Source organism: Pituophis catenifer, unplaced genomic scaffold (genome assembly GCF_029215685.1).
Source record: "Pituophis catenifer annectens isolate HBS135680 unplaced genomic scaffold, rPitCat1.0.hap2 SCAF_2, whole genome shotgun sequence".
Classification (NCBI taxonomy): domain Eukaryota; kingdom Metazoa; phylum Chordata; class Lepidosauria; order Squamata; family Colubridae; genus Pituophis; species Pituophis catenifer.
The window spans coordinates 168273799-168417977 of record NW_027256882.1 but is presented as its reverse complement, the minus strand read 5'-3'; the positions used below and the strand labels follow the sequence as shown (position 1 = coordinate 168417977).

Genomic DNA, 144179 nt, shown 5'->3' with positions numbered 1-144179 from the left:
GAGAGCAGGTGAGTTGCGAGTTTTGGCAACAATCCAACTCTGTCAAAACAACTCAACTGCACCTAAGTTCATAATAGGTCTGCATTTGGAAATGTCTTATGAGAAAAAGAGCATTTTCCATCTCCTTCTTTCCCTTGATTCATTTTGGAACCTCTTTGGTTCTGAAAATTTTACTTTACAACTTCAGTGCAGGATTCGCCTGAATGATGTACTGTGTCAGATGAGATGATGAATTTCGCCCAGGATCACAGCCATTTACAATCAGTCACACAGCTAGCTGAAAAGGGGAAGTGACTATGTAAATATTCCAGGGGGGAAAAATAAAACAACATAAATTCTACACTGACCATACAGGCCCTTATTATCCACTTTAGGAGTAAATATGCACTCAGCAGCTAAGAGGATCCTGTAGTTGATTATCACTCATCACCAAGGAAGGTTCCAGGGTTTAGGTAGGCCTTGGCAAAGGACCCACCAGACATCCAAGGCAGGCTGCCATTTTAAGAGTATCAAGAACTGTTTTTAATTTTGTGTTTAGCTTTGGTTTTTGTCATGTTTTTGTATTATTTTATGTTGTTGTTTGTAAACATCCTAGAGTCACTTAGGTGAAATGGACATGTAGAAATTTGACAAATAAACAAAATAAAGTAAAATAATGCTCTGGAATGACAGGCACTGCGCTGCTCTGAAATAGGCCTCCTTCATCTGTAGCACCACGCTATTATAGATCAGCGTATCTCAACCTTAGCAACCTCAACATGTGTGGACTTCAACTCCCAGAATTCCCTAGCCAGAACGCTAGGGAGGGAATTCTAGGAGTTGAAGTCCACATGTGTTGAGGTAGAAAAATACTGCTGTAAATCAAAACATATTAGCTTCTTAAACTCCCTGATGTCTACCTGGCATCCTCAGCCACAGAAAGATAAAACCTGTTTACTAGTTCAGACCTTAAACTGAGAGCATGAGCTTACAAACAATTTAGCCTAGGGAAGGGAAGTTGGTGGCAATTACAGGGCTGGACGGCCACACACCATGCTAAACAGCAAAGCTCCACGTGAGAACAGCCAGCTCCTAGGAAAGAAAAAAAAGGCAGCTGGAACAAACCAGAGTCATAGCAATAGCAGTAGCACTTAGACTTATATATTGCTTCACAATGCTTTACAGCTCTCTCTAAGCCAGGGGTATCAAACTCAAGTCCCGGGGGCCGGATCTGGCCCATGGGTGCTTAGATCTGGCCTGTGAGTCCACCCTGGAAACAGCAGACTGGCCCGCGGTGCCTCTGCCAGTGAAAACAGAGCTCAGGAGGGCCACGCATGGGTCCTCCTGAGCTCCATTTTTGCTGGCAGAGCTATCCTGCTGTACCAAGGGGGTTGCAGGAGGCTGCCGCAGCTGAAAACAGAAGCGCAGGAGCCCGTTTTCTCTGTCAGAGAGCTTGGGCCACCACAGGCGCCCCCAACACGAGTGATGTCGAGCTGGCCACGCCCACCCTGGCCACACCCACTCTGCCCCACCCCAGGTGAAACACAACCCTGATGCGGCCCTCAATGAAACCAAGTTTGACAACCCTGCAGAAATAGGGAGAGAGAAGAGATTGTAGGGAGAGATAAGATGATTGGGAAAAGGAGCCATGGATAGGGAGGAGATGGCTGGAGACACAGAGTGAAATAGTTGAAACCTAGGCTCCAGCAACCCACCCTTCCACATGGCTCAGTGTTTCATAATTGCATGGGAACTGTTGGGACCCATAGTTTCCCTTTTCTTTATTAATTTCCCCCAATATCTTCTATCCTTCCCTTATTCCAGCCAGTTGCAAACAGTTTCAGAAGCTCAGGCTACTTCCTAGATTCTATGATTCCAGAAGGCAAGATTCCAGAAGGGTGCTGACAATGTTCTCTAGAGAAACATCCAAATTACATTAAAACTAATACAAGCGATGATGCACTTCCGAAGAAGATACTAGTTGGCTGAGTAAAACATATACACTCACACACACACTCACACAAAATCACATGACAGTCACTGTAATACTCTCCTTCTCAGAATTGTTTGGTTGCTGAGCGATGTATATGCAAACAGATAGTCTGTTGCCTGCCAGGCCAACGTCTGCTTGTGGCTAGCCCCACAAGTAGTCCTAGTGCTTTTTGCCAGAAATGGATAATGACTGTGCCCAAAACTGCGTTGGGAAAAAGCAGGGAAAGTACAGCAGGATAGCTCCCATACTTTTAACACAACTCTTAACCAATCTTTTGTAAGCTAGTGGAGTTATGAGGGTGGCAGCGCCCATCATTCCCAGACAGCAAATTGTCATCGTAACACATGTGGAGGGCACATGAAGGTTGTTGCAGAGAGCAGACACTAAATGGGGAGGGGGGGAGAGAGGAGAGAGAAAGTATTGAAAGGAGAGTTGGACAAATTCAAGTGAACAAATGTTACCTCTGGCCTTTTGTCAAGATAGCTAAAAGGAAATCTATATCTCCCATGAATCCCAATTTGGGAAAACAATCAGAAAGAAGTCTACCAAGCCCCTCTTCTGTTTTGCAAGAGTCTTAGAGGCATTTAGTTGGATGTTGTGGGAAACAGAAGACTAGTGTCATCTCTTTAAGGTAGCTTAGGACAAAAAAGTTGTCTGTTAACAAAAACCTGAAAGCTTGTCCAAAACCTTTTGGGCTCCTTTTAAAGGACAGTGAAGTGAAGATGGGATTGTTCTAAGTCTCTTACTACCCTTCTAGGACCGAACAATGATTTCCCCTCTCTTCCTTCTTCTCAAAGTTAACTATGTTCCTCTACATCTATGTCTGAATGTCTTCTCCAAGTTGGTACCCAACCAATATCCACAGTGCCATCTTTTGCTCTTCCTGGCAGGGTAATAAGAACTCAGGTTCTTATTAGATAGTTAAACTATCTGAAGAATCCCAACTTGGAGAAACTTGCAGAGTTGAAGTGCGACTGCCCAACCACCTAGGAGTTGATAGAAAATTACTAGGGTCAATTGACCAGCCTAGTTGCCAATCTTTATGTTGTCTCTAGTGCTACTACTCAGTCACTATCCATCTCCTGATTTCCTTCCAAGTAATGGCTGAGAAAATGGCTGATACACTTTGGATGGTATTAGAATAATGTTTCATTAACACAGGCATAGTTAAATGTGGCTTAAGGATGATGTCTCATTGTCAGGCTGAAAATGAGATTTAAAAGAAATCTGCAAGAAAAAAGAAGTCACCAGAATATGTTTCCACATCAGTGCAGGTAGGAAAAGGCTCTTGGACAAGTTTGCCTTTGGGCAAAACTTTGGATTTAAAAAGCGACATGTGATTGAGAGCACAGTAACACCTGTCACGAGGGAGAGAATGAGAGAAAGAGACGGAAAAATACTGGCATGAAGGAAAAAGTATAACATGCAACAATAAATTACAAAATGTAATGACCGTACCTTGTCTAGGTGGAACCTGTGTTGAGACTTCTAAGACAGAGCCAGATGGGATGTCAATGAATAGATGCTGTCCAAAATAGCATGGTTTTCAGACCACAATGTCTCAATTCATACATTTTGCTAAGCCAAAACCAAACCAAATCAAATCCTTTATTAATTAACATCATCAAAGAGCCTAAACTGCATGGCCATATCATTTAGGTGGCATGTTTCATAATGTTCCCTGAAGTCAATCTAAGCACCCAATTTCCTTGGATCTGCCCCAGTGAGAGCCTGATTATTTTTGCTACTTACTTATGTTCAAACGCAGTGACCAGGGCAGGGAAAAACCTAGCAGCTTTCCCTATGCAATTCAAAAAATTAAATAATTTGATGAGATTGGGGAGAAGTGTTGCCTGAAATAGAAACCCAACCTGTGTGAGTAATTTATAACTCAAAAGTATTTCGATAACCCAGGAAAAGTGTTAATTTGACACAGGCTTAAACAAGCTATGCAAATGCAGATATCTAATTTAGTAGTCAAAAAATGAGTGGAACTTGAATTGAATTGGAATCTGTTAAACTCAATGGTTTAACAGAGAAGCAGCCATTGGGGAAGGGAAGAGGTGATGTGCCATAATATACACTGCTCAAAAAAAATAAAGGGAACACAAGCAGAAGACATCCGAGATCTGAATGAATGAAATAGCCTTATTAAATACTTTGTTCATTACATACAGTAGTTTTGTGTTCCCTTTAGTTGTTTGAGCAGTGTATAAACTACTGTATGTAAAGAACAAAGTATTTAATAAGGCTATTTCATTCATTCAGATCTCGGATGTCTTCTGCTTGTGTTCCCTTTATTTTTTTGAGCAGTGTATATTATGGCACATCACCTCTTCCCTTCTCCAATGGCTGCTTCTCTGTTAAACCATTGAGTTTTTGAGCAGAATATATCCAAGCCTCAGTGAAAGATTAAACTGAACCTACAGTTGTGACTTCAAGTCACAACTGTAGGTTCAGTTTAACCTTTTACTGAGGTTTGGATGTAACCTTGGATGAAAAAGCAAATACCAGAGAAGGCAGACAAAAGATTCAATTGGTCTTGGTAATCTTCTATAATTCCTAGCTAGCTTGGACGTTTTGTTCTAACACATCTGGTTGGTCCCAGTTTAGAAGAAAACTGCCTTAAATCAAGCCTAGCATAGGCCAACATGCAAAAGAGATTCAGCCTGGGAGCAGTTATAAAGATGTTGGTTATATCTTTAAAAGGAATTGGAACTTGTGCATGTTTATAACAGTTGTTGTTTATAAGAGATTCCTTCACTTGTCATTCTTTAATTCATATTTAATCAACTCACATTGTTGTTTACTGAACGGAAGGGCTGCCACCCTTTGATGCAACAAAGCCATGCAATGTGCCTGATAAATTAGAGCAAGCATTGATCCATAGCAGGACTAGCTCAAGCCAACTGAAGAGACTGACCAGATGGGGTGGAAGAGATCCAGGGACACGGACTCTACTGGAAGAATCCTCCAAGAAGAACTTCATTCCTCACAGTCTTTGGTGGAACATAATTAAATAGAGCTACAGTTTATGAAGTGAGATCTAAAGCATAACGTAACTCTCCAGGCAGTCTTGCTAATTCTGCTGCCAACCCTCTACAGCCACCAACTTGAGTGATCGGATGAACCTTTGCACTTTTTATAGCTGTGTAGAAGAAGGAATCTCATTGGACTTGGTGGTATTTTTTTTCCAAAGCACAGCTGCATGTTCAGTGCAACATTTCTTTGATGCATAGATATATGCATCAAAGAAGAAAAAGGACTAAGGGGGACATGATAGAAGTATTCCAGTATTTGAGGGACTGCCACAAAGGGAAGGGAGTCAACTTATTTTCCAAAGCACCAGAAGGCAAGACAAGAAACAATGGAAAGAAACTAATTAAGGAGAGAAGCAACCTGGAATTAAGGAGAAACTTTCTAACAGTGAGGACAATTAACTAGTAGAACAGCTTGCCTCTAGAAGTTGTGGATGCTTCATCACTGGAGGTCTTTAAGAAGACAGTCCCTTGTCTGAAATAATATAGGGCTCTGTTCTGAATGAATGAATGAATGAATGAATGAATGAATGAATGAATGAATGAAAGAATGAATGAATGAATGAATTTTGTGCTTTTTTGCAAAGATACATGAATCTGACTTCCTTTGTAACTGGCCTAGGGTCCTCTGCTGCTTTCTGGAGATCTGTCCTCTGTTAAATACAGAGAAACTCCTCTGTATCTTATCACTGAGATTTTCCAGCTTCTTTGTAACAGCAGCCTGAACCTCAGAAATCATAGGTGACGTTTTTATATTACTATGTGAAAACTAGGATAAGATCTGCACAGTTCCTTATTCTTACTCATATTCTTTCATCCCACAGTATTATCTCATTTCTAACATGCTCAAGGTGCTCAACAGACTAATATAAATAAAAGAATATGCATAAAATGCTTGAAATGACCTCATCATCAGATGAACCAGCTCAATAAATCCATCTTTAAAAGGCTTGGCTGACATCTGCGCAGGCACCCCAGAAAACAGGAAGATTGATCTTCAATCATATGCAGCAAGGTTCTTTTTCATGCTTGCAGAATTGTTCTTGCATTACTTCACCATAAAGATCTCTTGTTCCCCCGAGAGGAAAGTTCCAGAGAGAGCTGGATGGGATTTAGGTTTTACAATTTTGGGGTCCGGAGATGCACAATGATTATGGATGTGGGATTTGCTCCATAGCTTTGAAGCCAGAGCTATTACGACTTTGTCAAGGTTTTGTAACTTCCTGGACAGTTGGCATCCAGTATTCTTAAATCTGGAACAGCTGGATGACGATGATTAAATTTAAGCCAGTGAGTGCCAAGGTTAAGAATTACATTCAGATCCAGGCAGAGATGAAAATGCTCTTTATGTTGTTTGTTGACACCTGGGAAATGCTGCTTTGTTATTGCTCAATAACACATTTTCTTGTTACATAACAAGGACTAATGGGGGAAATGGCCTGGAATCAACTCCCAGGAAGAAGACTGAATATCTGATGCAAACCTGTGAGTCTGGCAAGCACGCTGGCTCAAGTTGCTATGGGCAAATTCAAGGGGAAGTCAGCCAAATAGTAAGCCTCCTGCACTTCCCCTGCCTCAATTCTGTTCATATCCAACAAGTGTTTCTCTGCAGGCAACTGCTTCCTACTTTCCAAGGGTAGAAAAATGAGTAGAAAGTCAGGGGGTCAGCTCCACTGAAAGACCAGGAAAGTTTCCAGGCTCAGTTTAAGCATACCAACATGATGCTCCCATACTTAAAACCAAGGTGCTATACGTGACTATTAAGGAAGAGTATGTTGAGCATCTCCTTAGTTACAACTTCTTTTCTGAGCATCATTTCCAAAGAGGTATGATGTGGCACCAACCTTGTCATCCTTCACGGGAGAAGAAGCTCAAGGAACAACAGTTCTATAGGATAGATGTAGAGATGTAGAAGCTTAGTGGGAAAGGGAACAGTGTAAGAAAAGTATTCTTGCCCCATCCATTTTCTCTACCTTAGGTCTTCCTTTGCAAATGTATAATACAGTTGACGGCAGGAAAATATAACATAGGTGAAGAAATAAGGGATCCTAAATTTTATGGTTGTCCTTCCTCTAATCCCTCATAGCTCTAGGCAAGAGATTTCTCCTTGACATCTACTACTTCTACTACTACTACTTCTACTACTTCTTGATACATACATATTTACATTTGGGAGGGGAGGGATAAGTAGCATTATGACAAGTAGAGAAAAAGAATAAGAGATAGTAAAATATATTAGATATTGATTATGTGCAATCAAGAAATTTTCAGCTCCTAGTGACCACAAAAATGGTTAAATCTAGTTTACATTCACTATATCTCATTATATCTCACCATTGCTTTTCGGCCTTGTGAGCCATCTTTATTTCTACCTCATCCATACATTGATTCATATACGGTCTTTAGTTCATCTCTCTTTCTCTTCTTGAAAATATGGATCATCTCCATTCAATCTCGGGTTTCTTGGTCTCTTTCCTCAACCAATTCACTTTTCATTCAAACATTATTTCTATTGTTTGACCTTCTTTCGTTTTCTCTCTATAATCCAGCCACCTCAACATGGGTACTAATCACTCATTTTTGTATCTTAATTCATTCAATATCCATTCCTTCTTCCTTCTCCTATCTTATCAGACACAACTTACGTATCCCTAACGCTTTGCTTTTCATTTTCTCCTGATAGGTTGAACTCTGACTGACTCTCGCTTTCATATATAATGTGAGCAGGTACATGCTCTTATATAGAAGCATTTTTGGCTGCTTTTGACATACTCATTCATTTGAGCAGACCCCTCCTTCTACCCACTTCTTTTCAGTCCTTGCATCTGTTAACATTTTTCCATCCTTTCCCCCTGTTTCATAAACATTCTATCAAGGCTCACCTATTCATCTAGCTGCTCTTGCTTCTTTACCATTTTTGTATAATTTTCAATTGTTAGTCCGTTTTCGCTGTCAAACACAACGGTTTTGATTTATCCCTTTTTACATTTACTCAGGGCCTCAGGTTCAGAAGCTTGTTCTGTGGGATTTTTTTTACAAAATTATTTTAATTATTGACTAAATATTATCAGGCCAACATCAGCTCTTAGAAACCACATATTTGGACTTTCTCCAGGATATCTGTCCCAGGCATGACCTTTCAAATTGCCATCACCACTGTAATTGGGTGCCTTCATCTCGCTGCTGGTTGTCTTCTTCTACCTTTCCTAGCATAATGGATTTCTTAAAGGAGCTGTCTCTTCACATCATGTGTCCAGACCAGTGTTTCTCAACCTTGGTAGCTTGAAGATGGGTAGACTTCAACTCCCAGAATCTGGGATTCTGGGAGTTGAAGTCCTCCCATCTTCAAGCTTCCAAGGTTGAGAAACACTGGTCCAGACTATGATACTTTAAGCCTGATTATTTATTAAAATTTTGGATTGATTTGTTATATGATCCATTTGTTGGTTTACCTACAGTATCCTCAAAATCTTCTTGAGCACTTGTTCAAATATTCTTTCCTGCTTCCTCAACATCCAAATTTTGAATTCATGACGTATCACAGAGAAAACCATTGCCTGAACAATTCCAGTCTTTGTAGTGCAGACACATCATGGCATCTGAATATCCTTTCCAAGAGCTTCATTGCTACCCTACTAAATGCTAGTCTGATATATACAGATAATCCTCGGGTTATGGACCACTCGCTCAGCAACCTTTCAAAGTTACAATGGGCAGACATGATGGGAATGTACAATAAATTTGCAGCCATGTTCATGGTCACATGATCACAATCCAGGCATTCAGTGCATGATTTGCAATTACAACATCACAATGAACTGCAGTCACATGATTGATGCCACTCTCTGCAGCAGCTGCACACTTCTTCATGCTTTGTGACACCTGCCTACATGCTCCTCCATCCCCTGTGGTGCCTGCACCCCACCTGCACTCCATAGGACCAGCCTGTGGCATCTCCCTATGGCACCTTCTTGTGATAACACCTTCCCATGGAACTATCCTACCCACCCTCACCTCTCCCCTGCTTCTGGGACCTCTGCCCCTTAACAACGCATATGATCCTGGGGTTATGACAGCAATTGGAAATGGTGGGATTGCTGTTGCTAAGCAATGCAGTCATGTGATGTCGTGCTTTATGACCACTTCACTTAGTAACAGAAAATCCAATTCCAATTGCTATTGTAACCTCAGGACTACCTATATTTCATATTGCTGGATTCTTTAATGTTGATGATTGAGCCTAAAAAAGCAGAAGCTATTCACCCCTTATATTTTTACATATCAGCCAGTCCTACTCTTATTTGTGGAAAACTTCTTTGAACCCAATAATATGGATACATTAGGCCGCAGGAAATTGTCAGAGTACTGGACAGGCTCAAACAGTATATCACTGGCTCTTAACTAAAGATACCATTTGCAAAAAGCACCCAGGTTGAAGAATATTCAATATGGAATATTCTGCATACTGTATTGTTGTGGGATTGCTTCATATTTTGGACTCAGTTTGTGGCACCCTTCCCAAAAAGATTGGCTTATGACTACCATGGGAGTTGCTGAATTTCAACTTCCGGAAGGAAGAGGGAATGTACTTGTGATAAATTAAGTTACAACCTCCAGCAAACTACAGCCCTGACCTCTCTTTGGTGCTTCGATTTTGGGGCCCACATCAGTCTGGTTTCATCTCCAAATTAGTAGGATTCTTTGAACTGTGGTTATCTAGCTATACGTTCTCCTGGTTATCACAAGCCCCAGGGCTATAAGAATCTGCCATATATAATATTGTTAATCACTAGATTCTCTTGATATCTGTTTGGGTTCATATATCTGTCCTTCCAACATAAAGAGAGAGGCAATTATTTATTGCGCTGGCAGCATTCTGCCTTTCCCATGACCTCAAACTAACTTGAGACTCTCCCTCCATTGTCCACCTCACTGTACTACCCTGACACCACATACTTTGTGTATCCACATTGTACCACCTCCCCTGTGAGGTGAGGTTGGGCTAGACCAGGGGTCTGCAAACTTAAACACTCAAAGAACCATTTGTACCCGTTTGGATCCTACAGAAAAGAAAAACACCGGGAGCCACAAAACCCTTTCCATGCCTGACTATTTAAGGTAAAATTTAAACCAAGTCAATCAATCTATTTTTTCCCATTCTGTGAAATAGTGTAGACTTCCTTTGTTAATTGCATTGGTGAATTTTAGTGGGACTCTTCCTGATTATTATTTTTTTTAATTCCAGCTAGGCTCTTCTTTTCATGATTTTAAATAACCCATGAGATATGACTTTCTTAACTTTCCTTTTGAATTCCTTGTCACCAAGTTTCTCATTTTTTAAAAGAAGATTAATGTTAATTTCTATTTTTATGCCTGCCTACATAACAATTGAATTTTTGTTATCACTATGGCAAAAAATTATTGTAGGTCAATAACATATGTGTCATACGAGGTCTGGGGCTTCACTGATGATTAAGCTTTGAGACACCATCCCTTTTTCTGTTATTGTTCATTGCTCAACTGGAACATACTTGTGGGGCTCAGTTCTTAACAAATTAAAAAACTTAGAAATATTCTCCCTTCATCCACTACTACTGCACTTCCTCTATGAATGTCCTCTCTGGTTATATGGTTTCATTTCATTGCAAGGTAACATGGTTTATTTTCTACGGTTTGTCCCTACCAACTCCAATTTTTTAATGCAGCTGTTTCATCCATACCTTCTGACACTTCAGCTCTACCGCTTGTACATTAGACGGATAGCATTTCAGACCAAAATAGAAGGATAGAGTTGAAAGGGATCGTAGAGATCATCTAGTCAACAGCCCCTCCCGCCAACTCAGTACAAAATCCACTAAAATGTCTCTGATAGATGACATCCAGATCAGTGGTGGGTTTCAAAATTTTTTACTACCAGTTCTGTGGGTGTGGCTTGGTGGGCATGGCTTGGTAGGCGTGGCAGGGGAAAGATACTGTAAAATCTCCATTCCCTCCCCACTCCAGGGGAAGGATACTGTAAAATCTCCATTCCCTTCCCAATCCAGGGGAAGGTTACTGCAAAATCCCCATTTCCTCCCAATCAGCTGGGTCTCAGGAGGCAGAGAATAGATGGGGGCGGGGCCAGTCAGAATTTTTACTACCGGTTCTCCAAACTACTCAAAATTTCCGCTACTGGTTCTCCAGAACTGGTCAGAACCTGCTGAAACCCACCTCTGATCCAGCTGCTTTTTGGAGACCTCCACCAAAAGAGATCTCACAACTTGTTATGACTGGTTGACAGTCATGGAAATTCCTCCTGAGATCTAGCCTGAACCTTCTTCCTTATACTTTTAATCCATTACTGTTGATCCTTCCCCCTGGAGTGATGGAGAATAACTCCATACTATCTTCTACAGCAGGGGTGTCAAACTCGCAGCGTCACATTTTCGTCGCATGACGTTTCGCTATTTTTCTCCCCCTCGCTAAAATGGGGATGGGCGTGGCCAGCACATGATGCATCCGGCCTGTGAGTTTGACACCCCTGTTTTACAGGATTTGGTACATTTCTTCTATATGGTACTTCAATATCTGCTATGATATTTCCACTCAGTTGTCTCTTCTGTAAAGTAATAACCAGATCTTTGAACTGTTCTTATAGTACTTGATTTCTAAACTCTTACTATTCCGATAGCCCGCCTCTGAACTTGCTACAATTGATCAATATCCTTTCTGAATTGTAGCGCCTGAGCTTGGGCCTATATTTCAGAGTGTAGCGCTTACGTCCCATGATCTTGACTCTGTTTCAGTTTAACAGATTAACAGAGTTAGAAGGGACCTTATAGGTCATCTAGCCCAACCCACCACTCAAGCAGGAGACCCTACACAATTTCTGACAAATGGCAGTGCAATCTTTTCTTGAAAGTCTCAAGTGATGAAGCTCCCACAACTTCCGAAGGCAAGCTGTTCCATTGGTTGATTGTTCTCACTGTCAGAAAGTTCCTCCTCATTTCTAGGTGGAATCTCTCCTTGATCAGTTTCCATCCATTATTCCTTGTCTGGCCTTCAAGTGCTTTGGAAAATAGCTTGACCCACTCCTCTCTGTGGCAGCGCCTCAAATATTGGAACACTGCTATCGTGTCTTCCCTGGTCCATCTCTTCACTAGACTAGCCATGCCCAGTTAATGCACACTGGATAGTATTTGCCTTTTTAGCAGCTGCATCACATTGTTGGCCACATCAGTCAACAATGTGATGCAGCTGCTAAAAAAGCAAATACTATTCCGGACGCATTAATCAAAACACAGAGTTAGGATCATAGGACATAAGCACTCCACTCTGAAATATATGCCCAGGCACAAGATATATATTATATATTATGGTCAAATCCTATAAGTCTTGGATTTCACCTTTCTATCCAGTAACATACATTTTTCTTCCAGTACTATATATTCCCCATATCATTGGTGCCATTGCAGGCTAGGACCACTGATTTCTGGATAGCATGTTATAAAACATACATCATTATGAAGTGTGCTGCCCTACTATTGAATCAATCAGGCAAGTCACCATTCCAGCTACTTATCTCTTACTAATCCAACTCCCTTTGTGAAATATTTACTACAAGGATTCTACTAGAAGCATAACTTTGGCACAAGAGGACATGGAATGTCTCCGAGTTATGGATTTTTTCTTGGTTCTTTTTTGAAGACCTCTGTGAAAGTAGTGAAGGCATCCCACCTTAAATGACATTCCTCTGGCTGTGTGGTTGCCCCACAGACCAATCCACTATTTTTAACTACAGTTTAATATATCCATGCTGGGATTGCTGGGGGGGATATGCAAATAATGCTTATATTGTAAACCTCCCAGAGAGTGCTGTGAAGTGCTATGGGGCAGTATATAAGACTAAAAGCTATTGCTATATTATGACAAATTCAGACAATGAGAATGGAATGGAATGGAATGGAATGGAATGGAATAGAATAGAATAGAATAGAATAGAATAGAATAGAATAGAATAGAATAGAATAGAATAGAATAGAATAGAATAGAATAGTATTGTCACTTTAAATGTACCCTGATCAGCATACATTAAAATGAAATTTCATTGCATTCAGCTTTCAAAAGATAACCATTATGCCAGGGGTATCAAACTCGATTTTATTGAGGGCTGCAGCAGGGTTGTGTTTGACCTCAGGGGTCGGGGTGGGCATGGCCAGCTTGATGTCACTCGTGTCAGGGGCTCCTGTGGCAGCCCAAGTGCTCTCCCAGCAAAAACGGGCTCCCAAGTTCCATTTTTGGCCACGTTTTTGGCCTTCTGCAAGTGAAAACAGAGCTTGGGGGGGCACGTGTGGCCTTCCCAAGCTCTGTTTTCATTGGCAGAGGCACTGTGGCCCAATTCTTCGCTGTTTTCAGGGCCTTACAGGGGCCCTGGGCCTTGAGTTTGACACCCACGCATTATGCATATACCCACATACGCATACATATATGACACAGAGAAATATCACAGTCTAGTTCAAATGTATACACATACATGGCAAAAAAAAAAAAAAAGAATCCTGCGAATTTACAAGACAGATGGCATAAAGAACAAAACTGTTACAGAATCTGCTATGAATACTTCGAAATCTCCTCCCAGAGGGGAGCAACAGAAACAGACCGTGAAGTGGGTGTGTGGGGTCTCTAACAATGCTTCGAGCTCTAAGCACATAGTGCTTGTAAGCAGTTTCCTGAATAATGGGGAGCGAGCTTCCTATAATCTTCTCGGCTGTCCTTACCACTCTCTGTATGGACCTTCTATCGGAGGCACTGCTGCCACCAAACCAAACAATGATGCAGTTTGTTAAAACGCTCTCAATCGTACCTCTGTAAAAAGTGGCCAGGACAGAAGGAGAAAGATGTGCTCTCCTCATCTGACGCAGGAAATGCTGGTTTGTACTCTTCACTAAAGATAACGTATGAAGAGACCAAGTCAGATTGTTAGTTATCTGCACCCCCAGATACTTAATACCATTGACCACCTCCATAGCTGCAGCCTTGATACCAAGTGGAGCGTGACTATGCCGTCTCTTTCTAAAACCTACAATGATCTCCTTTGATTCAGGGAATCACACAAAACTTGAAAAGTACTTCAATTCAGCAAAGCATGTTTAAGTTACCCATGGCTAAATATTTTGTGTAAAGACAATCCTTGCCCCTCTCAGCCCCTCCAGGTCAGTTGTCTTGGCTTCAAAAACATAAATCCGTTCTGGGGGAAGAAAGAATTACACTGCACGGAGCACACACCCATGACATCAGCCTAGGAAGAAAAAAAAAAAAGTAGCGCATGTCACAGTCTGCACAATAATTTAGACAGCTCTCCCTGCCCCACGCACTTCCAGCCGTGCCTTGATTATATTTAGTCTCTAGCTGGGTCACACAGGCATCTCGTATGATAACTTGAAGGGTCGGGGTGGCGAGTGAGCCAACACAAATCAAGTACTACCAGTTGAAATTTCTCTTGCCTCAAACCCCAGGCATTTCAATGACGTCAGGTCAGGCAGCTCATCTGTACCTCGTCAGATTAAAAAGCAACCAAGCAACGTGTAAACGTGCATGAACGGTACTTATAAAAAGTTGATGGCTTTGAAAACAATGTATTTGGAGCCCCTCTATTAAGAAAAGAGCCCATCTACTGTAGCTTTCTTCAAAGATTGGAATGCCATATCGGATTCAAGCCCCTGTTTGGAAGTGTTGCTGTGTACGGTTTATTTAGCACTTTTGCTTGTGGGAGGCCCAAACAACAATGAAAATTAAGTTAAACAGCAGCTGAGCCCCAAGTAGCCAGTGGGGTTCTGCCTAAGCATTACTTTGCAGCAGCATTGTGCCATGTGACTCCCCCTAGTGGTGAATGATGGGAATGATGACCGTTCTAGCCGGGAATGCAGGAGAGATTGTAGGAAAAGGAGTAACCAATATGAATCACAAATGATAGCAGAATGGAATGAATGAGGGTCACCCAAAGGGAAGGCAATACCAGGGGTGAAATCCAGCAGGTTCTAACAGATTCTGAAGAACCGGTAGCAGAAATTTTGAGTAGTTTGGAGAACCGGCAGCGGAAATTTTGAGTAGTTCGGAGAACCAGCAAATACCACCTCTGGCTGGCCCCAGAGTGAGGTGGGAATGGAGATTTTCCAATATCCTTCCCCCAGGAGTGGGGTGGGAATGGGGATTTTGCAGTATCCTTCCCCTGGAGTGGGGTGGGAATGGAGATTTTGCAGTATCCTTCTCCTGCCACGCCCATCAAGCCACGCCCACAGAACCGGTAATAAAAAAAATTGGATTTCACCATTGGGCAACACCCAGAGCTGACTGAATATTATCAAAAGATCCACCAAAAAATGGCATGAAAAGCTAAGCGGTGGGTGTAGCTACAGAGGAAATGGTGTGCTCCCTACTATGTTTGCACAAAGAAATCATGCTCTCATATGTGAAGCTGTGCTGTGTGTACATGTGCATGAAGGTAAATATGGCATGTTTAAATTTGCAAAACCTGGCAAAAAGATGCTTTTGTATCAGAAGCATTCTAAAATTTATATATAAAGACAACATAAGCAAAAATGCTTCTTGGATAGAGTAAGCCAGCTCTATTTTTTGTTAAGAGCACATATATTTTAGAAAGAAGCGTAATTTTTCATCATGGGGTACAGTGAATAAAGGAGAGGGCGAGATGGCACACACACAGTTGTACCAGTATGTAACTCAGTGGGTATATATCAAACAATGCTTAGTCACTGGAGATATATAGACAACAACCTTTTCACACTCTTTCCATGTCAAACATACATTAGTCATTGCATCTGATTGGGACTGTCCTTCCATCCATCCATCCCCCAATCTCTACAAAATCTCAGCCCAACTAAAGTGCATGTTCTTATACTGAAATTAAGGGAAGTCAGCCATACCAAATCCATCTCTCTGATTTCAATGGGTCTCTCAATCAGACTAAGCTTCTTTTGGATTGAGGCCAGAAAAGTTGTAGTCGGAATTGCACTCTCTTGAATACAGCTGGAAATGAGATTTCTTCAGCCACATGGCAAAAATGTTCTACCCTGACTCAAATGGTTCCTTCTGCCCTAGCCAACATGGTCTTGAGTCCATCAAACTCTAGATGGCCCTCATTTGTGTACTATGACAGGCAGAATTCTGGCAGGGGAAACTTTGATGATCTTTATATTCAATCAAAGGATGCGGTGGCTCAGTGGCTAAGACACTGAGCTTGTCGATAAAAAGGTTCAGCGGTTCGAATCCCTAGTGCTGCATAAACGGGATGAGCTCCCGTTACTTGTCCCAGCTTCTGCCAACCTAGCAGTTCAAAAGCACATAAAAAATGCAAGTAAAAAAATAGGGACCACCTTGGTGGGAAGGTAACAGCGTTCCGTGCACCTTTGGTGCTTAGTCATGCTGGCCACATCACCACGGAGACGTCTTCGGACAGTGCTGGCTCTTTGGCTTTGAAACAGAGATGAGCACCGCCTCCTAGAGTCGGGAACGACTAGCACATATGTGCAAGGGGAACATTTATCTTTTTATATTCAATCAATCAATTAGGATAGAGCTAGAAGGGACCTTGGAGGTCTTCTAATCTAACCCCCTGCTCAAGCTGGAGACCCTACCATTTCAGACAAGTGCTGTCCAGTCTTTTCTTAAAAACCTCCAGTGATGAAGCACTCATAATTTCTGAAGGCAAGCTGTTCCACTGCTTAATTGTCCTCACTGTTAGGAAGTGAAACAAGGTCACATTTGCAGACATAGTTCTTTTTGTACAGCAAAAAGAATATGGAAATGATAATAAGATCCTCTATCAACTGGCAGAGAAGAGAGGGTGCATCTTTCCAATTGTGCCATTATATCATAAATACTCTTGCAATCAAAAGAGGTTGTGAGGTTTTTTTTCTAGCTACTTGACAAATCCCAAAGTACTTAAATACACTTCAGGAGTACATGAATCTAAACCAAGTTTATGCCACCACCCAAACGGGAGTCCAAATAGGGCTTGTCTACCATGATGGTTGAGAGAGAAGCAGGACTTTTCTGTCCAAATTCTCTTTCTCAGACTGTCATTCCCCACTAGCAAGCAAGTTGGGGGAAGATGAAGTTTATAGTCTTATGTATCTGAGAACCTCAGATGGGGAAATATGCTATGAAGTTAATTTTGAAAGTAAACATGGAGTTTGAGAAACTAGGAAACACTTTTAATACCCTTAAGTCTATTCCACATAGAGTAGGCTACTTTTAGTTGGACAGTCCCAAATTACACTATTGCATACTGATTTTGCAAACAGAAAAAACACAGATCCTGGAATATAATCTCTCCAAAACAGTTCTCAGCAGGATGATCAGGAACCTGCTTATCAATTAAACATTCTCACATTTTGCCAAGTGCCAGGGATGCTGATGGCACAACATTAATAAGTAATAATAATTGAAATAATTTCTTCTAAATGTCAACAACACCGCTGGCTCACTCAAATGAGACGCCAGAATGTTTTTCGGAGATATAAGGGGAAGACAATTTTCCAGCAGCAGAAAGAGATGGGATAAGAGACTTGGAGGCAAAATTTCTGGAGTGGAAATAGAAAGCATAATGACCATCTTCACAAAGTAATGTTTCTCAATCCGAACAACTTTAAGATGTGCAGACTTCAACACCCAGAGTTCCCCAGCCAGCACATGCCACACATCTTAAAGTTACCCAGGTCGAGAAACATTGTCTTTAAAAAATACATGGTTCAGCTCCCTTGTCTTTAGATTACCCTCCTGTTTGCTGTAATTTTTATTGTCTAGACAACACAGTTTAATCTGGGTCTTTACGTGGTAGGAGAACAGATCAACGTAATTTTTTTTTAAGAGTTACACTGCAGCCAGAAATTCCTCTGATAAAAATTCAACCCCCTCACAAGAAAAACTCTCCACTTGAATTTCTGCCTACCATTCTGCCATTGAATCGCAAGAATCTTGATAGGAAAAAGACAAGATGACAACTCAGTTCTTGAGACTGGCGCCTGGAGGAGGAACTTCTGGGACAAGTATGTGATATGCCTGAATGGAACTTCAAAATTTGGAGCCTACTCTCAGAAGGACAATCAAGCAGAGGTGTGACATCAATGAGGCAAGGAACCAAATTTCTCTTACTTCAACTTTTTAACCTACAACACAAAGTGAAGAACTCTTGAACCCCTTGTCTACCATGATGGTTGAGAGAGAAGCAGGACTTTTCTGCAAGCGGTTTCTGTGATAACATTCTAGCAGTGCAATCGGAATACTTGAAAGGAATTATTTCAGTATTATAATTCAGAAAGACTCTAGGGGGGAACATCCATCCCTTCATCTCTATTTTCATAAACACCAGCTTATGAAAGGCTGCAAAGTAGGTTGCCGGGTAGTGCCCTGGCTTGAGAGAACTGATCATCATCCAAAGATAATCAACTTTTCTCATGAGGATTTGCATCAGGCTCAGATCCAGGATGGGACATGACAGCTTTCTCCGAGTCCAGGAATTCATAAGCAGTGGAACTAGTCTGTCCCCAATTTAATTCTCACCTCCACAGGCCACCAGCTATTTATTATTAGCACACAATGTTTTCCACAGCTAAGCAAATGTTTTGCAACATCGGCCGAACTCGTTCCTTTCCATGAGCTCAGCTGAGTCAGAGAAGAAACTTGGTCTGCTTTCAGCCTAAGCACCCCACCCAGGGGCCTAATTAGAAAGGGTGGGCAAGCAAACAAAAGCCACGGCTGCCTGTGGGGAAGCTGAGCCCAAAATCCCACCCGCTTGTTATTAACAGCAATTGGATAGCTGGATTTTTTTTTTTTTTAAATCCCAAGAAAGGGCTGTTCTTGACCTAGGACTGACAGCTCTCATCACTCTCTCTTCCCTTCTGCTAACAGTAACAACAGTTTGGAAAAAATTAAGCCACCCAAAGTTGCTATGGTTCCTAAAAAAAATAAAATAAAACAAAGAGCTGCACCAAATTGTTCACTTTCTCCGTGGGGTGTCTATGATCTAGCCGCTTCTTCCCATTTTACAGCAGGGGGAAGTGAGGCTCAGAATTCCAAACAAGGTGGTTATGATGGGACTTGAACTCAAGACTCTTTTAAACTTTATTGAAAAGGTCTGCACCAAAGCGCCAACAATAAACAGCTATTTTGCCACTAGTTCTTAGGTCTACCTACCTGCCTGTCACTTTGCAACTCGACTCATGCACATTAGACCATGGGTGTCAAACCCCCCCGCCCCAGGCTGGATCCAGCCCATGGGGTGCTTAGATCTGGCCTGTGGGACCACCCTGGAAACAGCAAAGGACCGGCCCGCAGTGCCTCTGCCAACAAAAATGGAATTTTCCATTTTTGCTGGCAGAGGGTTGCAGGAGACCATCGCAGTCAAAAATGGAGCTTGGGACCCATTTTTGCTGGAGAGCGCTTGAGCCACCACAGGCGCTCCCAACATGAGTGATGTCGAGCTGGCTATGCCCACCCTGGCCATGCCCCCCCCCACCCCCACAAGCTCAGTCACAACCCTGATGCTGCCCTCAATGAAATCGAGTTTGACACGCTTGCATTACAGGGTATCCCAATAATATGAGTTCCTCTTTATGGAGAGCTGCATGTGTGAAAATTCCTTCCCTGCACAAATCCACACTGTAGGCAGTGGGTGAAGCATTATGATGCCTATGTGCATCACAAAGAGCTGGAGTGATCCCATTGCTCACCTGCTGTTTAAGCAACCATTTCAGATCATCTCCACTCTCAGGTTGTGGAGCAGCAGAAGCAGCCAGAAGGGACCACAAAAACTCCTAAGACAGGTTCATTTGATCCAGGATGGCCGAATGTCCATTCAGCAAGGAGTCATTCCACAGGTATGAATAAGCCATTAGAAACCGGACAAAAAGTGCCTTTTTCAAGTACAAAGCCATCTGCATTTCTCCCTGCAAGTCATTAGAACATGGGGGAGATGCACATGGTTATCGGCACATCTCTTGCCACCTCTTGCGTCCGTCCTGAACTCTTGATTCATACCTGGCTTCTCCCAATCAGCCCTTTTTCTTTTTTAAAAAAATTAATTTTACAACAACAACACAACACAACATACAAAACACAAACACACAATATGTGTTTCTTTTTCGTATCAGTTTCATTCCTCTTACTTTCTACTTTCTACATTTTCCATTTTTCTCATCCTTTATTGTCTCTAGCTTTGTCATCCCTTTATTTTCAGTTTTATTCATTTACAGTATTTTACACATTTGTCACATCATTTATTCAATTTCACTAATCTGGAGCCAATTGTACCACTTAGTCCATACTTGATAATATTCTGTATCTTCCTTTTCTTTTATTTCTTTCGTTGATTCATCCATCGCCGCACAGTCCAGCATTTCCTTAATTGTTTCTTCCTCCCAATCAGCCCTTTTTCAAAGACAGTGAGTTTTCCAAAGAGGGTCTTGGCCCCTTCTCGCTTCCCCAACCTGCGGGATGTCTTAAGCTTTTGCAGCAAACTTGGCTAAATTCTTGTGACACCTGAACCACGAATCAATTTATTTTGGTATAAACTTTCATCGTGGGCCAGTGCCTATTCTTTGTCAGATGGAACATTATCCAGAATTGGCACGCACACACACACACACACACACACACACACACACACACACACGAAGAAAATCAGTGTTAAACCATAGGGTCTGGGACAGCACTTAGCACAACTGCCCTTCTCTTCCATTAACAGCTGCAGAATTAATAGAGAGGCTTTTGTTTATGCAGCAATGAAGTAGGTCTCTCTAGATTTCCCCAGTGCTGCTGCTTTCCATATGATTCCACCCACCCCTTTTAACTAATAATTATTATAAATGCAGCCACACACATGGGCAATGTTCACAGTTGCATAAAACCTAAGCTGAAGCCAAATGTTGAAATCTGCTACAGTTATCACCATTACAGAAAAAGTACTGTCAGCTAACCTTACTCAATGAATCGGACGGATGAGTGGGAGAGAGTTTCATCTACTATTTGTGTGGTTGCTTTTTATGTTGGTAAATAATGCCACAGCTTTTTCTCCATCCTGGCTTTTCCAAATACGTTGGGCCTACAATTCTCAGAATGCCATTGTTCTTGAAAAAGTTCAAATAGACAGTACTTCACAGTGGGTGGAGACAAGCAGCAAATCCACAGAACCTCAGTAGCGCTATCTAGAAAGAAATGGTTATGAAATTCATAGCCTACAAAGCTACCCTCATAGCCAAATCACTTCTCTCGACTACAGCTTTCTAAAAGTACAATCGCCACAAAGCACAATGGGCCTAAACTAATCCCCCCCACCCAACTTTCTGATCTTCAGCAGCCATGATGATATATCTGAGGTCTTATGACCATCTCAGAAGTACAGAGAAAGAATTAGATGGCAGGGCTGTGGGGGGAGGCTTAATGAAATCCATAAGCCTCATCCTTGACTGATAGATCAAGTTGCACACATCCTGTTGTAAGTAGCTAAGAGTATGATGTTAAATGTAAGGTTTTCTTTCTTTCTTTTTCTTTCTTTCTTTCTTTCTTTCTTTCTTTCTTTCTTTCTTTCTCTTTCTTTCTTTCCCTTCCTTCTTTTTCTCTCTCTTATTTTTTGATTTATTTTCTTATTTTTTTTCCCTATAAGCTGCCCGCTGTGAGTTGAGCCTTATACATTTCCTAATTAAATAAAGCACTGCTCTGTCTTCATTTGTTTCCTTCCTCATGATACCTTCCAGCTCCTCTTGGTAAATATAGCCCATGAATCCTGTCATCAATCACCTGCCCTCTTTCAGTACATGGAGATGCTCAGCCTGTGCCCTTCCAAATGTTGCTGAACTACAGCTCTCGCGTTTCATGATTGGCCTTGTTGTCTACAGCTGTTGGAAGGTGTAGTAGTTCATCAACATCTGGAGATTGCCTGGAAAAAAAGAAGGAGGTGGAACTGGAGGGTGTATACAACTGAGCAATTCAACCTTCTTAAACTTCATATTGGTTTGAGGTTTGCCTATAAGGGAAAAGCATGATGTGAAAAAGCAGAAGTGAGCAACCTGTGGCCACTGGGTTGCATGTAGTTCATTGAGTAATTTTTCTGTACTCTTCAACCCTAACTGAAGTGCATAAATAGTGCAAATGCTAAAACTGGCTGAACACTGCTTTTAGAAAATCCCCCCCCCCAAACTCTAGGGAAATAAGAGAAAATCCTTGCTTTGTTCCTATGCAACCCCACCCTGCCATTTTACATCATTACTCCACCAACTGTAGCCTTTGTTTTCACATGCGTGCACTAAAGAAGTAAAGTACAGCCTCCAGCCATCAAAAGGTTACTCTAAGGGCTAGCAGGGCATGTCCACCAAACAGCTTCCTATTAACTGCACAAAACGGTAGAATGGAAACTACAGCGATCTTGAGAATGCATGCTTTCTCCCTTTCACTTGCTTAGGACTATCAAACTTGAGACGCTGATCTCAAGGATCTGGGTGTTATTTCATAACAGCAAAAGTTGCTGATCTTAGAATAGAATGAATGAGTTGGAAGGGGCCTTGGGGGTCTTCTAGTCCAGCCCCCAGCTGAAGCAAAGGGCCCTATAACATTTCAGACAAGTGGCTGTCTAGTCTCTTCTTAAAAACCTCCAGTGATGGAGCGCCCACGATTTCTGGAGGCAAGCTGTTCCACTGGTTAATTGTCCTCACTGTTAGGAAGTTTCTCCTTAATTCCAGGTTGCTTCTCTCCTTGATTAGTTCCCATCCATTGTTTCTTGTCCTGCCCTCCGGTGCTTTGGAGAATAATTTGATCCCCTCTTCGTTGTGGCAGCCCCTCAAATACTGGAATACTGCTATCATGTCACCCCTAATTCTATTTCATTTGATCTATTTCTATTTGAGCCAGAAGAAGACAAAGTGTGTCCCCTGATAGGTTTTATTGGATCTGGGACATCCAGGCTGACTACAGAAGCTCATTGGATAATCTTGGGTCCAGGGCCGGATTTTCCTATAGGCTAACTAGGCTTCAGCCTAGGGCCTCAAGATCAAGAGGGGCCTACATTCAAATTGTTAGCAAAATTAAAATTACACTTTCACTATAGGTGAAAGGGCCTCATAAGTGGAATAGCCTAGGGCCTCTTTTCATCTAAATCCGGCCCTGCTTGGGTCAGTCACTTTCCGGGGGTTATTGTGATAATAACATTAGAAGAGGCCTTCCAGCATGCTGCTTTAAGCTTTCAGGAAAAAGGAAACCATATAAATGTAATAAATTAATACAGCTGCCATCAACATGGTCTGCAGTTCAGATTGATGGTCGCTTGGAAGGACACCTATCCACTTATGCCTTAAGATTTTTTTCAAGAAAGCAACCTATTGTGCTTCTTTATTTCTGAAACCATCCAAACAACATGATTGGAGGGTAGGCCATGTATATCGTAATACATAAATCATATTTCCATGGTGAGGTTTTAGAGAGGTCTTGAACTAAAGATACCGTTTTGTACAGTGGTGAAATCCCATTTTTTTTACTACCGGTTCTGTGGGCGTGGCTTTGTGGGCGTGGTGTGGCTTGGTGGGCGTGGTGTGGCTTGGTGGGCGTGGCAAGGGAAGGATACTGCAAAATCTCCATTCCCACCCCACTCTGGGGCCAGCCAGAGGTGGTATTTGCCTGTTCGCCAAACTACTTAAAATTTCTGCTACCGGTTCTCCGAACTTCTCAAAATTTCCGCTACCGGTTTTCCAGAACCTGTCAGAACCTGCTGGATTTCACCCCTGGTTTTGTACTATCTAAAGGTAAGTGCGATGTTTTCAATGGTGTTTTTTTTGCAGGTGGGTGTGTCTAAGATTGAATAGAATAGAATAGAATAGAATAGAATAGAATAGAATAGAATAGAATAGAATAGAATAGAATAGAATAGAATTCTTTATTGGCCAAGTGTGTTTGGACACACAAGGAATTTGTCTTGGTGAATACGCTCTCAGGGTACCTAAAAGAAAAGATACATTGGTCAAGAATCATAAGGTACAACACTTAATGATAGTCATAGGGAAACAGTCAATATAAATCTTAAGGATTGAAGTTTAAATGTGCACTGTTTCCAAACAGATTCATCATCTCCCATTTATTCTGTCACATCCCCATCTTAGAAGGATTTGGAAAACCTGAATGGCTGCCAGTTATGAGAAACACAGGCGGATGAACCCCAAGTGGCTTGACTCTTCGTAAGGAAACTTCTCATGTTTAAATGTCTGCAATTCAGCCAGAATACTCAGCACATTTATGGGGGGGAGGAGGGGGGAAGGAGGAGAGGGAGAATCCCTCACATTTTATTGTGCTATAGTAATAGGTTTGAGAGGCTGGGAGTAAAGGTGCGTATGATTTTTCTCTGCCCAAAGTTACAACTTCCTGGATGTTGTGCAAACAACTTTTCAGTCAACTGACAATTTAAATGTGATGAATCTTAAGGGTGGAGCAAGACTTTAGTGAACTGGAGGGGATCAAGATATCTCTATCTTGCTTTTAAGGTTTGGGGGAATTTTATATCTGGGAAGAAACTTCATTCATTGAATTCAGTGATCATGGTGTCTCCCCTACCAAGTAAGCATTCAGTGGGATTTATGTCCAGGCTGACTTGCATAGGGTTGCACAGTAAAAGGTTAAGTTATTGGATGGATCAGTTACACGTAGTCCTCGACTTACAACAGTTCATTTAGTGACCAACGTTGCAACTGCACTGAAAAAAGCGATTTATGACTGTTTTTCGCACTTACGACCATTGCAGTATCCCCATGGTCATATGATCAAAATTCAGATACTTGGCAATCGACTCATATTTATGACGGTCCCGGGGTCATGGAACCAACCCCCTTTTGCAACCTTCGGACAAGCAAAGTCAATGGGGAAGGTAGATTCATTTAACCACCCTGTCACTAATTTAAACCTGCAAGTGATTCACTTAACAACCGTCTCACTTAACCACAGATATTTTGGGCTCAGTTGTGGCTGTAAATCGAGGACTACCTGTATTGGCACTTCCAGAACCTCACCCATGAACAGCAGCCAAAGCTGGATGCCTCAAAGAGTCCCATTTGTGGTAGGATGGAGGGAAGGGAGAAGAAAACCCCACACCTGAACTGGGCGCGTTATTTTATTTTATTTTTTTTCTTCCTCGGCTGAGCATAATTTCGTTTTTATGGTAACGCGGGGCAACCCATCACAACCAAACCTTCGCCTTTGGCACCGGCGAGCGCTCGATTCCCTTTGCAGGAAGGAAAACCCCAACGTGACATCATCCGGAGCGCACAGCCGAAGAACAAGAAGTTCAACGCAAGTCTCAAGACAGACAGAGCAGTTAAAAAACATTTTTGGAAAATTCGCTGCTTTGCTTTCAACACCGCCCCCCCCCCTCCCCGCATCTCCACCTCCTCCCCCCCCCCTCCATATCTAAATATTCATCACGGCTCTTCTTGGCTCCTCTCCAAAATTCCCAGCGCTGGCAGTTTAATGAGATCCATCCTGCCCCCCCCCATCCCTCCGTGCGTACCGTCGAGGGGGAGGGCGAGAAACTCCTCCTTTTGTGAGTCATTCCCGAGGAAGAGAGAGAGAGAGAGAGAGAGAGAGAGAGAGAAAGGCAGGGAGTCTCCGCGGCACTCACGTTCCGAGCGGCTTGGAGGAAAGGTTGGAGCAAGCGCTCTTTGGCGACCCGGCTAAACGATGGTTTGGGACTCGGTGGCCTTCCGTGCATCCGGATCCCCGTTTCTTTCCCCGAGCCCAGCCATGCTTCGTCGGGCTTTGCTCTTCCTTTTCAGCGGGCTCTGCGCTTGGGGTTTTAACCTGGACTCCAAGGCGCCGACGGTTTTGATCGGTCCCCCAGGCAGCTTTTTTGGCTTCTCAGTGGACTTTTACCTCCCGGAAGAACAGAGGTGGGTCCGATTTAGACAGCGCGATCTTAATGTGTGTGTAGGGCGGGGGAGTTGGGGGGGGAGAGGAGGGCACTTCGCACTTCTGCGAGGAAGGGGAGCCCGGCTGGGTCGTCTCAATCCCACCGCCTCAACCTCTCCTATATCACCCACCACCCCACCCCACTCCAGTAATTCGAGGATTCCGAGTGGAAAGTTTAGTGATCGTATTGGGGAGGGTGGGTGGGTTTGCATACGGTGGCAGCAGGCACGGTTGAAGATGTTGGACCCTTTGGGACCACTTGGGACACTTTAGCCCGGGGCAATGAAATTGCATTGGCTTTGCTTGAATTGGCTGCGAGAGCCGCGTTCTCCCTTTCCAAATCACGCCCCCCTCTCCACTTGGCCTGGCCTGGCGCCCGCTCCCTCTTGCTTAGCCCCACTAAGTGATTGCAGACCCACCGTCCCTGCCTGTTGCGCGCTTCCTCCCAACCCGCTCCCGTTAGTGGGGTCTCTCCACCCCGCACGCTTCCCCCCCCCCTTGGCGGGAGCGCCGGCCCGCTTTTTCCACCGGAGGGGGGGGGGGACGCGCGCGCCACGGTCCAACTTTCCCGCAAAGGGAAACCTGGTGGATTTTCCGTGCGTGTCCACACATTCCCCCCACCCCCACTTTTCCCCTCTCCATGTTCTCGCCCCCAACAGGCTCGGAAGCGAGCATTTCCTGTAATCGGAGCTCAACCCCGCCGCTCTTGTTTCCAGGGGTGGGGTGGGGGAGTGGGGGGGGGAGAGAAAAAAGGGGATCGGGCTTTTGGGCGGGGAGAGCCGGAGTGGGGGAGAGAACCCGCGCCCTTCGTGGGGCCAGGTCTGTAAAAAAAAAAAAAAAAAAAAAAAGTTGCTATTTAGCTTGGAAGGGAGTGGTAAAAGGAAAAAAAAGGGGAGGGGGCTCTGACCTCCACTCCACCAGGTGTGTGTTTGGCCAAAGGATTTGGCAAATAGCCAGCCGGAAGCTTCCCCCTCCTCACATACAGCACCAGGGAGGGGGGGGAATCCGGCAAGGGAACTGCTGCAGATGAGATGAGATGGGGTGTGTTGGGTCGTATTCCAGGCCCTCCTCCCTCTCCTTGGGATATGTTGAACAAGAAGCCTCATCCTGAACGGGGAACATCCAACTTGTCCCTCTCTCTTTGTATAAGCCAGCAAAGCTGAAAGGGTCTGGCAGAAATGCATACCCCGATCGCCTTCCTCTTTAGCTGGGATGCTAGTGGCATGTTGAGGATTGACTGTGGGCTCCCTGTCTCCATTTTGGGGTGGTTTGCAAGAAAGAAAAGATGCTGGTGAAGGCTGCCCTGGTCCTGGATGGCTAGTTCTGCCTTTGCACGTGGTTTTTTACACACTAACTGGGGAAAGCTTATGAAAGTCAGCTGGTATCTGCCAGCAAAGGGAGGGACATGGGGACAATGTGTGTATTACACCCAGATCTCACCCATTTCCAGATTGAAAGGCTGATACTGGGCAAACGGGCCGGCTGGGTGATTGATAAGAGTGTTTATGGGTGCACACAAAGACTACCCCCACCCCCACCCCCATCGTGATATCGCAAGGAAGAGATTAAATAGATTTATTAGATCTTTTTCTGGATTTAACTCTCCAAGAGACTTGTGCATAGTTGCTGGCAGGCGAGTCTCTTAATTTATTAGGGCTTATTAAATAAATACATTCACACACACACACACATAAAAGGACTGAAAACTTCTGGAGGTGCAGGCTAAGCACTTAGTTAATCAACGGACTGGTAGCCTTGTTCCTCTGCTGACAAAGAGACATATTGCAAAGCGTGGCTGAAAGATTTCTTTTTTTTAACACTCTTGAGTTCCCCTTTAAACATTCCAGAATGGTGTGTGGAAAAAAAAAAGAATGGATTTTGCGAAGAAAAGAATGGGTTTTGAGCATTGTTGGGGTTTTTTTTAAAACCGTAATAATCTGCAGCGATCATCTTCAGGTCACACCCTGCTAATATGACCATTATGCCTATAGCTTCAATGAGCCAGCACAACTTGGAAACCAGACAGTGAGGTTAGGGAAGAGCTGGGAAAACCAGTCACAAATCCTCACCTCAGACTTTACTGTACAGAATGAAGTGAGGAGGGGGAAAAGCACAGATGCTTGTCTACAAAATGGGATGGGTAGCTGGGAATAGTGTTCCAGGAGATCTAGAGCGATCCTAACTGATTCCTTCTGTTTGTTGTGATTTGTTCAGTGCTGTGGGTTTCTCCACCTTGAGGGAGCCTCTGTCCTGAACAACCCCTTTTGGTCAGTGGGCAGACATTCTTACATGTAATAGTAGCATTGTCTCAAGCACAGTAGGGTGAATAGGTCTGATCTACCACTGTGCTCTGAATGATGCTAAATGCTGCTGTTCAAGAAGAAAAATCAAAGGGGTGGAGAGGAGCAGATGTCTACAGGATGCTGACATTGGTGCTGTATGTATATGCAGTCTCCCCCACCTCCTGATTTGCTCTCTTCGGGGAGATGGGAGTGGCTGATGTCTTTCTCCCTGTGTCCTAAGAAAGAAGAAACTAATTCTAATCAGGGAAGGAAAAAATCCATCTATGATCATCACTTCCTTGGCTAACTCCAGTTGTCCCAAAGATGTTGCTATGAATGGCAAGCAATGCATCCCTGCTAGATTCTTGTATGTAGCTGAGGGACAGATGTCCAAATATTTTGCCTGAAATATTTCTTTTGTGCGTCTCCCAAGGCTGCTTTTGCCACAGGAAAAGTTCCCATTGAGTCATGTTTGCAATGAGCTTCAAAGAAGCCAACAGCTTGTTGGCTGGCTGCACTCCTTTCTCTTGTTGCCTGATCAGAAAAAAACTGGTCATCCTGGGCAAGCTGTCCTCTTTTGGTGTTATGCCCTGAACCTGATCCAGTCCTTCCCTTGCCATCCTCCGGGCCTTATCCTTTCTCCAAGAGCTCAAGCTACAATTCCTTTATCAAGCTGGGCCAGTTTATACAGTTCCTCAGAGCTTCTAGCCAGAGTCCTCTGGTTGAAAGAAGTCAGCTGCAGTACGTGGTGCTCCAAACAGCATTAAGCCTGTAACTCTGTGGCCTGTTGCAGGCACTTCCAGAGCATTAGCAGGATATTTTGAGGTCAATGCCCTGAGGTCTGATGGGAAGATTTTCTATGGGAGCTTTGCCAGCAGAACTGGCTCAGATGCAGTACAACTTCCTAGCTGGAAACATTTGCACAGGACACAAACCAAGACATGGATCATCACCAGTGTTCAGCGCCTGAGTGTATGTGTGTGTGTGCTCACACACTGCAGAGTCACACCCGTGCATGGGCGTGTAGCATGTGATCTGTGCAGAGAAACATACTCCCAACGAGTCTCTGTGGATAGCATATTTTCCACATATAAGGGATTTTGTCTAGGGTTTTTTTGGTTACTTCGAAGCCACCTTTAATCATTATGGTGCTGGCGTTTCCACACCTCAGCTCAAGTTATTGTCAATTGTTGTGTACGTGATTTGTTCTGATTAGACCGGTAAACAAGAGAGTGGAGTGTTGGTTGTTCTTCCATTGCTAGATGCATCTGCCCATATTTTAAGCCCCAGCAAACTTGATTTTTTCCTATGAGAAACAGTCTTTCTTTCCAAAGCAGGGATTCTCCTGATATGTTGAAGTGCAATTCCTATGAATTCCCAACCAGATTAGAATACTGACAGGGAAGACTCCTGAAGTTCTCTACTTGATATCGGGTCAACTTTCTCTTGTGTTGGAGACAATGGACCTTGTCTCCAACAGGTCCATTGTCTGGATTGCACTGTGGAAGTACTTTGCTATTGTTTTCTTCTGGAATGTTTCTTAGCTTCCAAAAGTAGCATGAGTTTCCTTGTGGTCTTCCTTCAAATACAAACCAGGCCTGAATCTGCTCAGCTTCCGAACCCAAGCAAGATTTGCCAGCTGCTCCAAATACTTGACCTTCCAGCCTTTTCTTAGGGTGCTGATTTTGGAATCTCTGCCCTCTCTGCCTAGCAAAACTTTTTCGCTGCCTCATTTAGTTAATCAGAGATTCAGAAGGGTTCCGTTGATCTGATGGCGTGCAACTCCCCACCCATTCGGTGCAGGAGACCAAGTTGTCCGCCTTGCTCAATACAGTCTTTCTCTGATTGACAATTGTTTGTCAACCTTATGATTCTTGACAAACATATCTTTTATGTACTCCGAGAGTGTATGCACCAAGAAAAATTCCTTGTGTGTCCAATCACACTTGGCCAATAAAGAATTCCTATTTTAAGGGGACGACCCGCCTGTGAGCCTTCCTTCAGCAATAGTTATTATCACAAACAACTTATATGTGCAAAATATGTCCTTGTCCCCCAAACAGGCCCATCATTGCAAAATGTAACATGTAGTAGCTCTTGCAAATGTGACATTTTTATGAGCTGTGGAGGAAAGCTGCTTCCAGGCCAGGAAGCAACAGTATTTGCCTTTTTATTGCAGGAAGAGCCAGGAGGTGGGTTTGTTAGAGGCTGCCCTGGCGGGAACTTCCTGCCAGGCTCCTCAAGCTAGATCCTGAGGCATTAAATGTCTGTTTTATGGTTCCTTTGCCTGGTGAATCACAGCCTCTTTTTTTGGTCTCTTGAGAAGGCAATGCAAATGCATTTTTTTTTTTAAATAATCCTTAGTATTGAAATTCCTCAAACTCTTTTTCTCATTCTTAAGTGCCTGTGTGTGTGTGTATGTGTGTGTATCAGTGCGGGTACGTGCAAATCTTGATGGACAGGCATGTAAATACCGTATGCATCTAAGGACAGACAGATCCAATTTATTGCTTCCCTTCTTTTCCATCTCTGCCTATTTGAACAGTTAAATGTAACTGAATGTGGTAGCTATTTTAGCACCAAGTACAATCAGATGCATTGTAAAATAGGAATGGTCTATTAAGCTTTGCGGGGGGGTGGGGGGTGAGAGGAAAGGGGAGAAATTGTATGAAGTAAAAAAGAAAATGACTTCCACAATCAAACTGCAAACTGTAGCCAAATAAATAGAAGCAGTGCTTAGGTCTACTAGCATAGTGGATGGAGCTAGCAACCCCTTCTGTGGGCTTGTGAGGGGAACCCTAGAGAGTTCCAAACAATCCCTGTTTGAAGCCTCCAAATTCAAGGACAATCTCTGAGAAAGAAGGGTAGGAAGTTAATCCTCCTCTTTGCCTACCACCAGTGGTGGGTTCCTCCCGGTTCGGTCCGGTTCGGCCGAGCCGGTAGCGGTGACGATATGACGTCACCGAACCGGTTCCCACCCCCCCACACCCCCCCCCACGTTATTCTTACCTTTTATTTGGTCCCACCCCCAATCTATTGCTGCCTCCTGAGTCCCAGCTGATGACTAGAGGGAAAAAAACTGTTTAAACTCTTGCCGCGGGGCTTCAAAGGGCCGTCCTACAGCTGCTCAGTGTTAAAAGCAAACAAATGAGTCCGGTCGTAAGTGCGAGGACCTCCCAGAAATGACTCTGACCAGCTAGCCACACCCACCTAGTCACATGACCTCCAAGCCACACCCACAAAATAAGCCACGCCCACAGAACCGGTAGTAAAAAAATTTAGAACCCACCCCTGCCTACCACGTTGTGATTATTATGGAAAGAGAGAACTTACCTACTATCCAGTGGTGAAATTCAAATTTCTTTATTACGGTGGGCGTGGTGTGGCTTGGTCGGTGTGGCAGGGGAAGGATACTGCAAAATCCCCATTCCCTCCCCACTCCTGGGGGAAAGATATTGCAAAATCTCCATTCCCACCCCACTCTGGGGCCAGCCAGAGATGGTTTTTGCCGGTTCTCCAAACTACTCAAAATTTCTGCTACCGGTTCTCCAGAACCTGTCAGAACCTGCTGAATAGCACCCCTGCTCCTGTCCAACCTTACTTTGCCTGTGTCCCTGGTTGAAGATTGCTGGTTTCCCACTATAAAAACCCAGTCATTTGTAGCAGAAATGTGGGAAGAGGAGAGAGTTCTTCCTCAGTCCAAGCTTAACATAGCTGCCCCATCCCCAGCTCAGTATTGCTATGTTTTTTGCTGTTATTATTAGTGAAATAGCTGTGATCTATTCTCAGCATCCCAGCTGATCGCCCCTAGCCTGGACAATAGGAAGCTGCATGAACTGGTGGCCTTCCAGGAATAGCAAGAGGTGCGCCCTGAGCAGCATTTGCCAGAATATAGACATGTCCCCATTTAGTGTTAGAGGGTATGCTGGTACTTCCAATCTAGTCCTACCGTATCTGGGTAGTAGAAATCCAAGTGACCACTGGTCGATCTGTCCCTTTGCTAGCATTTAGTGGTTAGTTTGGTGTTTTTGCAGCCTGAATATATTAGGCCTATTTTAACTCTGCTACAGATACTTTTCTTGCCCAGCAAAAAGTTTCCCATTATTCTAAAATGTCGGATCCTCTTTTTAATTCTATTGTTGTTCTGGTCCTTTGACCTTGGTCCACATCCCCTTCCTAGAATTGCAAGAGAGCGATTGGCCCAAGGTCACTGGACTGATTTTGTGCTTAGAACTCGGGCAGGACTAAAACTTAGGTTTAGTCCCCACTTCCGACTCCAGTGCCTTTAACCACTCCACCAGACTGGCTGCTGTTCCTTCATGCTTGTTGAATACTAGTGGTTTGTTTCCTGTTAAATCACATATCTCTATCTCGAAGAGCTTACAAAAAGGAAGATTAACAAGATGATGGTGTAGCATTTCCTGCAGAATGATGTGGATATTTACTGGAAGTGCATTTCTGTTGCCCAGGCTTATCCTCACTGGAACATATCCCTGATGTTGGAATTAGCTTTGTTAGATGCACCAGGATGTCTGTCTGAATAAATCCTGCATTGTAAATGTTTAGAATGGAAATTTTTGGGGTTCACATCTTCTGAAAAGCTGATGAAGATCTGGCAGTGTTGACCTTAAAGCTTAGATCACTGGGTGGTGGATAACTATGAGAGAGAGCCAAATAAAACTCCCCCTGTTTAATCGTGGTATACCTCGAGTAGTAGATGTTAGAACAAACAAAGGTAATCATGTTTGTAAGAGTCCAAAGGCTCTTAACCAATATTAAAAAAACAACAACAACGGGACAACGATCTGATCCAGGGGATTTCTAAAGATGTAACCAGCATATTCTCCAGAAATACTCTGCATGTGCGTTTAGCCTCCTCTTTGCTCAGAGGCAATCCATGAAATAACAACATAATACAACGGTAGGGCTAGAACAGGTTCAAGAATTACAGTTCCTGTGTGCAATGTTTTCTGTTGCCTGGTGGAAATTGTTTCTAGCTTTTCTGTGGATTGCCTTTGCAAAGGTGAAATTTCTCTGTTCCCTCCCCAGTTAATTGGTAGCTCCGAGATGGGATGCTGGTAATGATTAGGTTTGTATTGAGGTGAGGGAAGAGAGAATGGAATGTATGGATTCAAATTATAGGAATCTCAACTACCTAGTAGATGGAATCAAGAGCTGTTAATTAGCTCATTGTACAGAAAAGGAGATGATAGCCAGGAGAGAGAAAGCAGTGTGTTACACATTATGATGTGCATGGGCAAGTGTCCCACCATGGCATGGTCTGCATGTTGCACGTTATACTACAAACTCAGGGGTTACACTCAGTTTAAGCATTTTAAATCAGAATTGATTTGTTCTGAAGCTACCGGTAATCACTAGTTGATTAGTTTGAGGGAAATGAAAAACAAGGGTGAAGTAGCCATATCCTAGGTTGATTGCATGGGTCGCCGATGGGAAGAGTAGAGGAGTAATTAGAATTTTGTCTGAATGAATTGTAATATGATAACCTGAACCAGGCCACAGAACTGGTATTTGTGTTCAGAATTAGTATACAAGCCATCTACATTCATTGTGAATTTTGAATTTGTGCAATCATGTGTCTGATTGCCATTGCATATATATATACAATGACGACGTTTTGACGAAGTCTCATTCGTCATCTTCAGGCTGGTGTTTTCGGCTTCGTGCTTCTAGGAACACACTCCCAGCCAATCAGAGCACAGCCAACCCTCCATCCAATCAGAGCACAGCCAAGTCCCCAACCAATCAGAACACACCTCCACCCAATCAGAACACAGCCAAGCTCCCACCCAATCAGTTCACACCCCCACTAGCAGTTAAAAGGAAGAAACAGCTGCGATTACACATTGCTCCTAGAAGCACGAAGCCGAAAACACCAGCCTGAAGATGACGAATGAGACTTCGTCGAAACATCGCCAAGACACTTCCAATTTTACGCGGGAGAAAACCCGAATAACCAAAGACCTACATGTGGTTTGCAGCTTGAGTTCCCTCAAACCCATTCCCCATCCTTCTCATGGGGTTGAATGGGTGGTAGAAATCAACAAAGGACTGTGTGTAGGGAAGTCCAAGGGGACTGGAGATATTGGCAGGGTGAGAGGGAACTAAATGAAGGATTAAAAAGAAAGCTCTTACGTTGGTTTAGAGTAGCACCCAGCCCTGCCATGGAAAGTGTGAATGATGTGGTAGGGCAAGTCCTTACATTGATTCTATGGTAGAATTGGAAGGAAGGCAGGGATTGTCTGATGCCAGTTTGGTCTTTGCTGATCCACTGGGGTGTGTTCCTCCTTTGCTTCACTGGCATGACCCCAAATGGCATCAGGCCAGAGTTGGCTTTGTGCCCTCTTTCCCTCTATCCCCCCCCACCCCCATGTGGTTTTATCTTCAACATAGACCCAACCCAGCATAGAAATCCTATTTCTGGAAGGACAAGACCAGGAGACACATAAACTAAGGAGGGTAGGCTAGCTGTACCTCATTGGTCCTAAATGTTTTCCATCTGCATTTGCTACTGAAAAAAAACCCCATCATTAACTTTTGCTAAGGGCAACCTCATTTGAGAGTGCTTTGACTCATTTTCCTTTCATATTAAGTGGCCACTTCAAAGCAAAGAAGGAGAGGGATGCCACCGGAGAAATGGCAACATTTGGGGCATGTACTTTCTTGGAATGATGTATGCTCGGCCTTATAATTCCCACCTCTCCTCTGATCAATAGGGCCAATGGCAGTACTGGCTGGGGAGGGGGAGTTGTAGCTGGTCACATCTTAAAGGAAGTGGCTGAGAAACGGGGATAGCTAGAGCAACGGGTACAGAGGGATTTGGCTTCTTACATCTCCCAAGAGACCTCTTAGCTGTGACTGATCTGTCTATGTAGGAGGTCAGGAAAGAACTTCTCCCTGACCTCTGGTCTGCTACTGGCCTCTCCTGACTTCAGCCTCTGACCTCTATCACCTCTCCTGCCTTCTTCATGTCAGATGTCTGAATAGGCTGGCTTCATCTTTAAGAGGCAGCTATGCCCACTAACCCAAACAGATTCCTTTGGACATGGTTGTGCCCTCTGGGCTTGCTTGCTCTCTTGTGCTCTTTGCCTTTCTTCCATGCCCAAACAGTGGCTTTGTCTAGCAAAGCTCAGCTTCAGTTGTTCATCAGCACTACAATTTGGATTGGCTTCCGAAAGTTTCCTCCTCCAAGCATGGGAATGTGGACTTGGAGTACCACAAAGCTGCCACTGAAAATCCATATCTCTCAGTCAAAAATATCAGTATAGGGCCACACCATCAGTGGTCTACATAGTTTTACAGAGTAATCATTGCTCTCTAGGTATCCATTTTCTCCTAAAATATAGCTTCCCTTGTGCCTCCTCACATAGGCTGCCATGAGTCCACCTAAGCTCCTCTGGAGTGCGCCCCCGCCCTCCCCCAATATTTCAGGTTGGGTTTGGGTGAGCACAGGGGGGAAGAAATGTTCCCTTTAATCTGCCAGTGAGTTTTATCTGCTAATGGGAGGAACAGCCCTGGATCCAGTGTCTGGAGCTTGCATTCTAAGGACATCCAATCACAGAATTAAATTGGGTTTAGTTGTTACTTCCTTTTCAAAATCCAGGTCACAATGGACACAGTTGCACACTGTGTCAAATTGTCGTTCCCAACAACAATTGTGGGAAAACAAGATTTTAAAAAAGAGCAAATAAAGTAATGTCATAGTTTGAGGACCTGCACTGCTGCACATTATAATAAGGATAACTGAGGGACTGACCTGGAAACAGGACGTTCATGGACATCCCTGCGTCTCCTGTAACACGTGCTGCTTTCCGGTCTGTCCAGCTGCTTTGTCTTTTTAATTCCTTTTTTTAGACTGAGGGAGATGAATTTCTTCTAGCAGCTGGGAGAAGCAAATGCTTATTGAATCCGGCCATTTATTTCTTAGTTTTAGTTCAATGCTACCTTTTTTTTTCTGTCATGGAAATCAAGTAGAATATATGTAAATTTAAAAATCAGAATAATCCAAAAATATTGGGAGGTTAAAAAAGTACCCAGAAAAAAAAATGCAGGAAAATATGTGTTTTCCTCTCAGTATTCCCTGCTCAGCTCCACTTATAAATTGCCATAAATTGGGGTTCGCCTTTTACCTCAATAGAAAAAGCTTTGAAAAACTAAGATTGTACACCTAATATATTTGCCATTTTCAAAGGACTGCTCTGTCCTGTTAGTATAAAAAGAGATCCATCCTTTTCTCCTCCAGGAGGAACATGTCTCTGTATGTGTGTGCAATCTAGAATGTGTGTGTAAACTGGGAATGATAGGTTGTGAAGTCTTCACTCCATCTGGAGGTCACAGGATTGGGGAAAGTTGTAGTAGCTTCTCAGGCTGTCTCCCTCCCTCTTTTGAAACTGAGGGTGATCAGTGGGTGGTGAGAAGGACTGAGAAAATGAAGGAGAAGGAAACTGATAGCATCTAAATGGCTCTGGCCTGGTTAGTTGAGAATTAGCTGTGGTAGGAAGCTGATACAAATTTGATATTCAAATGCTACGGTAGATTATATTTTCCCTACTTAAACTATTCCCAGCCTCTGAGTGCCAAAGGTTATGTTAAAAACAAGAGGCCAGGCTGCGTGCTTATTTAGGGGAGATAATTTGGCCATTTGGCTAAGAATAATCAATGATTTTATTATATATATATTTATATATTAATACCGTATTTTCCGGCGTATAAGACGACTTTTTAACACATGAAAATCTTCTCAAAAGTCGGGGGTCGTCTTATACGCCGGGTGTCGTTCTCCTGTAACCGAGCAGACCAGCCCGAAAGACTCTGACGAGCCTTAAATGGCTGTGGCGATCCAAGCTCTGAGATCCCAGCTTTGCCTGCTAATCAGGCAACTCAGCTGGGATCGCCAGAGCCCTGTAAAAGGAAAAAAGTTTTCCCCCTCCAGCTTGCTTACCTTAGCTGCTAATCGCAACGCTTGCCTTGCTTCGCTTGCCTGAATCCATTCCATCAGCAAGCCACTCCCTGCCTGCAATCAAGCAGGCAGGAGTTGTGGACTTCAACTCCCAGAATTCCTCAGCCAGCAAAGCAAAGCTGGCTGAGGAATTCTGGGAGTTGAAGTCTACAAGTCTTAAAGTTGCCAAGGTTGTAGACCCCTGTTCTATTGGGTAAGTTTTTTTCCCCTTTGGGAACTTTAAAAAAAATAGTTAATTGGGGGTTTTTTTTAGTTGTTCTTTTTTAGACCTAGCCATTTAAAGTTTAGGAAGTTTTAAATTTAGTTTTCATATAAAAATAAAAATAAAATAATATTTGTGCAGCTTTCTGAGATTTAGTGTGTTTCTGTAGTGTTTCACTCTAACTACACAAACACACAAAATCTCACAAAGCTGTTTGTGGAATTTTGTGTGTGTAAAGTGTGAAAGTTTTTTGGGGGGGGGCTTTTTGTGGCTGTGTGAGGTTCCTGCTTGTTGCAGGGGCCATTTTGGTTCTAGCACAGCTGCTTTTACATTGTGGGTGAGCCAGTTGTGTTGTGTTGTGTGTGTGTAAAGTGTGAAAGTTGTTTTTTTGGGCTTTTTGTGGCTGTGTGAGGTTCCTGCTTGTTGCAGGGGCCATTTTGGGTCTAGCACAGCTGCTTTTACATTGTGGGTGAGCCAGTTGTATTGTGTTGTGTGTGTGTAAAGTGTGAAAGTTGTTTTTTTGGGCTTTTTGTGGCTGTGTGAGGTTCCTGCTTGTTGCAGGGGCCATTTTGGGTCTAGCACAGCTGCTTTTACATTGTGGGTGAGCCAGTTGATGTTTTTTAATTTTTATTTGGTTTGCGTTGGAAGAGGGGTAGTCTTATACGGTGAGTATAGCCCAAACCCTATATTTTAACAGGAAAAGTCGGGGGTTGTCTTATACGCCCAGTCGTCTTATACGCCGGAAAATATGGTAATTTCTCCCAACAAACATATTGTGTCACATGTTTTTGGCGGCAACTTGCATTTTCCTATTCATGAAGTAGACTAAGAACATAGTAGCTGGACTGAATTTCCTTTATATTGGACCAGACCATTGGTGCATCTTAATGTGTGGAACCTACCTGAGAGTAAACAACTTGGTACCTTCTGGAAGTTTTGTACTTCCAGAGGATACCACGTGGAAGTGCTAGATATTGACCATGGGGCTTTTGTGGGCTAGTGATTAAGGCACTAAGCTGGAAACCAGGAGTCTGTGAGTTCTAGTTCCGCCTTAGCCATGTAAGTCAGTTTGGATGTTCTTGGACTTGTCACTCTCTCTCTGCCCATCTCACTTCACAGAGTAGTTGTTGGGGGGGAAAGAGGAGGAGGAGGAAGAAGAAGGAGTACAGGTAGTTCTTAACTAACAACCACAATTGAGCCCAAAATTGCTGTGGCTAAACTGTGGAGATGGTTTTCGTATCACAGTTGTTAAGTGAATTACTGCAGTTGTTAAGCTAGTAACACAGTTCTAAAGTGAAACTGGCTTTTCACTGACTTTACTTATCAGAAGAAGGTGACTGATCACATGACCCAAGGACACGGCAACTATCATAAATACGAGCCAGTTGCCAAGCGTCCAAATTTTGATCACATGACCATGGGGATGCTGCAGCGTGAAAAATGGCCACAAGTCACTTTTTTCAGTACCACTGTAACTTTGAACGGTCACTAAACGAAAGGTTGTAAGCCGAGGACTACCTGACTGTACTAGGTATGAGTAAGTTTATAAAAAAATAATAAAAGTCGGATTTAAAAACATCTAAAAGCAGCCACTCTGCCACAGCCTTCCATATTCCTTTACGACTCAGAAAATAAGCTGCTTTCCCCTTTCCCAGGAAAAACATTTAGCTTTCTTTACATGCCATTATTATCATCAAAGGCCTTGCAGGGGACCAGTGGCCTTTCTAGCAGGTTGCAGATTAACCAGGGCTGTTTAGCTTGAGCTATTGATTCACCCACCTGAGAACAGCGGTCCTCTTCAGAGAATGGCCCTGGCCCCAGGGCAGGCGCAACCCCACTGTCAGATTTATTTGGCTTCCTGGCATGTGACCGAGAGGAGGCCCAGATTGTGGCAGACAAGGATGGGGAGGAAGCCTTTGGCTGTCTAAGCAGAAGCCACTCTGTTTATCATCTTCTTTTCGTGCTTGGCGAGCCGCTCTTAATGATAATATCTGTTTGAATAACCCTACCAGTGCCTTATGCCTCCAGACTGCCTTTAAAATGGAAATGTGTGATAAACTAAGGATTTAAGGGAGTGTTTTGCCTCCCGATGTACATGGGGGTAGCTAGACATGTTGCTGATGGGTAGGAATGAAAGTCAGTGGGATACTTTCTCTGATGTCTGGGTTGCAAGGAAGTACCTGGGGCTGAGCAAACTCACCTGTACAGAGCAACACCTGTCCTTTGAGATGGCAGCAACCCGACTGGGCAGCTCATCTCAGCACCATCCCTTCATGTGCCTCACCTGTGATCAGTGGTGCATCTCAAGCACTTTGCATGCCACATTTAATGACTTTACTCCCCCTTGTCTTTGGATGGCCGTGGGTGTCCTTTCCCTTCCTTGCTCCCCCATCCTCAGACGGCCTTTTCAGAGTGACCAGCTGCTGTTGTTGCTGCTGCATTCCTGATAGGTGAGAACAAAGGTGTTTCTTTTTAAGTCCTAGTCGCTTTGTTTCAGTACATTCACTGTGGCACGTTTTTAAATTCCTGCATATCACAACATAGTCATGACCATAGGGAATCAGTGGGAAATATTTTTATTATTATTATTATTAGAAATATTTTTAGCCTGGCCATTAGCTAAAGGACCTTGTTTGGGGAGGGGGGGTGTCACAATCAAAATTGGGTTACAAGGCAGAGTAGAACACCAGGCAAAATATGTAATAATTTAAAGGTGAATCAGGGCTTTGTGAGTTTTGAAGTGCTTTGGAAGGAGAAGGGAGGGTTTGAGCATGCATGGGCAATATCCCTGGATGCTCCAGCAAATGAAATGTATCTTTTTCTGGGATGGTGTTACATCTGCAAGCACAATCCAGAAAAGACGCAGCTGCTTTATAGAATGTACTAAAAGAGTGACACCCCGCCTTGGAGCATCTTATAAATGCAAAGCATTGCCTAGCCTTAACAGCAATTGTAATGACCCTGATAGAGAAACCTTTAAGAAACAGAAACTATGCGTGGAGGCATCCTAAATAATTTTTCTCCTCTAAATATCATCTGTGAAGCCCTAAGTGAGTGAATTCCATAATAAAATCAGTAAGGAGTCCCTCTGGATTTTACTCCACTAGTTGTTGCCAACTAGAGAGGGTGATTCTCAACTCCATTTCAAGGCCCTTGACCCGTGCTGTCTGAACACATTTCCACAGTCATGTGGCCATCATGACACCATGCACCACTGATACCTTCCCACCAAAGTGGTACCTGTTTATTTACTTGCATTTGCATACTTTCAAACTTCTAAGTTGGCAGGAGCTGGGGCGAGGACGGGAACTCACCCTGTCACATGATACCTGGGTCTCAAACCTGGGCTGCCGATTTTCCAGCTGACAAGCTCAGTGTCTTAAACGCTGAGCCACCAGAACCCCAATGAAATCAGTAGCAGGTCAAAAGTGCCCCTGTTATCTCCAAGAGCTGTTAGATACAAAGAGTGAAAATGACAACACCTCCCCCACACCCAGCAAGCCAGAGATGAAACACAGGGAAAATTTCCCAAAATCTTTTGCAAAATAAAGGTATATTTTGCTGAAAGTTTAATAAAGGTTAGGTTTGCATGTCACAAATCATACAATAGTTAAGCAACAGTTGCTCCCTGATGATGTCCCATGGGCATATACTGGCTTGTCTCTTGAATATAGTTTCCATCTACTGGTACCCATCCATTGTAGGCATGTGGTTTCCATTCATGTCTTAACAAGAATGGAATTCTTTAACAAGAATGGATTCAACTAGTCTACTAAACGTAAGTTAACATATCACAAATCATGTATACTCTCCTAGGTTGGAAGCAGTGTCTCGGTGCCTTGCATATGGATGATATCAGTAATCAAGAGCAATGGATATAATAGGATGTAGAGACATTGTTAGCTCTTGCTATACACAGGCAACATGTAACAAGCAGAAATAGAAAGATGTGTATATCCTGTGTTTTTATGGGACCACCATAGTGTGGGGATGGGTTTGTGGACGTGGAATGATCTTCTTGAAAGTAGAAAGCTGAAACCCCAAAGCTTGGGTTTGAGGTTGGCATCACTAGCCCTGAAAATAAATTCATTGCTTTCCCACATCTTTCAAAAGTCAGGATAGGATACAGCATGTAAAATGATCGCATGGCGGTTTCTGGAAGCAATTTTTCACAGTGAGTTAGATTACAAGACGATGGCTTATTCACTCAGAACACTGGCTCTGAAAGTATTGGAATCTGGTTTTATCACTTCTCGCTTTGGCCTCGTCATCTCTGTGCTCACATGTTCCCATTTGAGACCAGGGCACTGCTACTGTTTTGTAGCATTCCCATTTCCTCCTATGTAAAATTCCTTTTAACAAACTGGAACAGGATTGAGTGGCTTCCTCAGGAAGCAGGATTCTCAGGTAACCATTCAAAAAAGAAAGAAAGAAAAACACTCCACCAGGATTGTAGTCCCAACATTTCATGGAGATGCCAGTTTGGAGAAGGTTGGGTATGTGAGTATGGGTTTGGGCCAGGAGTGAAATGCTCCCAGTTTGGACCAGATTGCCTGATCCGGTAGTGATGGTGGCGGGTAGTTCAGAGAACTGGTAGCAAAAATCCCTGCCACCGCCCCCCCCACCCAGCTGAGCTGCGCAATCATCAGAGGCTTTTTTTTTCTTTTAAAAGCATTTTTTCTACAACCTCTTCGGCCGAAAAAATGCTTTTAAAAGTAAAAAACAAACACCTGATGATCGTGGGGCTCAGCGGGGATCGTCAGAGGCTTTTAAAAGCATTTTTTTCTGCAACCTCTTAAGGTTGTAGAAAAAAATGCTTTTAAAAGTTTTTTTTTTAAAGTTGGCCACGCCCACCCAGTCACATTACCCCCCCCACCAAGCCACGCCCACAGAACTGGTAGTAACAAATTTTACATTTCACCACTGGTTTGGGCCAAAAGAGATCCCAAGAAAGGTGGAAGGTCTTTGGTTATTCGGGTCTTCTCCCACGTAAAATTGGAAGTGTCTTGGCGACGTTTCGACGAAGTCTCATTCGTCATCTTCAGGCTGGTGTTCTCGGCTTCGTGCTTCCAGGAGCAATTTGCTCCTGGAAGCACGAAGCCGAGAACACCAGCCTGAAGATGACGAATGAGACTTCGTCGAAACGTCGCCAAGACACTTCCAATTTTACGTGGGAGAAGACCCGAATAACCAAAGACCTACATACAAACACCCGCGAAAACCTGAGAAAATATATATATATATATATATATATGTATATGTATATGTATATGTATATGTATATATATGTATATATATATATATATATATATGTATATGTATATGTATATGTATATGTATATGTATATGTATATGTATATGTATATGTATATGTATATGTATATATATATATAGCGCTAGATAACATCTGGATGGTTAGCAACCACAATTAGCTACTTTGGGAAAACAGAGAAGTGTGGGGAACAAAGGGATGATGGTGAGCATAAGGGAATATGTCAGAATTTAGGCAAACTTGGAATTGTCCTTCATTCAGATAAAGAGTGAATTAACAAAAGAAGATTCCATAGTTTGTTGGGAAAAACAGTGACAAACACTTCCCTATGGTTGTCAAAAAGTATGAATGTGTTATGTGAAATCCCAAGGAGTCAAGCTTGACTTAAGCAGACATCACTTTTCTAGTGTCATTGTGGGGCTCTTCAATATAATTTCCTTGCTCAGAGTGGAAACTGCAGTGTTAATTCTTTGCCATTGTGATGTTCAGCAATCACTCGGGTAAGCTCCAGAGGGAGTAGAGGTCATGCTTCCTGGAGTCATCTAAAGTGGGCCATGTTTATTTGTCACATACATTTCTGTTGTGCCTCAGTGCCAAAGAATACAAGGGAATGGGTAGTATAATCCTTCACTCTTCTTTTTCCTCGTAACACCTCTACGTAATTAATTGTTGTTTCCTATTTTGCTTTGTCTATATATTTTTTTTCTCAACATGGACAAACAACGACAAATAACAGTACAGTGGGTATCTTAATAATAAGAAATCAGCTTAAGACAGAAACTTTTGTTGTACAACAGATATTTTGCCCTGATTTGCAGCTGTTATTTAATATTCAACTTTGGCTGTAAAATCAAAATAATCTTAAATTTACAGTATTAACATCAACATTTTAAATCATAGTTAATGTTGATATAATACCTCTTTAAATCCTTAATCTTGTGTAAAGATTAAAATGGCAATAATCGCTAGTCGACACTTTGAAATATCAGTGTTTCAAGTAATGTAATGTATTAGGTATGTCTTATAACAATATAATAACACTTTTTTTAAAAAGAGTAACTGAACATAGAGATGGTGACTGTTGAAATACCACCCAAGCAGTTTCTTGCTAAATGGGAACCTGAACTAGGGTTTCTGTATTTCAAATGGGGCTCTCTAACCACTAACCCACACTGGAATGAATTTTTATACTGAAATGCTGAGCCTGACCCTCTTTTGTTTTGAAGGCAAATTGAAGGCAAAAGGAGAAGGGGGTGGAAGAGGATGAGATGGTTAGATAGTGTCATTGAGGCAGTGAGGATGAGTTTGGGCAGACTCCAGCAAACATTGGAGTACAGGGAGGCCTGGCATGCTACGGTCCATGGGGTCGCAAAGAGTTGAACACAACTTGACAACTGGACAACAACTCAGGGTTATACAGGACTAGGCACGTTAGCTTAAAATGTTGCTACTGCCTTTTTCTTGAACCAAACAAAGCTTGGCTTTTACATTCAAGTTTCTAAGAAATGTCTCTACAGAGTTAATTTTATTTTATGCATTGAATATTTCCCCAGTTCATCTGACAGTTTTTCTGATCACAGAAGTCTTTCCTCTTTGAAACTAGAAGCAGAGTAACATCTCTCCCAGGGGCAGGTCAAAGGATTGAGTCTTGTGTGGGCAGTGGAAGGGATTAAGTTTTTCTCTATTTGAACTCCAAAAGCTCAAAGGGACTCCACAAGTTTGAAGAGAGGTTAAGTGCCCCAAAGTTATAAAAATGAATTTATAAACCAAGTATTATCTTTGTTATGATAAAATATAAATTCCATAGATGTTCATTGGCATACCAACTTAATCCTTCTCTTTGAAACCCATCCTAGGCTAATATCTTCTGTTATTTCTAGAATATTGTATGTTCGTATTTTGGCATGTCTGCAGTAAAATTCAACAGTGAAGGTACCTTATTGCCAAAGAATGCCTCTCCATATGATATGGGAGGCAGGGGCCAAGTTACTGGACGGTCCCCAGTACAAAACAAACATAAAAGCAACATGGATGGATATTTGTGAGAACATTCTGTGTTCATATATACTTGAGATTATATTCCACATAATCATCATGGTTTTGTACAGACTGTCATGTTTTACCTGGGATGTATAGGATCACTAAACCAATCCTCTTAAGGTTGTACATCTCATATGCCTTCCTGTTACAATCAGGAAGGCAACTTTTCTGTTGACAAGGTATACAGGAAACAGTGGTTTTTTTGCAATAGAGGAACTGAACCTTCAGAAACCTTCTGAATCTTTCTCTTAAAAATCAAAAACCTTGCATAGTGTCTGGAAAAAGTGAGAGCCAACCCAGAGGCTGATGTGTTTTTAGCTCTGTCAGTGTATATGTAACTATGCAGCAGCAGTGGGCAACCTGTGCCATCTGCCCCACAAACCATTAATCATTTGATGGCCAAGCTGCAGGGATCTAGCTTCACTGGGATAAAGGAGTATGGCCCAAGACCAAAATCTTCTGTGGGTGGGTGGGATATCAAGAAGATCAAAAGAGCACCGTGCCAACGTGATGCAAGATCCTCTGCCTTTTGCATGTGCCATTGGCCATGCATGCATGAAAGGGGTGAAGTTTGCACCATAGCACTGCTTTTAGCATTTTAATGAAACCTGGAGATCTGGTGGATGCCACTGCATAAAGCTTCCTTTTTCCCCCGAGAAATTAATCTTGTGTTATTACAGTCTTGTGGACCTAGAGAATAACAATGCTGCCATTTTGTCCTCCTTCACTTGATGGTCAAAGAAGGCCCCAGGTAGAGCTGTGCAATGCTTCAGACCCCCAAATTAAAAGATGCTTAGCATGGAATGTCACTCAAGTAGTATTTGTCTATTCTTTCTTCTACCTAATCAGTGTTTTCCCGGAATTGTACTACGGAGAGCAGCTATGCAATCCCGGGAAAAGATGCAGCTGATTGCAGATAGGCGCTGTGCAAACCTCCCTGGGTGTCCTAAAGCACTTTTTGGTCTTTGAATTCAAAGTGTTGCAGAGCTCTGGTAGACAGCACCTTCTAGATTACTCCCTGATCTCTTATTTTATAAGCCGTTCTTGCATGGAAGATTGTTCAGGTCTGCAGTTACTGGCAAAGGTCTCAATTGCCAATGCTGCCCCCCAGAAGTGTCTGTCAGGAGCATGGAGCTACATACTTCCCACCTACATCAGGTAATGCAGGATAGGCAACCTGGCACTTTCCGTAGAGGTAGCCACGTTTGGTTTGTAATTCCTGAAATTTCTGCTCATTTGCCACTCTGATTTTCCTGTCTAAGGAGTTGTAGTCTGAAATACCTGCAAGTAGCCATTTTGCTTTGAAAGTGCTCACGTACTGATTTTCATCAAACTTGAGTCCTATAATGGGGACAGTGGGAATTGCAGTGTAGGCAACAGCTGGAGACCAGACTGAGAAAAATGGTAGATATTTCCTGATGCTGCAGAGTTCTTTTTAAGAGCCCTGCTATATTATAGCAGAAGCATATCATTTAGTTGAGTGTCCTGCTTTCCCACATTGTCTAAGCCAGGGGTGTCAAACTCAATTTCATTGAGGGCTACATCATGGTTGTGTTTGACCTCGGGGGGCCAGGGGGGATGTCCAGGGTGGGCACATCCAGCTCAATGTCATGTATATCTAGGGCACCTGTGGTGGCCGGGACAAGGGGCACCCCCAGGCTCCGTTTTTCCTAGCAGAGGCACCACAGGCCAGTCCTTCACTGTTTCCAGGGCAGCCCCATGGGCCAGATCTAAGCAACCTGTGGGATGGATCTGGCCCACGAGCCTTGAGTTTGCACCCCTGGTCTAAGCAGTTGTCTGTGGGAAGCCTTCAGGTGCTGCCCTTTTCAGCTATGATTAACCTTAACCCAGAAACAGGTACTGAGAGCTATGGTTTTTAGCTATCATTTTGCAACAAACTGTTCACAAAACGAAGTGAGCATTTAATGCTACAAGTGAGTGAGAAATCAGCTCCCAAAGGGGAAGAGCTATGAGTATGATCTCTTCACTCCATCAAAGATGATAATGAAGGGTAATAACCATCTCCAACTTGCTGCCCTCCAGATGTGTTGGATTAGAAGTCTTGGAAAGTAACCGTGCTAGTTGGGAATTCAGAATATTGTTCCTCTATCTTAAGGGCCATCCCACTAGGAAAGACCAGTGTAAATGTTATAATCCAGAAGAGGGAAATCTAAGGAATCCAGTTGTTCTTCCTATATTTGGTTTCCATGTGATTATATCCATAACATCTTCCCTTGTATCCAGCTTACTGAGATGCATGGTTGACTTTCTGTTGTGTGCATACAGTATCTCTTGGATGTTTACCTTCTGTCATAACAAAGTAGTTTATAGGAAGGAAGACCTTTGTTCCTCAGTGCTGATGTTACCTTTCGACCTTCAGCTGTTCTGTGTAGTGTGCACCTGCATGCCCATCTGGAACCAAAGAGGGAGAGTGATGAATTCTGATGTCTCCACTGCCTGTCTTGGTGCCAAGAAGATTAGCTGGAGCTCAGCAAACAGAGTAGATAAAGACCTCAGACATGGCAGGTTGTACTGTTTACCTATAGGAAGGTTAACATTGTCTGGTTGATGAGTTGGAGAAGGGAAAAATCAAGCCTACCTTTGGATCCCATTCTCAATGCTCTGAAGTATGGTACCAGTGCTGAATTAGGAGTAGAATAAAATAAGCTAGAAGGGGCTTCAGAGGTCTTCTAGTCCAGCCCTCTGCTCAAGCAGGAGAATCTATACCAATTTAGATAAGTGACTGTCTCTAGACTCTTCTTAAAAACCTCCAGTGAAGGAACACCCACAATTTCTGGAGGCAAGCTGTTCCACTGGTTAATTGTCCTCACTGTTAGGAAGTTTCTCCTTAATTCCAGGTTGCTTCTCTCTTGGATTAGTTTCCAACCATTGTCCTGCCCTCTGGCGCTTTTGAGAATAATTTCACCCCCTCTTCTTTGTGGCAGCCCCTCAAGTACTGGAATACTGCTATCATGTCAACCCTAATTCTTGTATACTTTAGACTAGCCAAGCCAAGTCCTGCAGCCGTTCCTTATATGCTTTAGTCTCCAGGCCCTTGATCGTTTTAGTTGGTCTTCTCTGAACTTTTTCCAAAGTAGGCACTGAATTTAAATCTTAATTCCTATTTTGATACCAGTGAGAGCTCAGACTTGGGCTATCTTATCTAGAAGAGCGTGCTTCATTATCTCACGTCCCCCAGATCTTGTACTTTAATTATTAATATAGATTGCAAGTCTAAACATGATGTTATGTGTTATTGTAATCCTTTATTAAGAAAGGTTTCCTTAAAAGTGAATTATGTTAGAGCACAGCCTTTAGCCACATTCTTATTCATTATTAATGGATTGATAAAAAGTAATTTTGCATTCTGTGGAAAAGGATTCCTTTGTTCTTGTCTTATCTTTAGCATTGTTGGGGGAGGAAACTTTGGGAGATGGCATTCCTGCTACACTCTGCATGATGAGTGAGAATTTTTTTACCCAAGCTAAGTTCAGGTTGGGAACATTTCCATGATCACAGCTACTGATTGTGCCATTCAATGGTGGAAGGTCTTGGTTTCTGAGACCTGGTTCAGTCAGGTGGTTCTGCCTAAGAATCAAACTCTGTAGGACTTCTCCAGGTGTTGATGTTTGCAAGCCAGACCACAACTGCAGAAGAAATCAAACTCCATTTAGGAATCCTGCAGAACGTTTGCATCCAAGTCCCTTTGTTCACTTCCACGTATCCTGCTACATGGATTTTGAGCTGGAGAGAGTGTACTACATGGAGATACATGGCAATGGATGGGAATTAATCAAGGAGAGAATCAACCTAGAACTAAGGAGAAATTTCCCCACAGTTAGAACAATTAATCAGTGGAACAACTTGCCTCCAGAAGTTGTGAATGCTCCAACACTGGAAGTTTTTAAAGAGGTTGGACAAATCTGAAATGATGTAGGACTTCCTGCCTGAGGAGTGGGTTGGACTAGAAGACCTCCAAAGTTCCTTCTAACTCTTCTTATTCTGTTATTCTGAGATTTGACTTGCTCTGCGGGTAAAGCTATGCTTGATATCATTGATACATTTTGCTCTAGGATGCCAAACTATTTTTGAAGGGGGAATTGGCTCCTCTTTTTCGGTTTCCGTTTTTCATTCTTCTTTCTCCTCATCCCAGGTTTATAATTCTTAAGGTTCTCAGAGGTATGAGGTTTTCTGTCAAAAGTTTGAAGACAGGCTGGGAATCTTTGCACATTTCTCTCAATAACATATGCGTTGGTTAGTATTTGGCGGCCGGCCCCCCACAGAGATTGAAATGGGAGATGGTTTGAGCTCCCACAGATAACTGTAGCATCAAATGCATCTGGCAGGTTTACAGGAAAGAGGCTGCCAAGGCGGAGATTCTCTTTTCTATCCTGCCTGTCCTCTCTGCTTTCCTACTATGGGACTTCCTCGGCCACTATGGAGTATTTTAAGCTCTTTCCCAGGCCTGTGGGCCCCAGGAGGGGTGGATTCACTGCCTGCTTGCAGCTGCTGAACCGTACACCTGACTGCCTGCACAAGGATCCTTTGTCCTGCACCAGGGAATTCTGTGGTGGTGGGGGAGAGTGAGTAGAGGGTAGAAAGGGTAGTTTGAAGGGAAATAGGGAGGTAGTCAGGAGTTGAGGAGCCGAGGAGGAGACTGGAGTGAAATGTGCCTCCATTTTACACAACCTGTTCCTCCCACACAATCCAAAGATATTAACTAATCTGCAGGTATTCTAAAAGAAAGGGATCTATCTGTCAGTTCTCACCTAGGGGAAGTGCATTGCAAGATGTACTAAGAGGGAGGGCAAGAAATCTCCCTGTGGAGCTCTATGCTAATAACACTGTATGGATTTAATAGTCCAGAGGCCTCAGGAGGCCTCTTGTTAGCAAACCAGAGCAGAAATCATAATACCATCACACAAAAACAATTCCTTGGCAGAAGATCTGGTGCTTAGAGTGGCTTCAGTTCAGTTTGGGTGCAGGGTTAGAAATGTGGCTTCACTCAGGAGTTAGAATTAAACTGGAAGGTAAGCCACTTTGGCCCATAATCCAGCCTACTTTGCCCCACTCCCAATTTGTAAGGAATTGGGTAGGAGTCAGTAAAGGTATTGAGAGAAAGGACTTGGTCTGTTCTGCCTTAAATTGCCTCTTGAAGAATGAGATCTCAGCCACTGGTTCCCAGCTTGTTGCCTCATTAGATGGTGTCCAGAATTCCCACCTTGACTTTCTCAAAGATGACTCACAAAGCCCTATCTTCCTATTTACTTATTCCTCAGATTTTTATCCCTTGTCAGAAAAAAAGAGGGAGTAGGGAGAGATCATTGAGTGAGGGATATTGATCAGATGATACAAGAGGGCGTGGATATCAAATTGCCAAGGGATGGGAAATGCAGTGCTGCTTGCCTCCGTTCCTCTACCTTGTTCAGCAGATGCTCAGGCCACATCCTGACCAAGTAGTTTTAGGAGGCACCTTGTCCTAATCCAATTTCCTATTCCAAGATTCAACCTTCCATTAAAAAAAAAAGTTCATTCCAATTCAAAACTACTATACGTTCTTCATTCCAAGTGAATTTAGCAGCTTGGCCCATTTTTGTTCATAACGGCTTCTGAGTTTGCAAAGTTTGGGAGAAGGTTACGCGTTGATCAGAACCTTTAAACCCAGGTTTGTCATCAAGTTTCCTGCCTATGTAAGTGATAACCATAATATTCTAAACAAAAGTTTATTTTATCTGGGGTAGTGAGGAGTAAGTAGCTCTCTGAAGGACAAGGGTCTCCTGATCAAAGACCAAATTGCGTTTCTTAGTTTCTATTGTATTTTTTGTGGGCAGCCAAATCCTGCAGTTTAAAAAAAAATATCGCTCTCACATTTATTTGTATTCACTTATTTCAGTTATCGTCACCTTTTCCCTAATAATGAGTCCGGGGTGTGGTGATGGTGGTGGTGGGGAGAACCAATAAAAATGCACCCAAAAGAAAGCTATTGAGAAACCAAGAGGTATGACATGTTTTGCCTTTCATCATCTACTTTAAAGAGGAAGGCATTAAAAGGGGTATGGATGAGTTTTCTGAAAACACTATTTTATTCTCCAGGAAAGGTCTGCGCCAAAAGATACCTTCTACTCTTTTCTCCATGTTGCTCAGCCTCTGCAGCTACTAGTTCAGTTTTGCCTAGTGGTTGGGCTGGCCATAATTGGCACCACTCAGCCTGTGGTCCCTGGTACCCTGTGCTGGCATGCATAGAAAACTCACACTGTCAGAAGCAGATGAGTTTGTTGGTAATATTCTTGCAAGAAAAAGATGATATAGAAGAGCTTTGCTTTGCTTTGCTTTGCTGTAGTGAGTTTCTGGATTGGCCTCCCTTACTTATACCTGTCTCTTTTTCCTTTCAGTGGCAGCATCCTTGTCGGGGCACCCAAGGCTGAAACAGACCACTCAGAAATTACACAAGGAGGTGCGGTTTTCTATTGTCCCTGGCATCTTGGCAACAACAGCTGCACAACCATTGAATTTGATAGCAGCAAAGGTAAGATGGGTTGATCTCAGGGGAAAGGCTAGCTACCTGCCTGTTCTTCCTTCTAAATTTGCTGTTCGATATCCTAGATCGGGTGTCAAGTTCAAGGTCCATAGGCCGCATCCGGCCTGCAGAATGCTTAGATCTGGCCCGCGGGGAATGCGCGGAACAGCGACGGACCAGCCCACAGGGCCTCTGCAAGTGAAAATGGAGCTCTGTTTTTGCTGGCAGAGGGTTGCAAGAGGCCACACCCACCCCAGCCACGCCAGGGGCGGGTTTCAAAACCCTTCACTACTGATTCGCTTGTGGGTGCTCGTGCGTGCGTGCAACTAAGAAGCGTCCAGGCGGGTGGGCAGAGCCTCCCGCCACGCTACCAGTTTGCCTGATCTGGGCGAACTGGTAGCAACCCATCACTGGGCCATGTCCACCCCAGGTCAAACACAACCTTGATGCGATCCTCAATGAAATCGAATTCAACACCCCTCTCCTAGACCCTGATGTAACTCACGTTCCACTCAGGCTCATTTTCTTCCTTTTACTGTTTTAGATCTTATTTATCAGTGTGGTTTTCCTACATCAACAGATTTTGCTGAACTATAAATTCAGGCATCCTGAGTCGATAGTGAGGGATGTCAGGAATTGTAGTTTAGCACAAAAAAAAAAAAAACACCATCTAAACTTCAGAGCACTTTTTTGTATTTCTAGGGGAATAGCCTGGCAAAGCTAGGCTGTATTGGTTTGTTGGGAAAACCAAGAAAATGTTTGGAAATCTGTCATCTCTAGCCAGCTTTTGCTGCTACTATCTCTAATCTGGAATGAAGCCCCTAGCAAGTCTGCCAGCAACATATACTTAAAATATAATTGGATGCCGATGTTGACTGCCAAGCCTATTAAGTTGATGCGGCACTCAGCACTCATTGTCATTTATAAGATGCAGACACTATTTCTCTATCTGATTCTGAGTAAAGTCTGCATTCAATTTGATAGTGCAAATATTAGAATAGAATAGAATAAAATACAATAACAGAGTTGGAAGGAACCTTGGAGGTCTTCTAGTCCAACCCCGTTTGGGCAGGAAACCATATACCATTTCAGACAAATGCTTGCCCATTAGTTGTTCTATATTAGCCTAGGACTCCCTTCCTAGGCATTTCTGGCTGGGAGAAGGTGTGCAAGAAATTTGGTCTATGTTAAGACCTCAGTGAAATTTTGGGTGTTCAGCTACAACTGATTGCCGCTTCAGAATCTAATGCCTGATTTGCTAAGTACGCATTAAATGAAAATCTGCAAAGGTATTACCCTGTCCCAACCTGATGCCTCTTCTGATGTATTTGAATGCAGCTTCCAGCATCCCCAGTTACAATTCTAGCGTGGTACCTTTGGAAAGCAACAAGCCACTGCTGGCTGCTCTCAATTCTTTTTCTCCGAGTGGTCCTTTTTATTGGTTTATAATATAGAATATAAAAATACAAAAACAAATAATAGGAAAAACAGGGGAGGGAAAAGGAAAGGGAAAAGTGTAGAAAAGAAGGGGAAAAAGAAAGAAAAGGCATTGACTTCCAACTCCCTTTGATGCAGTAGAATAAAACAGTAACATCAAACCTCAACTTTTTACTTTTACATAATAGTATAATTCTCTCAATTCTTTTTCTGTCTCACCTGATTGAACTATCAGTTGCAAACAGGAAGTTCAGTGCTACCACTCTTCTTGCCCATCTGTGGTTGCTTAGCAGCAAAGGTCCACCCTTTTCCTTCCTAGGTAGCTTAATGTAATAAAAACAACAATAGCTACTGATTGGCCCTGTTGAACTCAGAAGGGAATGAAGTATTGTTGAATGTCAGGATCCTGATTTTTGCCCTAACTGACTTTACCGCCTTAAGAGATTAATGGGGTGAAACTGTCAAGGAGGGGGATCAGATTCATATTTTTACATAAGGATCCCCCTTACTGTTCAAACTCAAGAAATACAATCAGAGAGTTTTTATATATGGTGCTTCTCTCATTCTATTGGGGGGGTGGGAAATGGTACCTGCCGATATTCTCCTTGTTTTATGCTGATACCAAAAACATAAGAGGGTATAGGTGGCCTTCAATTGATGATCATTTGTTTAATAATGGTTCAGAGTTACGGTCGCTTTGGAAAAATGATGGTTCGAAGTTACAACCGTCGCCTCACTCTTGCGATCATGTGATTGCAATTTGGGCATTTGCAACCTGGCTCACATGTACAACGGTTGCAACATCTTGTGATCATGTGATTGAGCCGTGGTGGTGCAGTGGTTAGAATGCAGTACTGCAGGGCTAACTCACTGCTCACTGTCGGGAGTTCGATTCTCATTGGCTCAAGGTTGACTTAGCCTTCCATCTTTCTGAGGACCCAGATTGTTGGGGGCAGTATGCTGACTCTGTAAACCGCTTAGAGAGTAAAGCACTGTGAAGCGGTATATAAGTCTAAGTGCTATTGCTATTGTGATCGTGATTTGTAACTTTCTGCAAGCAAAGTCAATTGGGGAAGCCAGATTCATTTAACAACCAGGTGATTGGTTTAATGATCACACTGATTCACTTAACAACAACAATAAAAATGGTTGTAAAATTGGGGCCTATCACATGATGAAATTGTGGTCATAAGTTGAGGACTATCTGTATATCTTTTGGCCAGGATGCTGTCATTCTTCAAAGATTTCTTTGGCGTGGGAAGAAATTATTTTAGGGGTCTGAAATTTCAGTATTTCTGTCAATCTGATTTAAAGTCTTACATTTCTAGATGTATAGATTGATTTATAGACTAACTTTATAAACTTTAAGCAGTTGTAGAGATTGGTTTGTAGACTGAAATACTGTATATACATATTTACTATATAAAGGTCATCCTTGTTTAGCAATTACAACTGGGATCCGCAATTCAGTCTTTAAGTGAAGTAGTCACTAAGTGAAACTGACTGGGCTTACCATATTACTTCAGCTTTCCTTTGCTTTACAGACCCATGAAAGTCATAAATATAAAGATTTATCCTAAGGTTACTTTTTCATTGCCATAGTATCTGTGAACAGTCACTAAACAAGGCAGTTGATAAATGACGTTTAGATGTACTTTTAGATGTATAGATTGGTTTACAAACTGAATTCTATAAACCTATAGATGCATAATCTATAAACCTGTAGATATATAGACTGGTTTATAGATGTATATCTATATATTTATAGACATATAGACCGGTTCATAGACTTATATCTAAATTTTGTAGTATATAGACTTAATCTATAAATCTATATAGATTTATAGTCTGAATCTATAAATCAGGCCTGTCATACACAGGCCACGCCCACCCCAGTTCCACAAAGGCAAAAAATGTTGCGACACATATATGTCACGTGACGTGATCGAGTTTGACACCCATGCTATAAATCAATAGATTTATATCCTGCCTTTCCTTCAGGAGTTCAAGGTGACATACCTTATAATTTCTCTTCCCACGTTCCTCACAACAACAACTCTCTTGAGGTAGGTTGGACTGAGAGAATGAGTGGTCCAAAGCCCAGGAAGTTTCTGTGGTTCAGGATAGACTTGAACCTGGGCCTCCCTAATACTAGCCCAATACTTAGATCTCTACGCCATATTGGCTCTCAAATACAGCATTTCTCAATCTCAGCCACTTTAACACGCATGAACTTCAACTCCCAGAATTCATGCTGGCTGGGGAATTCTGGGAATTAAAGTCTCACACATCTTAAAGTTGGTGAGATTAAGAAAACCTTTCCTAATGGATGTCAGGTTAATTTTAGGACCAAGGATAGCACAAACAAGCCATCTCTGGAAAGGCAGATTATAGTGCAGTGTAATATTAAGCTTGAAAAGACATATTCATAAAAGTTCTTCTTGTCCGCCAATAGGTCAAGCTGCTTTATTCGTGCCAAATCCCATTTTGCTTGTTGCTGCTGACTGGCATAGAGTTGCAAGATATTATAGCTCTGTCTCTGGAAGCCAAAGACTGAACTGGGAGTTCAAATAGTTGCCCTGCAGAGTCACAGCTCCTTCCCATTGCTGAAATAATTAGGTTCATCCTTTTCTTTCAGGCCCTCCTTGCAGGGTTGTCGTAAGGATGAAATGGGAGGGGGGAGGATCGGTGTGTCACTCTGAGCTCAGGTTAAACATAGAACATACGTAAGTTATAGGGCTGCACAGTGCTTGAGATTTAAAGGCATAATATTTGGTGTGGGCTGCTGACGACTCCTTAAAACAGGGGTCCCCAAACTTGGCAGCTTTAAGACTTGTGGACTTCAACTCTAGTCCAACCCCATTTGGGCAGGAAACCATATATCATTTCAGACAAATGCTTGCCCATTAATTGTTCTATATTAGCCTAGGACAGTGATGGCTAACCTTTTTGCCGTCACGTGGCAAAAGTGGGGAGAACACGGGGGGGGTCGCGCACATGCGTGCCCACACCCATAATTCAATGAGCCCCGCCCCCGCGCATGCACGTGGTACCCCCCGCGCTCCCCCCACTTTTGGCACGGTGGACCTGGTAGGCCTGTATTTTACTCTCCACAAGCTCCAGAGGCATTCTAGGAACCTGGGGAGGGCAAAAACGGCCTTCCCCACCCCCCGGAGGCCCTCTGGAGGCTGGAAACAGCTCATTTCCCAACTTTTGGTGGGACCGGAAAGCCTGAAAATCAGGCTCTGCTGGCTGGAGAATTCTGGGAGTTGAAGTCCACAAGTCTTAAAGCTGCCAACTTTGAAGACCTCTGCCTTAAAATAACAGCATCTTCACCTAATTCCCCTGCAGATGTGAAAAGCAGCTGCCTGATCCCTGGAAAAGATGTGGCTGTTTTACAGTGTTGCCGATGGAGGCTAGCTGAGAGCCCCTGCGCACTCCAAACAATCATTTTCTTTTTTAATCCAAAATGCTGCATAGCGCTAGGAATAAAATAAGTGCTGAGATAATGCTCTGTCAGTGGCCTGTTTTTAATTTACACATGCTGAGACTTGCATATTGCAGCCCCCTGGTGTATTCTGTGTAGCAGAAGAATTCTAGATTCCTCAGGCACGGACATGCGCACGCACTTGAAAAGCCTGGACTTTTTAGCTGCCTGAACTGGCACTGGGTCTCCCTGCATTTGGCATTGTTGCCTTAACGTGGACAGTCCCTGATGGAGATGGGCCAGAAATACAGAGATTACATTTCAGCCAGACTGCAGAACAGATCGCTTGCCTTGGAAAGCAATGGAATCTGATTTTGGGGGACTGGTTAGCTGATACTATCTAGGCACCCCTCAATCTTGGAAGCAACCCTCCATTTGTATTATATATCAACTACTGTTCATGGTGTTGGAAGCAGACCTTTTATTTATGTAGACTGATGTAATTTTGTGGCAGAATCACTCAAAGCAAAGGGGGAAAAAACCAGAAGGAACTGAATAACTGGATTCTGGAATGTCAGTACTGGTTTGAAAAAAATGAAACTGGTGTTGGCAGTATCTGGAAGAGCACTTCCTTTAAATTTGGAGGAGTCCAACCTTGTTACCCTTTCGGAAACCCCGTTGGCTGTTCCTCCAACCACTGTGGGCAGGATGTTAGGTGAGCAGGATCTGTGTGGTATAATAAGCATTATCTTTAGTGGGTTCTGGCACTTTGTATATACAGTATATTTGTTTGCTGGTTTCTTTGTGGACTTTAACGTATGGTTAATTGGCCATATTGATTGTTTAAATAAATAAAATCCCGAGGATGAATGAGCATTTTAAATCTCCTCTATCAATTAAACCTCCTCTCTTAATCTAATAGATCACGTGAAGTGTTAATACCACTTTATAATGCCTTGGTAAGACCACACTTGGAATACTGCATCCAGTTCTGGTCGCCATGATGTAAAAAAGATGTTGAGGCTCTAGAAAGAGCTCAGAGAAGAACAACAAAGATGATTAGGGGGCTGGAAGCTAAAACATATGAAGACCGGTTACAGGAACTGGGTATGTCTAGTTTAATGAAAAGAAGGATTAGGGGTGACATGATAGCAGTCTTCCAATATCTCAGGGGTTGCATAAAGAAGAGGGGGTCAAGCTATTCTCCAAAGCAGGGGTCACCAACCTTTCAACCCTCAGGGACCACTAAATTCATAATTTTAAATCCCACGGGCCACTAATGAATTTTAAAAAAGATAAATAGTATTTAGTGCAATATAAAAATGCAAATAATTTTTCAAAATAATTTTCACCAAAATTTTCTCATGGACCACTGGTTGGTGACCACTGCTCCAAAGCACCTGAGGGCAAGACAAGAAGCAATGGATGGAAACTAATCAAGGAGAGAAGCAACCTAGAACTAAGGAGAAATTTCCTGACAGTAAGAACAATTAATCAGTGGAACAACTTGCCTCCAGAAGTTGTGAATGCTCCAACACTGGAAGTTTTTAAGAAGAGATTGGACAATCATTTGTCTGAAATGGTATGGGGTTTCCTGCTTGAGCAGGGGGTTGGACTAGAAGATCTCCAAGGTCCCTTCCAACTCTGTTATTCTGTTAATTGAGCATCCCATAATTGATTAATAGTAGAAAACCTGACCTGATCATATGAACTTACACATTTATTAAACAAACAAACAAACAAATAAACCAAATAGTCTTCATGTGTTCAGGCAAAGAGGATAGCCAAAAAACTTGTTAGGTGAAGGGAAAAGGTCTAATCAATGTTGAATTCAATATTCACTGGATCTTTTTGGTGGCCCCACAGTAACAAAAGTGTGATGTCAACCGAGCCTCGGTTGATAAATTACACAAAAATTCCCAACAGTCCAATAAGGCCATGGAATAATGGCCTAACATAAATGCTCTTAGCTTAGAGGTTTTGATCTCATTTTTCACGATGACAGTTTTTGCATTTTTCTGCTGAAAAAGTTTAGTAGGATACATGCTAATATTTTATTCCGTCGTTTCTTTACTTAAGTCTGGTGAATTAACTTGATTGAGAGAGATCCTGAAGGGGATTGTATATAAACAGCAAATAAACAAACAAGCTGCATCATACTGGCCCACTACAGATAATCCCCAAATTATGACCACAATTGGATCAGAATTTCCATTGCTAAACAAGGCATTTTTTAAAAAAATGAATCATACCCAATTTAGATCTTTTTGCCATGGGGAATCAGTGCATTTGTTAAGTGAATCCGATTTCCCCCATTAACTTTGCTTGTTAGAAACTATCTGGGAGGTTGGCAAAAGACGATCACATGACCTCAGGATGCTGCAACCATCATAAACACATGCCAGTTGTCAAACATACAAATTTTGATCACATGACCGTGGGGATGCTGCAATGGCTCAAAGTACAGGTAGTCCTCGACTTACAACCACAATTGAGCCCCAAATATATGTTGTTAAGTGAGACACCTGTTAAGTAAATTTTGACCCATTTTACGCCCTTTCTTGCCACAGTTGCTAAGTGAATCACTGCAGTTGTTAAGTTAGCAACACAGTTGTTAAGTGAATCTGGCTTTCCCATTAACTTTGTTTGACAGAAGATCCCAAAAGATGATCACATGACCTCAGGAAACTGCAAAGGTCTTAAATATGAACCAATTCCCAAGCATCTAAATTTTGATCACCTGATCATAGGGATGCTGCAAAGGTTGTAATTTTGAAAAACGGTCATAAGTCACATTTTTCAGTGCCATTGTAACTTTGAACGGTCACTAAACAAACTGCTGTAAGTCGAGGACTACCTATAAGCATTTTGAGAAAGCAGGAATTGTAATCCTCTTCCAACACCTTGCTTCTCTCTCCCTTTTGTAGATTCTTCAGAGAGTTTTTACTTTTAGGGAATTAATTCCCTGTTGAATGTGCACTAGACACATTTGGCGTGGCTGAGCTGTAGAATTCCAGCCGGCCACTAGATATCAGTAGAGAAATAGTTTTCTCTGTCTTTTCACTATCATCTAATGGCCACCCAGAGTTTTGCAGACCAGAAATGAGCTTGACTTACAAACAACCTTTATATATTTATGTCACAAGCAGCTACAATACATAATAGAACATAGGTGGGCAGGTTTTGTACATCTATGGATCACACAACTTTACTTTTATCTCTGAGGTTCACAGGGGACAGGTCCAGCAGTTCCATGATTCCTTAAGGGTGGGAAGGGATAGTTTGATCCTTTGGGGATATGTTTTAGGGAAGGGGTATCAAACCCAAGGCCTATGGGCCGAATTCGGCCCTTGGGGTGCTTAAACCTGGCCCATGGGGCCACCTTCAAAATAGCGGAGGACCGGCCCACGGTGCCTCTACTAGTGAAAACGGAGCTCCGTTTTCGCTGGCAGGGGGCTGTAAGGAGGATCCCCTCACCCCTGCCCAGGCCACCACAGGTGCTCCCAACACGAGTGACATCGAGCTGGCCACACCCGCCCTGCCCCCCCCCCCCGAGGTCAAACCCAACTCTGATGGGGCCCTCAATGAAATTGCGTTTGTCACCCCTGTTTTAGGGCATTGGCCTGATTGGCTAATGGTTACCTCTCATGGATTCTGGCAAAGCTTCCGTTTAGATACACCAAGGTCCAGAGCAAAATAACCAGTCAGTTTCATTCTGTGCTGGTGGGATTCTTCCTTTTTACCTATCCATAACCCCAAGCAGCTGGATTGCAGAGTTTTGATCTCCATTGACCATAATGCTCCCAATTTAATATCAGTCAAGAATATCGTGGAAAACTAAAATGGCAGCTGTTGGCTTTTTAAAAGGGGGGGGCACTGGGCAGGTGTCAGGGGGCCTCTACTGGGGTCTTGGCAGCTTTTCCAGAGATGCAGGATGTGAATGTTAGATTAGGTCATAGCCCACCCTCCGCTCTCCTGCACAGTGTAGGGAAAAAAATTAATCTTTTAATGTGGGAGTCTTGAAAAGGTTTCAAGGGGCCTTGGGGCTCTTTGGATCACAAGATGGAGAATTACAACAGTCGTAGATGTGAGACAGTTCAGGCAGATTGTGGTGGTGGGTTTCAGGGTGGGGATGCAGAAGGTTGTCTGCATTTTTGAGACGCAGGAACTTCCTCCGCCATTCTTTGCCCTCTTTTGAGTCCTCCCTTTTCCTGCCAAAGGGAAACAATGGGAAATTGGGGTTGGGGGAGATGGAAAACAATATAGTATTATGACATTCTCTCTCTCTCTCTCTCTCTCTCTCTCTCTCTCTCTCTCTCTCTCTCTCTCTGAATAAACAGTGAAGGAATTTCTGGAGTCCTCTTTAGAGCAGCGTTGTGGGATTTTTGAAATCGTAAACAATGAAAGGGTTTTGCATGTTCTTTTTTTTTGTTAAAAAAAACTTTTCAGGCAACGGTGTCAATGGAATAAAGCAGGAGAGTGGAAGTGGAGAGAATTATATAGAATGAAACAGAATTTTTTGGCAGGGGAGGAAGAGAAGTGGAAGGGCCTTTCCAGATCAGAAATAACTAGTAACTCTTTTCGATTGCTTGCACCTGGCCTGCAGCAATTCACTGAATTCCCTCTCCAATGGGATTTTGGGAGAGAGGAAAAAGACAACATGGTGTCTTATTCCAAGGCCCCAGGATGCATTGCTGTATTCTTCTGGATTGTTGCCTTGGCACTGAGCAGTGGGAATATTAGTGAATTCCTCTGATTCAGAGCCAGAGGGATGCCTTTTCAGGTCTGGATTGAAACCAACAGCACCAATTATCAGGAAAATCAAGGTCATCGTTTAAAATTTCTAGGCCAAGGTTTTTGGAATTTCTGACAGCTGGGGATACCTCTTCAACCCTCCCCCCATGCTAAATTAAAATTGGATGAGTGCCTTCTGGAAAAATTGTACTTTTAGAAAGTGTTTATTAATAGAACTTCTGCTTGAATTGCTGATCAGGACATACAATATTTAGTCTTTGGAAGAAGCATTAAATCATGCAGGAAGACAACAGAAAATCTCTGGGTATTTCTGGGCACAGAATGATTTAGTATACCCAGATGTGGCAGAATTTCTCAAAAGCTAAGGAAGCAAAGCCAAATTATTCACTCATGCAGAAGTCTATCATGGGATACTAGGTTGGAGGCTGGTTGCTTTGGTTCGGATTATTTTATTGATTCTTTTTCAAGCCTGCAATTTTCTTGGGATGGAAGGTGCTAGACTGCAATATTTGCAGGATCTCAGGCCTCAGATAACATATATTGAACAAAAGCAAAGCAGAAACTCTAGCTCAAATGTTTTTTGTGAACTTAGCTAATTTGGTTTATTTATTAACCTCCACTAAGGAAAACTTAGTGCAGTATTTAAACCCTAACAACTTTTTCTTGTCTTGAGACTAACATCTGTTTCCTTTCGCCAGAGACAACAATTGTGCCTCGAATATTGAAATATTTAAAAATGCATATATAGGCCACGTTTGTACTTTGTGTTGCAGGATCCCGTTTGGACGAACTCAACGGGACGCTAGAATTTAAATCTTTCCAATGGTTTGGAGCCACGGTGCGATCACACGACAAATCCATCTTGGTAAGTGTTGGCTGCCATAATGGATAATTGAGCAGGAGGTGTGGTGCAAGTGACTGGAGCTCAGTCATAGATACTTTGCTTGCTTCCTTCCTTTGGTGAGAGAGATGCTTGGGATGGTAGATGTGGCAGTACAGAAATCTCTGATCCCAAGAGAGATGCTCCAGGATGATTGAAAGTTGTCACAACCACATTGTTGCCTGTTGTGCAATCAGCTGAAATCTGGGAGTGATGAAATCCAAAAATAAAGCATTTCTTCCTGTGTCTTGAGAAACAAAAACCACGATGCCACTGCATTTACTTCTGGAGACACTTGCCCTTCTCACCCACTGTGTGGAAACAGTAGTCTTTTCCATCACAGGCTCGTAGCAGGTTTATAACTCTGCAATTATACATGCCCTTATCTTGGAGCAAAGCTCCTCAACCAAAGCTGGACTTAACTTCTTAATAAACAAGCACAAGATATTACTAACTCCACTGTCTCTCTCTTTCTCTCCTGACCACCTTAACGTTTAGAATCAGAATCAAAATAGAGCTGGAAGTGATCTGGGAGATCTTCTAGTCCAGCCCCTTGCTCAAGCAGGAGACCTTATACCACTTCAGACAAGTGACTGTCCAATCTCTCCTTAAAAACCTCCAGTGATGAAGCACCCACAACTTCTGGCAGCAAGCTGTTCCACTGGTTAATTGTCCTCACTGTTAGGAAGTTTCTCCTCGATTCCAGGTTTAATTCATGTTCACATTAGAAGGCCAGGCATCTTACTTTCAATCCTTATTATTCAGACTACAGTTGCAACATGATGTCTGTGGTCGCATCATATTACAAAATTTTTTGGGAAAGGCATTTTTAAGGATGACTGCAGAGCAACCTTCTCCAATTTGGTGTCCCCCTCCTGTTGTACCAGAAGTGCAGCTCCCATAAGTCCAGCCAGTTCTGCTGCTCCGGCTGGGTGATGGAAGCTATTGTCGAACCCGTATGGGTGGCCACCAGGTTAGGCAGTCAGTGCAGGTAGTCCTCGACTTACGACCACAATTGAGTCAAAAATTTATGTTGATAAGTGAGACATTTGTGAAGTGAAATTGCCCCATTTTACGACCTTCCTTCCCACAGTTGTTAAGTGAATCCCTGCGGTTCTTAAGTTACTTAAGTCACTGACTCATATTTATGACAGTTGCAGTGTCCCTGGGTCACACGATCTCTTTTTGCAACCTTCTGACAAGCAAAGTCCATGGGGAAGCCAGACTCACTTCATAGCCGTGCTACTAACTAAGAACCGCAAAGATTCACTTAACAACTGTGGCAAGAAAGGTCGTAAAATGGCAAAATTCACTTCACAATAATATGGCTGAGCAACAGAAATTTTGGGCTCCATTGTGGTCATAGATTGAGGACTACCTGTACTTATTTCCCAGTTGCTAAGATTGCCCCATGTTTCCTTTAAAAAAAATAACTCGGCTTCCAGACTTTTAGATAACTCCCTTGGAAATAAGGAAATTGGGATTGGATGTCTTGGGAATATGTTTTCATTTTTAAAAAGTGTATGTGTGTGTGTGTGTGAGAGAGAGAGAGAGAGAAAAGATAAAAGTTTCCCTGTCCAATTGTGTATCTGATCTAGGGTGCAGTGCTCATCTCTGTTTCTTGGTCAAGGGAGCCAGCCTTGTCCGAAGACATTTTCCAGGGTGATGTGGCCAGCATGGCTATACACCAGAGGCACACAGAGCACTATTACCTTCCCACCCAAGTGGTACCTATTAATCTACTCGCACTTGCATGCTTTTTAACTGTTAGGTAGGCAGGAACTGGGGCAAGGAACAGGAGCTCATACCGTTGCAAGAGCAGGCTTTTAATACATCCTGCTTTTAAGAGAGCAGACTAAATGATGTCCATTAAGTATACATTTTCAAATCCCGTGCATCTGGCGGGTTTGTAGATTTGATCTCATCTAGATGCAGCATGTTGGTAACCTTAGCTGTGAATATTACTGTGGGGGTTGTCCAGTATGTGCTGATTTCTTTTTAACCACATGTACTGGTGAGAGGAGCCTGTACAGGCTGAGTTATCCCTCATAGTTTAGACTGCAAAGATAGGAAAAATACATGGTGCAACAACCAAGCCCTGCCATTAGAATTTTCTCTTGCCTTGTGATTTTAGGGTAGAAACAGATTACCTCTTACTGCTTGCTCTCTCTTTTAAACGGTCCCATGTGATTTCTCTAAGCACTTCAGGAACTGGATCATGGTCTGTATAGGGAGCAACAGGAATGTGCCACGCTGAACCTCATGGCAAGATGAGTTGTCCTTTGTGGCCTGAACTAGCTTCCAACAAGGGATAGTCTGTTTCTGAGCTCTGAATGACAGGAGCCAGTGTGATGGCATGGTTAAAGGTGCTGGAGAGATGCAGGTTTATGCCCACTCTCAGTCATGGAAGTTCCTTTTTGATGACGTCAGGAAATTCACTCTTTACCTACTTCAAAGGATTATTGTTTGAGGAAAAAATTGAGGAGGGAGTGCTCTGTATGTCACCTTGAGCTCCTGAAGGAAAGAAGGAAGGAGTGTGGGGGTGGGATAACAAGCAAAAAATAAAATCAGGACAGTTGGGGATGTCCCTATCTGTCGTTTTTTTTCCCCTCTCAGCACAGGCTGGTACTCCAGTGTGCAACCTGAATTTGAAAGTGCATGCAAGTACCCCAAAGTGCAAGTGGTTTTGCAGCCTGCAAAGGCCAATTGTGCCGCTCTGATCTCCCAATCAATCACCCTTTTATTACTGTCACAGACCAGACTCTGCTCTCCCCAAATTGCATTGACTTCCAGTTTGGCATGATCCCAAATGCTCGGGTTTCTCAGCAATGGCTATGCTGGCTGGGGAATTCTGGGAATTGAAGTCCACACATTTGGAGATCACTAGTGTTAAGAAAAGCTTCTCTATAAAGTCAGTTCAGTATTCAAGATGGCCTAGGCAGCTTCTTGATCGTCCCTTTCCATTTTTACTTAATTGGAAAATATTTGTTCTTCCGCCCTTAATGCTAGCCTCAAGTCAGCCTTCCTGCCGTTTTCAAGGAATTGGCGCCTTGTCCAGTTGTTTGTGATAAGAGACGAAAATTATCTTAGGTCCTCTTTGAAGCAGCTGAGTGTTTAAAGATAGCTATCAAGACCTGCTTGTTACATTACACACAGCCTGTCTCCTTTATGGCAGGGCTTTTCAACAAAAAAGAGGCTGCCCCGTGTTTTAGTCTGCCAGCTTTCCAATCAACAATATATGGAAGGATCTAAGATGTTGCAAATTACTGTGTGTGTATAAAATGGCTTTATAATGCCCATTGTTTATTCTCTCTGCTTGTGGTGTTTTCTTAAAAAGAAAGAACGCCGCAAAGTGTATACATTTCACTCATTGTTCTGCTTGTGCTATTCAACGGGAGGGGCAGGTCTGTACAGGGCGATGAAATCCAAACCCTGACATTTTGGACTGTGGAGAATCCTGCTCAGATTCCCTCCTCCCCTCTTTCCTCCCCCCTCCCCCTTCACACACATTTGTCTTCTATATCAGGGATCCCCAATCTTCGCAACTTTAAGACTTGTGGACCTCAACTCCCAGAATTCCTCAGCTAGCTGAGCCAAGCCAAGAGATCCACAAGCTGGCTGAGGAATTCTGGGAGTTGAAGTCCACAAGTCTTAAAGTTGTCAAGGTTGGGGAACCCTGTTCTAAATCTATTGATCCCAACATTTGGAACAAAATCTTTCTACTCACAAAGGCTAGAAATCTTGTAGTTTAAATGCTGTCACCATTAGCAATGAGCAGAGAGGCTGTTTAATCCAAATCCCCAAGGGGAAGAAGAGATAAAGGAGTGGCTTTTGGGTTTGTCATCAATCTAATACCACTGTCTAAGTTTTTGGTTTTGTTTTTTTTTTTTAAAATTGTCCTATAAAGTTTAACATGAAAAAAATTACCATTTCTGCCCGAGCAAGGGGTTGGACTAGAAGATCTCTACTCTGTTTCCCCTAAAATAAGACATCCACTGATAATAAGTGGATAACGGTGGTTCTCCTCCTTCCTCTCTGTACGCAGTCTGTGTTGACGGGGGGGGCAGAGGTCGACCCCGAGGTTCCTCACTTGTTGTGTGCCACAAGGGTCAGTCCTCTCGCCCATCCTGTTTAACATTTATGTGAAGCCGCTGGGTGAGATCATCCGTAGCTTTGGGATGAAGTGTCAACTGTATGCCGATGACACGCAGTTGTACATTTCAACCCCAGGCCATCCCAATGATGCCCTTGACGTGATGTCCCGTTGCCTGGAGGCCCTGTGGATCTGGATGGGGAGGAACAGGCTCAGACTCAACCCCTCCAAGACTGAGTGGCTGTGGTTCCGACGTCCCGATATAGCCAGCTAACACCATCGTTGGCTATTGGGGATGAGATCTTACCCCCCTCAGAGAGGGCTCACAACTTGGGCGTCCTCCTGGATTCACGGCTGTCTTTAGACGATCATATGACGGCCTTGGCCAGGGGGGCTTTTTATCAGGTTCACCTGATTTCCCAGTTGCGTCCCTTTGTGGATCGGGACGCCTTGCGCACAGTCACTCACTCCCTCGTCATTTCCCGTCTGGACTATTGTAATGCTCTCTACATGGGGCTCCCCTTGAGGAGCACCCGGAGGCTCCAACTGGTCCAGAATGCGGCCGCGCGAGTGATAATGGGAGCGACTTGTCGCTCCCATGTAACACCCCTCTTGCGCGAGCTGCACTGGCTCCTGGTGGTCTTCCGGGTGCGCTTCAAGGTGTTGGTTACCACCTTTAAAGCGCTCCATGGCTTAAGACCTGGTTACTTACAGGACCGCATTCTGCCACCGTTTTCCTCCCACTGACCGACACGCTCCCACAGAGAGGGCCACACAGAGTCGGCCAAACAAAGTTGACTGGCGACCCCCAGGGGGAGAGCCTTCTCTGTGGGGGCTCCTGCCCTATGGAATGAATTGCCCCCGGAACTTACGAAGGATCCCCGACCTCCGCGCCTTCCGTTGTGCTCTAAAGACCCTATTATTTCAGCAAGCCGGTCTGACAGGATAAATGATTTTAAATTGGGTTTTAAAAGTGGTTTAAAATGGTTTTAATTGGAAGTTTTAATTTTGGCCAAAGATTGAATTGTTTTAATATGTTTTTTAAATTTTGTCTTGTATGTTGTTTTATCATGGCTATTCACCGCCCTGAGTCCTTCGGGAGAAGGGCGGTATACAAATATAATAAAAACTAAAACTAAAAAAAAAAAAAAGTAATAAGCCCAATCGGGCTTTTGAGCGCATGTGCTAAAAATAAGCCCCCCCTAAAAATAAGCCCTCCCCAAAAATATTTAAAAGCTTGCGCAGCCGGTCCCCACCATTTCCTCTGCTTTCCTCCACATGCACCAAAATAATAAGACCTCCCCAAAAATAAGGCCAAGCGCTTATTTCAGGGTTCAAAAAAATATAAGACAGGGTCTTATTTTCAGGGAAACGCGGTAAGTTCCCTTTCAACTATATTATTCTGTTATCTTGAGGGTTGGTGTGAATATACTACTTGTCTGAAAATTGTAGATCATGCCAATTCATTACTTCTTCCAGGAAGCCTCTAACCGATATTTGGAATGGAGAATATTTTCCTGGCCACTTCAAAGAGAAGTTTGAGGTTTTCATTTGATAGATTCTTGATTACTATAGGTCTAAAAAAAAAAAAACCCCTTAGAAAAGATTTTCATTTATCAACATCTGCATTTAGTTTTACCTGCCACTGATTGAAAGAGTTCACGGGTCAAGAATGCTATTGCACTGTTTTTTTCCTACTTCAGTCATCACTTGGCTATACTGCAAATTGTTGCTTCAATGCCCTAAATTCAAGACAAAGAGGGGTGTAGCTAAAAAGGCAATTTCTGGGGGGTGGGGGAGGCAGAAGAAGAGCCTCCAGCTCTTTAAGCATGTGGGTTTGGGGTTTGGCACCATTGTACAGGGAAAGGAATTCCTTTCTCTTCTGGTGTTGTTGGGTTCCTCCCCCAAATTATATTAGAGACACATTTTACTTTATGATCTGTTTGCTTGAACTATAAAGGTAGATAGTAAGATGGGTAGATAGATATTTTTCCTCAATTTTGACTTCAGGCTGCTTTGCAAAATCAAATACTCAAGAGTCTGAAATACAGATTGCTCCTGTAAGAAACAAGTGAGAGCAAAAAGTAGAAACAGTCCCAGGAAGAAGCACAAGCGGGGATTTATTTTAGCCAATGGTGAGGCTTGTAAGCAACTTCTAAAACTTGTCAGCTTTAGCAGAGGCTGCACTGGGAAGTCTCCAAGCAGTATGTATACGTTTCAAGAACTTCTGTCCAAAACAGGAACTCACATTGATTAACAAATCAAAAGACACCTTAATCAGAGACACCTTAAAAGCGCTGTCAAACTCATCCTGCTTTAAACAAATTGCTGCCAGTGATGAGGCTAGCGGCTTTATTTTTCTAAACAGGACTGAATCAAGCCATTTGACTGCTTCAGATGAAGAAGCGGTTATCAGCCATCTTCTTGTTCCATGGAAGTAACCTGACTTTTGTCGACATCAGCAACGGAGCAAGATTTTCCATTGCAATTTAAGACAGAGAGATAGCAGCAAGGATGTGTGTGTGTGTATGAGCATGCAGGCCACATAGCCTTCAACATCTGTCTTCTACCTTCTAACATCTGATGCCTGAGTTGGCTGCTGGAGAGGAAGGCTAAACCCTTCATAGGAACTGATGTTCAGGATGGAATAAGAACTCATTTGCTTGTGAATGAAAGTGTTGGAAAGGAAGTTGATTGTGTGAGAAGCTATAGAACAGCGATTTTCTGAAGGCGGGGTTTCCCTCTGGTAGGGCCTGGCCTGGTTGATCTAATGACAACAATGGAAAGGTTGGCTGCAGGTTAGATGTCACTCATTGACCCTTGAGCTCTCTGCCTTTGCTTACTAGGCTGATTTTTTTTTTCCTACTAGGCCTGTGCCCCCTTGTACAGCTGGCGGACAACTAAGGATGAACCTCAACGTGAAGTTGTGGGCTCATGCTACCTGTCAATCAACAACTTTACTAAATTCGTGGAATATGCTCCTTGCCGCTCAGGTAATATGTGGTGTGTGAGAGAAGGGATTGTTAATGAAAATATTATTGAATAACTTCATCCTCTAAAATAATGAATAGTCAATGGGGAGGGGAGCCTCTGGACATCTGGCCCGGATCTCCAACCTTTGAAGTCTATTGGACAATTTGGAACATTGAGAGCATGCTGTGAGCCCTCTTAGAAAATGGCTGCAGTGGGAGAGCTTGCTCATTTACGGAATGGCAGCTGTGGTCCATATCTCTACCCCCTTTAGGCTCTCCTCAGAGAAAACGATCATTATTATCCCTTGTCATTTTTGACCTTTCTCTGAACAGATGATCCAGAACTGAAAGCATGCTTTAGAGATGTAAAACGTCAGGTGGAGCAGGGAGAAGTAAATATCACATGGTGTCTATAGCACATTGGCAATACTAGATTCCCAGGCTGGAGGCCTTTATGGCATATTTTGGAGCATGACACAGTTTGGAGTAGTAGCTGAGGTGCTGGCCTAGAAACCAGGAGACTGTGAGTTCTAGTCGTGCCTTAGGCATGAAAACCAGCTGGGTGATCATGGGCCAGTCACTCACTTTCAGCTCAGCCCACCTAACAGGGTTGGTATTGGTGGGAAAAGAGTATTACGTATATTGGTCACCTTGAGTTATTTATTAAAATAATAAAGATGATTGATAGAGAGAAAGGGAGAGAGATGGAGAGAAAGTTACTTGTTGCAGGTCTTCTCAATGATGCTTCCCAAATATTTGTTGTGTGCTGCCCAGAGTTGCCTTTGGTGAGATGGATGGCTCTATAAATTTGATTAATAAATAAAAATGTGAATTTTAAGCCATAATCCCAAAACACGTATTTAAACATGGGACTAAGGGAGTGTTGTTCCATGCCTTTTGGAAGGCAAGGCACAGCTAGTGCCTCTTTCCAGATGGCATTGAATGAAAATATTGTTTTAAATGCTTGCTGGAAGAAATCTCTTTCTGTCATGACTAGAGATGTGGGAATCTACTTGGGGAATGAAATATGCCTTTGAACTAAAGAACATTCTATTCCCCTCTGGACCATGCCACTCTGGAGCAGTATGATTGTTTCTGAAAGTAAATTCTCTGAATCGGAAACAGTTTGAGGTATCCTAGACATGGTATTCTGGATGAAACAGGCCTGTTTCATGCCCAGACCACACCCAGGATGCCTCAAACTGCTTCCAGTTTAGATGATTTACTTCTGAAAACTGCCAGACCACCCCTGGAATGGCACGGTCCAAAGGAGATTGGTTAATCCAGAGGAGAAGCAGAATGTTCCATTCCCAAATAGAAGAACTTGGCACATCCCTGCTCGTAACCCATCTTTCCACTTTTATCATTCAGGAAGCATTAATGAAGTGTTTAAAGAAATACATCCAGCTATGTTATTAAAATAAGCAATTCATGTATGGCCTTTTTTTTTTTTAAGCTCTGCACTGCAGGATGGAAAAACCTGTGGCCCTCCTGATTGTTAATGAACACCACATGTTCCCCATGTCTGATGCTCAGCCGTTATGATGAAGCTTTGCTCAGTTTATATCAGATTAAATGATGGGTTTAATTTGAGGGTTAGAGAAGCGAGGAGAGCAGAAGAGATAATCTTGGATTCCTACTTTTTGATGCCTTTAAGTGGGAGTTTTATCCTGAACCTCTTCCAATACATGTATGCCTTCATGTGGAGGAAACACAATTGAAAGGCATCTCATCAAAAAAATTGAAGCTGCAATATCAATGGCGTCTTACATTACCCGCATAAACTGTTGTTGCACCATGATTTCAAGCCACTCATTTCTTGTTTAGCTTCTCTGAATTTCTCAACTCTCTTCTTCCCTCTCTCTCTCTCCTGCCAGATCTAAACTCACCTGCTGGACAAGGCTATTGTCAAAGTGGCTTCAGTGCTGAATTCACAAAGGTCAGTTTCCTTTCTCCTTGAGTGTGGGGCAGTGTAAGGACAATGCACATTAGGTTCGGACCAGTGGTGAAATCCATTTTTTTTCACTACCGGTTCTGTGGGCGTGGCTTGGTGGGCGTGGTGTGGCTTGGTGGGCGTGGCTTGGTGGGTGTGGCAGGGGAAGGATACTGCAGAATCTCCATTCCCTCCCCACTCCTGGGGAAGGATACTGCAAAATCCTCATTCCCACCCCACTCCAGGGGAAGGATACTACAAAATCCCCATTCCCTTCCCACTCAGGGGAAGGATACTACAAAATCCCCATTCCCTCCCCACTCCTAGGGGAAGGATACTGCAAAATCCCCAATCCCTCCCCACTCCTGGGGGAAGGATATTGCAAAATCTCCATTCCCACCCCACTCTGGGGCCAGCCAGAGGTGGTATATGCCAGTTCTCCGAACTACTTAAAATTTCTGCTACCGGTTCTCCAGAACCTGTCGGAACCTGCTAGATTTCACCCCTGGTTTGGACATTTAAGGGGGAAATCTCCAACACATTAAGGTAGAGGTAGTTAAATAAGAATTTTGTGGATTTTTAAAAAATGCCTTTCTCTCTGCAGGCAGGGCGGGTTCTTCTTGGTGGCCCTGGAAGCTACTTCTGGCAAGGTGAGTTGGCAGCTACATCTACCCACAATTGCATGACATAGGTTAGAGGCAGGCCTTGGTTTTATCTCTTTCACCTTCAACCCAGGTTACAGTGGGAAACGGTACTGTGAGGAATTTTAATTGGGCATGAAGGAAGAGAAACGGCAGCAGAAGGAAAGACTAGGGAGATCTGTATATTAAAAAAAAATACTGGGAATTTGAGGTAACGGCTAGAATGATGTTTGTAGGCCCGGAGAGAAGTGGATGTTGCCATGTTGTCAAAGTGGCTGTTCGCGCTATAGGGGAATCTGTTTTTGCAAAGCTGATCTAATGGAAATGCAAGTAGTCCTCGACTTACAACCACAACTGAGCCCAAAATTTATGCTGCTAAGCAAGACAGTTGTTGGGTGAGTTTTACCCCACCATTTTACGACTTTTCTTGCCACCGTTGTTAAGTGAATCATGGCAGTCGTTAAGTTAGTAACGGGGGTCTGGCTTCCCCGTTGACGATGTTGTTTGGAAGGTTGCGAAAGGCGACCACATGACCCCGGGACACTGCAATCGTCATAAATATGAGTTGGTTGCCAAGCATCTGAATTTTTATCACATGACCGTAGGGAGGCTGCGGAAACAGTCATAAGTGTGAAAAACGGTTATGAGTCACTTTTTCCAGTGCCGCTGTAACTTCAAACAATCCCTAAATGAACTGATGTAAATCTAGGACTACCTGTCTATTTTCCTTTGCTTCCATGTGTCCTTTTTCTCCCTCCTCATCCCCTCCATATGGTGTCTGAGAACATCACGTAAAGGGCCCTCACAGAAAATAAGTGATTTTGATTCCGAACTCTTATATCAATTTGATATAGAGAAAAGGAGGCCTCCGTGGGATCGAGTAGAATCCCTTTTAAAGGGCTAGGAAGGGACTGGATTCTTTCCAAAGCATGTTTCCCTCTGTTTTTGTTACTTGAAATACATTGTGTTTTATGTATTCATTATCCGACAATGTTTATTTGCCTGATCAGATAAATCTTATTATTCTTTGTCCTATTTTCGAGCGTACCTTCTCATCCATGGGGGTTGGAATTCCTTTCTTTAGTTTGAACAGGAAAGCAGCGGCTAAGATTCACAAACAGCATTACTGCAAATATGTATTTTGTTTGCAAGTTCCGTGTGACTGTTTGATAACCATAAGCGCCAGCTGCCTCACATATCTGAACATTGTCTCCGGCAATCTTTCTCTGACATCTCTCAAATTTCATTATGTTATTTCTTGCCTATCCCCCCAAGAAACATGACAACCCCCCCCACCCCCACTTATTTCTCCATAGGAATTCTGTGAAATAACTTGAGCTGCAAGTCATTAATAGTTTTCCTCACGTTAAGAAATTTCCAGCCTAAGTGAGGATTTGAACCTGGGTCTCTCTGATCTTAGTTCAAGACACTAATTGTTCCACCTTGCTTTCCCCTTAGGCCAAGTGTTGTCAGCAACTCAAGAGGCCATTGAAGAATCCTATGACCCCGAATATTTAATCGTTGTGGTTAGAGAAGAGCTCAAGACACAGCAGGCTCACATCAAAGCGGATGACAGTTACCTAGGTGAGTTCGACAGAAAAGACAGATGATGGGGAAGCAGCTTTGACTGTGACAATTTTTTTTTTCGTGGCGGCCATCTGCTTTTGATAATTCTGTGTAGCATGGATAGGAATCCTAGGTTATAGAGCCAGTTTCCCAGGATTGATTTTTCTCAGATGTTGACTCATTTATTTATTTATTTTTATCCTAACTTCTGTACTAATAGTAATAATAGTAATCATCATCATCATCATCATCATCATCATCATCATCACCACAGTCAGCCAGATGTTCAGACTGGGTTTGGCATAGTTTCCTACCTATTGAGTCCTTACCAAGGACCTGAGATAGGCAGATCTGGATATTTGACGGTGTACAGATATCGTTGTAGGATGGAAGCTGTTCTGAGTAAAACCACCTTCTGCAATTGACCGATGGCGAATTTGTCAATGCCAATGGTGTTCAAGTGGTGCTCCAGTTTTTTGGGATTGCACCCAAAGCGCCTATTACTATTGATATTACCCTTGCCTTTGCCACAGTTGTTCTATTTCTATTTGTATGTAGGTCTTTGTATTTCTCTTCTATTCTGCTGTCTCCAGGCACTGCCACAGCTGATGCTGCTGCTGCTGCTATTATTATTATTATTATTATTATTATTATTCTCTTCAATATGATTTACTTAACCTAATATTCATTCCTTCTCCTATTTTTTCCACAATAACCCTGTGAGGTGAATTGGGCTGAGAAAGGGACTGGCCCACAGTCACCAGTAGGCTTTCATGCCTAAGGTGGAACTAGAATTCACTGTCTCCTGATTTCTAGCCTGGTGCTTTAACCACTAGACCAAACTGGCTCTCATCCTTCAGATCTGTTTATACCAGGATTAAGCTGCTGGACTCCCAAAAGTCAGATCCTTAAAGCATCCTGCCTTATTGTCCCCGATTCCAAGGAGCTCAACACACACATACGATTCGACTGTCTTCCCCAAATTGAAAATCCCAGCTCTCTCCCCAATAGAAAACTCAGGCAGGAGGCTCATTAATCCCTTCTGAACTGCAGCACTTCCCTCAACAGGTCTTTTGCTTGGTTCTTCATGCCTGTAGGCAACGAAGAACATAAATGGAACCAGTGCTGAGCCCCTGAGGTGCTCTTACGCCAAAGGCCAGGCTGCATGAAAGCACTGACTACGGTTCATACTGGCAGAGAGGGTGAAAGAGTTCTTGGCTTGTCTGATTCTCCTAGGCTAGAGGTCACTTTACACACTCTTTAAGTTCAGGGAGTAAAGCTAGTTAATGAGTTGCAAATCAAGCCCACGGACTTGTAAGGTGACTCGGAGGTCACTGTAAACCGCAATCAGACAATATGCTCTGTCTGACCTGTGGTTCTTCATTTCTGAGGGGAAGTGTTGCCTCTGATATGTGTCATTCCCTAATAGTAAAGTTCATAAATAACTCATCACAGTTGTCCTTGAACAGTCTTTTCAATCTTGGCAACTTGGAGATGTGGGGACTCCAACTCACAAAATTCCCTAACCAACAAGGGAAGCATAACTGACTGGGAAATTCTAGGAGTTGTAAACCACATCTCTTCAAGTTCTTCAAGGCTGAAAAAGACGTTTCTAGAATACTGTAAATACTACGGATTTCTTTTGTTTCTGATTGGCTGCCTTTTCAGGGAAACATACCAATGAGGGTTCACATTGGAATTGAAATGAGCTCTGTTCTATGAGTTGATCTTGCCAAATGCAAGCATTTTTTCACCTTGCAGTTGTTTTTCTCTCTCTACAAATGATATATGCTGATCTTTAGGGAAAGCACAAGGACTGACTATTCTGAACCCAACTGAGATGAGACTGCTTAGGTGATATTGAGTATAGGTTGCATTCCTGGCTAAACCATAAGCATTATTTTGTGATTTAGGATACTCTGTTATTTGCAATGTTAATGGGCCTTGGTAGCTATTAGCGACAAATTGTTTGTCATCCATTGCATTATTCCTTGTGTTTTGTTTCTAGGCTATTCTGTGGCTGTAGGTGAATTCAGCGGAGATGCCACTGAAGGTACTATGGGGCTTGAGGGAGGACTGTCACATTCATTGCTGCGGGAGATAGTACATGTATGCTTTTGGGAGGAATAAAAAGTTAGGACTGTATATACACCAATAATACAGAATTTATATTGCCTTCTGAATGAAATGCCAACTAAATTTGCCAATTAACCCTTTTCTAAAAGTAAAATATTTTCAGATTGTCTATATAATTCAATTGTTGTTTGTTTGCTGCTTTGTTTTGATCACCAAAAATGGAGGCTGCATGTACTTAGGAGAGCAAATGTTGTTACAATAAATAACTTACATTACCTTCTCCTCCATGTGGAGTAGAAACTTACTTTGCGTTACAGGTAGTGTTCAACGTGTGACCATAATTGAGTCTGGCAATTATGGCCGTAAGTTGTGATGGTTGTAAATGGGTCAGCATGTGACTATGCCTGATTTTATGACCTTTTTGAGATGGTTGTTAAGTGAACACAGCAACCATAAAGTGCATGCTGTAGTTAAGCAAATGCCGCGGTTGTTAAGTGAACTCTTCGTTTGCTAAGAGCCGTTTTTGCCAAAAACCAGAAGTAAATACCAGGTTCTGGCAGAAACATCATAAATTGCAGTCACGTAGCTGTGGGATGCTACCGTGTTTCCCTGAAAATATGATCTGCCCTGAAAGTAAACCCTCACTTGATTTTTACATGTTCACCCAATACAAGCCCTACCCCCAAAATAACCCCTAGTTAAGCCCCCGTCCACTCTGGGGTTCATGGGGTGGTGCAAATTGCACAGGTAAAAATTAAGCTTGGGTGGGGATCAGGGGTGGAGCTGCCCTACTTATCAGGCCTCGCACACCCCGACACCTACCTTGCCTTGCAGGCTCACTTCTTCTGCAACCACTTGCCGCCGCTTGCGTGTGTCGCCCCCCAGCCTCCGTTTCACCATCAGAGGCCTTCCAGAAAGCCCTCTGCAACCAAGAAACGAGATCCGGATTGATGCGCGTGTCACCCCCGGCCTCCGTTTCATTGTCAGAGCCTTCTGGAAAGCCCTCTGCAGCCGATAACAGAGCTCCGGATCAATCCCTCAGAGGGCTTTCCCAAAGACCTCTGAAGGTGAAATGGAAGCCAGGGAGTGACGTGTGTGAGCGGCCGGAAGCGGCCACAGAAGAAGTGGGCCAGCAGCAGGCTCCTGCTGGGCGGGGCTGTTGGTGCTGCCGCTGTGAGGTGAATCAGTAATTAGACCCCCTGAAAAGAAGCCCTAGCCGTTTTTTCAGGGGGGTCAAAAGAAAATAAGACTGGGTCTTATTTTCAGGGAAACACTGTACATACGGCTTTAAGTGTGAGCTGGTTGCTGGGTGCCCCAAATCCTGTCATGTGACTACAGTGAGTGAGGGCGGCCATTGGAACTTCAGAACTGGATCATAAGTAGATTTGAGGAGAGGGAGTCTGTCGTAACTCCGAATGGTTACTAAGTACAAGAACCCATTATGTAATGCCATATTATATATACCTTGTATCACTTTGCTTCTTGCAGATTTCGTGGCTGGTGTTCCCAAAGGAAATCTCACCTATGGATACGTAAGAGCCATACCCTTGTCATTTCTATTCTTTCTTCTTCTTTTTTTCACTCTTCTCAAACTGTCTGTGACATCACCTTCTCCCCCCTTTCCTTACTAGAGCTGCTAGCTTTGGTCCTATAATCCCATTGAAGGCTACTTGGAGGGGGCCATGGGCTGGTGCAGCATTTTGACTGCTCTCAAATATTGCTGAGAATGCAGTCAAGCTTACGGTTTTCTCCAGGTGTAATTTAATGCCAGCCTTCTCCCAAATCACTATGTGTCTTAAGTTTCAAGAACCACTTCCTATATGCGGTTCTATTCAGTCAAAGCATTCATTTAACGTCCCCTGCTATCTGAAGTATCTGCCGAGGGAACATAATAAGCTCTTTTGAGCCATAAACTGGGAATTCCCTTTTTTTCCAAAAATTGTCCCAAAGCCAGATTGAAGCAGTGTCTCTCTCTCTCTGCAGAAGTATATTATTTCCATACTGCTTGGAAGCAAAAGTTTTTAAAGTTGTAAATGCCTCATTCAAATCTAAATGCAGCCCCCCCCCCTTTTTTTTTTTTGGAGCTTTCTGTACAGCTCTCTCTTCTTCAAAAGTATAACCACCTGATCTTCCAGGATTTGGTAGCATTGCCAAAAAAAAAAAAAAATCACTTCCCTAATACTTGAGTAAGTATTATTTTAACAGGGATTGTAAGGTTTGGAAGGAGGGCAATGTACATTGCAAAGGTGAAAGTCCCATAGGTGTTAATGTCTGACAACATCCAGCTAGCCAGCATGCAACTGCACAGCGTTCTCAGATTGTGCTTTTGCTGCCATGGCATCAGATGTTGTGTTGCTGGAGTAGATCCATGGTTCTCCTTCTGCTTTTTATGCTGGGCTTGCTTGCAACAAGGGCAGATTTTCTTAGAAACATCAGCCCTTTCCATGACCCCTAGTCATCAGTTGTACTGTGTCCAGATTATGGTAAAAGCTAAGTGAATTAATCTGGTCACCCACGAAACAAGACATTGCCTTGTGGCTATATGGGGTTGATTCCTCCTTCCCATCTTCATTTCATGCTTGTTTGTTGTGGATCTCTGTGGCTGCTATAGCAACCAATGTATTTCTAAGGAGGAGGAGAATGTAGAGGCCCCAAAATAACGAAATCTGATTTTCCTAAGGCGCTTTGATTATGGATGAAAACAGACCCATGATGTGGAAGTCATGTTGGGTTCTTTCTTTTACTGCCTTCAACTTGTGACCTGGCTTCCAATCCTCCTCTTTTGACGCTCCCTTCTCCCAAATACTGTAACTTCGCTGTTAATTTATTCAAATGGGACATTTGACAGGAACCTCAGTTACCAAATCCTGGATGACAGAGCGCTTGAATTAACAGCTGCTTCTTCTCAAGGTTTTCAACAACCCAGATGTGCTAACTCAGTGGTTTTGTGACCTAGAAGTGACACTTACTTTTTTAAAAAATTCAGAATAGATCTCTAAATTCAAACAAAGAATGCTTACCCCAAGACTATAATCTTCCAATTTCCTCTACTAGATTAGATTAGATTAGATTAGATTATATGATTAGATTAGATTAGATTAGATTAGATTAGATTAGATTAGATTAGATTAGATTAGATTAGAATTCTTCATTGCCCAAGTGTGATTGGACACACAAGAAATTTGTTTTTGGTGCATATGCTCTCAGTGTCTAATCTAATCTAATCGTTGGGCAAAAAAAATGGGCAAAAAAAATGCTAATATGAGAAGAGGGATATGTTATGATCCTTTGAATGAAATACAAGTAGTCCTCAATTTACGACCACAATTGAGCCTAACATTTCTGTTGCTAAGTGAGATGGCTGTTAAGTGAATTTTGCACCATTTTACGACTTTTCTTGCCATAAGTGTAAGACTCAAGTTGTTAAGTGAGTAACTAGTTGTTAAGTGAGTCTGGCTTCCCCATTGATTTGCTTGTCAGAAGGTCACAAAAGATGAACACATGACCCTGGGACACTGCAATCGTCATAAATATGAGTCAGTTGTCAAGCATCTGAATTTTGATTGCATGACCCTGGAGATGCTGCAGTGGTCATAAGTGTGAAGAACAACCATAAGTCACTTTTGTCAGTGCCATTGAAACTTAAAATGGTCACTAAACAAACTGTTGCAAGTTGAGGACTACCTTTATATCTCTTTTTAAAAGCTATAACTGTAGCTTGGTGTCCAGATGTGCTTCTAGATAAGATTACTCTCAGCTGTACCAATCCAGATGGAAAATATTGTGACTGTTTCACCTCCTTAATTCATTTTTGCAGGGAAAAAAACAAAGCTAGAAGAAGCTATTAGAAAACAACATTTGTGTCAAAAGGAACCGTTTAGATTCCTCTTCACAAAGCTAAAAACATTTGATGAATTTCTGTGGAGAGATGATGTTTGATGTTAATCTATTTTTCCTCTTTTTCTTCTTTTTCTTTTTCTTTTTTCTTTTGCCCCACCAGGTAACAATTCTAAATGGAAGTGACATTCGACCATTATACAACTTTTCTGGAGAACAGGTGAAGAAATCCATTTATTACAATGAAGTGATTTGGGCCCAGCTATTGAAAAAGCCTCTTAAATCAGAATAATTTGCTCTCCCTTACAAGATTATATGGTCTGCTCCTAGCAGACCATGGTGGACAGCTAACTGAGGCTTATAGATAGTCCTTGACTTATGGCGGCAATTGGGATCAGAATTTCTGTCACTAACTCAATTGTAAAATGCAAGTGCCCTGTTTAGCAACAGCAATCACTGCAGTCCCAAGTTGTTATCGTTAACTGAATCCCACAGTCGTTAGGCAAGGCACCTTCCTGCCAGCTTCCCATAACAAAAGTCACTGGGGAATCTTACAGGATGTTGCAATTCCCAAGCCTGCAGGCAGAGAAATGGCTGCTGCCAGATAAGGGAGGGAACAAGGCTATGGGGGATGTTTTGAGAAGGATCTGGAGGGTGTGGAAGAGGTGCCAATAGGAGTAGGGAAGGGTGCGTGGGATGCACACGAAGTGCCATGCAAGTTAGGGGGATGCACAGAGATGTGGTGTGGATCAGGGAGTGTGTGTGGGATGGGGCACAGGTTGAGAGGGTGTCTATGGGGATTCTCAATCATCCAGGTCATGGTTGTCTCAAAGGTGCTTTTTCAAGAGGCAACTGAACTTTCTTGTTTTTCTTTGAAGACATTTCGCTTCTCATCCAAGGAGCTTCTTCAGCTCTGACCAGTCAAAGCTGAAGAAGCTCCTTGGATGAGAAGCGAAATGTCTTCCAAAAAAACACAAGAAAGTCCAGTTGCCTTTTGAAAAAGCACTTTTGGGACAGGTAGAGAAGGTGTGTATGGGTAAGCAAGTGGCTGGCATAATGCAAACCCAGTGGGGCTGGGAGAGGGTATGCAGGTCAAGGAGACTTATCCCGGTGACTTGCGATTCCTATCGGCTTTCCTTTGACTTTCTGGAGAAGCCAGCATGGAAGGCTGCAACTGGCATTCATGCGATCATGGGGCACTTGGCAGTTGGTTGTCGGTGTGAATGGGTTGCTAAGCATATCTAAGTGTGAATGGGTTGCTAAGATCATGTGCTGGGGGGGCGGGGTATACTGGGATAGCTGGAACTCCCAGGTTCATAACCACCATTCATTCAGTGCCATTGTAACCTTGAACAGTTGCTGAATGATTTGGTTAGGAGAGAAAGACAGATGAGATAAACTTTCCTTGCGGAGTACCCATATCCCTTCTTACCTTCTCCACTACTTGAAGTTGATAGCAAAACTACACAAAAAAAGTGTTTGGGTGGTGAATTCTGTTTTCCAAAACTCCGAGCTTCCATTTCAATGTCACAAGTGTCTTATTTATTTATATTTATTAAGAATTTTACATGAAATAAAAGACAGGACTAAAGAAAGAAAAGAAAGAAAAGAAAGAAAGAAAAAGGTGCAAGAAAAGGGGGAAAAAAAGAAAAGGTTGGAATATAATGACTTCCAATCGTCTCTTCAACAAATAATTACAATCTTATAAACTTCCCTGTCTCTTAAATGTTATACAGATCCCTTTAGCGTCTCATTTAGTCCACATCTTTCTTTAATCCATAAACCCATAAATCATCATATCTTTTTTTCTTCTTTCAGTAAAAAGTCCACACAAGATTTCCCATCCTTCAGGGAAAAAAATTTTTTCCTCCATTTCAGCAAATTCTAACATGTTTACAATCTGTTCCTCTGTGATAGGGATTTCATTGTTCTTCCATCATTGTCACAAGCTTCTAGCCCTTATGTCAGTGAAGATGTACTCAAAACACAGGGCCTGTTGATATATCAGGAACTGGAAGTGGTGCTGACCAACTTTTACAATAATTGGAGAATGCCCGTATAACCCCAACTTCTATGGCACAGTTCCAACTTTTATGGCATCTAGTATAAGATCATGACGAAATGGGCTTTTACACTGTAATTGTTTCCTAATACAGGTTTTGAAGTACTTTCTGCAGGATTTTAACCTTTTTTCTTGCCTTTATTTAATTCTTTGTTTATATTCCTGTTATTTATCTCTCAGATTTACTGTGCCATTGGTTACTGACATCTTTTGGCCGTAGTTCACTGTAGAACATCAGGGGCCTGAATTTCCCAAGAGGGGGAAGGTACTTCCAGCTAAAATGAATTTGAGTGTAGTATATTTTGTAATATTTGTTCCTATCATTCATTATGGAAGTGGGCAAATACTGCAGTAAGGACAGGTATGAAGACATTGTAGGAATATGTCAGGGAAACAGGCAGCTCTAATCTTCTGTGATCTCAAAATGTCTTACTATCTTGACATTTCTTGATCCCTATCACTTGTCTCAACAGATGGCTGCCTATTTTGGGTATGCTGTGGCTGCCATGGATATCAACGGTGATGGGTGAGTATTGGGGCGGGGCTGCTTAGTCAACAGTAAGTTTGGAGTGGGGTGGAAGCTGCTCTTCCCAGCTCCTGAGGAAATTGGATGTGATAATAGATTTAAGTTTGGGAGACGTCTTGATGCACACCATACAGAAATTGTCTAGAAAGTGAAATGTCCATCTGCAGAGAAGACTGAATTATAGAGAGAAACAGTCAGGGCATGATGGAGGCATGATGGAGAAGAGGGTCTGGTGTATCCCATGTTGGCTGAGAATTCTGGAAAAGCAAACATACTGAGAAGAGCTAATCTAGATCCCGTTTCCCTCCCTCTTTCTGCAATGTTCTCTGGATCATCCTAGCCATCTGTGATTTATCTCCCAGAGCTTAGAGTTGATTGTTTCATTTCTCCCCTCTCTCCTGCCATGCAGACTGGATGACTTGCTGATCGGTGCCCCCTTGTTTATGGAAAAAACAGAAGATGGCCGTGTTCAGGAGGTGGGCAGGGTCTATATCTACCTGCAGAAGACATATGGCATGGAGCCCGGTGCCTCAGCTGTACTGACCGGTCACCAAGAGTTTGGCCGCTTTGGCAGTGCTATAGCCTCATTGGGAGACCTCAACCAGGATGGCTACAATGGTATGAAAGTTGGATGGGGGGGGGAATGGCATGGGGAAAAGAACAGGAGGTCTCCAGGTTTGAGTTGCCTCCTTGACCAAGATGAATTGTCAATGTATGTTTTCACGCAGAGAACGGAGAAGGGAGTATCCAGCAGTCTATTTGCAAACTAAAGATTTCCATTACTAGGGTTCTGATTTGTTGCTAAATGCTTTCCTTTCCTCCCGGTTCATGGAACAGCTCATTAATTCTCACCTTATCTTATTTCACAATCAAACAAGAAACTGATGCAAGATCTATGTTCCAATTAAAGGGATACTCATAATTGAGACTGAGGCATGTCATTGGATATTTTCCAAACAACTCATAATTGAGACGGAGGCATGTCATTGGATATTTTCCAAACAACTCATAATTGAGACGGAGGCATGTTATTTTGGTGTAGGATAGGAGATGGGAATCTAGGGATTTCCCATCATCCTTGACCATTGATCCTACTTCCAGTGGCTAATGGGTGTTGGAAACCCAATATTACCCAGAGAGTTACAGGTCCCTCTCTCCTGTGGAACGAACTGCCCCCGGAAATACGTAAGATCTCCGACCTCCGGGTGTTTCGTTGTGCACTCAAGACCCTGTTGTTCCGCCAGGCTGGTCTATCAACATAACAATTTTAAATTGGGTTTTAAATTTCTGGGGTTTTAAATTGAGCCGAATTCATTTAATAATTTTAAACTATTTTAACTGATGTTGTCTTGTGTTTTTAATAGGCTGTACACCGCCCTGAGTCCTTCGGGAGAAGGGCGGTATAGAAATAAAATTATTCTTATTCTTATTCCTGGTATATGCCTTAAAAATGGAAGCATGTTTCAGTCATATTCCCACCGAGCCAAAAGTTATCGGCATGCTTTTCTTGTTCCGAAAATGCCTTCTCATTGGAAGGAGGCAGCTGAGAGCTAATTTATCTGGAAACTTTGCTTTATTTGCATGGAGGGTGACTAAATCCATCGCGTTCAATGCAGAGACACAACAAAACTATCTAATCTCTGGCAGAGACATCTGGAGAAAGGCAGGCTTAGCTGCCAGGAAAGGCAACAAGGAACTTTCTCTGTGGACATTTTCAAAAGGGACCGTAGCTTGTGTCTCGCAGATAAAAATTCCCAGATGTCATTCTTTCCCTTGCCTGCCTAAAGGAATCTTAAATAGCAGGATATCCACCTGAAATTTTGCCAGTTGAAAAAGCCAGAGGGGTCAATGATTTGACTTGGATGAAACCATCTATTTATGTTTTATTGGAGTGGGCAGGGATAACACAAGTGATAAGAGCATATGGTTTGCAGGCAAAAAGTCCTAAATTAAGTCCCTGGTATCTTGCTGCCCAAAGTCTGAGAATGTAGTCTGAACGCCAGTAGAAGATGTTGAGAAAAAATCTAGGCTTCTGGTTGGATTTCTTGGAAGCTTTAATTCCTTTCATTCATCACATAGATGCCCTCTGGCTACACATTCTAGAGCACCAGCAAAAAAAGAGAAAGATTTCAGAGCAATGGCCAGCTTTCAAAGGAGGAACTTGGATAACCTTGATTGTTGGGGCTGGTGAGGACATTTAGCAGAGTCCATTTTTCAAGCCAGCATCTTGTCAAATTGTACTTCCAGAAATTCTCTGTGCTTAGTTTTCCTATTAGAGGTAACTGGGCTCTAGGTGTGAAAAGCTGGAACTTTGTAGAGTTCAGTCCTCCTCAGTTTCTTAATTGCACTGCTTGCTGCAGCCTGTTTGTAGAGAAACTCTGTTGTAGCAATCTGATGGTACAGTTGAGGCCTGGATCGGATTTAGTCCGGGTTGAGGTAAATTTAAAGTGGTACAAAAGGAGCACAGGTAGGAATCATCTAAGTCAGGGGTGTCAAACTGGCGGCCGGATGTGTCACACGCAGGCCACGCCCTCCCCAGTTCCATGCAGGCAAAAAACGTTGCAATATGTCAACGTGATGAGGTTGGCACCCGTGATCTAAGTCAGGGGTGGCAAATTCGATTTCATTGAGGGCTGCATCAGGGTTGTCCTTGATCTCGGGAGGCCAGGGTGGGGATGACCAGCTGGACGTCACTCGGGTCGGTGGCGCCTGTGGTGGCCCGAGCACTCTGCCAGCGAAAACGGGCTTCCGAGCTCCATTTTTGGCTGCGACAGCCTCCTGCAACCCTCTGCCAGTGAAAACAGAGCTCAGGAGGGCCTCACGCAGCCCTCTTGATCTCCGTTTTCACTGACACTGCAGGGCAGTCATTTCCTGTTTCTAGGGCAGTCCTGCGGGCCAGATCTAAGTACCCCCGTGGGCAGGATCCGGCCCGTGGGCTTTGAGTTTGACACGCCTGATTCAAGTAGAAAAAGGGGACTGAAGACTAATCACTTGTCCATAGTACAGGTAGGTGGTCCTCGACTTACAAAAGTTCGTTTAGTGACCATTCAGTTACAACAGCCCTGAAAAAAGTGACTTATGAAAGTTTCTCACACTTACAACCATTGCAGCATGGTCACATGACCAAAATTCAAATGCTTGGCAAGTGACTCATGTTTATGACGATTGCAGTGTCCCAGGATCATGTGATCATCATCTTTTGCGACCTTCTGACAAGCAACGCCGAAGCCAGATTCTTTTAACAACTGCGTTACTGACTTAACTATAGTGAGTTGTTTAACACGAGTGGTGAGACAGGTCATAAAATGGGGCAAAACTCACTTAACATCTGTCTCGCTTAGCAGCAGAAATTTGGGGCTCTGTGGTCGTAAGTCGAGGACTGCTTGTATGCAAATTCAAGATAACATGGATTCATTATCCTTTTAACAGCCCTGCTTTACATAATGGCTGCCAGAGCATTAAGAAGAGGCTTCTCCTCCTTCATGTTGATGGGCAAAGCTGGAACCCTGATCCAGATAAGCAGGCCTTTGGGGCAGCTCTTTTTAATGAAATCCTCAGCCTGTCTCTGTGACAGAGGAGGGAGTTGTGGCATGTTCCATTGCTGCCATCTGCTGTTGGATCTTTCTAATACAGCTCCCATCAGATTTCTTTCTTCTTCCTTCTCCTCCTCCTCCTCCTCTTCTCCTTCTCCTCCTCCTCCTCCTCCTCCTCCTCCTCCTCCTCCTCCTCCTCCTCCTCCTCCTCCTCCTTCTTCTTTTTCTTCTTCTTCTTCTTCTTCTGCCATACCCATCATCAGACATTGGCGATCCTATTGTTATCAACAGCCGCACGAAAAATTGCTGTTGAGTTTTGTCCAAACTCAGTCCCTTAGATTTTGAAGCCATGATGTTGTTCTTCTGCCTGGACCTCGTTTGCCTTCAATCTTTCCTTGGAGGATTAAGTGAAGTATGGCGTATTTTTCCGGGCGTCGCATCACATGTCCAAAATATTTTAACTTTCGCTTTTTAACTTCTTTTTTCTAAACAACAACAACAACAACAAAAATAACATCGCACCATCAATTAAGCCAAAGAAAATGCACAGTCTGCCTAGTAGGCATGTTGGATGGCGGAACACAACAGGTGGCCAGATGGGGACAAGGGCCAAGCATGGCCACTGTGGGCTATTCTCCAGAATCCTCCTGCTACTGTCAAAGGAATAAAGGCAGCAGAGCATGCATACAAAAGGGGCAGTGAGTTACATCCTGACAGTGTGGGGCTACTTTTCTGCCCTCCCCTCTTGTCTTCACCCTGTGGATGCTGCTGATTACCACCCTAGTCCACTGCTTAAGAGGAAGGGTGAGGAACCATGGCCCTTTTATGAGCTGTGAACTTCAACTCCCAGAATTCCCGGGTGGCTCAGGAATTCTGGGAGTTGAAATCCACAAGTCATAAAAGGGCCATGGTTCCCCACCCTTCCTCTAAGCAGTAGACTAGGGTGGCAGTCAGCAGCATCCACAGGGGGAAGAAAAGACCCTTCTTGCAAAGTGGCCCTGATGGCTCCATGCCAGTCTCTCAATTGGTTGCCCTGGCCGACCACTCTACTGGCTTCTATGTATTGTTCTAAAAGAATCCTTGGAGCAGCGGTGAAATCACGCCCCCCCCCCCCCGGTTCTATCTGGCTCGCCGAACCGGTAGCACCACCAGCGGGAGGCTCCACCCACCCACTGGGACATCATTATGTCCCGTTTTTTTACCATCTGCGCATGCGCAGAAGAGGTACGTGTAGCATGTGTGTGTAGCGTGCGCATAGTGCGCTCCCGTTCTCAAACCGGTAGTAAAGGTAAGTGGATTTCACCACTGCCTCGGAGGGCTACATGGTGAGGTAGCTTTGGCATCAGCCTATATAGATTTATTTATTTATTTATTTAATATAATTTATATGCTGCCCTATCTCCATAGGACTCAGGGCGGCTCACAACAATTAAAACAAACCAATAAAAACATAAAATACATACATAAATAATTATTAAAACCTGTTAAAATAATCGAAGACCCCCTCAGTCCAGGCTGGGTGCCGCGAACAGCCATGTTTTTAATTTGCGGCGGAAGGTGCGGATGTCAGGAGCCAACCGGAGCCCCAGGGGGAGTTGATTCAAAAGGGTGGGCATGCCCACAGAGAAAGCTCTACCCCTGGGGGCCGCCAGCCGACATTGTCTAGCTGACAGTACCCGGAGCAGGCCCTCCCTGTGGGAACGCACTGGGCGATGGGAAGCTGTTGCTGGTTGCAGATGGTCCGCCAAGTATCCTGGGCCTAAGCCATGTAGAGCTTTATAGGTCATTACCAGCACCTTGAATCTCACCCGGAGGGCAACCGGCAACCAATGCAAGCCGCGCAGGAGAGGTGTTACATGGGAGTATCGGGATTCTCCCATCACAATCCGCGCGGCTGCATTCTGTACCAGCTGAAGCCTCCGAGTGGTCTTCAAGGGCAGCCCCATGTAGAGAGCATTACAGTAGTCAATAGCAATATAGATAGCTGTCTAGGGAGGCCCAAGGGCCAATTTGGACTGCATTCCTCTGTGGATTCTCTCAAGTAGATGGAAGGGTAACTTTCCCTGTAAGGCACACAAGAAAAAAAAATGTGTATTGTTTACTTCTGCTGCCTTAGCAGCAGATCCTCTTGGGCCTCTGCCAATTAAAGATTGCACATCTCCTGTGTGAATCTGATGAAGCAATCAGTCTCATCTTCAAGCTGCTCTGACAAGATTCCCTGGCACTTCTGGACCTAATCAGGGAAAAAGGGTGGAAGTTGAGAAATGTTTTCTTTTGAGAAACTAATGAGGACCTGATCTCCTGAGATCTTATCCTTCAGGCAACAGCCTCGTATAATCTAAGGAAGATGAGTTCAAACATAGGATGGAATGAACTCCTGTACCCTGACAATGTTCAATTGTACCATGTTGGCCCCCTGAGAATGTAGATAAGCTTATGCAGTTCAGTTTTGCTTGGACTGAAATTTAAGCAGATGAGAAGTTCCAAACTAATTTGCCTACTGTGTACCTGCCAATGCAAGTCATCGTGTAGTTCTAGGCGGTCTTTCAAGAGATCATCTGGAAGTCTGCATGTTTCCACAACGGGATTTTAACGTATATGTTGGCTAACCTATCCTTCCATTTCCTTTTATCCAATATATATAGAGCCCATCTTGTCTTTTATTTCCTGCATTAACCCTACAAACAATGCTGCTGACACAGGCGTTTGTTCCCACAGATGTGGCCATCGGAGTGCCATTTGGCGGCACAGAAAAGCAAGGAGTGGTCTACGTGTATAATGGCCAACAGAACGGGCTGCACCCCAAGCCGTCTCAAGTATTGCAAGGCTACTGGTCACCTGGTCAAGTCCTAGACTTCTATGGGTTTGCTTTGCGTGGGGCCAAAGACCTGGATGGAAACGGTTACCCAGGTGAGGATGACCTGTGAAGAAGTAACAGAACCGCATCTGAACTTGGGAGAGTGCGTATTTGGCAGGTCTGAGGCTGCAGATATGATGCTTGTCATCTGGTGAGCTCTTATACAGGAGCATTAAATATGTAGGGTAACATAGCTGCTTTAATAAAACCCCATACTTCCATTGCAACATGTAACAAAAAAAAGCACAGTATGAAATACTGTAACTATGTCTTCCTCTTAACAAATTCCATTTCTCTTCTCATCTCATCTAGAGGTCTATTTTTCCCCCTCCAGTTGTTGCACCAGTATGTTGGAATGAATATAGGAGATGTTGAGGGTGGGAGCAGCTGCATAGGGAACAGTCATATAAGAGAGGTCATATCTCACAGCTGCATAGGTTGGAGAAAGAGGCTTAGAAGGGATATAGCCTCTCCAAGTCCTCAGATCCATGATGGGGAACCTATGGCACACATGCCGGAAGTGGCACACAGAGCTGTCGCCCATTGCTCTTCTGGGTTCCGGCGTGCTGGCCAGCTGGTCTTCACGCGTGCTGGAGCACTAGAAACCGGAAGAGCAGCTGCCTGGTGCGCATGCGCGCGCCAGGCAGCTGCTCTTCCAGTTTCTGGCGCGCACATGCGCACTGGCCAACTAGTCTTCATGCACACCAGAAACCGAAGGACCAGGTGGAAATACATAATTATATTCTTGATAGGTCTTAAATGGATGGCTGATTGAATGCCCTGGTTTAGTTTCCACAGTTTAATTATTTAGCAGGAGTGAAGCAACTTCTCTGTGATCTTTCAGAAGTCACACAGAGGAAGGTCTTCAAAGGGTATTGTAAAATCCATTGCACCTAACTCATTCCAGACAGTCTCTTTCAAAGTGTTTTTGTCAGCAATTTTCCAAAAGAAGGACTTGAAGTTAGCAATAACCAAAATGGCTTAAGCTGTCAAGAAATGATCCTCTTACACATTCATGAGATCTTCTAATCTTAGATTCATAACCTATTTGCTACATCAAGCATGCAGAGAGGACTCCTCCAAATCACGCAGTTGGAGTATTGAGGCAGCCCTATCTCTTGAAAGTTCGTTGTAATTGCTTTGAGGCCCTTTCCACAAATTTTGAGTGTGCCTGCAGATGATATTCCCTCCAGACCAGTGGTTCTCAACCTGTGGTCCATGGACCTCGGGGGGTGGGGGTGGGGGATATCATCACAGGGGCTTGAAGAAATACTACGATTTAAATCTTGAGTTAAGTCTTGGGGTCGGGGGTGTCTGTGGCCGTGGTTCATGGCCACAAAAGGTATTTAAAGGTGGTGAAGAAAAGATATTTCGGTGGTGAAGAAAAGGTTGAGAACCACTGCTCCAGACTGGACGCAGTCATGCTCCAATGATTGGAAAAGGGCCTTGAAGCAACTGCAGCAAACTTTTAAAAAAACACAAGTGCCAAGCAATGCATTCAGATTCTCTGCAGGGCCATAATATAAAGGTCATTCATTTTCTGTGCTAAGCATGGTGTTGTTTCAGCTTTATCTCAAAAGGAATAATCTAGCTAGCCTAGTAATGACATTTTGATGTGAAAGCTCACCAGGATTCCTTTCAGCGTGCACTGTATGATTTTTTTCCCCCTGCCTAACCAATAAGAAATTACTAGGTTTCACAGGATGCTATCTGGGCAAGCAAGGTGTGTTTTTCCTCCTTTGCTTTAAAAACAGTTTCCTGTACAGAAAGAGCCTGTAGTACAGTGGATTAAAGCACTGTTATTAACAGATTAACATCTGCTGCTTGCAATTACTGCAAGTTCAAATCTCACCAGGCTCAAGGTTGACTCAGCCTTCCATCCTTTCAAAGGTAGGTGAAATGAGGACCCAGATTGTGGGGGCAATAAGCTGACTTAGTATAAATATACAAAAGTATGAAGGCTATTGCTTAACGCATTGTAAGCTGCCCTGAATCTCCGGAGAAGAGCGGCATATACATTAAAGCAAAAAAAAAAAAATTGTATCACGATATGCAGTCACCATTTTCTGCCCAGTGCTCAGCAGACTGTCTCCTTCTTTGTCTTGCAGATCTAATTGTGGGGGCCTTTGGAGTGGATAGAGCCATGGTTTACAGGTAAGTAAAGTGTCTGGAGACAATGAAGATCAGTCTTCCCCAGCCCTGTGCTGTCTGAATGAAGCATATGGGAGCAGAAATGCAATATGTTTAATGCATAGTAGATTGAAGAAAACGATAAAGCAAATTTCCCCTGGAAAAAGTGATGAGATTATGACTCCATTGTAGGTTATATTTTTCTCTCTCCTTCCTCCCTCCCTCCCTCATTGCTTATTGTTTGTTTGAACACTCAGACATATCATATTACTCCCTTCTTCTGGAACTGCCAAGACAAGTCATGAATTAGGGTGACTCATAAATCACTGAAAAGGCCCTCCTTCTCCATGTACACCAATCTGCTCTTGAACTCCTACCCCCTAACCACGGGGCTGCTGCCATCTTGGATAGCTGCCTCCAAGGACTTTGTAGACAGAGATTTGAGCTGACTTTCCTCAGCCAAAGTGACTGTCTTGCCAAGCTTGATAATAACTAAGTAAACCATCGGTTTCCTAAGTCTTTCATTTCTCGGTCCAAATAGAAAAAGTGCTTCCACTCACTCCCTTTCCTTATGCTTCCTACCACAGAGGACGCCCCATTGTTCATGCCACTGCCACTCTCAGCATCTTCCCCACTATGTTTAATCCCGAGGAACGCGCATGCACCCTGGAGGAAACTGGCACCCCTGTGGCATGGTGAGTAGTGATTCCGGAAGTTATATTTTCCCTTTGTCCTTTCGTTGCTCTCTATTGTTACAGGCCTTTGATCAGTTCAGGAGCGTTTTCTCCTCAGTTCTCAATAGTCAATTGAGGGCTTGTGTTTGTAGAATATATAGGTGGGCTTGTTCATTTTTATACCATGTTGGGCGTCTATAAGAAATACGGTTTGGGTTATTTGAACCCAATATTTAAAAGAAGGCTATTTGCCTATTTTAAGTACAGGTAGTCCTCCACTTACAACAGTTCATTTAGTGAGTGTTCAAAGTTACATAGGCACTGAAAAAAGGGACTTATGGCCAGTTTTCACACATAACGACCATTGTAGCATCCCCATAGTCATGTGTTCAAAATTTAGACACTTGGCAACTGACTCATATTTATGACGGTTGCAGTGTCCTGAGGTCACGTGATTCCCCCTTTTGCGACCTTCTGGTGAGCAAAGTCTATGGGGAAGCCAGATTCACTTAACAACAGTTTGACTAATAGTAACAAGTGCAGCGATTCGCTTAACAACTGTGGCAAGAAAGGCCCTAAAATGGGGCAAAACTCCCTTAACGCATGTTTCACTTAGCCACAGAAATTTTGGGCTCCGTTGTGGTCGTAAGTTGAGGGACCACCTGTACACAGTGGGCTGTTCTGTATGTTAGTGGATACAATAGTGAGAACAGAAAGAGCTGCAAGTGGTTGTGACAGCTGCCATTACCAACAGTTGCTAATTTACCTGTAGGCTCCTGACTGTATAAGGTCTTATCTAGGCATTCCTGCAGGAATTGATTCTGTAGTTTGGTCTTCCCACCCTGATCCCCTGCAGATGTTGGAGAAGACAATTTATAGAATCCAGAGCCTCAAATGCCAGCTAAGAATTCTGGAAGTCCTGACCATCTCAGGGACGTATGATTAGGAACACTGACTTAGTTGCCTTGCCTATCTCCAGTCGACAGTCGGTTTTTTTCTATTCAAAGCTATCCTAAAAGCAGGAGTCATTTGGAATGAACCATCTAAAGATGGAGGGGTGTATTCAAGAAGAAGCTAAACAGCTGTGTATATGGGATGCGGGTTAACTTGGATCCTTGCACACAACTGTGGGATGACGGCTTTAACGTCCCCTTCCATGATTCCATGACTCTAAAAGAAGAATAAGAAAATCGTTGTTTAGTGTGATATTTTATGGCAACAGTGGAATAGGTTATCACAGGACATTTTCAGTTTGTCCCTCCATGTGCTAAAATAACATGGAAACCAGCCATGTGTCTTGTAGATTTGATCTAACCAAAACAATGCTAGTTTTCAATCTGTGACAGAAATAGTGGGGGAATTTATTTACGGACAAGAGTTTTTCCAAATGCTCAGCTCCATGGGGTTATCCTGACCGCTTGTTAAACATGTTCTTGAATTGGGCGATTGTCCAGCTCATGACCCATCTGGGACCACAGGGCTGGAAGGAGAGGCTGAGTCAGCCAGACAGGGTCCCACCCATCCCTGTTTATCCCAATCAGGTGTGATGACTTTATTTTTCTCCACTGTTAACAACCAATAAAGGTCCCTAGAATAACTCCTTTTTCTATCCTTTCTCCTTGGGAGGAGTTGTATTTCCATTTGGGTTGCAATATTGGACAATCTGCTCCTCCAGGCGCATATCAACTTTACTTTTTGTTGTGACAAAATGCTTTTCACTAATGAGCGTAGCCCGAACCATTTGTTTGAAATAGGCCCATATTGTTCTGTCCCCGTACCCCACACGCACCCTCACAGACGGCCCGGAGTTAATAAGCCACACGACAAAACTTTTTGAAGATAAAGCTGGCAGCAACCCAGTGGCTAGCTGCCAATTCAGACTTTACTCACACAAACAAAGATTAGACTGCAAGCATTCCGATAAAACAGGCAGAGTGTCAACAATACAAGGATTAATCCAAATGCAGTCCGATAAAGCAGGCAAAGTCCAGTAACGCAGAGATCATGGAGTATTTCCAGTTTTTGCTCGTCACAAACTGAACCGGCCACCACACCGACATTTATACCCTGTGAGGTGTGGTCCAGTGACTCAGCTAATCTCTGGCACACCTTCCCTTCTGCTGTGCACGCTTCTCCCTGCGCCTCTGTCACGGGTCCAGCCAGCACTTATCTTCTTCGTCGCTGTCCACCTGTGGCTGCGGGGACGTGCTTGGCTCTGAGCCTATCGGTTTGGCCTTCGGTGTCCTCCGGAGGCATTGCCAGAGAGGAGGGTCCTGGAGAGGGAGTCCTTGCCAACTCCTCTCCCTCACTCTCAGAGTCTGCATCTGTCGATAGCCCAGGCTCAGGCAACGGAGCCACAACACATATTTTTCAGCCTGAGCATTACCACACATGCCTAGCTCTCTTGTCATCGGAGTGCATTGTCTCTCACATATTTCTTATATTGGCTCATTGGTTCTTTTTTTTTCCCCCACGTGTCAACAGCATCAACTTGAGCTTCTGTCTGAATGCATCTGGGAAGCATGTTCCTGATTCCATTGGTGAGTAACTGCAGAAGGGGGAAAGAATCTTGTGAGCTGTTGGGCCAATCTAGTTACTTTCACATGTCCACATCATTATCAATGCTGAAAGAAGACAACTGTCTCAGAATCCATCAGAATGTCTACACATACTGTGCAGATCCAGGAGTTGGTCCAAGCACAGTGGAGATCAAACTGAAGTAACTTCAGTAGGTGTGCTTAGATTCTACATACAGAAGCTGACAGTGAGATCATTAAATGATTTTGGAGACTAGAGACTTTTGGAGCCGTCCAGTAGTCAGAAAGGGATCAAATGGTAGACAACCCTGGATAAAGCTAGAATAATTCAATTCAATTCAATTCAAACCTTTATTGTCAGAGTACAACATGTGTACTATGAGATTGGCTGAGCCTCCCTTCGTGCACCTCCCCCCAACACAATACAACTCACAGTGAAAGACAAAAGAAAAAAAAAATCCCTATCCCAGTGAATCCTGCTAACAAACACCTAATCCTATTACGCCATGTGAATTTATTGCACGTCGCGCCGGCCCCGCAAGTCAATCGTACTACGTTGTTGTAGTTATTTTTCATTCAAGAGTCTGACACAGGGGTGGTATTCACTTACCTTCGCTACCGGTTTGCAAATGTGAGCATGCATGCACAGAGCTCTCTGCACATGCGCAGTACGTCAAAAACGGGACGTGATGATGTCGGGGCAGGGGGCGGAGCTTCCCACAGCTGCCGCTACCAGTTCTCCCGAATCGGATAGAACCAGCTGAATACTACCACTAGTCTGACAGCCCATGGATAAAAACTGTTCTTCAGCCTGTTTGTGCGGCTGGCTATGCTTCTATATCTCCTTCCCAATGGAAGGAGAATAAAGAAGTGCTGACCAGGGTGTGAGTCATTCCTGAGGATTTTCTTCACTCTTCTAAAGAAGGCAGCGAGCCCTAGCGGCAGTGGTGGGTTCCGCCCGGTTCCGCTGAGCCGGTAGCGGTGACATTACGACGTCACTGAACCAGTTCTGCCCCCCCCGCCGCCCCCCACCCCCACCCCAAGTTATTCTTACCTTTTATTTGGCCCCACCCCCAATCTCTCAGCTCTCCTGAGTCACAGCTGATGGGCTATAAGGAAAAACTGTTTAAACTCTTGCCGCAGGGCTTCAAAGGGCCGCCCTACAGCTGATCAGTGGTAAAAGGCAGTTTGGTGGTAGACCGGTGCCTCCAAAAACAAATGAGTAGATCGGTGCCTGCAAAAATACATGAGTAGATCAGTGCCTGCAAAAATAAATGGGTAGACTGGTACAGCTCTGCAAGCAGTTAAAAGCCTGGTAGACCAGTACCTCTGCTAAATCCTAAAGAATTGTCATATGACCATCAAGCCATGCCCACAAAATAAGCCACGCCCACAGAACCGGTAGTAAAAAAAATCAGAACCCACCCCTGCCTAGCGGTGTCGTCTAGTGGTATCAAGGAAGAAACAAGATGTTTTGGCTTTGCTGATGAGGAATGTTGTGAATTTTAGTGAAGCCTTATAGAGAGGGCTAAAATTCAAGAAAGTCCAGTTGCCTCCTGAAAAAAAGCACCTTTGGGACGATAATTCTATGATGCATCCCCAAACATTGAAAGAATATTCACGAATATCTGATGGGGTTTAGAGTTTTGTATGTTTTTGAAGACATCTTAAAATCATCACCACAAGATATGGCTTCCTTCATTTTATTTTCCTCCCATCATCCAAATGATAACGTGAGTATGAAGCTAATAATAAGGATTTTTAAATCTCAGTTTTTACAAGGATCCCTAATTACTGGGTTATAGACTATATTTTAATAGTGCGTAGTAACATTAGAACATGGAACATAGAGTAAGAGAGATGGAAGGGACCTTGGACGTCTTCTAGTCTAACTCCCTGCTCAGGCAGGAGACACCACACCATTTCAGACAAGTGGCTGTCCAGTCTCTTCTTAAAAATCTCCAGTGAAGAATCACCCACAACTTTTGAAGGCAAGCTGTTCTACTGATTAATTGTTCTCACTGTTAGGAAATTTCTCCTTAATTCTAGGTTAGCTCTCTCTTTAATAAACTTCACCCGTTACTCCTTGTCCTGCCTTCAGATGCTGTGGAGAATAGGTTGACCCCTTCTTCTTTCATCTTTAGTCCTTCTCTTCGTTAGACTAGACATACCTAGTTCCTGCAATCATTCATCGTATGGTTTAGCCTCCGAACCCCTTATCATCTTTATCCCTCTTCTCTGAGCTCTATTCCAAGCGTGGTCTTACCAGCACATAGAAAGCACATTGTTTGGATGGTTTTTTTTTTTCAAGAGGAAGGTTCTACAATTAAATACTATGAACCATCTTGGATGCCTGTATCAGTGGTGAAATCTAAAATTTGTTATTACTGGTTCTGTGGGTGTGGCTTGGTGGGGGGGTTAATGTGACTGGGTGGGCGTGGCCAATTTTTTTTATTTTTTTATTTTTACTTTTAAAACCATTTTTTCTACAAATGCTTTCAAAAGGCTCTGACGATCCCATCTGAGCTGCCTGATCGTCAGAGGGTTTTTTAAAAACCCTTTGCCAATCAGGCAACTCAGCTGGGATCGCCAGAGCTTGGATCGTCAGAGGCATTTAAAAGAAAAAAACTTTTTTTCTTTTAAATGGCTCTGATGATCCCAGCTGAGTTGCCTTGATCGGCAGAGGGTTTTTAAAAAACTCAGCTTGGATCGTCAGAGGCATTTAAAAGAAAAAAAGCCTCTGATGATCGCGCGGCTCAGCTGGGCATGGGTGGGGGCAGGGATTTTGCTACCAGTTCCCCGAACCATCCGCCTTCATCGCTACAGGATCGGGCAATCCGGTCCGAACCGGGAGCATTTCACCCCTGGCTTGTATGCTTAATGGCTCAACTGATGCATGGCAAAGAGGCATTTTTTAAAAGGAAGTTTGATCTGATATCATCTTGAGGTGGTTCATAATCTGGAGGGACTTGCAGGAACATATCCTTTTGCAATCCCTTTTGTATGACAGGCAACCAAACCTTTATGTCGTAAGGTTGAGGCTTATGAGATTTCTTTTCTTTTCTGAAAGATCCTTGAGTTTCATCAACTACGGTCAAGCATGGAAGACAAAATATCTCACTTGGTTCTGCTTTCTCTCTTATTGGGCAGGATTCACTGTGGAGCTGCATCTTGACCACCTCAAACACAAAGGAGCAGTAAAGCGGTCCCTCTTCCTGCATTCCCAGCAATCCCACTTTATTCAGACTCTCCAAATCCACAACGGAGCCAGTTCAGAGTGCCGTGAGATGAAGATTTACTTAAGGGTGAGTTGAGTCTACCTCTGTGAATCCTGCCTTTCCCTCTTCTTGTAAACTGTCTTCTCCAAAATGTGAAATGTCCCATGGCCACTCTGATGATGCTCATTTTTGTCTTGCTGTCCCAAATGGAAGAATTATGTGCTGGGATGGATGGGAAGTATTTAGAAAATGTCCCTTGCTTTGTGCCCCTTTAAGACAGTGGACTTGCTCATACAGGCCTTCAGCAGATCTGACTTGTAGAGCTATGCACCTAAATCATGAAATCTCTGCTAAGATTGACCTGTATTTAAAGACTCAAATCAGAATAACATATAGGGAAGAACATCAAATTAATCCTGGGAAGGCCTGGGTTCCATCTCTGTTCCAAACCACCTCATCCCGCCTCACCCAAACCACTTCCGTTAGAATAAAATTGGAGGTCACAGAAGGAAGATCATGATCGATCAGAATGATCATGATTACCTTTTGAGAAACAGTGGAATAAAGATGTAATCAGTTCTATTTACCATAGATATTCTTGACATAATTTGTGGATACTTTAAAGGGAGATCACAAAAAGAGCCTCAAGAACTTGCAATTTTCAACTACAGAATAATAATTGAGGGCTAGGAGTGTAGGAATATTGTAACTACAATGCAGCCGGGATGTGGTTGGTTATGAAGCTCTGGTTTGCAGAGGAGCCAAAAAGAGAGCAAATAAGCCCATATGACAGTAGTATGCATTTCTTCATGGCTTATTCTCCACCATGTTCAGTGTCTTCCTCTGTCACTCCAGAGTGAATCAGAATTCCGGGACAAGCTCTCTCCCATCCACCTGTCACTGAACTTCTCGTTGGATCCAGAGGCACCACCCGATGTGCATGGCCTACAGCCCATCCTTAACTACCACACACGCAACCACATTGAACAGAAGGTATGATCCACAAATCTTTTGAAGGTGTCAAAGAAGGGTTTGCCTAGCAAGAATAATGGAATCTCTGACTGTTGCTTGCAAATGAATTGGATACCCATGACTTAGAAGGAACTTTAAACTTTAATGAATGACTTTAGTCATCTGCCAGGGAAATAGCAATAGCAATAGCACTTAGATACAAGTGCTTTACAGCCCTCTCTAAACGGTTTACAGAGCCAGCCTATTGCCCCCAACAATCTGGGTCCTCATTTTACTGACCTCGAAGGATCGAAAGCTGAGTCAACCTTGAGCCAGTGAGACTCAAACTTCAGGAAGCTGGCAGTCAGCAGAAGTAGCCTGCAGTACTGCATTCTAAGCACTGCGCCACCATGGCACAGAAAGAAAGAAAGAAAGAAACAAACAAACAGAGAAAGAAATTGTTTTGTAGATAGTTAAAAGAACTTGATTGTATTGAAATGTTTGGTTAGGATGATATTAGTTAATATTAATTGGAGAGTGAGTTTAACTCTCGGTTAGTCATGTTTGTTGTTTCGTTTTAGTCTTGTGTTTATGTGTTCCTACATTTCACTTCTTATATTGTTTTCCAATCATTATTATGTGTTAATTTTACTGTAAATATTTAATAAAGATATTTAAAAAAAAACAAACAAACGGAGAAAGAGAAAGAAAGAGAAAGAAAGAAAGAAAGAAAGAAAGAAAGAAAGAAAGAAAGAAAGAAAGAAAGAAAGAAAGAAATGAATTCTATTATTTCTTCCCCCCCCCCCCAACTTAATTTATTATTGGATATTTTTCAATCTCCAAAGGACTCCAGTGGGGGGGGGCGGAGTAAGGGTGGATCCTGTTTTCTCTAATGCTGGAGAGGCCATTGTGATATAGAGTGGGATGCCCTGACAGATATGTGCCAATTTATGAAAAGGAAATAATATTTTATGATGGATGGGCTACTGCTTTCATTTGGTTGTGTGCCTTCCCCAGAACGTAGATTCAATTGGCTTATTCTTGTAACTGGAGATCTTAATCTGAGGACAAACCTTTCTGTGCAAGTGTTTGGTGTAGTCTAGGCACGATTTTGGAGGACAGAGCAGCTGCTTAGATGGATTAGAGATGAATAAGACGGTTTTTGAATCCCTACGTACCTTTTCCATGGTATTACCATTCTCAGACTAGTTCATAAAAGGAAGACATAATTCAGTACAGTACTTTTAACACATGTGAACATGTAGTTTTATCTAACTCATAGCTGGAATTCTTTCCCAGGCCCAAATTCAGCTGGACTGTGGAGAGGACAATGTCTGTGTCCCTGACCTGCAACTTGATGTCTTTGGGTAAGCCTCTGCCATGTTATTTCCCTGCTGTGCCACAAACAAGGATGAAGGTGGACAGCTACATACTACTTGTATTTTCTTGATCTCAAGAAATCCAAATAGACTCTCCTCTTTCTTAAATCTAATATTTTGCATCCTCTCATGCATTTTGAGCACAAGTCTGACTTTGGAGGAGTCAAGCAATGGAAACGGTCCGTGTCCCATTTAGTAATGTTTTCCAATATCTGCTGATTTGCAAATCAACTCTACCTTTTTAGAAGGAGGGTGCTTAACATCTTCCAGAATACTTCTGGAGCGATCAGAACAGTATTGGAAATCACTTCTGGTAAGCCCAGGGCAGCCCCTCTTAAACTTGAAATGCAACTGCATGCATAACTGAGTGCGCTTTTAGTCCTGGGGACCTGTGGATCAGTATTGTCCCTTTCTTAAACATTGACAATTTGTTATCTCTTCCCATCGTGAGAAGGAAATGCAGGCATGCAGGATTTCCAACTGGAAAATGTAGCCTTGCAATTCCTTCTGCGTACAATCCGTTTTGCTCTTTCGTTATCAATCCATTCGTGGGCTCTTTTAAAATTTTCACATCTTTCGTTGCTTGTAACACAAACGGACATACATGTCAACATTTACACACTTTGAAGGAATCATATCCCTTTTTTACATTGTCACCTACAACGGTGGTCCCCAACTTTTTCGGCTCTGTGGACTGATGCAGTGGTGGGCTTCAAATTTTTATACTACCGGTTCTGTGGGCGTGGCTTGGTGGGCATGGCATGGCTTGGTAGGCGTGGCAGGGAAAGGATACTGTAAAATCTCCATTCCCTCCCCAATCCAGGGGAAGGTTACTGCAAAATCCCCATTTCCCCCGATCAGCTGGGACTCGGGAGGCAGAGAATAGATGGGGGCGGGGCCAGTCAGAGGTGGTATTTACCGGTTCTCCGAACTACTCAAAATTTCCGCTAACAGTTCTCCAGAACTGGTCAGAATCTGCTGAAACCCACCTCTGTACTGTGGTGATGGCGGCAGTGGTGGCAGCAGTGAGTGGGGTGGGGAGAGAAGGGATCGTTCTGCACAAGTGGCAGGCATATCCACCCACCCCATACACAAGTGGAACTTCATCCACTTGCCTGCTGTTTGCATGGATTTACTGGACCATATCCCAGGGGTTGAGGACCCCTGACCTAGCATATTGTTTCCAATACAAATAAATATGAAATGAATGTACTCTGAAAGAGGAAGTATGCAGTTGCAGAATACATGCTTTGCATGCCAAAAAGTCTCGTTTTAACACTTGGTTGAGAAAGAAATGTCAGGAAGCCTTTGCTGATCAATGTGGACAAGAATGAGCTAACTAGATCATAGCTGGATTATCTGACCCCTTCTTGAGTGCAGGCCTAGAGTTATCTAAAAACAATTACTGTGCTACAATTTTAGTATTAGCGAGAGTCAATGTATTAAGTGTATTTAATTTCAATTAAATGTAGTTGGAAAGGAAAGGAAATTGACCTGCTTCTAGTCCAACCATGGCTGGAGGGGAGCAGATTGGGATTGCTCATGTAGGGAGTTGACAAGTGAAACCCAGTTTAAGCACCTTCTAAATGCCAACATCGCTCTATTTGCAATATGCTTGTGATAAGAATGTGCTGTGGTCTTTTTCCACTGGGTCTATGTCTTGTAATAACTGTTAATACAGAACAAAACCACAATCTCCTTGGTTTTGATGGAGCAGCAGACTAAAGCACTGTTAAATAGCACTTAACTGCCAGCTGCCTGCAATTACTGCCAGTTCAAGGTTGACTCAGCCTTCCATCCTTCCGAAGTAGGTAAAATGAGGACCCGGATTGTGGGGGCAATAAGCTGACTTTGTATAAAACAAACACCGCTTGGGGGGGGAGAAAGCCTACTAAGCAGGTATATACAAAAGTATGAAGGCTATTGCTTAACGCATTGTAAGCCGCCCTGAGTCTCCGGAGAAGGGCGGCATATAAATTGAACCAATAAATAAAATACAATAAATAAATCCTTTTTCTGTGCTGTAGGATCTTTATCTGACATGGACACCAAGCACGCTGGTTTGATTAATGGGTGTAAAACCTAGGAATGAGCCAAAATTTTAGGTGCTTGAGAAGAACTAACATTTTCATATGTTAACAGAGGGGGGAAAATACTTGAAACTTGCCAGGTCTTGTTGGCTCATTGGTTCTATAAAACAACTTCCTACCAAGGTTGTGGAGAAGAGTATGGAGTTCAGACTGATTTAAATTGTACGCCTGGAGATTTAGTTGACTGGTGTCATCTGAAAGAGACATAAAAGCAGGGGTGAAATCCAGCAAGTTGTGACAGGTTCTGGAGAACCGGTAGCGGAAATTTTGAGTAGTTTGGAGAACCGGCAAATACCACCTCTGGCTGACCCAGAGTGGGGCAGGAATGAAGATTTTGCAATATTCTTCCCCCAGGAGTGAGGAGGGAATGGGGATTTTGCAATATCCTTCTCCTGCCACACCCATCAAGCCACACCACGCCCACCCACCAAGCCACATCCTCAGAACCGGTAGTAAAAAAATTTGGATTTTACCACTGCATAAAAGTACAGTACTATGTTCTCTGAACTCTCTGGATGGTGCCCGAATAATTAACTTTGCCACCTTCGATCTGCACTCTCCTTGTTTCGGATTTCATTTTGTTTTGATGCGCGGTCTCATTCGTTTTGGATTTCACCCTTCGCAGGGACCAAACTGTTGCCTCTCTGGGAGACAAGAATTCAGTGAACCTTTCATTCCATGCGATGAATCGTGGAGAAGGTGGTGCATATGAAGCTGAACTCCATGTGACAATCCCACCTGAGGCAGACTATACAGGAGTTCAACGCAACTACGGGGTAGGTGCTCCATAACAAACCTTCTCCCTTAAAATCCAACGACGTTCCATCCATTAGTTGTCAAAATAGAGCATGAGTATAGTATGGAGAGTGTCCTTCAAAGATAGAAGCCCTGGGACACATCTTCTGTCCTTTGAACAATTGTGAATTGTGGGGGTATGTTGTGAATTCCAGTGGTACGGTGACCTAGAAGTGGAGTTCTCACATCACGATCAGGAGGCTGTGAGTTTGATCCTAGGTAGAGGCAGATATTTCTCTCTGGGCACAATGAGAATACATCTGCTGCACAAAACTCCGTATTGGTGACAGGAAGGGCATCCGGCCATTAAAAATACTCTGCTTGCTCCATTCAGTTGCCCAGATTCCACCGTGCAAGGGATTATGGGGTCATTAAAAGATGATGGTGTCGTGAATTCCAGCAGGTCAATATTTCTGATTTCTAAAGCAGCAAAAATACAACAGTGGTTGGGTTGTTTTTTTTTGTTTTTTTTTTTTGGGGGGGGGGAGAGTTCATAAAATAACACATTCAATTAATCCTTGGAAGTTTATGCCATAATAAATATGCTTGCCGAAGTACCACATGACTCATTTTCAAAAATTCAAGCCATCATAAAGTGACTCCATTTCAGTTGCCAGTCAGTACTCGACTTGCGACCACAATTGACCCCAGAATTTCTGTGGCTATGTGAGGCAGCTGTTAAGTGAATTTTGCCCCATTTTACAACCTTTCCTGACACGGTTGTCAAGTGAGTCACTTGTTGTTAAGTCAGTAACCCGGTTGTTAAGTGAATCTGGCTTCCTCATTGACATTGCTTGTTAGAAGGTCACAAAAGGCAGTCACATGATTCTGGGACACTGCAGCCGTCATAAATAAGAACCAGTTGCTAAGCATCCAAATTTTGAGCAAGTGACCATAGGGATGGTGCAACAGTCGTAAGTGTGGAAAACGGTCATTAAGTCACTTTTTTCAGTGATGCTGTAACTTCGAATAGTCACTAAATGAATTGTTGTAAGTCAAGGACCACCTGTATCAAACTGACATGCTTCTCACCCACCGTCCCAGAAGATTCTGGGAATGACAAGAATGAAAAGGCTACAGTAGTTACCCTGTTCTTTATTCTATTTTTTTAATGCATTTTTAGCTACTGCTGATTGATCACAGCCCTCTGCCTTTTTTTAAAAAAAAAAACAAAAAACTAAATCTTTTAAAATTGAAGAATCAATTCAGTTTGGGTAGTAAACACCATCTTAGAAAATCCTTTTTAGGAATGAAATTGTGCAAAAACCTAGAAACCTAATGGTTCAGTCAATAAAAACATTCTTCCATTTCATGTAACAGAAGGGAATGCTTTTCACTAAGCCGGGAGCTATTGGTTTTATGATTATGAATATTTCAGCAGAACCATTTTTACTGTTAAGAATATTGTTGTTGTGTTACCAACCAGCAGAGTATAGAACACAGAGAAACGTTGCTGAGAGCAATGAATAAGAGATGTGCAAACTGGTTTATCAAAAGTTTACTTTATAGTGAAAAAACAATCTCATAGTCTTTAAATCAGTCCAAGTCTTTGCCAGTTAAATCAGTCCAGTGATACAAAAATCTTCTTACCACACAAACAGTAGTTGGTTAGAATAACAAACTCACTCTGGTTCACAAACCACGATGGTAGCAGATCCATCCAACGATGATAGCACAATGGTAGCAACTCCACACACTATGGTAGCGTATCATCAACTGAATACTTTACAGTACCTTTCTTAAATACGTTTACAACTAGTGATTATCTAATCACTAAGCATGACACAGCATTACAATGAATCAGCAGTAAAACTTTAAAGTCACACAATACATATTCATGTTAAAGTCACAGAACACATATATTGCCTGGACAACTTGTTAGGCTCAAAATATATCCTAACATTTACTCACGTACAAACTGTAGCAGATGAAATGGATAGAAGCTCACGTGAAACGTTTACTAAGGTTTCTTTTTCTAACAGTGGGAATTCTCACTAGTCGGACAAGACAGTGGTAGCGCGCAGGCCTCTTTGTTCTTTAGCCGTTGGCATCCAAAGCTTATTACCTTTAACTCTGATGATAACATACCACTAGTATCCTCCACAGATTTGTCTAAATCAGGGGTGTCAAACCGGCAGCCAGCGGGCTGGATGCATCACGGGCAGGCCACGCCCACCCCAGCTCCACAAAGGGGGGAAAATGTCACGTGACGCCAACGTGACGGGGCGAGTTTGACACCCCTAGTCTAAAGGCGCTTTTCCTTTGTCTTTCCTTTAGAACATTTCCAGCCAGAGCTGCCGCTATGACACCGTGAACGACACAAATATGATTATCTGTGACCTTGGCAACCCGATGAAAGCAGGTGTCAGCGTGAGTGTTGGTGCTATGTACTAAGGCAGTGGTCCCCAACCTTTTTTCGCACCAGGGACCACTTTCGTGGAAGACAGTTTTTTCCACAGACTGGGAGGTGGCGGGGGGAGGGAGGAGCACACAACCGAGATCTCTTGCAGGAGCAGTTGATAGTAGGGTTCACCCCTCTGTGAGAATCTAATCTGATGATCTGAGGCGGAGCTGAAACAGTGTTGCTAGCACTGGGGAGCGGTTGCAAATACAGATGAAGCTTCGCTTGCTTGCCCATCATTCACCTCCGGCTACGTAGCCCAGTTCATAACAGACCAAGGACCAGTACCATCCAAGGCCCAGGGGGTTGGGGACCTCTGTACTAAAGGGTTGGCTTCGGTCAATCAGCATGCAAGTATTACAGCCAAAACAGCCCCACTCTGTTACATAGCTGGGTAATGAAGCATCTGCAAGAAAACAACCAAGATCAAAGTAAATCAACATGCACAACCCCTGATAGAAGAGATCTGAATAAATAACTTGATTCTAATGCCTTCTTCTTTTTTGTCTTATCCTTCTTAGCTCTGGGGTGGCCTGCGCTTTACCGTGCCTCGCATCACCGATTCTAAGCCATACATCCAGTTTGATTTCCAGATTCACAGGTAAAAACTCCCTAGATAATCTGCCAGTGCCCCACCTCCCCCACTCCCTTCACCTTGAGCTCATGGACAGGTCCGGCTGTCCTTGACGCCCTGGGCTCTTTCTTTCCTGCACAGTGCTTTTAGCCTACACCCGTGATGGCGAACCTATGGCAGACGTGGCATACAGAGCCCTCTCTGTGGGCATGCGCAACATCGCCAGCTGCTCTTGTGGTTTCCGGCATGCATCTTTGCGCGTGCCGGAGCCCCGGAAACCCAAAGACCAGCTGGCCGGTGCACATGTGCATGCTGGCCACCTGGTCTTCGGGTTTCCGGCACTCCGGCACGTGCAACCAGCTGGCATGTGCGCATGCGTGCACCGGAAACCCAAAGACCAGGTGGCTGGCATGCACATGCACACCAGCCAGCTGGTTTCTGGGGCTCCAGTGGCTGCACATGTGCGCACCCGTGCACGTACATTCTGATTTGGGCACTCGCTACCGAAAAGGTTCACCATCACTGGCCTACACCTTTCCACATAGCCATATCTGTTTTTCACAGCAAGAACGCCAACAATTCTCACAGCGAAGTGGAATCGTTTGTCATGCGCGTGGAGGCTTCCTTTCGCATTTCATCCCATGGGTAAGTATCATGCCAGGAGTAATTATTTTTAATTGTTAAAAGAATGTCCAAGGCCTGTTGTTACCTGCAAGGCATGCAAATGCTGGAGGCTCATCATAAACGGGTGAGGGCAAATCACACCTTTAATAACAAAGGAAAGGTGCCATGTGTTGGCAAATCATTTTAGCCCTGAAGGCTGTAGCAGCTGCCAGGCCAGGAACCCACCTGCCATTTCATCCCTTCCTTCATAATTTTTTTTTTTTTAATTTTAATTTGATTTATATGCCGCCCTTCTCCGGAGACTCAGGGCGGCTTACAATGCGTTAAGCAATAGCCTTCATCCTTTTGTATATTTATACAAAGTCAGCTTATTGCCCCCACAATCCGGGTCCTCAATTTACCTACCTTAGAAAGGATGGAAGGCTGAGTCAACCTTGAGCCTTGGAGAGATTCGAACCTGCAGTAATTGCAGGCAGCTGGATGTTAATAACAGGCTATTAGTCTGCTGCGCCACCAGGCTCCTGATCCTCCTCCCTCCCAACAATGTTCAATAAAAGTCTTCCTACTTCCCTGACACCGAGAATGTTGCTGTCTTCTTACTGTGTGTTTTGCCACATGCACTGTTGGGAGGATCAGCTAAACAGTGGGAAAAATACAGGTGGTCCTCGACTTACGACCTCAATTGAGCCCAAAGTTTAGGCTGCTAAGTGAGAAATTGGGTTCATTGAGGAGTTTTGCCCCATTTTATGACATTTCTTGCCACGTTTGTTGTGAATCGCTGCAATTGTTAAATTAGTAACACCGTTGTTAAGCGAATTTAGCTTTCCCATTGTCTTTGTTTGTCAGAAGGTTACAAAAGGGGATCACATGACCCCAGGACACTGCAACCATCATAAATATGAAGCGTTTGTCAAACATCTGAGTGTAAATCACATGATAGTGGAGATCAGGGGTGAAATCCAGCAGATTCTGACAGGTTCTGGAGAACTGATAGCGGAAATTTTAAGCAGTTCGGAGAATTGGCAAATACCACCTCTGGCTGGCCCCAGAGTGGGGAGGGAATGGAGATTTTGCAGTATTCTTCCCCTGGAGTGGGGAGGGAATGGAGATTTTACAGTATCCTTCCCCTGCCACGTCCACCAAGCCATGCCCAACAAGCCACACCACACCCACCAAGCCATGCCTGCAGAACCGGTAGTAAACAAATTTGGATTTCATCACTGGTGGGGATGCTGCATAAGTGTGATAAATGGTGGTAAGTCATTTTTTCAGTGCCATTGTAATTTCGAGCGGTCACTAAACGAACTGTTGTAAGCCAAGGACTACCTGTAAAGAAAGAAAATATCCCCAAAGTAGAACTAAGGAGAGACTACCAAAATGTTGGAATTATTGATTCAATAATTTAAAAACGAGTTCAATGAAGTTGGGTCTGGTTTTCTCCCAGTCAATTTAAAGTTTTCAATTCATTAGCAAGGGCAATATTATTTATGTCTGGTTTGGTAAGTGCATCATTAGAGAAATTACACTGTTTTCCTGAAAAGTTCCCTTCGTGAGAAATGGTCTTTCTTAGTTCTTCACCATCTTTCTCTTTCTCTGTTCTCCCTTAAATGAAGACCTGGTTTGCTTTTGGAAGATAACTCTCTAATCACTCACTGCTAATTTTATTGCTTGGATTCAAATATATGCATATTTGACTCCGCTTTGTGCAACCAAGTATTCCACATTTGTACTGGATAGATCAAATGGGAAATGGTGCTGATATCCAGCACAGGAACATGAGGTTTAGTTGATTAGACAACTGGTAAATCAGAAGGAAACACAACCATCTTGCAATATTTTAAAGTGCTGTAGAGCCAGTCAACTTGACAATTCCCTTAGCCAAGGATGCGTGGTCCACACATCACTTTTCACTGTGCTGATTATGTGATTGTGTGGGTGCAAGTCTGGAATTTGTACCCACTATCATTAAGTGTTGCACCTTATGATTCTTGATGAGCGTGTTCTGTCCCCAACCCCACGCACACACACCAACAGACGTTCAGGAGTTAAAGACCAAACCAGCCGGCAAAATCCTTTTCCTTATGATAACGGAACTTGGCAACAACCTAGTGGCTGCCTGCCAAGAGTTTATTATTTACAAAGAGGAGAGATAACTTCTCCCCACTTCTGATACATCAAAGGAAAGCAGCTCAATAATTACAATCAAGTCCAGAGATAATCCAGTCTGAAAGCAAAAGTCCGGCAATGCAGAATGGCGTGGAAGCTTTCAGCTTTGTTCGTCACAAGGTTTGACTGGCCACCACACTCCCTTTTATATCCTGTGGGGTGTGGTCCAGTGACTCAGCCTAATCTTGGGCATGCCCTTTCTTCTGTTGCGTGCGCTTATCTCTGCGACGCTGGCGTGGGTCCAGCCAAGACTCATTACCCTCATCACTGTCCATCTGTGGCTGCATGGACGTGCTTGGCCCTGGCCCTATCTCTTGCCCTTCGGTGGACACCGAAGGCATTGCCAGAGAGGAGGGTCCTGGAGAGGGAGGCCTTGCCAACTCCTCCCCTTCACTCTCGGAGTCGTCTCCTGCCGATGACACAGGCTCAGGTAACGGAGCCACAACAGAGCATATCTTTTCTTTTATGTACACTGAAAGCATATGCACCAAGACAAATTCCATGTGTGTCCAATCACACTTGGCCAATAAAAAATTCTATTCTTTCTTATATGACACCAGTGGAACGCTAGTTGCATGAACATTTTCTTATGGACATATAAGTATCTCTGGGAAATGCTCTCCAATGTGGTAGCAGCTGGTATTTACCCCAAGGGAACTGTTTTTCTTCTGAAACCTTTAATATAGTCATCCAGGATTATCTCCTCCAGGAAACACAAACAAGTAATTGAACCAGACATTTTACCTAAAGCTCAGCTAGCTTACATTCAAGGAATATGCAGCTGGAGAGACAATATAATTTCCCACATGATTTTATGTCCCATTTTGGAAGGTATGAATCAGCTTTTAATTCAAGTACTCTGAGAAAACAGACCATTTGATTACAGTGATTAGCAAATGTTCTTGATTAGTTAGCATTCTCTTGAACAAAAAAACCGTAGGGTCTGTTATATTCCAGTCACAAGTCAACACTTGAAACCATTGGTCAAAAGTTTTAGACAAGCTTTCTTTTTCCAGTAGTTCTCATGAATCCAATCGTGCCACTTTCTCTATCCCCCCCAGTTTCCTAAGAAAATGCCTGTTTCTCAATTAGCAGTTGCACTAGCTCTAGGCAGGCTAGTAGCTTTTGCAGAAGTATCTTAGAATAACACTTAGTCTAAGTGTAGTAATTTAAATGAATGCTCCTTAATCATAGAAGACGTGTGTGCATGATGGAATTTCAAAAAAAAAAATGTAAACACCAGGAATGAGGAAGCTCTAGCCTATAGCCCTGAGGACTCTCTTTCTCATTTATTTATTTTATTCATTTATTAGACTTGTTTGCCGCCCATCATGCCTAGAGGCAACTCTGGGATTTTAGGAAGATCCTGTCTCCTCTTTTCTAAACTCTGCTTCTGACGGTCAGACTGTTGCACGTGTCTTTCTACTCGTCTCACCAAGAAGCCTGTCTTTTTCACAGGCTTCAGGTGAGGAGAGCTGCTGGCAGTTGATTTCCAAGGCCTACTGGTAAACTTCCCCAACATTTGCTTCTTAAAGTGCCAAGAATTAAGTTTTTGAGGTTGTTCATGCAGAGCTTACATTATCTCCACAACCTTCTCTCTGTACCTAGGCTTCCTAGACATTTTCTGTTAAAACTACAAAACTCTTTTGAATGAATGCCTCCTAATTTACCCAAGTGGTAGAACATTAATGGAAAAAAATATCACTTCAGGGGGTTTATAATCTGAGGTAGTGTGAGTGTATACAGACTTTTCTCATTCTATTCTTGATAAAGGATGGTTGATTCCTCGGAGAAGACCGAAGAGACCAAATGTTGAGTAAAGCAGGCCATTTTGCAGGCCATGGTCTTAACACCTATAATTCACCAATTACATTCAAGGGTAGAATAGAAGACATTAAGTAATCTAATATATACCACCTTGAGTTTCATCATGGGCTAAAGGAATATCATAAATGCACAGCTGGTGACACTCAATCTTGACTAAGCTCAGAAACATCTCAAGAGGTCTGCTTCTACCATGTTTCCCCGAAAATACAACCTACCGCGAAAGTAAGTCCTAGCTTGATTTTTACATGTGCGCCCAATATAAGCCCTACCCCCCCAATAAGCCCTAATGAAGACCCTGCCCACTCCAGGGTGCACAGGTAAAAATTAAGATAGGTGTTGGAGTTGCCCTACTACTTACCTTTGGAGAGTTGCAGCCAGACCTCACATATCCCAACATCTTCCTTGCCGGCCTGTTTCTTCTGCAGCCGGCAAGGCTTTCCTGAAGGCCTCTGCAGCTGATAACAGAGCTCTGATATCAGCTGCAAAGGCCTTCAGGAAAGCCTTGCTGGCTGCAGAAGTTCCTGAAGGCCTATGACAGCGAAAAGGAGACCGGGGGTGACACACACAAGTGAGGTGAGTCAGTAGACGACACTCCACCCACCCCAAAAATAAGACCTGGTGTCTTTTTTTGGTGGCAAAAAAATATATAAAACAAGGTCTTATTTTCAGGGAAACATGGATAGTTGATACTTGAATGGAAGACCATCAAGAAAACCCAAGTAGCAGACTCAAGACTGACTATGCTTTTATTTATAACTGTATCAGAACGAGACATATTAAAACAGAGGTGCAAAATTTTTGTTGATTCAGGGACTACTTTGAACAGCATGCTAGCAGCCATACTCTAATAACAGGCAGAGCCAGGGCCATTTTTTATATTTTTATTAAGCAGGAGAATAAAACTATTTTAATTACTGATTTTTAATAATTATTTTTCTCCATAATGTTTTAATCCTGCAAGGTAAAGGTAAAGGTTCCCCTCGCACATATGTGCTAGTCATTCCCGACTCTAGGGGGCGGTGCTCATCTCTATTTCAAAGCCAAAGAGCCAGCGCTGTCCGAAGATGTCTCCATGGTCATGTGGCCGGCATGACTAAACGCCAAAGGCGCATGGAACGCTGTTACCTTCCCACCAAAGGTGGTCCCTATTTTTCTACTTGCATTTTTTTCGTGCTTTCAAACTGCTAGGTTGGCAGAAGCTGGGACGAGTAACGGGAGCTCACCCCGTTACGCGGCACTAGGGATTCAAACCGCTGAACTGCCAACCTTTCGATCGACAAGCTCAGCATCTTAGCCACTGAGTCACCGCGTCCCCTTTCAATCCTGTATTTAGTAGCAAAAACAAGGTTGCATACAAGGTGGAAGCAGATTGCTGATTGATTATATTTGTTAACTCATTGTATCATTTTTTTTTTTTGCATTCTATTTGATAAAACAAAGAAAAAAAAGAAAAAGAAAAAACCACAGCAAACAACAAATAATTATGTGTGTCTGTACAGTGAGAGGTGTGCACAATAAGTGTGTGTATGTCTTTCATGGGTGAAGTTTACATAACAGTTCATATTTCATTATATCTGTGCCGATAATGAATGTCCATGAGTTACAGATAACACCACTCTTCAATTCAGTAACGAAGGCATAAATTTGTTTCTTCAGTGTAAAAGAACTACTCTCTTAGCAGCAAGAAGGATGTAGAAAAACTATTTGCACAGTTCAGCTGTCAATTACCATGTAATAAGGATGTGGTTCATAGGAATATGAGTATCTAAAAATATTAGTTCATTTCAAAGTCAATTTAATATATGTGTCATTTTTTTCCCAGAACATAATAACCTTCAGAAACAGCAAAAATATAATTTAATGCATAATTTATTCTTGTTGCATTTTTATTGTTTTATAACTCTGCTTTACTACATAAATAAAACACACATTAAAAAAATAATCATTGCATTGCTTACTTGTGGATTAAATCCACAGCCTTGGGCCTATTATAGAAAAATGGGATTAAAAGTATCAAATAAGCAAATCGTATTGTTTTCAAACATTAGTTTTGCAATTTGCTTCTCAATGAAAAGAAATACACTAGGAGGAGTTCAATTTGGAATTTTTAACCAGAGGAACACACACATGTTCTGATTTCCATGTTTACACATCCCAGTAAAGGACATTTCTACATTAGCAGACATCACAATGATTTTCATGTGACGTTATGACTTGATTACTGTCGTTTTGATTTTGCTTTAATTTTGCCTCACATTATTGAGAAATGATTTGTATTGGTTATTTAAATTGCTCTAGTCCCTAGTGAATAATTTCTGTGTCTGAAATGATTTTTTCTACTTCTTCCACAGAGCATCCATGCCAGACACTGTGTCTCTGCCTGGTTGGGTCCCTGGTAGATCAGTGCAGCGTGAACAAGATATCGGCCCTGGGGTCCGCCATGTCTATGAGGTGGGTGTTTCTTGCTGAGGAGAAGCAGCTGATGGAATAGCTGGAACTTCCCAATGGGCCAAATGTTCTTGGGGGAGCCTGTTTTTTTCTGGGATCCAATTCAGCTCCTGAAAGGTCCTTCTGTACCAGTTTTTTTCAAAGTGGTAGTCTCCGTATGAATCCGCCTCAGCATTCAAAATTCTTAAGAAACATGAGTGTAAGTCACGGGTGTCAAACTCGATCGCGTCACATGACCTATCGTACCGTATCGCGATGTTTTTTGCCTTTGTGGACCTGGGTGGGCGTGGCCTGCGCATGACGCATCTGGCCCACAGGCCGCCAGTTTGACAGGCCTGGTGCAAGTCATACAGGCTAAGAATTATGGGAGTTTTTTTTTTTTTTTTTTTAATTTGATTTATATGCCGCCCTTCTCCGAAGACTCAGGGCGGCTTACAATGTGCTCAGCAATAGCCTTCATCCTTTTGTATATTTATACAAAGTCAGCTTATTGCCCCCACAACTGGGTCCTCATTTCACCTACCTTAGAAAGGATGGAAGGCTGAGTCAACCTTGAGCCTTGGCGAGATTCGAACCCTGCAGTAATTGCAGGCAGCTGGTCTTAATAAGCTTAATAACAGGGTGCTTTAAACCCCTGTACCACCAAGGCTCTTCAGTTTCAAACCTATACCTCTGAAAGACACTAACAATAAGGAGGCAGATCTAGATTAACACAAATCCAATTAAAGCTCAACATTCACAACAATATACCTGCGTAGGTTGATATTGCTGTGAAAGTTGAGCTTTATAAGGTTATATATACTTCTGCGTAAGGTTATGCAGAAGTTACTTTTTCATATCTGGGATTTTTCAAAAAATGGCTAACAATGGAAACGTGGCTGATTTATTGACTATTGTTATGGCACTATCCTTTATTGGCATTATCTTCTATTGGGTTGCTGATCAAGATACCTTCATGAAATGGCTACAGCTTTTCTCGTGGGAGGTCTTGTAGCTCAGCTGTTCTGCATTACAGCAAGTTCCGAGTATATCTTGGTTTGCAAGGTCATTCAACAGGTGATAGGCTTCTCTGCATCTCAGCCTTGAAGGACAAAGTAAACGAGCAGCCTTATCTAGAATGAAGCGTTTTCTTGGTTCCTTGGATAATTTCCTCTATTTCTTTTCTTTCCTTTTTTCTTTTTTTTTTTTCTTTTCTTTTATGTAGTTTGTCAATGAGGGGCCCAGCGCCATCAGTGAAGGAGTGTTAGACATCAGTTGTCCTCTCCGAGTACAAGGACGAACTGTACTGTATGTCACCCGCTACACGGTGCCAGGAAATTGTACCTCCAACAGCCCCATTAATCCATCACGTCTGCAGGTAAAAAGGGACCCTTGTGGGTGTGGGAATACAAAGGATGAAGTGACTTGGCCTGGCCGCTAAATGTTGGGACTGGAATTCAGCCCCTGAAACTTAAAGGCTGCAGCTGAGATGGCTTACAAAATCAAAATAAACATGAAGGGAGGAGTAATAAATTGTAGAAGACAGCAAATTTTCCAAATTTGGCTATAAGTTATTTGGTTGCTTTAATAATTTGCCATTCTTTTCTCAGCAATGGAAATTTTGTGCGTTGTTTTCCATCCCAAATCTTCCCCCTTTTAGTAACCTCCTTGGGTTTTTTTTACATGTAGGTTTTTTTTCAAAAACATTTCAACAAAGTAGTTTATTTCTGCAGAGCCTTTGCTTTGTGTTAGAACATGCACAAGCCTGCGACTGAGTTGTAGCAATAGCACTTAGACTTATATAGGACTTCACAGTGCTTTACAGCCCTCTCTAAGCCGTTTACAGAGTCAGCCTATTGCCCCCAACAATTTGGGTCCTCATTTTACCAACTTCGGAAGGATGGAACGCTGAGTCAACCTCGAGCCTGGTGAGATTTGAACTGCCAAATTGCAAGCAGCAGAAATAGCCTGCAGTACTGCACTCTAACCACTGCGCCACCGAGGCTCATGTAAACGAGGGAGGATTTTCTGCCATTGGGGAAGCATGTGTCCTTGGAATCAGCCAGAGCAACACTGGCATTCAATAGAAGGGTCTTTTCTGACTGGCAGCTGTATTAACGATACCTTGCAAAGATACCTTTTGATACTTCGAACTAATCAGATCATAAGGAAGGCCCCTGTTTAACAGACCATGGAGAACTCCATGGCTTAGGGCCGGGGTACTTACAGGACCGCCTTCTGCCACCAATTGCCTCCCACTGGCCAGTTCGCTCCCACAGAGAGGGCCTCCGCAGGGTGCCATCGGCCAGACAATGTCGGCTGGCGACCCCCCAGGGGGAGAGCCTTCTCTGTGGTGGCACCTACCCTCTGGAACGATCTATCCCCAGAGATACAAACGATCCCAGACCTCCGGACTTTTCGTCAGGCCCTTAAAACCTATTTCTTTCAGTTAGCCAGGCTGTCCTGATTTTATGGTGGGTTTTTTAAAATTTGAGATTGGTTTTGAATTGAAATGTTTTAAATTATGGGCCAAACTTATTTAATTATTTTAAATCTATTTTAACTTTTGTGTACAAATGTTTTACTTTGGCTGTTCACCGCCCTGAGTCCGAAAGGAGAAGGGCGGTATAGAAATCTGAAAAATAAATAAATAAAAATAAAAACTGTATTAACAGTCAACAAGACTACAACTGGTAGCTACAGAGAATTAATTTATGAAGATTCACATTTCATTCTCTCTCTTTCTCTTTCTCTTTCTCTTTCTCTCTCTCTCTCTCTCTCTCTCTTTAGCTGGAGCAACTTCCAACACCTTTTCCTGGGCAGGAGCAGCACTACGTGCAGAAACAAGATGGAGGATGGAACACGGGCAACATTGGAGGCACTTTCCCTCTGGTAAGTCCTGCATCATTATTTCAAGAAACATCTTAAAAACACAGAGTTGTGCTCCATACCTTTGATATCCTTAGGATGTTTTAGGGCAACAATGACGAACCTTTTTGCCATTGCATGCCAAAAGTGGGGGGAGTATGGGGGGGCCATGCAAGCACGTGTCCACACCCATAATTCAATGCGCCATGTGCGTGCGACCCCCCCCGGCATTCCCCCCACTTTTGGCATGTGATGGCCCGGTAGGCCTGTTTTTTGCTCTCCCCAGGCTCCAGAGCCTTTCTAGGAGCCTGGGGAGGCAAAAACAGCATTCCCTACCGTCCCTGGAGGCCGGAAATGGCCCGTTTACTGACTTCTAGAAGGCCCAAAAATCAGCTGGCCGGCGCACGCATGTGTGCCATAGCTGAACTAGGGCAACGCTCGCATGCCCACCAACGGTGGCACACGTGCCATAGGTTCGCCATCCCGGTTTTAGGGCCAACCTAAGAGCTGCACTAATGATTGCCTTACCACTACAGTATTTGTTCATTGTTCTTGTTAACGCCGTTGGCTTCCCCCAGAGTCCATGGGAGTTGGGTGGCCAATAAATTTAAATAAATAAATAAATGCATGTGGAAGATGGTTTTCAAAAAGCAGCACTACATGCATTTCAGTACCTCATTTTGAAACCTAATTATCCTTTGTTTGCCATAGTCTTCGAAATAAAGATGTATCCACAGGAACTTAGGTCTAATGTCCTGACTCACATTCCCTTGGTTTTAATCACTGGAACAGGCTTCCCCATTCTGTTGTCCTCAAGATCTTAGACTGTCATTCTTATTGGTTGCATTGCCTGGGAATTCTGAGATATAATCCAACCCACAAGAAAGATACTTAGGTCAAGTAAGGCCAGACATTCAGGTTCACAAAGATGCTTGGGCCAAATTCTGCCCAAATTGGAAGTAACTGAAGGTTGATGAGATATGTTCATCCGATGTCTCATTTTTATCATTCATTGTTCTTTCACTGCAGAAGTGTAATGAGGATGAATGCTTCCAACTTCACTGCCGCATGGGAGCATTGCAACGGCAGGGAAGTCTCAACTTACACCTCTATTTTCGCATCTGGTCCAAAAGCTTTCAACAGGTAAATTTATTATATTTTGGCAGGAGTGGGCTTCAAAAATTTTAGCAAGGGGTTCTCTGCCCGATTGCTGGGTGGGCATGGCCATGGTGGGCGTGACCTGGTCAGCCACCTGCACCACGGCAATGGGGGGGGCATTTTTTCCCTCCCCGGGCTCCGGAAGGGCAAAAACGGCCTCCCCAGGCTCCTGAGGCCCTCTGGCCCATTTCTGGACTTCCCGAACTTCTGGTAGGCCTGTTTTTCACCCTCCTTGAGCCTCCATGCACGCCCTGCACTTACCTGTCTCCAAAACGGGCCACGTGGGGACTCCTGGGAGGGGCGGGGGAGGGAGGGGAGGGGCCAGCCAGGAATGGGATTTGGGGGTTCTCCAAACTGCACAGAATCTTAGCTAGAGGTTCTCCCAAACCCCTGCAAACCCCCAGCAGCCCACCCCTGTATTTTGGGTGCTCACCAGACCTCAATTGTTTGGGACAAATTTTGTGTGTGTGTGAGTGTGTGTGTCTTTTTTTCCACCTTCCTTATTCTGTTATTCTTGGTTGTAGCAATAGCTGGCACAGAAATGAATGAAAGTTGAGGGAATAGCATAACTCAGGCTAAAAGATCCAAGTTGCCCACCTCTGATCTATGTACATACAGAAAAAATATAACAATCTCAGCAGAAAAATAATGGTCTACTCCTTCCCATTCATTTCGTATAAGTGTTAGCTTTCATCGTATTAAGCCTTTGGGAATGGAATGTTTGATTCCTTCATATTCTTTCACTTCCAGTACATCTATTCAATCCAACATTTGTGCGGAGCCATTTCTCATTATTCTTTCCTCACTTGCAGAAAGAGAACTATCCCCAGGCTATCCAGTGTGAAGCCGTTTACCATATGCAAAAGGTGCCCTACAAAATCCAGCCTCTAGAGCACCCCACCGCTCATCTGAAGGTCAGTATTATCAGTTATCATAGAAATAAGCTGCCCTTATGAATACCAATTCTTCCAAGATGTTACTTCCAATTGCATTAGTAAAATTATGAGACACTTTGCTACAACAGAGAGAGCGATTGGGATCAGCTCAACTCAGAGAAGCAGTTAGCTCTTAGCTCTGGATGGGTGGGGTTAGTCCAGCTTGGATATATTCTTGAAAAGTGGATAAATGAAAGTTGTGGTAAGAAGGCAAAAAAGTGGAGTAGGATAAGTAATTTTTCCTCTTATAATTCAGGTATTAGATTGCCTAGTGAGGCTGAATTTTATTTTTATTTTTTTATTTTTTTTATTTTTATACCGCCCCCTCTCCCGAAGGACTCGAGGCGGTGAACAGCCAAAATTAAAAACATGATGTGAAACCTAGGATAACTAAAGAAGGCCAGCCTCTTTCCAGTGGCCTATTTTGAAATTTATGAGAATGACATACCTGGCACCCTGGTGGATTTAGGAAGCTTTATTCTTGCTTATTTATTAGAGCTGTGTAGTGACTCAGTGGCTAAGACGCTGAGCTTTTCGATCGAAAGGTTGGCAGTTCAGCGGTTCGAATCCCTAGTGCCGCGTAATGGGGTGAGCTCCCATTACTTGTCCCATTTTCTGCCAACCTAACAGTTCGAAAGTACATAAAAAATGCAAGTAGAAAAAATAGGGTCCACCTTTGGTGGGAAGGTAGCAGCGTTCCGTGTGCCTTTGCATTTAGTCATGCCGGCCACATGACCACGGAGACATCTTCGGACAGCGCTGGCTCTTCGGCTTTGAAACGGAGATGAGCACTGCCCCCTAGAGTTGGGAACGACTAGCGCATATGTGCAAGGGGAACCTTTACCTTTACCTAGTGGCCTAGTGGTGAAGATTCTTACCTCCCATTCGGAGGGTTGAGAGTTCAATCCTAGGTAGTGGCAGATGTTTATCTCCTAGAGGGCAAAGCAAAATATCTGCTGCGAATGTCACATGGCATCAAGCAGGGCATCCGGCCAGTAAACGCTCAGCTCCATTCAGTTTCCCCAATTCCACCCCTAATTAATGGATTACAGGGTCGTAAAGGGGAGTTTATTCTTATTTATTTGATTTACAGTACATCCCATCTTTGCTTCTGTACAGCTCAAGGCAGTGTACTATACGTAGTGTTCCCTTCTCCTATTTTCTCCATAACAAGAAGTCATGCTCTCAGATACTTATTTACTCATACTACATATGGTAAAATTATTCATCTTATGTACAGGTCCTCTAACATATTGAAGAATGACTTATAGTGTATATGCTGATTTAACAGGGCTTAGATGCTACCAATGTAACACCTTCAATTACAACTTTTGGATATCTCTTATTCATGCTTCCTTTCTGGTGACAGGTGTCAACATCACTCCATTGGGCTAAGGCAGAGACTAGCCAGGGTGTTCCTCTATGGATCATCATCTTAGCCATCCTGATTGGACTGCTGCTGTTGGCACTGCTCATCTATGTGTTGTACAAGGTGAGTTCACAGAACAATGTAATAATCGAGGAATTCAGGGTTGGAGAAAATTTTTTAAAGCTCTGAAGTACTGGGTATTCCTTAGATTTATAAGGACTGCAGATGTAAGAAAATATGAGTAGGTAGGGAGATTCTGAAATGTCAGAAGCCAGTTAAAAGCTGTGGTGTATAGAACATTAAGAAGTGTCAATGTGGGAGTGTCTTCAGCACCCTGGACAGCACTTGAATCTTCTGCAACACCTGTGATTTTCTAGCCCTTCCCTGGTGAATTGACTCTGACTCATTTCCCTGTTATTCGACAAGTGTACAGCTTGGCCTGCAACGGAGAATTGCAACCCCAAAGCACACATAATTACATTTTTAGCATTCGGCACCTGCATGAAGGAGTCATGAAAGCAGCTTGAATCAACATTTAGTGTTTTTAAAAGAGATGGTTTCCAATATTCAGCTGAATGGAAGGTGGGGCGCGTGATGCACATAAATATGTAATTGAGCCAAGAGTTTTTAATTGTTATGGCTCCAGTCCTCATGAGTTTAGAGAACTACAAACTTAATTTTGTAGCATTAATCAAGTTAAGACCTAGTTTGATATCGTAGTTTAAGGCATCAGACTAGAAATGTGAACACTCTGAATTCTAGTCTTGCCTTAGACAGAAAGCCAGCTAGGCAACCTTGGGTCAGTCAATCCTCGCTTAGCCCTAAGCAAGAGGATAGTGATCATAAACCCCTTCCAAAAATGTTGCTTTGAAAAAATGCAGGGACTTGTCCAGGTAGCCTCTAGGAACCAAGAACAATTCAAAGGCACTAAAAAAAATGACAGCAATAAGTAAATGTCAGGAGATACTCAAGAGAGATGGAAAGAGAAAACTATCTCTTGTTTTTAAATAAAAATCTAGAGATATTTCTGCACTACTTTGATTACAATGGTCTTAAGCAGGAATCATAAATGTGCTTCCACAAGACCACTCAACCACAATGGAATTTGCCCTGAAAGAGAATTCGGTGGGTGATGTCCTGTATAGATGCTAACCTTTCTCTTTCTTTCTTTTTTAGCTGGGCTTTTTCAAACGTTCCCTTCCTTACGGCACAGCCATGGAGAAAGCTCAGCTGAAACCACCAGCAACTTCAGAGGCCTAGCAGGTCAATGTTGCCCTCCATGTATATGTGTTGTTGCTGCTGCTGCCGCCCTGCGAAGAGGCACTCGGATCGCCCATCAAGAGCACTGGGGAGGAGGAGGGATTCCAACCAACACCAGCAAGGCGTAGAAGGGCAGGGCCACAGACACTGGGCCCCTTGGACAACTGCTGGGTTCAGTGCACCAAGCACCTCTGCTTTCCCTCCGTGAAAGAGGCTCCAACCTTGACACTAAGTGCCCTCCTTTCCCAGCCATTCCCGTCCCCTGAGGCTTGGATCCTAACAACAACCTGTGTCCTGAACTGAGGGCTGCAGCAGGCATTCGCTTCCAGCCCAAGGGAATACTTGAAGCCGCTGGAGCGGCAGGTGCTGGCCTGATTTCAGGCCCCTTAAGTCAAGCTGTCTGTTCCGTCCATCTGCGGGGAAGGGATTGTTGTCGTGGACAGTTCTCAAGCTGCCGGTCTTCTTTAGATTGAGACAGCTTGGCTGAAAAAAAAAACAAAAGGAAAAAAAAAATAAAAGCACAATCACCTCCTGAGTCCAGCTCTTTCTCCTCCGTGGGCCAGAATGGAGGATCCTGGGCTCTCTCTCTCTCTCCTTTCCCATCTTCCCCGGTTTGCTTCCTGTGGAGGACGACATGGGGCAGAGACTTTAGCTGGGAAAGCTGGATGCTCCCACAATGCCAAAGATTTGCCACATTAGGAAGCCAAGCCATCACCCGGTGTCGGCCCGGACTCGCCGATGGTCTTCGCACTGATCTCCGGAAACCGCTAGAGATGTTTTATTTTTCAGATGCCACTTTAATGAAAAGAAGAAGGAATGAGGAAGCGAGGGCCACCTCTTGGTAGCAGAGACAGGGGTTGCTGTTTTAATTTAAGATGTCCAATGTGCAATAAATGCTTCCCTATTTTCTACTTTGTCTACTTACTTAGTAAATGTTAGCGCCATGTGGTTGGCTATGGGCTATAGCCTCTAGAACTGCTTGTTTCTGTCCAACGGAGTTAGAATTTTGATGGTGTAAATGAATGGTAGCAGCAGTCACTTAAAAGAAACAGCTGAGAGCTTTGGTCGAAGCATTATTTGGGATGGTTATGAAGATAGGCATTTTAGGATGCCCTAAATCTTCTGAGGGACAGAAGAGGGAATCTTCTGTCCCTCGGCATTCTTGTTATGTGTTCCCAATCAATATATAACCTAATATGGAAGTGAAACGTAGTTGTGCAAGTATTTATTTATTTATTTATTTACTTTGGCCTTTTAAATATGTTTAACTTTTCTGTTGAGGCAAGTTTTTGGGGCAACATTTTTCAACCTTAGTTTGTGCTGTTCTGGCTCTTGGTGTTGCAGGAATCCAAGAGGCTAAACTTTAGCCTGTTTTTTGGGTGGGGGGAGGTTAAAGACTGAAATGAATATCTTTTTTAAGTATTTTAAAAAGCAACATAACATGGGACAAGTCAGCTGAATGAAATCAAACACAACAGGAAAACGAGTGTAATGCAGAGCTGGGTAATAAATAGGAGTACAGAAAGCTAGTTTGAGCCGTGAAAGTGATTTAAAATACTGATCTTGGTTTTTCCAAATGAGAATATTGAGAGCAGGTTTTGGAATATTCGTCGTCAGAGCTTCAGAAATGGACCTGTGCAAATCTATTTTGCTTTTGTTGCCATTTTTAGGCTTTTGTGGAAAAGCATGAAAACATTTTGTGCCACATTTTAGGCCTCAACCAATAGCAAAATAACAAAACTAAAGGGAAGCAAAAAGCCAATAAAAACAAGATGTGTCGGTGGCCAAATCAGACTACATAGCTGTGTTAATTCTACTATATCAGATGTGTGAACTTACTCCAGTAAATAGTTTGATGACATGTTTCTTGCAGAGCTTTAAACTGGCTATTTCAGAATGTGCTTGAATGGTTACACAGCATTTTTATTCCTTACATAGCTTTGGGGATGAATGTGCATTAATCCTGGTTACGGAAATCAGCCCGATAAACCAATCACAAGTCTCCTTGCGGCAAAGTGGAAATTCTACAATCATTGAGTTGGTTCGCATGTAGTATATATTAAGCCTTCATGACATTCGTTTGGGTTTGGTTTGGCAGGTTGAACCCAGTCAATGGGTTTTGTCCAATAGCCATAATGAAATATGTCAAGTGCTAGTAAGTCTTATCCCAAATTAAGACTTGAATACGGCTACCTCTGCCGCATCCCCATAATCGTGCAATCAAAATTCAGATGCTTGGCAGTTGGTTCATATTTATGACCGTTGCTGTATTCCAAGGTCATGTGATCTCCTTCTCACAAGCCAACGAGGAAACCAGATTCACTTAATTTAAGTTGGGTTATCAACTTATCAACTGCAGTTAACAATTGGGGCAAAACAAGTATTGCAGTGATTCACTTAACAAATTTTGGGCTCCATTGTGGTCATTAAGTTCAGGACTACCTGTAGTACCATGATGCTCTGGACAGCTAAAAATTATCCTGGGGGTTATGCTATAACTCCATCGCAACAAACACTCCCGCTTGATAGGCCTTACTTAGAACTTCTAGATGTATTTGCACAAGCAGGGAAGGGGGTTTTTTTCCCGAAAAAATGTTTTGTTAAACATTCCTAGGCTGTGCATGGAATGTTAAGATATGCTAACATTTGTCTTCTTAAGCAGCCATGTGTTAGAAGAGGACCAGTTAAAAATGAAACGTCTGCAAGAAAACAAGCAAGCTCAGAGAACACCAACTCCTCTCCTTCATTAATTAGTATTTTACCACCTCTGCCAGCAAGTGGGAGTTTATTGTAGCCTTTAACCCAACTTAAACCTCCTTAACATGTTACCCTATTGGTGCCCTAGAGAGAAGGTGGGGTGGCCTTCCAATAAGGCACCAAGTGACTGGGATAACATGTTTCTAAGTCTCAGAAAAGGTGCATCATTGTGTCATTTTTGAGTATGGTCCCTCAGAGACTAGCTTTGCCCTATCACCACCGAATAAGATACTAGTTTCATGTGAAACTCTGCTTTGAAAAACACAAGCGGTATGACATCCCTGAGGGGACATGACCCAGCCATGTGCACCTTTTAAAATTCTGTGTCATTGAGAATTAATTTCCATTAATTAACATTGGGAATAAATCTTGCAATGTATGAGTATTTGCACAGGGAGCAACCTCAGTGAGCCTTAATGTCAAGAGAACTTTTGGGAGGGCTAGTTGTCTACCCTTCCCAAATCCCTAAATGAGCCCCGTTAACAATCTATTTGTGCTTTCAGAGCACCAAATGCTATTTTTAGCAGACACGAAAGAGTGGATTTTTCTCCTGCTTTTCCATTCAACCTTTATCTTGGGCCTTCCCATAGGAAAAACAAACAACAGAGAGAAAAGTTAAGCCATTTAATATCAAAGATTGGAAAGAAAACCTTTTTATTTCAAATAAAATGAAAACCATGTGAAGTTCTTAAAAATCTTCACAAAACCAGCTTGCTTTGTGCTTCTGCCCAACTCGGCTCCCGCTTTACCCTCCTCTCTTCCTATCATCCCAGACCAGGTGGAACTACAACTCCCATCATCTTTAGATAACTAGTGTGATCATTGATAGGAGTTGCCGTCTCCAGTGATAAGACTTGGGTGAGATTTTCCCAAATCCCCGTCCTTCAAAATAAAATGTTTCCAAGTCTTAGGTGTTGATTGAAAATTTGACCTAACGATATGCAAGTAGCAAGAGGGGTGAATAATACAACAGGGCAGCTTTTAAACAACGTGAAAACTACAAACTGCAATTCTGAGGAAGTCATCTCTACATATAGTGGTCTAAACGAGTTAAGGCTTCTCGCTGACCCTAGCTTGGAAAAACTGCTTTCCTGCCTTTTTTTTTCAACAGCTGCCCCTACTGATCGGATACTGTCAAAACCATGAGATCCCTTGGGGAAAGCAAGTTTCTTTTCCCTCGAGGTGTTGAGAAAAAGGGAACGGCGGTACGAGCACCCCTTGCTTTTTCCTTCCTGATCACGTCTCATGCAAGCCAGTGGCAGCATTTTGAGATGTTCTAAAAGCAGCAGTGGACTTCCCAGTTGCAGCCGGACTCCCAAGTCCCACCAGCCTCATCCCAGCATGGCCAGAAAAGGGCGGATGGGAGCTGTTAGTCCACAAGTATCTGACAAACATAAATCCTTCCTTCTAGAGAAAAAAAAAAAAAGTTCGGTGAGAGAACAAAGGCATTTCTTCCCTCTCTTCTAACCTGTGGCTCATCATCTTAGCTAAATTAGGTAAGGCTCATTGGATTCAGGCACTTTAAAACCGCTAGTGGTTCCATTGCTCAAGACCCCACCAAGCTAGTTTGACAGCACATCGGAGGATTCAGACACCAGCTTTCCATCGCGGGTCTCGATCTTCTTGATGACAATAGCCCTGGTCTTGCTGACAGCCGAGCTCTCCATGGGCAATGTATTTATGGAATATCCACCGCTTGAGTAGGAAGAGCTGTAGCCACCTCCGTAATTACTGAAGCCACTGCTCAGGCCACCTGAAAAAGACATGAGAACACTGGTGAAGGGGAGAAGAGCAGTTTCCAGCATTCGGTACCTTTGTTTTAGCTTTTTATCGCCAAATCTAGAAATGGGAAGAGTGGCACCGTAAGAAGCAGTTATATGCATGTATTTTCCTCATTCTTTTCCCAGATGGGAGATGAGACCTTCTCTTGCTACCTTGTCTAGCACCTCCTGCCACGCCACATTCCCTAAAGGAATGCCCGAGACTAAAATAGATGCAGGTTTCCCCTATTGCTCTCATCTTACAGACTGTGTCAACCTTATACAGGTAGTCCTCGACTTACAACAATTCATTTAGTGACCTTTCGAAGTTACAACAGTACTGAAAAAAGTGAGTTATGGCCTTTGTTCGCACAATCGTTGCATTATCCCTGTGGTCACGTGATCAAAATTCAGCTGCTTAGCAACCGTGTCAGCTGTCCCAGGGTCATGTGATCCCCTTTTGTGACCCCCCCTTTCTGACGAGCAAAGTCAATGGGGAAGCCAGATTCGCTTAACAACCTTGTTACTAATTTAACTTCAGTGATTCACTTAACTATGATAAGCAAAAAAGGTCATAACATGTGATAAAACTCATTTAATGACTGTTTTGCTTAGCAAAGGAAATGTTGGGCTCAATTGTGGTTGTAAATTGAGGACCACCTGCACTTATTCTCCCAGCTGAAGTCCCATAGGGAAGAGGAAAGGATAAGTAGCAGGCCATTTTGATTCTCCATATGCAGAAACACACACTTTGTATACATATTTTTCTCATGTGGCACTGTAAAACTAATTAGAATTTCTGGAAATCAATGACTTGGATAAGAAGGTCTCAGAATTGCAAATGGGGGGACAAAATTTGGCACAAAGAGTCCTTACCAAATGCTGCCTCAGTCTTTGCTAACTTGCTGCTCTCCAAATGTATTGGACTGTGAATTTTATCAGTTTCTCATCCAGTTGGAGATAATCAAAATGGAGTTCAACACATTTGGAAGACACCAGGTTGATGAAAGCTGTTCTGAACAACCTCCAACTGCCGATGTTTGCAAACTGCATCTTTTGGACAAGGAAGGGACAAGCCCTGCCTCCCAGCCTCTTTTTCTGCCAGTTATGGCCCAACTTCCTCATTTAGACTTTGAAATTTCCCTCCATTTAAAGAAAAGGAACAGACCAATTTTTAATTTTTGAAAAATCAACCTACTACTCATAAAGTCTCAAAAATACTGCCCGGGCAATTGCTTGCAATATAATCTTATCATGGGTACATCCATCCTTGCAACTACTTTATGCTAAAACCAGTCTCCATCTTTGATCTTTAAAGTAACTTTGGAGGACAAACAATTTCAGAGTGCCTATTTTTTTATCACTATTATTTCTGCAAAGTAAAAAAGGGGAGTCTTTTACACAGAAAACTACTTTTCTTCACTTTGTGCCTCCAGATCTACTGGAACAGGGCTCAGGGATGGGGAAAGCTGCAGGGAAAAGATGCTATAAAGTGGTGAGAGTGGTGGCAAATAAATTTAATAAATAATTAAAAAAGTAAAGAAGAAACTATTTATTGCTCAGCCAAACATGCTTCAACTATGATGGTTGGTCCTCTGAAAACAGTTGTCTTCATACTGGCATGTGTTTCTCTACCAACTAATCTGCAGTGATTTTCAAATGCCATGGGGAATAATAATTATAACAACAACAACAACAATAATAAAAAAAATAAAATAAAAAAGACTAATAAAATAGGACTTGGGTGGCATCACTTAAGCCATAAAACCCAACCCTCAACTCATGGAAGAAATCCAAATTCATATGCTGAAACATTATTACAATTTTGATTGATTACACATCAGTTTGTAAAATAGAGGAAGTTAAACTATTTTATTTCACTTCCTCTATGAAAAAAAAATGTCATCGGGAGACAAGCCATTCTTTGTTAAAGTCAGCGTAGATATCAAGTTAAACAGGTTTCCAAATGAAAGCAAGGGAAATAAACATCACTTAACAGTGTTGAAACACATTGAGATCTAACTCGGCAATCAAATATTTTTATGTATCGTACACCACCCAGAATTTCAATTATGCGAATTGGGTGGCTGTCTCAAATCTTCTAAATAAATACAGGATTCCCTGCTCTGGTTAATTTCTGACATTTGCATTGATATCTTAATCACCTCCCCCTCTTCTCCGACATGCGACATTTCCTTACCTGAATAACCAGTTGTCTTGGTCTGAATGCTGAGATTTTGCATTCCAGATTCCAGTCTGTAAAAAAGAGAGAGGGTTGAGGAAGAGTTCCCCCCCCCCCAAAAAAAATAAATCAGTCAAGCAATGATATTAAGTCAGACAAAATGTAAGTCCTACAGAACAAGTTTCTGCAGCCAAGTTGAATTTGAACAGTTTCTTGATGCACCGATGAGCTCAATCACTGTGTTACGCTAGTGCCTGGATCACTATAGAGTACATATGTTGGGCCGATCCTTACCTGCTCTCCTCTCCTTCCAGCAGCTTCCTGTAGGTGGCGATCTCTATATCCAGGGCCAGCTTGACATTCATCAGCTCCTGATACTCCCGCAGCTGACGAGCCATGTCTTGTTTGGCTCGCTGCATGGCAGCCTCCAATTCAGCCAGCTTGCTGCTGGCATCCTTCACGGCCAGATCCCCACGCTCCTCTGCTTCAGTGATTGCCGCTTCCAAGCTTGCACGCTGTATGGGAGCAAGGAAGAGAGAGTTCCAGCGGCAGCTCAAATCTCAAAAACCAGGAAAAAGGCAAGGGGTGGAAAGGATACAGCTGTTATTCAATATTCTCACCCTTCTGTGATATGGGGAATTAAGATACAATGACAGATTTGTCCCTGGGAAAATAGCCTAAAGTTAAGGAATGAGAACTGTCTCTTCCCAGATGAGGATAACTATACCTGATCAAAGCACAATTAATTATAATTGGATTGAATGACTCCTATACTTTCATATCTCCTCCAAGAAGGTGAAAGCCACAAGCAAGGTTCTTTACCCAATTCCTTCCTTTTATTTGTGTAAAAAAAAAAAATGACACTATAGATGTTAAGGTGAGAAGCTGGGCAGACTCCGAAAATAAACATAGTCCACCTATCATAGGTGGAGATAACAGGAATTCGCCTGAATAAAATGCAGAGAGGAATGCAGAAAATCCATCCTTCTCTGCTTAACATGCTACCTTTTGCCTTCAACAGCACCCACCCACATTCCCAGGCCTTCAAGTGTACCAGCAACCTCCATCCTTCCTCTACTAGATCCAATGGCAACACCCAGACATTAGCCATCCATTTCACATGGTCAACAAAAGGAATGTTGACTGATCTTCTGGTCATCTGAATGACCTTCAAGGGGTCAAATAGAAGTCAGTCTCTCTCAGGCATTTACTCCAGAATCATGAAGCTGCGGCATTCCTGCAGCCCAAGACTACAGGATTAGAAGAGTTGTAAGCCAGAAACAGCATAAAGGAGGCAACTGGTTCTCCAACCTACTTGGAGACGAGACTGTACTAAGGACCTTTACGTAACACAACCATGGGTGCTACCATCAAGTTTGGGCTCATCCTCACTCTTGCCCTGGAAAAGGCTGGGCTTCTTAATACAGGCATTCCCAACCTAGCTGATACTGAACCATATCATCATATCCATGTTGTTGGTGACTGTAGAAGCTCTGGTCCAATAACTCTGGATGCTGGTAGAAAGTTGGAGAAGACCAATATAATCTGTATGCTCCTCGGGGACAAAGCAGAGACCTATAGCACGACCAACTTAAGGAGGATTGCAGAAGACAGATTTCTGACCTGGCCTTTCAAACCATCAATTTCTGACTGTATCCGGGTTATCATTCGGTTCAGTTCATTGATTTCATTCTTGGTGCTGCGGAGGTCATCCCCATGCTTGCCCGCCACAGTCTGGAGCTCTTCATACTAAAGAGAGGAGACAGAAGAGACAAGAGATGTGATAACAGGAAGACCACAGGAGCAAAGAACTGGTTGCAAAGACTACAGTTCTTTATATACCCGTAACACAGAGAGCAGTCTCAACCATCTCTTCAACAAAATGGTCCATAGTACAGTATTAATACCTGGAATTAACTCCTTAATTCCAATCAAGACCACCACCTAAATTTCAGCCTGTCTAGATTACTTGAGGGCAGGCACAGGAGACTGGAGAATTCACTGACTGGGATCACACATACTCTAAACTAGGGTTTATTTTAAGCACGGTCTGCTATATAAACCAGAGGCTTGCTTTTCCATACCTCACTGAACCATAATCCATGCTTTATAAGTCACAATAGTTAAGTTCACATATCAAAATCAAACCAGCCAAATTATAGCTTTAGGTAATATTATCTAAAGCTATAATGTGTGGCTTGTTTGATTTTGATATTCATTCCCCAATCCCATCTGAGCCAGGAGAGTAAATGCAAAAGTTAATCTCGGAGGAAAGTGTCTAGTTATCTATCCTCCATTTCCGTTCAAACAGCTGGTTGACTGAAGCTGCCATGAGTGCCTGAGTAATAATCTGAAAAATGCATCATAAACTGAGAAGCACATCATAAAACTCATGTGAACAAAAATATTACTTGGATAACCTCAGGCAAGTAATTATCTCCTCGTCTCAATGGCCGTCTCTATTTGCAATGAAAATCATAATCTAGGGCTTCCATCATTGGTGTAATAGTGCTATTAGTATACTGTCCAAGTTATAATACTGGATACTAAACAACAAGGTTTTTTTTCCAACCTCAACTCAAGATAGTAAACCTCAACACTGGCCAGCATGCCATGAAAGGATACCTAGGGCCACCAAGGGAAAAAGGCACAGCTGAATTTGAGTCAGTAAGTGAAATGATCTGATAAATGGTATTTTCTATTCAAACCAATTAAACTCATTTGATAAAATGGAATTCCAAAATTGTAAGGTTGACGCTTGTTTTTATTTTTTTCTGTTCAATCAGACACTGTCTAGAGAAGTCCCTGCAAGGTTGTTTTTTTTTTTTTTTTCAGAAATGGCTTTGTGCCCAAGACAGAACTGGAATTTAGCCCTGGACTAGGGGTAACATGATACCAGTGTTCTGATATCTAAGGGGCTGCCACAAAGAAGAGGGGAGTCAACCTATTCTGAAGGCAAAAGAAGCAGCAATACATGGAAACTAACCAAGAAGAGTGTTAGAGATTCTCAATCATCCAAGGTCCCTGGTTGTCCCAAAGCTGTTTTTTCAGGAGGCAACTGGACTTTTTTTTTTCTTTGAAAACATTTCGCTTCTCATCCAAGAAGCTTCTTCAGCTCTGACAGGGTATGGGAAGAGAAGCAAAACATCTTCAAAGAAAAAACAAGAAAGTCCAGATGCCTCCTGAAAAAGCCCCTTTGGGATAATCAAGAAGAGAACCAACCTAGAACTAAGGGGAAATTTCCTGACAGAACAATTAATCAGCGGAACAACTTGCCTCCAAAAGTTGAGAGTGATCCAACACTGGAGGTTTTTAAGAGATTAGACAACCATTTATCTGAAATGGTATTAGGATTTCTTGTCTGAGCAGGGGGTTGGACTAGAAGACCTCCAAAGTCTCTTCCAATTCTGTTATTCTCTATTAGTCTCTCAGTTTCTAGCCTGATGCCTTAACTACCACACCAAACTACTTTTTTTACAGTTTTTACTATTAACTATCTCTAAACACCTCTCCTTCATTTTGCTGGCTACTGTTTTCAATTGCTTTTAACACTGTACGCTAGCCAGAGTTATCATGGAATCAGCTTTAGACATTTGACAAATCAATCCATCGATAAAATAAAGAGTTATTACACTACTGGGATTCTCCAGAATGTTTTTTCATTGCTGCATGAAGCGTTGATTCCTTCCGTCTGTGAAACGAGCTATCCCCAAATCCTAGCATGAGTGAAGGCGCTGTAGCTCTTCATTGGGAATTAATTTTTCATCAGGTATGGTCAAGGAGAGCCAGAGTCAGCTTGGAGCTTACCTTGATCTGGTACATCCTCTCTGCCTCAGCCCGGCTCCTGTTAGCAACTTCTTCATACTGGGTCTTGACCTCAGCAATGATGCCTTCCAAGTCCAGGCTGCGGTTGTTGTCCATGGACAGGATCACAGAGGTGTCACTGATTTGAGACTGCATGACACGCAGCTCCTGTATCAAAAAGGTAACATTTAGAATTATCCCGAATCAAAGAGGACGCAACCCTCAGGGAACCCTGATGTGAGGATTCAAATCTTTCCTACTCATTCCTCTACTGACAAGAAACTTCTTTCTTATTCAACAGGTGAAGTCTCAAAACTAATGGCAGAACTAGTTAAATCAGGGATCCCCAAACCCCAGTCTGTGGACTGACTCCGGGCCACAGCATGACAGAAACTGGGCCGCGCAAACAAGCGAAGCCCCATCCACAGGATGTAGGCAGCACACAAAACCACCACCCCCGTCTGGTCCATGGAAAAACCTCTCTGTATGGAACGGGTCCCTGGTGCCCGAAAGGCTGGAGGCGCCTGAATTAAATCTGCAGCCAGCAACAGCTTCCCATCTCCCGGTGCGTTCCCACAGAGGGGGCCTCCTCAGGGTGCCATCGGCCAGACAGTGTCGGCTGGTGACCCCCAGGGGGAGGGCTCCCCCGACCTCCGCTTTTTCCATCGTGACCTGAAAACGTGGCTGTTTCGTTTGGCCGGCTTGGACTGATGGGGTTTTAATTCTAATTTAATTTTAACTTGTTAGTCTTAATTGTATTTTTAATTGTTAAATTATGAGATTTGGATTTAATTTTTAACTTTTTATTAGATGTTTCTTAACTGTTGTGAGCTGCCCTGAGTCCGACTGGAGATAGGGCGGAATATAAATCTCATTAATAAATAAATCTCATAAATCTCATAAATCTCATAAATCAATCAATCAATCAATCAATCAATCAATCAATAAATGATAGTTAAAGCGAAAACTTATTACAGGCCAACCGCTGCCAACCATGAAGAGGAACCTTGCTAAACCTGAGTCTCTGGGGAAGCTTTCTGTAAAAAAACGTTATGTTTCCTAGCAAAGCAAATGAAATCAAACAGCACTTTGTGAGGGATATCCTCATTAAAGCTGAATGTAGTCTCCAAATTTCTGCAGCCTCAAAGCTATTTCTAACCATAGCTGCCACAACCTGACAGCACCTTTTCTGTCCTGTTTGCATGGAAAGAAAAGCCACATTTAATATAGGTCATATATAAAAGGAAAAACATTTCTGTCTTCCCCATCAGCCCCAGTATATCCTGGCCCTATTTTCTTTGCATCACCACCCCTATCACCGCAGCCTTTTCCCAACACAAATGTTACACCAAAGGTTCTCCTTTGTAATAAAGTAGCAAGCAACTTTCTGCAACTTACTACATGATTCTCATATTTCATGCAGAAATGGAAACTAGATCAGAATGTCACTGTGTAGAAAGGCAAACTATAATATACATTATATTACATAAAGTATACATATGAATATAACCAGGGTGGATAAAAATTGATTTAAAAAAAATAAATTAAAAAAATCAGATTTTTAAAATTTAAATTGGATTTTTTTTTTATTTTTATCATTTATTTTAGTAAAATGCTTTTGGAGTAAAAATCTGTCTATAGTTTTCTATTTAAGATACATAAATAATTTAGTTTATTTAGCATGAAATGGAGCTTAGTTATGTAGCATGAAATGGAGCTTAGTTATGTAGCATGAAATGGAGCTTAGTTATGTAGCATTCCGCGACATTGGTATTGTTGGTAAGTCAACAGCAGGTCAGAGGAGTAGCAGAGATGACAGTTGCTCTTTAAAAATTATGATTTAAATCGAATTGATTTAAATCAAGCCTTTTTACTAGTGATTTAAATCATGATTTCAATTGACTTGATTTAAATCTAATCCATCCTAAATATAAACTTGTTTGGGACTTCGCTTTGACACCAACACTAGAGCCGTCTTATTAGTTTGTCAGCCCCATTAACTAGCCAAAGGAGTCACTGAAATCAGCTGCAGTGGCCAGTCTGCGCTGTTTCGGTATGTAGAAAGGGAAAATAGTTGCCTTTTTGTCACCTGATCAGACACCACAATTCCTTGCCCTGCCCATGTCTTCAAAAAAGGTACATTTAAAAAAGCCGTTCTTAGCTCAATTAAATCCACTATCTACCTCATCATAAAGCTGCCTCAGGAAGTTGATCTCATCCATCAGACATTCCAGGCGGGATTCCAATTCAACCTTGTTCATGTAAGCCTCATCCACATCCTGAGGGAAAAGTGCACCATTGTAAGTAAAGACTCATACACAAAATCTCAAAATTGTGATAATTAACCAAGGAATGTGATCAGCCTGCCACTTACCTTCTTCAGAAGGACAAACTCATTCTCCTTTTCAGTACGATGGTTGATTTCATCTTCATACCTGCAGGGCAAAGGAAGTTAAGTGGTTTTTATTATGTGCAATTTGGACCAACACTAAGCACTGTGTGCTAGGATCACCATTAGAAATATGTAAAGAAAGCAATGCATCTGAACATGAGCAAAGTGCTGCATCCCTTGACTAATATAGATGCTGGGAGTTAAAGTGGAAGGCCCTAAATTAAAAGATTATGGTGGTTTTAAAAGGTTCATTTTCCGATTAACCTTGTTTTTGAATATTTTATTTAGAAAGGCAGGATAAAGAAGATTAAGAATGCATAGGACTGTATTTGTATTTTCCCATGAATGGTTATTTTCTGAGTAACTTTTTATGGTTCCCATTACGAACATTTCTCTTCCATCGGTCAGCATTTATTTGGTCAGTGTTCATTTATACATATTATTCTGTTAAAAATCTTTATGAAAACATGGCAGCTGCACAGTAAATTCATAGTTCAAAGTGAATTGCATTATTTGGACAGATGACAAATGATACAATAGCAATACACTCAGAAACGCAGAGAATTCCTGGGACAGCAGCTTACAATTCAAAGCAGCAACTTTTGCTGAGGTTTTTGATATAGTGTCCATATCCTTCTTAGAATGCCTTTCGGGCTCTTCTCTTGTCATATTTTTAAAATTCTACTTAGATTGTTTTAATTTAAAAAATGTGAAAAGCTGCCATGCTGCAGAGCAACTTGTCAACCACTAGCATTACAGTAACTGTATCTGCAGAAATGCCTTATGCAGAAATGCATAAGGAACTCTTAAGTATATTAAAAAAATGTAAAATGGCTGAAAGACATTACTTAAGAATTGGGCCTACCAGTCCCTCCCCCAAAAAAACCCACAACAAGCCAGCTATTAGATCATTAATAGAGGTAGAGGGTGACTTAAAGCAGTTTAAGGATGCCTTCATCGTATTTGCTTTCTGGCTACAATCCTTGAAGTGGGCACACATTACAAGTAATCCTCAGGTTACAATGGCAACTGGGACCAGGAACTCCATTGCTAAGCAATATAGTTGTGAAGCAGTGTGTCTTGTGACTGCATCACTTAACAACAGCAGTCCCAGTTGCCAGATTTAAACAAGGACCAAGCAGGCATTAAGTGAGGACCTCACAAGATTGTGACTTTCTGATGGCTTCCCCATTGAGTTTGATTATGGGAAGCCAGCAGGGAACATCGGACATTGAAATCATATGGCTGCGATTTGCTGCAACAGGCAGGAGCCTCCAAGGATGAGTCCCCCTCATTCAGCACCATAACTATGAGTGGTTGCTAACAAATGGTTACAACCCAAGGACCCATCTGGCAGAGTCAAAATGCATTCAGAATCAGCAACCTTTTGTCTGCTCAGGCATCCCTTAATCCACCTTTATAAAGATGAGAGAGTGAAACCTGCAGATGGCAAATTTAACTATTTATGTGGTCTTGTGTGAAACACTTCTGGAACTGGGAAAGTTGGAGCAAGAATGTGCCATTGCCAGTTGATTTGGATACAAACCCAAGATACCACAGGTTCTCCTCCTTCCTAACTCTCCCAAGAATGGATGTGAAATGTCTGGGTGTGAAACCAAAAATATGTACAGGCAAGAGGTCATTTGCACCAGCCATTCTTCCCATGCTCCAACACCCACTTTTCTCCAATCCTAACTTTGTAAGCTCTCTATTTCTGCAAGGGATACAACCAATAGAATACAAGTGTAACATTTATTTTGAAAATGCCCAAGAAAGAAGAGCTGTACACGATGACTCTTTGGAAAAAGATAGATCCCAAATTATTGCCATCCAACTCTTCCTCTTTATTTAGAAGGAGACTCCCTTGAGTTTCCAGGCATCGCGTTCCTATCGAGTTCCCAATCTCAAATATTTGGAAAGCTGGAAATTCTTAAGACAATATCCCATTGTAAATAGTCTCATTCGACTTGGCATTCTAGCCCAGAGGTATCCCTGGAGTTGCAGCATCAACCTGCCAGGGAAGTTGTAAAGATTGTAAAGGCAATGGGGAAGAATGACATACTAACAATGCAGCTTGTCCTCAATGTCCCTGCCTCCACTAAAAACAGACACTTGCAAAACAGGTTAGGTAATTCTCCCATTAGCGCTTTGTCGTAACAGCAATCTTGCTTGGTACAAAGCAGACACCCAGATGTGTGATGAAGGTGTGCTACCACGTAGAGGAATAGGACTGAATAATTCTCCTGGCAGTGTCCTCCCATCCTCAACTTCCTCAAAACACTTCAAAGAGATCATATATGTGTTTTGGTTTACCACTTCCCTTTTTCTGGAAATAATCCCTGCCCAGCCTTCTGGTACAATTCCTTTGTTTAGCATGGTTTAATAAATAAATCCTTAACGTCGTTATCCTTCCAGCTCTGTCCATTGAGTTTTATGTTTTTATATAACACCAAATAAATGTGTATAGGGTTACCTGGTTGACACAGGTCAAGATTAAGAGATTGGGGCTATGATAACAGTGCAAAATCAAACACAAGGATAGCAAAATTCAAAAGAAGACAACCCAGCTTTTAAAAAATGCTTTTAAAAGTTAAAAAAAAAAAGCCACTGATGATCGTCAGAGGCTTTTAAAAGCATTTTTTTCTACAACCTCGTCGGCTGAGATTGTAGAAAAAATGCTTTTAAAAATAAAAAATAAAAAGTTGGCCACGCCCACCCAGTCACATTACACCCCAAGCCACGCCCACAGAACCGGTAGTAACAAATTTTACATTTCACCACTGATCAGCAGCCATTAATAATTTTAAGGAGTGGCAGGGACTTTAAAATATAGTTTGGGTAAACTAAGCCATCATAGCAGAATGAAGGACTGCTGTGGCATTTCCATAGGTCTAAGCATAAGATGGATGGTAAAGCTACTTTGTCCAGCCCTGGCAAATGCAGAGCAATGGAACCAGAAGATCCCACTCACTTGTTCTTGAATTCTTCCACCAGGCCTTGCATGTTTGACAACTCAGCATCCAGCCTTGCCCTCTCCTGACCCAAGCTTTCCAGCTGCCGGCGTAAATTGTTGATGTAGGCGTCAAACATACTGTCCATGTTGCTCCGTGTAGTCTTCTGATTCTGCAAGATGCTCCATTTGGTTTCCAGCATCTTATTCTGCTGTTCTAGGAAGCGAACCTGAGAAGGAAGGGAGAACAGATTAGGAAGCAAATTCCTGATACTTCAGCAGCACCCGACGCAGCTCTGCAGCTCTTCAGATGGGCAACCCCATTTATCCTTTTCATCAGAGGTCAAACTGGTATTCCCCTGGCATAAGGTAGGCCATGTTCTACTGGCATAAGGTAGGCCCATCACCCCACAGTCAGAAAAGGTTCACAGCAACTTGCAAAGCTGTAGTTCCTGCTACAAGTAAATGGATTCAGCAGGCCTTCCCAAACTTAGCACATTATTAAGTACTATTTAATTACTAGAAACATCCGAGAACAAAAGATATACGTACTAAGGAATATGCCTCTTGGCTCAATGCATAATTTATTCGTGGCATTTCCTGGATCCCCAAATGGAATCTATAGTGGTTGAGGAAATGTATCTGCTACAGGTTACTTTCTGGACTTTATGCAGGGTTTTATTTTAGATTAAAAAGATACTATCTGAAACCCTACAGCCTTTCGTGTGACTGCCACTTACCCCAGGATATTTCTGAAAGTTGGTACTAAGTTGTAAAATTTAATATAAACAGAACATTAAATTCTCAAGGAGCAATCATAATATTTACCTGATTTTAATTTAGCTTAATTAAATTTAGTTCTTTCCCAGTGTCTCCTACTTTCTGGAATGGGAGCCGCTGCATCCACAAAGAAATCAACTGTGGCTTGTAGCCCCAAATGAAAAGATCTGATTTATTTTAAACAACTTTAAATAACTGGGAAGCCAGATTAAAGGGGGAAAAAGACAGCTAAAAATTGTAGCAGGTTGGCCTAATGAAAGCAGAAGCAAATAATAAAAGTATCTCAGTAATTTCACTTTAAGATCAAACGTAGAAGTGTCATGAAGAACATTTTACATCACACACTTCTCCGCTTATTCTGACAATAGTCTGTCTCAATGTGATATTCTTCCATTGCATCATTCCCATTAGCTAAGGAAGACGGAAATTCATAGTCCGATAGTAAAGTGTCCCAGGTTTGGAAAAATCAGCAAAACTGGAATTTGAAAATGCTCCCTCTTATATAGCTGCTTGCAGGAGCAAACTTTACCATCTCAATTTAGTGTGTTTGGTTCCCTGTGGATTAAGCCTGCTCTGAATAAAAGGACAGCAAACAGATTTCTTTTTTCCAGAAATGAAAGGTGAAGAGGTGCATGGCTCCTTTGGGGCTTAAGGTGCACTGATCTTTCACTGGCCCAAGGCCAAATGCTGCACTTCAAAGTGTAGGAGAGGCAAGAGCAAAAGTCTGATTTAATTTGAATTAGACCCAATGAATTTGATTACTTCTCTCAGGCCTCCAATAACTTTTTCCCCTTCCACTCATTACAAATTACAATTCAAAAGCACTCTGGGGGCCACGCCCAAAGCTTTGGGAGTGCACTTCTGGTCTGGAAACATATTTAGGTGATTACATACCTGAAAACCACTATTACAGGAACAATATTTAACTTTTGAAAATACAGTCCCAGCATGTCAAAGGTCAAGAACAGTTTGTGGGTTGAAGCATATGCCCCCAACAACTCTCCTTGAGGCAGAAGGAGTCTTAAAAAGTCTGTCACCCTGCCTTGATTCAACATATCTTATCTGAGCCATGGCAAAGGCAGAAAAGGAAGCACTGGTGATGGAGAGCCAGCATCTAATCTGAAGCATGGTTAGCCAAGACTTAAACTCAGAACCTGTTTTTAATGGCGGGAACGCACTTAGCAATTCAGAAGATTACTGAAGAGGCAGATGCTTTAGTGATGGAGTAACTGCAGCTTGACAGTCTTGTGAGTTCACACACTAATGGAAGACCAGGGCATTTATTATAAAACATAAACACAGCTTTGGAGGAACCATTTTGCCTTAGGGAAGGGGAACAGCGGGAAGCGAAGCAGTAAGTGAACCAGAAGAGGAACAGGCTGAGAATAGAAACCCTGAGACTAGGGTTCCCACTAGGGAACCCTAGTTCCCTAGTGGGAACTAGGGTTATGTTAGAAAAACTCATTTTCTATTCATCTGGGTGGTCATCCAAATGCCACCATCACATTTTCCCTTCCCCTCAAAAAACATTGTTTGGTTTCTCCTTTCTCTCGTATGGTCTCCTACCAGAAAGTTTTAGGCTTTTCTTCTGACTGAAGAAAAGGGTGCAAAGCTGCTTTGACAAACTCAAGATGATTTATGAACATTGGGAAAAACTGTGGATTCAAAAGTGCACTTCTTAGAAGCAACCAGCTCAATTCAGCCCTACCGCTTTAGGGTGCATGGTGAGAATGCTAGGGGTGGCTCAGGAAAATCCAGAGACCACACTTTTCTCCCAAGATTTCCAGACCTCTGTTGATGCAGCATTCTGGCAATAACAAAAGCAGAAGGTGTGGTAGCTCTCACCTCATCATATACTGCCTAAGTGATAGAGGTGTTCAGAAAACACCTGGAGCTGCAATACCTGTCTGATTTATTATGAGCCAAAATAATTAGGGGAATTGCTGGTTTCACACATTAGTCAACCAATCTCTTAATGCACCCAGTTTCCAATTTTTAAAAAAAAAAAAAGTTCACAGAAGTTTCCAACAGGGGGTATATATCTGGAATTCTTTCGGTATTCAAGGAATTATGTAGGCAGTGCAAGCTTTGGAAAAACCTCACCCATGAAAGCAGCTGGTAGCAGCATGGAGGGAGCTCTGCAGAAAGCCACCCGCTGAACTGAAAACTTTCCCACTTGTACTTTAGACCTGGAAAATAAATTTTGTACTGCATGTTCCTTTCAAATTGGGGCACTGTTTTCCCATTGTACAGTGCACACATTGAGCTCCCATTTGCCAACTATTATTAAGAAACTAGGAGTGCATTGCAGAATTCTGACCCTGCAGCTACCCTTCCCAGGCATGGGCATCGTTCCCTCAATCTCCTCCCAATGGCGTTGACTGCGGCTTAACTGTTAAGACCAGCCCGATACTGGCTGAATACTAAATAGAAAAAGCTAATCAAATAATTTATCTCTGGAGTTTAAAGGGTTCTTCTCACCAGTACCACAGGTCACAAAAAAGGCTGATTTTGCACACATTAGTTCAAAGTTCCTCAACAAGGATACTACTGTACATACAGCAGCACTCCCAGCTTCACTTATCCAGAGCTAACATATCCAGGCTGCAAAAATCTAAATGATCATTAGGTGGCAGCAAAGAGGTACAGAAAGATAATCTTCAATGTTGGCTAGAAACCATCTGGATTTTTGCAGGCCAGATATCATACCCTTGAGGAGGAAGGCAGTCATAGGGATTAGCTACCTCTGTGAAGGTACAATACCTCTTGCATGTGTATACACATTCTGTACCTTTTCACAATAGGTATTGTCCTCAATAACTATAAGCATAACAAGTTTAGAAAGGCAACAGATAGGAAGAAACAGATTAACCAGCGTTCTGTTCTTTGTTCATTAGAGGATAAGCACACTAAAAAAAGTCTTATCCCCCAAATAATGCAAACATCCAGAGAATATATAGATATCTGAACCGAATCAACTATCTTTTTCAATTCATATCTGCCAGTCAGCCTAACAAAGGGTATTTTCAATATGCGATTCCATAGAAAGAGCACAATCTAGCAACACCTCCCTCTCACATTGCTTTGGTAGGCTTAGAAATACCAAGCACTGAACCAGCATCAGGCTCCAAAGACTTTAAAAATATACATTTAAGTCTTCAGAGCTGTGTGTATCTCAGATAGATACAGATAAGTATCTAATCTATACTATCTAATCTATATAAATAGATACTACAGATACTATATAGTATCTAGTATTTATATAGATTAGTATCTGTCTATCTGTATGTATGTGTGTATATATGTCTTCTTAAGTTTTTGCCGGTGTGTGTATATGCAAAAAATTAAAATCTCGGGTGTTTTCCCGTGTCATATTAAATAAGTTAAAATGTTTAAAATTCTGGTTAAAATCCTAGCTTAAAATCTTCTAAAAATCCTTACAGAGCACTCTGCAAGGTCCTTTAAAACCTTAGCTAAAATCCTACCAGTACCTTAAAAAGTTTTTCTTATAGCAACGTTTCGACAGGCTCACAACCCTGTCATCTTCAGGCTCTTATCTAGTTTAGAAGCTTCTAAGGCTTCTAAGGTTTTAAAGGACCTTGCAGAGTGCTCTGTAAGGATTTTTAGAAGATTTTAAGCTAGGGTTTTAACCAGAATTTTAAACATTTTAACTAACTTGTTTAATATGACGCGGAAAACACCTGAGATTTTAATTTTTTGCATATATATATATATATATATATATATATATATATATATATATATATATACATACTAATCTTATCCGATTCATTTTTTCCAAGTCATAGTTTGATCTACCCAGCAAACTGTAGGCCAATAATGATTACGTTGGCTTCAATACACTAAGCCAGAAAAAAGTAAGTTTGCAATGCCATGAACTTTGTCACAAGCCAGCGAATCATAAACTTTGCGTATCATCCCGGACATTCGGTAGCTTTTGCCAACAATATAAAAGTAGAGCGGAATGCAATCTGCTCTCCTCTTACGAAACATGAAAATTCAGAGGCTCAGTCTCTTTAACCTTCACACCTGTAGGAGGAGCTTTTTGCTCGGCCTCCACACCGCCACTCAACAAGTTTTGAGTCCCTCTACGCTACAGTAGTAGTCATGGGAGCAGGAATTCTCTTTGGCTTCCAGTCTCTCTCAACTCCGTTGCCGGTCCCCACCCCCCACCCCAACTCCCTACTACAAAGAAGAATTCCCTTGTTCACAGATGCCGGTTTGTTCAGGGAAAAAAAGCCCCCCAATTCCTCCGCTGGGTGCATGCACCTGACGTCTCCCTTTTTCCCTTCCCGCCTCCGTTTCCCCCAAAGTTTAATTTACAAGTTTTGTAAGAGCAGCGGGCCCATACGGGTCGAAAGAAGCATTGCCCTCCCCCCACTCTTTTTTTTTTTTGCCCCCATTTCAAAACCGCTTCTTGCAAAAGACCCGCCCCTCCTCTCCCGCCCCTCCCAAAAGCGGGCCAAACTTCACCTTATCGATCAAGTTGGCGAACTTGTTGTTGAGGGTCTTAATCTCTTCCTTCTCCTTGGTTCTCACTTGCTGGATGGCGGGGTCGATTTCCAAGTTGAGCGGGGCCAGCAGGCTCTTGTTGACGCTGACCGCCGTGATGGACCCCAGGCTGCCCGCGGAAGTTCCGCGGAAGCTGGCCCCCGCAGCGCCATACCTGCTGCCGCCGCCGCCGCCCCCGAGGCCGGAGGAGGAGGAGGAGTAAGAGGTGCTGATCCGAGAGCCGGCGACGGGGCCTGGCGTGTAGGACCGGCTGCTAAAACTACGGACGGTGCTAGACGTGTTCCGGTAGTTCTTCATCATGGTGGGTTTTTGTTTTTTGTTTTTTTTTTTTTTGCAAGGAAGAGCGGGAAGAAGAAGAAGAAGCTGAAGCTGGAAGAATTCGGGCAGCTGGAAAGCAGCAGAACGCCAACGGCGGAAGAAGCCGGGCGCCGACTTTTATATATGCAAGCGCGTTGGAGGCGGGGAGGGGGGGGGGAGTTGGGAGGAAAGGGCGCGGTTGGAGGAGTGGACGGCAGCACCTGAGTGGCTTTTGCAACCACGAGAGGGCGGAGCTCCGAAGCTCGGATACCTGCTTTGCCCGGCAAGGAAACTACGCCTTTTAACTCTTTCCCAGCGGGAAAGGGGCCCTGAGTTCAGGGAGCGGCACGTCCGCACACCACCTTCGGGGAAATCTCCCCCCCCCCCGCCATCCCCGTCCTCCCCCCCCCCCCCCGAGCTTGCTACGTTGTAAGTTTTCGGGCAGCGAACAAACCCAAAGAGGGCAGCAGTTGCCCAAACTTGCGCTGACCCGGGACAGTCCCTCTCCCAGGACGACTGAGCTGCCATCCCCCCCACCCCCCTCATTGGAGAGTTGAGGCGCTTCGCTCTGGCGGGTTAAACCAAGCCCAGAGGGCAAGGCGGCCTTTATGGTTTTTATTATGAGGACTCGAATTGTGGGGGCAATAAGCTGACTTTGTATAAAAAAGAACACCGCTTGGGGGGGGGGGTGCGAAAGCCCTACTAAGCAGGTATATACAAAAGTATGAAGGCTATTGCTTAACGCATAGTAAGCCGCCCTGAGTCTCCGGAGAAGGGCGGCATATAAATCGAACCAATAAATAAAAATTATTATTATTTGAACCATGAGAGCCCCGAGGCGAGGAACTCCCCTCGGAAGAGCTCGCAGGAAAGGGAAAGGACGGGGCGAGGAAGCGGCTCGGGAGAAGCGGACAAGCGGGGTTGCTTAAAACAACTGGGGACAATTGAGTTTGAGGAACCGCATTATTGGGGGTCTGAGGCAAAACCCGGAGGGCCGTGAGAGGGCGCCAAATAGAGGGGAGGTCCTCGACTTACAACCGTTGGTTTAGTGAACGAAGTTACAAGGTCACTGGGGGGGGGAAGGGACTTAAGGACCGGCTTTTCACACTTGTGGCAGCCGCCTCATGGTCATGTGATCAAAATTCAACCGCTTGGCCACTGGTTCATAGTTATGACGGTTCCAGCGTTGGGGAGGGCTGTGTGTCTGTCATGTTGATCTCCTTTTGCCACCTTCCAACAAAGCAAAATCAACAGGGAAGCTGGGTTCACTTAACAACCGGGTTACTAACTTAACGATGGCAGTGATTCACTTAACAACTGAGGCAACCTAAGTCCTAAGATCGGGCAAAATTGACTTCACAAATGTCTCGCTTAGCAACCTAAATTGGGGGGGGGATCAGTTTGGGTCATAAATCGGGGACTACCTGTAGTTAAGGGTTTTTTTGCTGCTTACTTGTGGTCAGTGGGATTTTTTTCCCCCAGCCCCAAACCAGTGAGCCTTAATTAATGGAAGGCTGGAGAAGTGAGAGGAATAGGGGAAGATGCACCAGCTGGATTGAATAGCCCAGAATCAGCTGCTCAGTTGCTTTAACCAGGACCAGATGTGGTGATTACATGATTCAGCATTGGCAGCCACCCTTTGCTTGCTGGACTCGATTTAAAAGTTTAATGATTTAAAGTTTAATCTTTAAACTCCCTCTGGGATTTAGGGCTGTCTGTAGAGGAAAGACCTTTTGCCAGGCTCTGGACGGGGCTCATTCCTACTGACTCCAAACCTAATGCCTGTTCAGCCTCCTTTTTCACAGGGTAGCAAAATAAATTATTTCCTGTTAGCCTTGGGGCACTTTTTAAGCTGGGCTTTTAATATGGCGTGTCTGATTTTTAACTGTCCTTTGGACTGTGCCTGTTTAAATTACAGTATTTGCATAACTATAAGGGTAAATGTAACTTTTTCTTTTTTAGAATTTAGAATGTGGGCCTTGATTTTAAGGTAGTTTGGCATTTCAGATATTCAAAGGCAGGTCAGAAATTCTAAGAAGACGCAATAAATACATAATTGTTGAATTAAAGGGGAAACTAGGAATCCAAAGCAAGGCAATGAAGACTTTCCATTTGGATCACTTTCTGCTATTAAAAAAAAAAAGGCAATATATGGAGTTGCATTCATATTCATATGTTTTTTTATTTTTTGTAAGCCACCCAGAGTCATTGAGAGTGAGAGGGAGGCCATATAAATTATCTTAAATAGGTTCACACATTCAGTTGTTAAGCCTGCTGCTGGCCACATTACTGTATTTGTACTACTTGTGGTTTTTTTTAAGTAGAATTATAGATTTCCTATGTAATTCAAACACAGAACATCACCATTTGGGGTTTATGCAAACTGGCAATTGAAACTACCTTATGTCAAGATTTCCTATCAGACTCCCAGTTTTTGTAAATCCAAGAGAATGACTGTTTTGTATTCAAAGTTTCAATAAAAGCCTTGTAGGGGCCGGAGGTTAGCAAACTGATCATTACCTGGACCTTTTTGAGGTAACCTATGCAAATACAACTATTATCCGGAAAAGCCATTGTTGTGTAATTTGTTTGATCATTAAGAAATCCTCCAAGCAGTTGATAGAAACACAAAATGGACATGAAGATATACTGTAACAGACATGTATCTTGATTGGTGCAGGTTTCCTCATACATAAATCTTGTTGAGTTCAACTGAACTTAATCTCAGTTAAGGATGCCTTGGGATTGAAATGTTAAATGGATGAGTGGGTGTGTCTCTCTCATATCTTCAAGAATTCCTGAAGCTAAAATCTGCATGCTTGCTGAAAAGGAAACTGAAATTTGGTAGAACTTGCAATTCCCCTATTGAATAATTCTAACAATGAATACACAGCACAAAATCAACCATTTTGAGTAGACCAGGTGATCCTTGATACTATTTAAATGAGTTTTAAATAGGTTTAGATGACTACTCAATGTAGAATTATTTAATCTCCATCCCTAGTTACTTACAGTATAAGTCAAATACCGTAAAAGGGAAGCCAAATCATCCTCCCCTTTTTTAGACCTCTTTCGATGACTCTACCTATTTTTCCACAGATCCTGTGACTGGCTTGTTATCCCCATGGTTTTCTTTGTGCATTCCAAACAGGCAGCAAAACAGAATCCTCCCTATAGTATGGCACAATTGGCATTATTGCTTTGGGGAAAATCAGTCTCTTAATTACTTAACTGAGGACATTCTCTTACTTGCAAAAGGCTATCTATGAGACTCAGAGGGATAATTGAGACTGAAGGAATAATTACATTCTTAGCCTATCAACTTACTTAACATCTTGAATCCTTGAAAGGATGATGCAGCTATGCTGTGGCTGAATCACACAGTGCACTCTACTAGGTTAAAGTAGAGTTGGGTCACCTGTATTTCAACACAATGGAGGAAAACTATTCCATCATAACCATCATATTAAGCCATAATATGATTTATTTGGGTGTGGTGGACTATG

The 144179-nt window shown here is 43.0% G+C and overlaps 2 protein-coding genes across 2 annotated transcripts; one reads left to right on the top strand and one right to left on the bottom strand.

The window, feature by feature from the left end:
• The first annotated feature begins 25663 nt into the window (after window positions 1–25663).
• On the top strand, window positions 25664–120294 carry ITGA5 (integrin subunit alpha 5). Its single transcript, XM_070934994.1, has 30 exons — window positions 25664–25928; window positions 51116–51249; window positions 61633–61724; window positions 68702–68825; window positions 70682–70743; window positions 71342–71387; window positions 72837–72962; window positions 74953–74997; window positions 76509–76552; window positions 79021–79077; window positions 81393–81445; window positions 81855–82063; window positions 87697–87888; window positions 89944–89989; window positions 90553–90660; window positions 93124–93179; window positions 96327–96481; window positions 97250–97387; window positions 98645–98712; window positions 101440–101590; window positions 103887–103979; window positions 104532–104611; window positions 105149–105229; window positions 111553–111652; window positions 112854–113006; window positions 114419–114520; window positions 115526–115639; window positions 116467–116568; window positions 117959–118081; window positions 119135–120294. Exons 1-30 carry the CDS (start codon window positions 25720–25722, stop codon window positions 119216–119218), a joined length of 3147 nt encoding a protein of 1048 aa, XP_070791095.1. The 5' UTR covers window positions 25664–25719; the 3' UTR covers window positions 119219–120294.
• A 2291-nt stretch (window positions 120295–122585) lies between these two features.
• On the bottom strand, window positions 122586–140758 carry KRT8 (keratin 8). Its single transcript, XM_070938014.1, has 9 exons — window positions 140338–140758; window positions 135085–135293; window positions 132096–132156; window positions 131905–132000; window positions 129725–129889; window positions 127541–127666; window positions 126212–126432; window positions 125936–125991; window positions 122586–123728 (listed from the first exon to the last, which is right to left on the bottom strand). Exons 1-9 carry the CDS (start codon window positions 140674–140676, stop codon window positions 123538–123540), a joined length of 1464 nt encoding a protein of 487 aa, XP_070794115.1. The 5' UTR covers window positions 140677–140758; the 3' UTR covers window positions 122586–123537.
• Window positions 140759–144179: the final 3421 nt, after the last annotated feature.

What these genes read in the sequence shown, in the direction of transcription:
- ITGA5 (XM_070934994.1), top strand. Translation starts at nt 25,720, where the DNA reads ATGGTTTGGGACTCGGTGGCCTTCCGTGCATCCGGATCCCCGTTTCTT. An exon ending in CTGCAACTTGATGTCTTTGG is followed by an intron (nt 98,713 to 101,439) that starts GTAAGCCTCTGC and finishes CACCCTTCGCAG; the next exon opens with GGACCAAACTGTTGCCTCTC. An exon ending in ACCCCACCGCTCATCTGAAG is followed by an intron (nt 116,569 to 117,958) that starts GTCAGTATTATC and finishes TTCTGGTGACAG; the next exon opens with GTGTCAACATCACTCCATTG.
- KRT8 (XM_070938014.1), bottom strand. Translation starts at nt 140,676, where the DNA reads ATGATGAAGAACTACCGGAACACGTCTAGCACCGTCCGTAGTTTTAGC. An exon ending in AGTTTGTCCTTCTGAAGAAG is followed by an intron (nt 132,001 to 132,095) that starts GTAAGTGGCAGG and finishes CTTTTCCCTCAG; the next exon opens with GATGTGGATGAGGCTTACAT. An exon ending in TTGATGGTTTGAAAGGCCAG is followed by an intron (nt 126,433 to 127,540) that starts GTCAGAAATCTG and finishes GCTCCCATACAG; the next exon opens with CGTGCAAGCTTGGAAGCGGC.